Source organism: Pempheris klunzingeri, chromosome 6 (assembly GCF_042242105.1).
Source record: "Pempheris klunzingeri isolate RE-2024b chromosome 6, fPemKlu1.hap1, whole genome shotgun sequence".
Classification (NCBI taxonomy): Eukaryota; Metazoa; Chordata; class Actinopteri; order Acropomatiformes; family Pempheridae; genus Pempheris; species Pempheris klunzingeri.
The window spans coordinates 16,086,893-16,231,071 of record NC_092017.1 but is presented as its reverse complement, the minus strand read 5'-3'; the positions used below and the strand labels follow the sequence as shown (position 1 = coordinate 16,231,071).

Below are 144,179 nucleotides of genomic sequence, written 5' to 3'. Positions count from 1 at the left end.
TTATTTTTCGTGTGCAGAAGATTTTCTTTTTTTTTTTCCCCATCTGCTGCGGACAAAGCAGAGATAGCCATTGTAACAGTAGGAAACATTTCACATCAATTCAGGAATGAAGCAAAGGAGGCCAATAAGCAGGGCAGTTAAATGGAAATAGTTTCATTTCCTTTGGTGTAAACAAATACCCCATGTAGTCCCCGGACCAGAGCTGTGGGTAATCGGCTGCTATAACTCAACAGAACACTTTGCCCTGAGCTAAACATAATACTTCCTGCACTTAACTAAATCCATTTTTCAACCCTCAGAAGAGGTATGACACACCAATACGTTATTGCACAAATGTCTCACAAAGTTAAACTTGTGCAAAACATGCAACACACCAGTGTTTATTTAAGGAACTCATTTTTTGAAGAGACTTCAGAGCCCTGACACTATTCGGTAAAGGGACTTCTACTGGGTTACCCTGTTTTTCATCATTTATTCTTAAGTGGACAGAATGATATAAAAATTTGAAAATGACCATCCTGAACTCTTTCTATTTCAACTCAATTCTCCACATTTTCAATTATCCATGTGACTCGCACATATCAGGAGGTTAGTCAATAGGCCATTTCCCATCAGTATGGATTCTTTCTCAGTGCTAAGGCTTTGCTTTTCATACACTGCATAGCTGATGCTGACTGCGGCAAACTCAGATAATTAATCACGGCTTGCAGCTACAGGTCCGCACAGAATTGTATAGATTTACAAAAAACAAGATGTGCAGTTATGAGGGAAGTGGTATGGATTGACCACAAAGTCAAAGAAATCTTTCTCAAGGACAAAAATATCTTAAATGCGAGATGATCTGGTGTGCCAATGTTTTCTTTTTCCTGTCTTTTTTTTTTTTTTTTTTAAGTTAAGTTCTTCCTTTTGTAATTAGCACCTTGCATCTGTGATGGGTTATGAGGGCTAAGGAAAGGATGAAGCCTGCGCAACTGTAATAGCATGAATGCTTCTTTTCACCCCCATCACAGGAAGATGCAGGAGGTCTTTTTCACTTCTGCAGGTGGTGTGAATGCTGTTGCCACACCTTCTGGCGCAGCATGCCTGCATCCAAAGCCAAGATACTCCTGTGATACCTCACACCAGCGATGCTGTTTGTACAACTTAGCAAAATCACCTCGCCGATTTGTTTCATTCAAGTTGTAATGGTGCTTGACTAGCTCCTTGTGCCTGCATATTTCAGTTCATATCTCAGCAGTGAAGCAGGAGACAGGTCGGTCTAAGGTCCTGCTGCGAAGCATTCGTAGATAAAGCACACTGCAGGTAAAAACATGCATGGCCAGTCATCATTAGATCACTCCCCATGCTCTCCCTGAGATGGCGCTCTTAATTAGGAGGTCCTTGGATCTTGCTGTCTAAACTCAGGTTTTACTGCCCATATTGCCAATTTATATAATACAGTTCCTCGCAAGCTACGTTAAAACATTGCAGGGGTGTACAGTAAATTATGAATACATGCTGTAATTGACACTATTTGGAGTTGCTTTATGGCTTCATTTTGAACTTCTGCTTTCTCCCGAGCACCGTCTGCATTGTCTTTGGCGATTAGCCTGTTACTCACCTGTACTTCCTCCCGAGACAATGGCCTGTTCTGCTCATGCAGATGATGAGGTGCAGTATCAAAGCCAAATGAGATGGCTGCCAATTAGGGAGGGCTTCCAGGTGCATTTCAATGCAAACTCACACCAGTAACTGCACCCCGTAGTGTTTCCATTCAAAGACTTTTTATAACGAGTAGACTTCAACAGAAACTTATGAAAGTATTTCAATTACCAGAATAAATGACAGACTTCATTTCAATATTTTAGCACAGGAGGGGTTGAACTATGTAATGATGTCTTACTAAATTTTCTAAGCAGGAAGTTAAATTGCTGCTGGTACAGTTTGTGTAACCTCTTCTTTCCCCTTTAATGTTGAAAGAAAAAAAAAAAGAATCAAATAATCCATTTGCCTGTGTTCTGGATAGACTCCAGTTCAAATGCTTGGAAACAGTGTGAGACCACACAGTTATTTGGACAGCCCCCACACTCCCCAGGGGATACAATAGACTTTTATATAGTCTTTGCAAGTACTGTAGCAGACATGCCTCAGACACACTCAACCACCTTTAACCAAACGTACGCTCCCCTAACTATAGTTTAAATATCCACAGATTTGTACTGATGTACCTGTACTAGGTAGGGCTGTTATTGACAAATGAAAGCCACCTGTTCAATGTAAGATGTAAAATTTATTGGAGTTAATTTTATGTTAAAATGAGAAAACTAATAAGAAAAAAAAAATCACTGTAGACTAAATAAATCCAGATGCAAGACATCACCATTTTAAGCATTAATATTGAATCAGGAACTTCTCTCTTTAAACACCTTTTACCCAAAACAGGTCAGGTCATGACACAGAAAAGGCTTTCCCATGTTCTTGTGAGCGTGTTTCCTGAATCTGCAAATGTGCAGTGGTGCACCAAAGTGGCCTTTGAATCAAAATGTTTAGTTATTATTCAAATTAAATCAAGTCAGGGCAGACGGGAAGAGCAGTCAGAAGAAGCTCACTGCTGTAAATCTTGAAGCCCTACCTCTGTGATTGCTCAGGCCACCGTGGAATAAAGATTAGAAGAAAATCACTAATCACAGCGGATGTCATTAGCATACTACCAATAACGGGATGCAAAAGGGAAAAGAGGAATTGCCTTATAATGCTGGTTAAAGTACGAATCAATGCCATGTATGGATGCACACAGCTGCTTGACAAACAGATATATTCACTTCCAAACATGGGTAAAGGAAGCATCTAATAATGATGTTTTTTTCAATGTTTTTGTCTGAGTCACTCGCTGAAGCACTTGATGCTAATATCACATTCCCCCTCTTTCTTTTGATCAGCTTTTGCAGCTGGGCTGCCCTGCCTCACTTGGATGCATCAACAAAGCTTGAAGTGGCCACTCTAATCTGGTTAAGTATTGCCTGGTTGGGGAGAAATTAGCCGAATTCTTTTAACTTTTCAAACAAACATAATACAGTCACACTTGCTGGATGAGAATCAATTACATGAACTGAAAATAGGTTCGGGGGGGGGGGGTATCATTTCATTTCTGGAAATCATCTAGTACATCTATTCAATAGCATATGCCTGTAGTGTCACATCGAAGCCATATTTCAGTCCAGTGAGATGAATGAACCAGAGAAGTATCTGTTGAAACACCGCCGGAATACGCTTCACAAATCTTTTCACCCAGTGGTGATATTGCCGTTATCAGCATTACTTCAAAAATAGTTATTCCCTGCCTAAATCCATAAGATATTGTAAGGAATAATGGGATAATTTTAGGGTAATTGCACAGTTTCTCAGGATGATTGGTTGGATTGGTGACCGCAAACTATTGTCTCGGTTGTATTGGTCTATTCAATAAAATAGTCTTCTGTCTAAAACATGTTCGGTTTATTGAACAAAGTTTTTTTCTGTAGAGGATGAAAGTTAATATGTTTTCCTGAATCACAGATTGCTTTGAGGCCATCAATATAAACAGTATAATGGATGTCTCTTGGGTTTAGTAATCCAAAAAGCTGTATGTTTATTTCACAAATATATGGTATACTCTATCATCTTAAAGCTGTGATATAGCAATGCAACCACGAAGCTCTTTTCATTAGAATAATTGTTTAATAAATCATCTTTTCACTCAAAAGTCATGTACACTTTTGGATCTAAACTTCACAATATTCATCATTGTACCTGTCAAACAATAGTCTGTGTAGATTAATTACCAAAGAGATCGTAAACAGAATATTAAGCTTGACACTATTTTAATAATTGTGAAATCTTCTCTTTTCAAGAGTTAAGATGATAGAAAACCAAATCCTTTTATTATCGTCTTGCCTAACAGATGGTTTCGAGGAGGAAAAAAGGAGTATGATCACAATACAAACATTTTGTTGTATTGAACATTTTTTCCCATTGGATCTTTAGGGCAGATTGTCTCCATTTTTCAATATGTCTAAACCCTTTGTTTGAGACAGATCTGTTAAATCTGTCTTGCTGCTAATAAACTGCCATTATTCCCTCCAACAAGGCTGTGCTCATTAATAATGCTTCTGTCAGATGCTCATTCTCTTCTGTGAAAATAGAAAATATCATTAATTACAGTTTCTGTCACCCACTGACAGCTCAAGCAATTGTTCCAGTCCCTGAGTTCTGTTTCATTGTGTCCATACCTAGTGACCACCTATTCTTTACTGTCTCAATGGGGATGTCCAGCAAGCGAGAGCCACAAAGGCCCTGGGAGATCTCAGCACACATTGCAAAGCTTCTGTCCCAGCAACACATTAGTCATCCAGGAGAGCGATTGAGTTTGGTGGTAAACTCAAAATGTAGATCTATCTCAGTCTTTCGAGCAGAGATTAGGCAAGAGTATCAGTCAAGATTCAGTCGGTTTACTTTTCAATGTGGATTTGTTGCATTTTTGCTACTCATAGAAATATCCTCCACAGAGAAACACAGGGGGATTTTCTTATTCAATTCATCAACTGGGGGAAAGACAGAAAAAAGACCAGACTGCTAAATGTAGAGGAATGCGTTCTTTTACCAATACACCAGGATCTTATTGCATGTGGAGTGCTTACAAATGAAAAATGGGCAATGTGAATAAAAGGAAACAGTTGCAGGGCACAAGCCTGACTCTCCCAACATATCCAAGCAGTGTGTTAACACGGGGAGTTTCTCGGATTGTTTAGTTTCACATTATGTAAACTACAGAGAAGCCCACAATCACACACCAACTCTTCCCCAGAGCGTTGGCTTGTCAGACAAATATGCGGCTTACTTTGGAGAGTCACTTTTATTCATGCTAGTGAAACCAACACTCCATAAGTCACAAATTCAGACTAGAGACATTTTGAGTCTATTAAGTGCTATCCATTGGCCATCGGAGTGTTGTGTATCACCTGCATATACCAAGATGTATCAGCCATCATGTGGAGCTTTTTGATTGGCTACAGGGGGCAAAATAAGCACAAGCACAAACATTTGCATGTTTTGAAAAATGGAAATAGAAATACATGTATTCGTGCCAGTGAATGTATGTAGATAATCTGTATTGCTTCAGTGAAATAATGTGTGTGTATGTGTGTATAGATCAATATGGTGCCATCTTTTGTTGCTTCAGTTTAATGTTAGCCTATACTACATAGGCCATGTTGGCATATCAGTGGGTGAGTTAATACAATATAAATTGCAAGTTAATGATATAATAATTCTGACTTTCTGCAGTCCGTGCATGGCCAAAAAGTAATACTAAAATATAGCAGATTCAGCAGGAGAATTGCAGAAAGTAAAGGGACAATGCTTAAATGGAAATGAAATGGAAATTGAATAGACATCCCCCACCATCTGCATTGTTTTGGGGGTAGATAGCATTTTTTTCTGCTTCTGTCACAAGGTTTGCATCAGCAAGCAAATTAAATCCAGTTCTTATACATTTTATAGTTGGATAAGACTTTATTTATTTAAGGTGTATCAATAAACTGAAGGTCTTCTCAAGGCATACGCCTCATAAAGATATACAGATACATCTAAGAGGTTTATATAGGCGATGCAAAGATAATGCTGTGATACTTATCAGTTTATTCGATGTAATATTCTGCTCATAGATATAAGTCCCTGACCATTTGCAGCACACCTTGGGTTATGTTTAATACAGCTCAATTATTCATGTGCAACGTATGTTGTGCAGAGGTGAAATTTTATTGGATCTAATTCAATTATAGGACATAAAGGCAGTGTGAAGGAAACAAATGACGTGATAATAAGCAACACTGGCCCAATCAAAATCAGTCACTTAAAAAAAAAAAAGAAGCTGTTCTTCAAAGGCTTTTCAAGGAAAGCTCTAAATGTGTTGTTCATTATTCATTTACAATCCAGGAAAAGGCCAAGGAATTAATTTTATATTCCGTGGCTGTGATAAACAGTATTAATGGATAAGCTGTCAAGATACCATACTGTTTTTTAAGTTATTGCTGAAATATTCTTTCACATGGTCTGTCAAACACAGGATTATATGACACAATAAAGCAGACTTTGGTTAAAGTTTCCCATGATGGATAAGCTTTGTAGGATATGGCACCAGACCCCATACATGGATGTAATTAAACAAGGGCAAGTGATAGCAATAATGTATCATCCACTAGAGCTGAGGTCCTGGCTTCCTACGAACCAGTGTTACCAGAGACAAATGACTTGCAGCAGTCGCCAGCGTCGCTTTTAACTTTGCATGGTGCAGACACAGGGAGGGAGTGTCTCCCTATCAGTGGTGGCCCAGCCAAGACAAATGGACAGTCATAATCCCCCCACTGGTGGAGAATGTGGTTTATTAGAATACGATACAGTGGATGTGAAATATTTTTCTTGCAGCGTGATTCAGTTTCCATCTCGTTCCTCACCACACACAAGTCATACTTGACAGTTTTCACTTTTTTGCAGCAGCTTAGCCATCTTGGAGCTACTGCCTTCAAAGTTAGATAAGTTGTCTGTCAAGGAGGAAAGTCTGAAATATATTCTTACTGCCTGTTTGGTCCCCTACTTGAGAAACTGCAGATATAAGTAGGCCACAACATTCTGTGTAATTAAGCTGGACAAAATGTTCAGTGGGTTTATTTGAAGAGAAATATGCATTCATAAGTGTCCTAAATTTAGAGACTCATTCTGGTATCTATCGTCAAACACTGTTTATCTGTTCACTTACAGGATGCTCTGTTTGGACCATGCATGCAGGAACTGCTGACACGGACGGATTTAGCTATTATTGCATATCATTACATGAATAAAATATGTGTATGATTACATGCAAAAGTTTGTTCAACAATTCTCCAATTAAGGTTTGTTGAGTTAGAGGGAGAAAGGCGAAGAGGGGCAGGTTTTGTCAACACCTTGAGGAGTAATGGGTCTACGACCTGTGTTAATAATGAATAGAGAAATTACAAAAAGTAGTTTTGTAATTTTTCAATAGAGAAATGCATTGCATGAATCAAAAGTTTTCATCAAGTAGTCCTTTAACCATGCATGCGTTTTTCTATATGCCAACACTTATGATCCAAGAAATATCAAAGCAGAAAGAAGTCATGCTTGGTGTACCAACCACAGTGACAGTGATTGTATTTCTGTCCTCATCTGCTCCTTCATCCTACAACCTCTATATTGTCACTCATGTTGTCCCGACTCTTGGGGCTCTATAACACGTTTGCTTTTATCTCATACACTTTTGAATTTCCTTGAACACAGTAAAGACCTGCAGTGCAAAGAAAATCATTTATGGCTTCTTATGTCCTGTCCAGTCCTCCAGGGTCCTGCAGTGTCAGGGGAATGTAGATGAGTCCAACTCAGACCTCTTTTTGCCGTTTTTTTGATAGACCTGCAGATGGTTTCTTGCCCACCAAGACCCCCGACGGGACCTTTTTATCCTTGTTCTGAAAATGACTATCTGAGCTCTTGATCATAGGTGGTTCAGGGGGGGGTTAGCCCTCATTTCAACCCATAATTTGTCAGTTAATTCCAGGTGCCCATAAGCAACGTTTCACATTAAGACATATTTAGTTAGATTGAAAGACATTATTCACCTGCTTTTTAATGTCCTATGTCACTGAATCTATATTTAGCTCAAAGGTTTGTGCAAGGAGATTTATTTTGTAATTACTTCAGGATAATTACTGGGGAAAACACTTAATCGGCATAATTTAACAAACCGAATTGATTCTAACATACTTGAGGAATAAACACACGATCAAACGTAATGAAAAAGAAGAATTTAGGCTACTCAAAAATTGCTTAAAAAGAAAATCTTCCACATTTCTCTTGAGAGATGAAAGTTAAAGCCTATCAGCAAGTATTTTGTTTTTAACTTCCATTAATAATCAGTCCAACAACAATTCTACGAATATTTTTTTCTTGTTATTACTTGTATGCCTCTTTGGACTTGCTGTAACTAAACCATTGTGTCCTACAAGCACAGCTTCAGCATTTACAACCACAATGTGTCCCGACAGCTGATACTCATTATTATTAAAGACCATCTTATGTGTCTAGTATAATGTGGTGGAAAGCTTGCTGACCAAGCATACTAACTATTGTTTAGTACACAACTTAATATCCTATAAGTATATATTTTGGTGAAGGAAGTTAAGTCTGATATTAATTCAGTTTTCTTCTCAGTTTGATACATTGAGGAATTATGATTTTCAATATTTAATTCAGTTTGGCTCCAGTTTCTTAATATTCTGACCAAACTTTGGGCCCCTAACATTGATTCCTACATTTCAAGAGTTGGGGAAAAAAAAAAAACACTTGCCAGTCTGTCAAAGGGCTAACACACATACACACACATACACACAATACACACACACACGCTCAGATTCATGTTCGCACTTACAGGCAATCGAGAGTCTTCAGTCAACCTGAGCCGCATTTTCTCTGGACTGTGGGAGGACACTGGAGCACCTAGAGGAAATGCTCAAAAAGGGACACACACATGAACCTTTTTGCTATAAAGTGAAAGTGTCACTGAGCCACTGCGTCGTCCCCCCCCCACTGAAATAAAGACTAATGTGGTTCTTTTATAATAGCACCACCAAAAACCGTAGTGATGCTCCACACCTATTCAGTAGAAATGCAAATTATAGGACACATTAATACCCTCCCAAGAAAAAAAGAGCTTTTACTCAACCATTACTGCTCAGTCACTCATTTTGAAAAACCTGTTAGATTGAGACGAGTTGTAAAACGTCCTGTGTGATGAAATCATCTCAACTGTTCTCTTACGAGCTGTTTTTGAAACTTTTAATTGCATCTCACGGTCTGCATCGGCAAATGGAGCTTGCTCAGGTGTCTTTTTTCGTTAACATTGTAAAACCTCCTCAAAGGAAGCCTAAAATGTGCATAACATATTTTTCTGACATTCATATCCAACTACCTAAATTAACTATTTGATCATTTAAAAAAAAGAAAAACTGATTAGTGTTTTTGAGACCTCTGTTTTGATTTCATAATGTGTATTGCTGTGATTCATATGAAAGCAAGATTTACATTATTACATTACATTAAGATTTACTGCCTGATGCCATAATCCAATACTCACAATGTGGTAGGATTACCACTGAATTTATCATAAAGTAGGTCTTTGCTTCCTTCCCTTACAGATTATTGAATGATCTTGTGAAAGGGATTCAGGAATTTATACTTGTAGATTATGATGAAATCCTGAATGGTAGATACATAGGAAGAGGCTGGGCAGAACATGCTGGCGTTGTGAGATAATAATAACTTAAATACATTGGATTGAAAGCGTAGGTGGTGCTTCATTGGAAGCCCAACCATTTAAAAGTCTTGCTTTCTCTTCCGAAAGGTGAGAACCGAGTCCTGGAAATGGTATAAGATGCATGTGTCCCCAAAAATATGCTGTCAAAGATTAGTTGATTGAAAGTTTTTAAATATTTTACAGTAGATTTTAAAACTCCCCTCTTGAGGTAAAAATGTTTAAAGTAAGTAAATACTGATCAAACATGACAACCAAGCACAGAATTTCAATTTTAAAGTTGGTACCTACTTGGTAATTCACTATCTTAGAATATTAAAGGTTCAAAAGCGGTTACTCAAGAAATCGCAGTTAAGCATTAAAATTGTGGCTGAGCATGAGATTGGATTTCATTCAGCTTAGATTTCCACTCTGAGTCAGGTACTGTAGCGTGGATCAGCCCTCCCTAAGAGTACAGTTAATAAACTATGTGTGTGGCAGGGGTTAGTGCTTATGTGCTCAGACAAGGTGCTGTTTGTAGTGCCTCCTAAAGGCTGAGCACTGTGGATTACAAGCAAGGCTAACATTTAGCTCCCACCCCAGACAACATGACTCATAAGCTCTAAAGAGCTGCTGCGTATGTCTGCATTGTAAGTCCATCTGCGATATGACAACATGACCTTTGGATTCAGACCCATCTGTTCTGCTTCCAGTGTTTATATAGGAGCGAAGTGCTTTGCATTTGCATTTGCATTTGCATTGACTGGACTTTTGGAAAACATGCTCCGCAAACAAACCATTTTTAATAAAGCTCGTCCTCAGTGCTGGATGTAACAAGCAGTGAAGTCAACATCAGTCACTGTGGGGCACAAACACGATCGCCACAAGTACGCGGACGCAGATTGTTCCAGCTATGCAAGATCGATTTCACACATCATTGCGTTCACGAGTGTGTCACCTGAGAATCGTGACACAATGAAAGCCCGAGCTGCGGTCTGAGAGCGTTGCACTTTTTTCTCTTTTGTTGTCCACATTTAAAGTTGATACGGGAAACGTGTTAGCAAACAGCTGCTTATTTACACATACAACAGACACAGTGTTAGCATTGGTCTGGAGTGAAATCTAAGCCCAATATTCACTTTCTTTTACATCTGTTTTGGTCTCCACCAACAATAAATATCTGACTCTGTAGAAGCTACATAATCCACCATGTTCACTTGCTAGTTAATAACTGTTTAGTGCGGGACAAGTAGCACACAGTGAATTTATGAGAGCATTGTTGCTGGAATCAGGTTCTTGAGAGCAGTGAGAGTGAACCAAGATGTCAACATTGCAGGCTGTAAAAGCAAAAGAATTAACTGAAATTGCTAAAATACTCTATATTGAACCGAGGGGGCTACTGAATCTGTTTATTATTATTTGTCACTATGAGCAGCACATTACGCGCACTCATTTGTTTACATCTCCAAAAGAGAGCGATTGTGCTCTCATTTATTCATTTCTTCCTCATCCCTCTATTGATTTGAAAATGTGGATGAGGGAGATGTGGGTGGAGGCCAACATGGTTGGATCAAATACCTCTTGTAACTACACATTCATGAAGTTAAAGACATAATTAAAGACAACTAGCACTTAATTTGTTTTTAACTTAAATCCTAGAAATTCATAGTAATCTTAAAATAATCTCCATTCATTCTCACACATCACATGACTCTTATTTCACAAATAAACTCAACAAATGAAAAGGAAAATTTTTAATTAAGCTACAATAAATGAATAAGTTAAACACTTGTCATAATTTTATCTTCTCCCTGCCTGGAAATCCACCAAGCCCCATGTGCTTTTTCAAATAAACGGCCCAAACAATAAAAACAGGAGACATAAAACTATTCAAATTAGAATTATGGTCTCTGCGGGCCAAGTGTAAAATTGCTTTCACCTCCTGTGTGTTGACCAGCAGGCCAGGTCATTACTGTAATTCTACTGTGAAAGTATTTTGCTGCAAATAATCTTATAAACTGTGGAAATTAACAAATGAGTGTAGGATGGTTGAATTTGTATGAAGAGTACAAAGATTGTCTAAAACATATGATAATTAAGGTGAAGCCAACCAATAAGCCTGGAAAAAAGGTTACAGTCAAATTTTATTCCACTTGACAATACCTCAGTCTTACTGCTGTTTGTTGTTATTCACGTACAATATGCATATCACGTAACACAAAGAACAGTTAGTATACCATTATTTAGCAGCAGTCAGTCAAATCTTCCAGATGCAGTGGTCTCTTCGTCCCTCATGTTTTGACATTTGACATTAAGACTACACAAATTAAAGCCAAGTATATCTCTCATTAGCACCATCAATCACTAGTGCGAAAAGGTTCACATATACAACACTGCTGACATATGGAACTAGCTGTTGACATAGCTCAGATACATCAGGCCCCTAAACAAACCATTCCTTAGGAAATGATCTGTTAACGTCATGCTTTTGGCTTTTGGCTTTAGTTTTTAGCGTCAGAGGGTGCTCTGCTGTTAAATCAATTGGTGACCATCATTATTCTTAACTGTGCTCTACATGAAAGCTATTTGTTCTTGCCAAATACATATATATAGCTCATAAAGCACTACACATCTGATTCGCAATCACGGCCTAATTTTTCATAGTGTGTCGAGTAAATTACCTCGCATTTACCTCCTCATCTTCTGATTTGTTAGGAACCATTTGAGCTTGATATTGCCATGAAACTATAAAACAGTAGTTAACTTTCTCATTCCTTTGTAGAGATGTTTTGACTTTATTGTCTGAAATGCACACAAAACGGAGACAATAACAGTTAATCAGCTAGCAGTAGCTGACAATCCCACAGACAAACATCTCAACAACAAACCTGCAACGAGCCCATCCTGCTATATCACTGGCTTGTCAGTTGGAGCCATCACAGTTTATGTGTAATGTTTATCTTACAGACTGACTGATAACCAAATAAGTCTCAGGGGAACAAGTCCTCTGATAATGTAAAGGAGTGGTAATGTTTTTGATTCCTCATCGGATAGTTTGTTTTTGGCCAGGAAGTGGCCCCCGTCCTGGAGAAATTTGACCTGGGCACGGGGGTCAGCAGCTTGTCACAATTATCTTTTACTCCCACATTAGAGGAAAAAAAACAAAAAAAACTGGTGTCTCCCAGAGCTCTTACTATGCCTTTGACCAATCAGGGGTGTCACAGGAAGGGAAGAATCCAGTTGGCAAAACCTTTATCAGCCCATCAGCACCACTGCATGACATGGGAAGACAGCCAGACATTCTTCTCACAGGAGATCAGTTTCTTGGCTCAGCCTGTGTTTAAGTGGGTCCTCTGCCACTTCACTGTTGCTGATAGTAACCCATTTGGCAGCGAGACATGACTTGGCTGCCTGGAAGGAGGGCTGAGGTGGAGGCAATAAGCAAATCCAGTCACTGTAAACGTCATTCTAGGAATGTTTTGAGACCACTTAATTTACCGTGTTGATCACACGGGGTTTCATCTCTTTGAGCGATGGTGTCCATCTGTCTAACCTAAAGCTATGCATTTCAGCAGAGGCATCAGAAGGTATGGTCAGCCGGAAACCTGCACACCTGTACTATGAAGGCCTGTGACAGGGTGCTTTTGCTTTTGCAGAGAGATGTCACTGCCCACTCTGAGAGGAGTGTGTCAAAGAAAAAAGTCACAGTCACAAAGCGTTGTTCTTACCGTCTGTATTTTCAGTATTTCTACCTCAAATATAGGACATATATTTCTTAACACTTCGTTGAACTAAGTTACTACAATACGAAAGTGTTCTAAATTCTTTATTATTTTTACATTTAAAACCAGAGGCGGGCTGGCTACAGGGAAGCTCGGGAAATCCATTCCAGGCCGAACTGGCCGGTGGTCACAGAGTTTTTATCTTTCAATTTCTGATCGTCGTTGCTGTGTGGTCCTTGGCCATGGCATTGGCCAGCCTGGACAGCACGAATTAGAGCACTGCCTGTCAGATTGGGCCAAGCTACATTCAATATTGTGGGGGAATACGAGCAGTCCCTCTGTCCGATTTGGACAGATCCTCGTTTTTGTTGAAATCTGATTGGCTCAGTAATTTTCAGTGTGAAGAGGTTCCATCTGTCTGAAGTTTTGTGGAAAGCACTATTATCAAAAGAATGGTGAACAGAAAGAAGACAGTCAGAGTGGTTGAAAAAGCACACATCAGTTTCCTGGAAAAAGGTGAGAGAGATCACCACTGCCAACATAACGACATTTTCCTCCTGAGATATTTGCCAATTCATTGCTAATAAGCCAACAGGAGATCAATAGTCATTCACTAAAATTTAAAGTCTTTCTGCAAGCTTTGTGTTAGATGAAGTGGGTCACACATGATTCACTCTCTGACAAGGCCATGAGTATGCATGGCACAGCACTCAATCATTGTTAATCAATTTAAATTTCTCGACTGTCCACATTGCGAATGTGAAACAAATGGTAATGGTTTCATCATTGATGATACATATGATGTGATGTCATGCTAGTTTGTACTATGGGAAAACCTCTATCACTGAAGGAGTAAGCAGGTACAGGATATGGTTCAAATATTTATTCCTTATTCATAGCTTTATATGAATTCGTCTGCGTGTGTGTGTGTGTGTGTGTGTGTGTGTGTGTGTGTGTGTGTGTGTGTGTGTGTGTGTGTGTGTGTGTGTGTGTGTGTGTGTGTGTGTGTGTGTGTGTGTGTGTGTGTGTGTGTGTGTGTGTGTGTGAGAGAAAGCGAACGAGAGATTTGGCCTATACAAAATTGCTTACATCAGGATGGGGCCTAGTGCCACATCTTGTGTGCAGACAAAGTGTTTGTGCTTGTCTGTGATTTGTGTAAACTAAACTAAGCTTTTTCACCATGAGCTTAAGCAGGATGTGTCATGTACATAACCCGTTTGCCGGTTCAAAGCATTACTCAAGCAAAATACATGTCATTTTAATTTCCACTCATTTTCATCCATTGACCACTAATCAATAGAGTTTTGCCATTTTTCATGGGAGTGGCAGCAGTTTCCTTTGAGGATGCAGTGGAGGCATTCAGAAAATCAGCCGTCTGTTTGTTTAACAATTTGTGGGCAGCCTCTGTTTATATGCACTCTGTGTGTGAGTAAGGCAGCTGTTTGCTACTGCGATCGGTTTAGACCAGCTTGTTCAGGCAACAGGGAAGTTTAGAAATCTGTCTCAAAGACAAATGCACCAGTCCAATGAATCACAGCAGACAAATGGCTGGTTATGGCAAATGAGTAAATAACAATTACTTAGGAGGGTTTTTAAAAATAGCAGATTAATGGAACTTGGATTCAAGGTACTTTTTCCACCCTCTCTACCTCAGCATCTCTCCTGGCTCCACTTAGCCAGCGTCCTGTTGTTCCTCTGCCACTCTGCTGCAGCTCCAGTGCCATCCTGCATCCTGCCTCTTTCCACTTCTGTCAGTGAAGTAATTATAACCGGAGTGGTGATAGAGAGTCATTGCTGGGGGGTAGCCTTAGACCTGCTCTCTGATTTGTGAGCCACACCACCTTCTCCATGTCCATCTTCTGGATTGGCTTGGAGAGCTTTATAAATGATCGTGCCACTGTCCTTTCAGAAACAATGGAAAAAGCCAAAAGTGCCACTTAGTTGGCACTTGTCAGTGGCAATAAAATGAATATTTCGCAGAGCACAAGCCTAAATGTTGTAATTGTAAGTAAATTGTAAATGTGTTGTAAGTAAATTGGAAGATGTAATTTCAGCAAATGCTAAGCAGGCATTGCTGAGTTTCTTTTTGATTTGATTGATTTTGACTTTGTGACTATTTCAGTGACATTTCTAATTGGATGTTCCTTTCAATATTAGTTATAGAAAATTAAATTGTATAATTTTGCAGTTTTCCCAAGAAACACCAACCTGGGTGTTTAAAAAAGCAAATGTAAAAGCTCTCATTAATTGGAGATATGGAGGTGGAATTACTAATATGTTATTCCATTTCCTGATAGGCCAACGCTAATTATGATTGTTTGTTTGTATGCCACTGGTGTTGGGAACTACTTTCCACAGAAATGAGTAGTGTAACAAATTGCTAATAAAATGTCAGTAATAGTATTACTAATAGTAATAGAGTTAACACACACACAAAAAAATAACTTGTTACGTCCTTACTTTTGTTGTCATCTAATCCACTCGTAAGAAGAAGAGGACACCTGCAAGCTTAACAAGCTGCTTTGGAAAATTGAAATGCTCAGCGGCTGGAAGGTTTGAGGATAGAGGCACTACCGGCTGATGTCCGATTGTCGTACACTGTTACCCGACCCCGAAGACTCTATCCCAGCCCCTTCCCCACAGGTGTGCTTTTGTCTACTCTGTAACTAATTTCTTATGGATTCATAGGCTGCAGGGGGAAAAAAACTGCTAGTTTAAATAATGGATGTAGGATACAGCATTGGAGGCAGGATCCGGTTCATGAACGCTGTTCAGTGCTGCATGAAGTAGACAATACAGTAAGCGTAAGAGACTCCCACTGGTTGAGCTGGCTAGCTTCTGGTGTATCCGCTAACTTGAATTTAGATAAAATGATTTAATCGTGTGGCTCTTCTAGACTTTGCAAATGTAATTGGACTGAGTGGATTAAATTTTGATAGTGAAATTAATAATTTCGTAGGGCGTTATGATGCTCAAGGAATTGTATCCATCATTTTTACAGACATTTTTTTCACGCTGTAAAAAGTCTTTTTGGGTCCCATGGCTCATGGGATGGACACCATTGTAGTAATTAAGCAGTTTGGCCACTACTGAGAAAGGTCACAATTACAAATTTTGTGCAGTGCGATGGAAAAGAAAGGTAACAAGTAGTGTAATGAATTACTGTAATTAGGGAGTAATTAGTAAAGTTATACTATTACTTTTGAAAAGAGCGACGGGTAATAAGTAATAAATGACATTTTATGAGTAACAAACACTGCCTGCCACTCTGTTAAATGTGGGTGTTGATAATTTGCCATTAACTTTGTAGTGCAAAATACATTTAAAAAACACATGAATAACATCTATTCGACAATAATATTTTTTTCCAGCATAGTTACAAAGTTACATTTGCAGTTACAATTTGCATTAGTGTCATTCTTGATAAATTTCTGTCTTTGTATCATTTTATGAAGATAAACAATACAATAATAAAAATGAACAAAAATAACAGAGAAGTTATCGCTGCAATAAGCTGCACAGTGGCAATATATTCAGTAATGTGCGAAAATGATGCTTTATTATGGTTGAGCAGTCACAGGATTTAGTTGCATAGCAAATTAGACAAAACCAAGCTAATCATTTTAAACGTAAAATAATATCAAAGGAAGAAAGGGTATTTTGTCATAATTTCAATATACTTGAGTAGTAAAAAGAAACAGTAAGGAGGGCAATGTTTACTTATTTCAACTTTAATTGAGGACAAAATCCATTAATTCTCGTCCCCACAGAACCAAGGTGCTATAATGTTCTGCTACTCTCATGACAAGTTTAGATCCGGGGCCTCTAGATCTTAAACCAATATATAGCTTATTAATAGAATTTATGTGCCATACACCATCTTCTCAGGGATGGGCTGCCTAATTATCCCACAAGCTGAATGATATTGGTGTGCTTTATTAATGTTCCACGGTATTGCCAGGGACAACCAATAAATATGGCACTCGGGATTCCACCAAATGAAATGGGAATATTTCAGTCTTTTAATGAAGCACTGTCAATGCGCACCACATATACCCTTATTTAAATATGCACATGATCCTTCAAAGACATATTATACAAAGGATGGGTAAGTGATGGTAGCTGACTTGGCTTTTACAGCCGAAGAGGTGCTTTGAGTCGCCTTGGGTCCTTCCTCATAAGAAAAACAACAGCATTGCATACAGATTCACCGCATCTTTTTTATTATGACGATATTGTTCACTAGGTGGACTTAATGAGCACCTCGGGGCTCTGGCATGACTTAACTATCTTTTTCAGGATGTCTAATCCTGTTGGAATTAATGGGAAAAGTTTACAGTACGGGTATGGGCGTTTACAGCAGTGAATCAGGGCATCAAAGCACCAGCCTTCGTTTCTCTCACCTTTCATTGGAACATAATGGAAAATCAAACATCATTATCAGTACATCGAGCCATAAAAGACAAATGTGTGCGTTACTGCTCGCACTCTGTTTTCCTCAGTGTTTTATGTGCTCCCTTAGGAGATGTTAAGGCCTGTTGCAGATCGGCCATAAATCCCAAACTTAGTCTTTTATATCGCAAAGGGAGGTTGCTGTCTGGCTGAAGATTGACCATGGCTCAGGGCTAGATAGAGACCTATATGACGGGCCCCACTGAGGTCTGAATGGACAGCAGTGTCTGATGAATTGCCTGCCTCCATCTTAATCACAAAGCACTCACACCAACTGAGACACTAACAAAGGCGAGTGTGTTAGCGCTAGGCAAGTCCAGTTTCTCAGTTTACCTTTGGTGACTTTTTGTGGTATATCAAGGCAGTTCCTGTTTGATGACCAGGTCTGCTTAGTTGGTTCAACAACTGGCAAAGTTGCCAATTCAGTTTCTTTGTGTACCAAAGCCACACTGCAACTGTTTCCATATGATAAACATGGGAACTGTAGTCCCTTTGCGTCAGTTCCACATACAGTGTTCTGCTGCTGTAAATAGATCACTAGAGTACCACAGAGTTGACTCCTGTTCGCTTAATGTTTGCTATAAGCTTACAGGGACCAGCTGTTTTAGGAAGGTACTTTTTTCATGTTTTTATCTAAAATTTTGAGTGGGAGTATTGAAATACGGGCAAGCACATTGTTGGTTTTGGTGTTGTCACAAGATTTATTAACATGAAGAAATATATAGAATAATATTTGTCTAACCCTTTAACATGTCTGGGTTTTCTTGAAAAAGTTTAATTTTTTTGGGGAAAAAAATCACTAATACTATGCGCAAAACTCCATATTTCTTCCCTAAAGTTTCAGTATGTTTTCAAGAAAAGCTACTTGATGTGAAAATTATGTTATTCTGAGTCCCATTTAACATTGAATTGCAAAATGTAAATACTAATAGTCAGAAAAAAAGACGTGTCAGAGGAAAAGGTGACCCTAAATACATCCTTCACTGTCTGCAAATTGATGAGTAGAAGAAAGCAAAATTGTCCTTCAAAGCCCGTTATTATTTGAACAAGCTATTGCAATTCACGGTGCACAGTGAGCCTGGAGCATGGGTTGCATTTGCTGTACACTCCACTGCAAAATGAGACTAGTCAAGCCCTAATGTAACCAGCAAAAGCTGGATAAAAATCTATACAAACTCAATTATGAATCAATTTGAGTTTGTGTCAGACAGTCTGGTGCCAACAGAGTGGATTTTTTATTAACTTATGGTCTGGGAAGAATGAAACACTTTTCATTTGTGTACTTCAGTATGTTGCTTCATGATTCAGAGGAAGGGTGTTCACACTTTGTCTTGAAGGGACTTATCTCTCATGGTGGACCGGCTTGAGAGGCACAGCTTTTTGTTTCCTCATTGTGAAATCAAAATAGTTTATTTTCAGTTTGTTACTTCACTGCTCAAGGTGGAGGCGAGAAAGAACCCCTTTAGCAAAGCAGAAGGTAGCTCAACAGTTGATTGAGTAATTAAAATTAAATCCGTCCCACATTTATTCATTTTACCACATTGCTTTAGTACGTTTGAGTTCATACGGATTTTTACTCTGCACCCCACTGTCCTGCTCCAGCATATCTAACTAGGTCACAGGCTTGAATATTCATGATCCTCTATGACAACTTCCCACTATTCCATGTCAAGACCTATGTTAATTCTGAGATTTGCACATTTGAGCCTACTTGAAACTCTTTAACTTCACTACCTCAGATTTTGAGCCCTCTGAGAGCCAGTTTGACAACTGTAGCCCAGCTAAACAGAAAACATTGCGCTGCACAACACTTATTTAGTATACCAGTGTTTTGTTGCTTTACTCGACATATGGCTGCCATTTTGCAGGGTCACTCAGGCTACAGCTGTGATAGCTTGAGATATTATTGATTTGAACAAGATAACCAGGTGGCCAATGGGATTCCCAGAGAATGCTGTTGTTTTACACACAAATATATTGTGCTCCAATTCTCATGTGTCACTGCAGAAATGACAGTTAGACTTGAATATTCTGAAATGTAATGGCCACTTAGACCCACAGCTCATCAACATTACAATCCATCTGTCAATCATTGTCCATCACGTCGTTATCATCGGCCAGTTGCTGTCTCTATTATTTTGTGTGTGTGTTGGTGCACGCACACGCAGGGACAAAGCGTTCGTGCATGCACAGAAACACACACAGGTCCCATTGGTTCCATTAAAAGTTGCCCTACAGTAGTTTGTCCTTTTTTGTCCCTAACTCATACACCTGCCACTTGCCAGGAATACCTGGTCCGTCCCTGAAGGTCAATAAAGCACTAAAGAATTGCCCAACAGAAATGACAGCATTTTCTCCTGACATTACCCAGTGTGTGATGACCTCTCATTAGTAAGAAAGTGGGTCATATAGGATCTAGTACTTATCAATTCTTGGGTTAGAAACGGAAGCTGTGTATGCTTCATCTTGGGAAATAAAACAGCCCTCTTGGTAGTCATTTACTACTTTGCTGCCAAGAGCAGCATCATTAATTGGAAATGGTGTGGAACGCTTGGCATGGTCCTTTCCTAACAAGTTGACTGAGAACTGAGGCTTTCACAGCCAAACTGTGGGTGCGCTCAGCACAGAAACGGTAGGGAGGAAAGTAAATGTGACGGTAACGTGCAGTGTTAGATGACAAAAGCAAGCGTTTTAGGAGAAAAGGTAGTTAAGAGGACCATCATTCTATATACAGTACCTATCTGTCTTTAAATATACTGTCCCATTGTTTTTTTTTTTTCTCCCCTCTTAGTTTTCTCTATCCTTGCTGTTTTTGTGCTTGCCTTTTTTTTCAGTCGTTCAAAATTACAACCACCCTGTTGATGTATCTTGAAGATGATTATCCACTGAGATTGGGCTTCTGTAGCTGAACATGCCCAGGGGAGCCTCATCACCCCCGCTGTAATAGACAAGAACAAAAGGAGTGGAGAGGAAAGGAGAGGAGAGAGGCAAGAATTCCACTGAGCTACAACAAAGAGCACAGTCAAATCCCCCCCCCCCATACACACACACACACACACACACACACACACACACACACACACACACATACACACACACACACACACACACACACACACACACACACACTCACCATCTACGGCAGCCGTTCAAACCTGCTTGCCACGAAGATAGCTCGATCCTCATCTCACCCTGGGAGAGAGATATACTGAGGCATATTGATCATAGTCTGCTTACAGCTGTCATTAATTCAGACAACTCGGAGCTTAATGAGAAGTTTTATTTCTGCCTCTCAGTTCCTTTGTTACTCAGTTGCATTAGATGTCCCCCCATCCCACCCCCCTTCCTACTGAGTGTGACATAGATGCTGCCCCTCTCCACCTCCCCTTTTCAAATCCAACATTTAAAGATTTATCTCTTAAATGAGAACCTGTGGTAAACAGGCTAATCTGTTTGGCAGCACTCACGGTCATGGCTGAATAAAACATTTGACAACGCTAAGCTCCTGAATCTTCCTATCTCACTCTGGCAAAAGGCCTCTCTCTGCCTCCCTTCAGGGCTCCTTCATTGTTAATCCTACCGATCGCATTCTTCTAGCTTTCTGCCGTGCTGCAGGGGTGTGGCCGGACTTTTGTCTCGTCTGACAGAGAGTTCATTATGTGATTGGCGAGGAGCTAATGCAATAACGCGCATCACGTGCCGCTACCGAGGCCAAGTACAGCCATTCATGCAGCACTCTGTTCCTCTTCCTCTCCTCTCGCCTCCTGTCTGGTGGAGGCTGCCTGCCACCTCTCCTGTGGTGACAGGTTCCCTCTGAGGTATTTAACCACTTGTCTTGCAAAACCCCTTTTAATTGAAATTACCCATTGGCTGATAAGCTTCTGGGGCCTTATCAGGGATGAGATATAGTGGTAGGGGTCTTTCATGCTGGAAGGTTTTGCTGTGGCTTCCTTCTCTCACTCTTTTTCTAATTGTCTGTCTGTCTTCAGTTCTCACCTCTGCTTCTGTCTCCCTTTTTTCCAAATGGGTGACCTTTTATTTGTGTTTATTTCTATCTGTTGCTCTTTTTTTTTTTCCTTATTGCTTCTTCTCCACTTTTTCCAGGTTTCAAAGTTGCCCAGTCAAGCATCCTGTCCTATCTCTTTGGTGATACAGGTGCTGTTGTTGCAGCCTCGTAGCATGCAGTATACTACATGATCCAGTAAGCACTTTGGTTTTTATCTGACATGCACAGACCTGTGAACCACTATGACACACCTCCTCTATAGTGAACTGTCTGGAGTCAGCGGTTAACAAAGCTAATGCTGCTCCAGACAAAGTCACGAGACTTGTATGTTTTCAACTCAAATAGCTTTGCAGCGGCCTCATCAGTCAGCACACATTCAGCTAGTACATTGCACACCACTGCAGAAGTACCATAATTAGGTCAGTAACAATCTGATATTTGAATTCTGTCACAGTTGGAAGTTGACAGCTTCCCTCCCACACACACACACACACACACACACACACACACACATAGACACTCTGAGACAGCGAAATCAGCAGCAGAATTTGTCTTTTTTCTAAAGTGGCAGGGGAAATTTAGCGATGACATCATTTTGTATTAAACATCTCATCCTGTTTTTCTCAGTCAGCTTCTGCCTTTCTCAGACTGTCTCTATAGAATGATCCTCCTCGATTGGGTACCCTGGAGCATGGAGACTTCTTTTGTGTAACACTGAAAGAAGAATGATGTTATCAAGGCACAGACTTCTACAGTGTATTTGTTTGCCAATTGAAATGCACATTAGCTTGGTTCAGTATCCTCTCTTCCTAGTTGCAGCACAGCACACTGCACTTTTGAATGGGCTCCAACTCAGCAGACTAAATTCAAAATGAAAATGCAATCAGCATAAAGCAAGGTAAACAACCTCAACCGTGTCCTTACTTTTCCAAAGATGACATGAATACATGCACGGTAGGACGGGTTCATGAGTACACACTGCTCAAAAGGCTGCTTGTATGTTTAACAAAACACATCGCAGCTACTTGGAAAGATAGAGTCAGGGATTTTTTTTGTTTGATATTCAAATACTTCTCTTGTGAGTCAGTAAATAAACTTCAGCTTCTGGCCTGTTGAATATAATTTGAAGGCTATGCCCTGCCGAATATAATTTGATGAGTACTTACTATGCTGAAACCCACATCACTCTTCAGGCATGACACAAATGAGCAATTCAGTGGTCATTTATAATGAAGAGGCTTTTTTTATCACAACTCTTGGTATGAACAAATCAATGTGACACCAGTGTTACATCTGAATAATTCATCAGCGGTTATTAGGCCCTTTCATTTACATGTACTAATTGGAACGACTGCTGCACATGCGCCTGTATGATAATAGTTATGCTTAAGCTGTCAAATGCATACAATGACCAATAGATCTCATACTTTGTGCTTTATGTGTGTGTCTTAACTATTTGATTGCTGAAATCATCTGTCAGGGTTTGATTCAGAAGGCTGATATGAGCCACAACTGAGGGTTTCTTTTCCTTCAGACTTAAATATATACATTAAATACAGACTTAATTCAGCTCGTGTTGAGACAGCTTAATGACTGCTCTCCCAATGAATTTGTATATATACAAATTAAAATGTTTTAAATGTTGCCAAAGTCTGACAAAACCCATACCAGGTAAGAATTGCAGAACGTAGATGTAGCGAACTATATTTTAACAACCTCCAGTTTTCCAAACATAGTGCAGCTCTGTCAGAAATAGTTCAATTTGCAACAGCAAACACATTCTCACAGAAACAAAATGCTGCTGGGATCACATCCTCCATCAGCACTGTTGAATCACGTATTTGCAAGTTGCAAACTGTTAATATGGAACACAAAAGAAAAAATGTTCAATGACAACAAATTTCAGTTTGGTAACCGCAGAATGAAATGACATTCGCCAACGGTACTTAGACACAGATACATCATTTCTATTAATATAGTAGTCACAGGTGGCATTTCTGTGCAGAGTAACAAGTTTTATTTATTTTGATACTTTAAGTACATTTTGCTGATATTAATCCTGTACTTTTACTTAATTTAAAGAAGAGAAGTGAAGGACTTTCACTTGTAATGGAATATTTCTACCTGATTGTATTCTTGTTTTACTTAAAAAAAGGATCTAAATACTTCCTCTACCACTGAACGTATCGCATACATACACATATATAAAAAGCAGGTACAGTATTTGCTACCTGTGTACATTCCAGCAGACTAGCATACAGAACAGTTAAAGCTGTAGCGGAAGAAGGTATTTTTGAGTGTGACCAACAAGCTAAATGAAAGCCTTGGGCATTCATATTTGAGATTTACTCGAGCAGGGAAACTAACACAACTCAGGAGTTTAGGTGGTAAATTGAGCAGATTAAAAGGGGTAGTAAAGACAGGGGAAGAGAGAGGGAGCAATGTGCAGCAGATGGAGGGGAGTGTGGAAACTGCCAGTGCTCCAGACGGGCGTGACCTGAGAAACACCATGTGGAGGTAGAAGGGCCCGCTGGAGCCACCTGAGCCTTGAGTCAGTCTGAAACAGGAGTGTTTCGTTGACAAGCCATCACTCAGAGACTCCGACAGGGCTTTCAGCGGACCCCCGTCCTCCCTGCCCCTTTTCCCTACTCCAGCCCCCTGACACACATCCTCGAACCTTACACCACAATGTATGTCAGCACTGTCATTAGGGTAATTGCTGATTACATACACAATTGTCTCACCCAGGTCTGCCAGACGTGCATCAATCCACAACTAGGTTTTCTTACATTTATAATGACTGGCCTAAAAGGCGATTGTTCCGAATGTTGATGTCTCATTTCTCTAACAAATTCTGTCCTCTGGTAAAATTGGAGGATTTTTTTTTTTTCTTTTTATGGACAGAATTTGTTTTAGTGTAATATTCACACCATTCCCTCTCTTGCAGACTGAAGAGTCGTGTGAGATATGACTGGCCAGACGTCACAGGCACAAGATGAAAACTCACAGCAAATGCTTTCGTTTTGAGGCCTGCTGATGGATAAGTGGACAATGTGTCACGGACAGGTAGCTGTGAAAAATTGTCCTTGTTATGCCTGTAGACAGTCAAGGTATCTGTGGAATTCAAAGTGGTGACAGTCCTTCCAGGCTTTTTTTTTTTGACAATCTGTCCTCCTAAGTGGAAGTAACACAAGTTTATATTAAGCTTGGTATTTGTTTTTAAATGGTTTATATAGTTTACAGTCCCTGCATTTGAACTGTCAGAGAATAGTCAACTGACACCCATAAATCAGTCTCGCTTTGACACCCCTAATATCTAGTCAAAGTGGTCAAACCGTGATTTTAATTATATCTTAATTCTTTCCTGGGTCTGCTTTAAAAATGTTTAAATCAGAGCTTTGGGAAGGCTTAGTGTTGAATGTTTGGGATTAAAATCATAACGAAAGGGCCCCTTTTCAATCAAATCACAGTCTGATTAAGTCAGGATTGCACATGTGACATTTGCACATTTTGGGATTGCACATGTGACCTCTCTAGTACAGGACCGTCTTGATGGAGTCCTCTGCTGAAGGAGAACAGGTTTGTCGATGGGATTACAGCAGCAGCCTCATGCAGCCTTTCTCCAAAACATTGGTTTGATCAGCTATTTTTAAGCCTGGCACAGTCACACTGATGAATATTTCAATTTGTATTTGGGGACTAAAATCAGCTCTGCTTGTTAAAAATGCATGATTTCATAACAGCTCCATGATAACAATATTAACCCATTCAAACAAAGGCTCACCTTTACAATTACACCAATCAGAAGTGATATCAAAGAGAGGGCATGCTGATCCGGCCTTCTGTATTCCGGCAACGTCTCCCATTTCTTTATCCTGTTGATTTCAGGTGATCATACTGAATTGCTTTCAAATGTGTTATTTATGGCTGTGTGTGAACATCACTTGAGTAGAAAATTGTTCCTGCCTCATGCCTTTGTGCTCGCCTGTGTGGCAAGGGCAAAAACTGGTGGAGGTGGTGAAGGCAGAGGTATAGAGATGGCGGTTGAGGTGAGCGGTCCTTCATCAGTACCAGGTGATGAGTTTATGCGTCCTCACTCCCCAGAGGCCCTTAGGCCATGACCTCCCATCCATCCGCTTACACTCTCATTCATTTCACTTTCATAAGCACCAGTAATGACTTTCGTCCAATGAAAGAGAGAGGGGGAGAGGAGGCTGAGACACTTGTTGGCGAGAAGTGGAATCTTCTTCCTCCAATGGCAATTGGTTGTGCTCTTAAAAAACGCTGCAAGGGGATATATAGCTATTACTGAGGTCACACAGGACGGGAACAACAATCATTTTCACCTTCTCAAGTAAGCACACTGCTTTATGCAGCTGGCACTCAAACAGACTGACACATGCCTAAATGTCCACATGCATGCACATAGACTGATAGCACACACACTCACACAGTGGCTGATGGACCGGTGACTCTGTGCATTGTAATATGCTTGGGAGCCTGTACACGGATTAGCAGCTCATTTCAGTGGCTGCACAGTTGGCCTTCACAGTCTCCCAGAGGACGGAGACAGCTGTGTGAGGGTGTTGTTTAGAGAGTGGTTAGCTGTGTGTGTGTGTATGTTGAGGGGGAGAGGGGCACGGCGTCTGCTTATCTGACACCAAGGGGCAAATTTGAGATGGTCCAATACCAGCTTAACCAATACACACCACTGCACTTAACTGAAACGGGACCGAGCAGCTGACTCCCACCTCTCAGGAGATGTCTTATCATATTGCGCCTCACTTTAAACAAACTACAAGTTTGTGAGGATTTAGAAAGGCTTCAGCACGGGCATGTGACGAAGCATGAACGCATGTGTTAGAGAGGATTTGTGATGATTAAAAAAAAAACCCTCAGAGATCCAACTCAATTTTAAAGTAGGTTCCAGCTAATTCGAAAAGATAAACACAAACATTGGTTTCTTTTTTCAATAAAGTACTCAGGGCGCACAAGGCCCAGACTTTGTTGTGATAATCACTTGTGAAACCACTAACTTTAATTACATTTTGCCTAGAAAAAGCGGTCTGGTGACTTCTGGTGATGGGATCCAGGTGGACCTGATTATGAAAATGCGAGAAAGGTCTTGAGTGACGAGGGGTCATGTGAAGACGTGCGGTCATGATCTCACGCAAAGCTCGCCTGGAAAGAAACAAAAGGTATCTGCAGACACCTAAACACAAATAAATATTTAAGTGGAAGTTAGCTCCTCTGTCAGCTAGGGACCATGTGCCTTGACGTATGGCTTCTGAAGTGACAAGGTGTGAATTCCTAGATTTGATGACCTGCACTTGAGCCTCTTTGGCTCTTCCTGCACCCATTCTCTCTGTTTATTTAGCTTTTTTTGCAATGTTTTCACTCCACGGCTGTTATTAAAGCCACGAATCTGAGAAATACTGCTGCAAAACACGTTCCTGATGAGGTTAAGGAGAAGTTTACACTTTAAAATACAGACATGTTCATAGCATTTATGGCCGAGAATGTCGTTGTTGCTACGAGTATAAATGCTGGATCATAGCGACTTTGTTGTTACAGGTTAAGATTTCATGCCTGCTGGTGGGCCGGCTTCCGGAGTCCTAAAACGTCAACTGTCAGCTCCAAAGCAAACACCGCCGACTCCGGTACGGAAAGGAAAAGGGAAACAGAGAACAAATCCAGAGTTCAGCACTCCAAGAAAACCTCTAGCAGAGTTAATATACCATGACATGAGTCAGGGACTTGCTCATCTGGTTATTTCCCAGACACTCTCACAGTTTTACACAAGTCAATGAAAAGAAAAGGATCCTCACCAACTGATGTCGCCATTTGTAATTTTGCGGACAAAGGAACCTTTTACTGTGTTTTATCCATTCTATTATGTCGGACATCATGAGCTGTTGTGGCATTTACATGAGAAACAGGACTGGTGGTGAGCCCGGGCTCCATCTCACAGTTAGTTGTCTCTCTAATCCAATCTACTGCAATGCTGTTGGCATTGCAGTACCAAGGCTGCAGCAGCAGGGGACTGCTTTGTGAAGAGAAGAAGGGTGTTATAATTTTGAGACCCCCAAACCATGGAGAGGTCACTGGATTTGCTTTTCTGGCTTCCTCTTACTGTGTCGACAAGAGCTGTGGGATCGAGTGGGATTGTGAGTTCAAAGGCAAGGTTATCTTTGAGTCACTTGAGATATCCAGATGCGGAAACAGGAGCAAGACTAACAATTAAAATACTAAATAAGAATATAGTATAGTGAATGTTTTCTCCGTTGAGTAATGATTGTGTAATTAGCGCAGCAAGAAAGAAATTGTCAACAAACAAAAACACTTCTGTCTATTGGACAAACCTATTCAAATCAGACCTTCCTGTTTTTAAAGTCTCTCAAACCTGGACACAAAAAGCCATAAATATTTACTAATCCTTCAGAGACAAAGTTAAGATACAATTGCTTGCTGTCAGACCTCCGCTCATTGTCGCTCTCCCCCACCCTACAGCACATCTTCTGCTGAGGTTTCAATGTTTGGCTGCTGGAGAGGTTTGAGAAGAGTCCTAGCCTCATTGTTCGGAAAACAACAGCTGTGACTTAATGAGTCCATTCTCAAAGTGCTCACCCTTTGCCCAAGTCTGAGCTGCTTCCACTGCTGCCTCCTCATTGACCACATGACCATTGTCACCAAGGTATTCACTGGGTCTTAATGGTAAGACACACAAGAATGCAGCGGTGGCTGAGCCTCTGCCACCTCGAAGCGATGGTGGGAAAGCTCCTGAACTCAATTCCAACAGCTTATGTTTACCATGACAAACCAGTGACCTGCGGGTTCACTCTAGTAATTTGGGGGGAACCTCCCACACACACACACACATATATACACTCACACATATACACGCACGCAGACATATTCACCCCTCTCTCTCTACAGCTCTATTTAATCTGCCTTGCTGTGTTTCTGTCTCTGTATCCTAACAAGGACATTCACCAAAAAAAAAAAAAAAAAAAAAAACCCACAAAAATGCTGGTGTTTGTTACCTAATTTTGAGAGCTATTGGTATCTGAAATGGAAAATTCAACATTCTCCTTCAACATAAACAAAAAACTAAATAACAAGGGTGAATTTCTTGGCTCTTTCTGTCAACAACAAAATATCATTACCCGAAAAATCCACTAGTGTCTAAATGTAACTGGGTGCTCTGTGATCTTTGTGGCTGCAGCTTTTGTGGAGCTGAAAAGGAGCAAGACGTGATGTAGTAGAAACCTGCAGCCTGGCGAGGGAAGTTAGAATGTTGCCATAGCAATTGAGATGAAATGCACAAGTAGTGTTTTAATTAAATCCAGCCTCTTTTGTTGATTTGACAGTGAGTAGAGTGGTGACAATAGGCCACTATAATATTAAAAGTCCATCATTAGACAGTTCTTGTGGAACCATGCAAGTAAATTCATTTTGCTTCCACAGTGAGGCGATTTGACTGGGACTGCTGGAAACAAGCTTTGTACGAATTAATTATTCACATAGATGTGGTGATCATGGCGCACAAAAGAGTTGCAAAACAAAGCCTTACACGGCCACAAACCCTCCTTACTGTCTTTTATTCCACATTATCTTCAGCTGAGTTATATTTATGTTACAAGGCTAATAGTGTTGAGTGTTTGGTTCTCGTTTATCCTTGAGGTGGGAAAGAGCACCTGTCAGTTTGCTGCACATGCATACAAAGTGGTGTGCTGCTTTATTAAGGACTATGCGCACAAGACTGTATTAAGAGCCGGGAGCAAAAATGATGCTGAAGAGCCTGGAGTTACACACCCTTAACCTCAGGAATAACACAGCATGGAGCTGTCATCTGAGTCAGGTATCATTATCGCGGCAGGTCTGAGTTCTTAGTGAAGGCTGACAGCCTTATGATTTGATTCAGTTGTGCTGTGAGGTAATTAAAAAGGAGGGTTGTAATGGAAACTCTTTAATGTTGAAGGTAGACACCCAAAATGGTATCTGCGAATTCTACACAAGGTATTTGCTGCATTCCAGTGTTTTAAAAAAATGTGTGGATTAGTGACACAAACGGTATGCTCTAAATCTGGTTTGTGACACCTACGACACAGCATGCTTAAAAGACATTCATAATCAGCTTTTTAAATATATTTTAATTAAACGTACTCATTTTCTGTCACGCCACCTTTGTTGGAGATCATGTTGTGAATTGAATTCCAGTCATGTATCCTGCATAGATACTCTGAATTAGCTATGGCAAAAGTCAGTGTGTTTGACCCTGGACATGAACCTCAGGGAGAAAAAGCTTGTTGAAAACCAGATGGGCCAAATTCAAGATAACCTTTCCCCCCTGAGGTTGTGCTGAAGAGGTGCTTCTCCCCGTCTCTGTTCCACACGTCTCCTGGACATGCCATGCAAAGTGAATGACATGATATTAAAGCACTTCCTCATCAAGATTGAAAGCCGTACATTCTTTTCTTGCCTTCAAGCAGTCAATTATTTGACAAGTACACATAATGAACAATGCAAGACTAGTCGGAATTTAATCAAAAGGCAGAGACAGGGGCTCGGTGCAGATGGGAAATGATTAACACAGTTAATCAAACATCCCAGCATTAGGTTAAACATGGAAAGCCTATCCCATCATCTGAAAAAAAGATGGGATCCATTGCACATTTCCATTTTTCCATTTCCTTTTGCCTTTGGAACATTTATTGCATTTATTATGTTGACCCCTATTTATCCTGCTTCTTTCATGAAGGTATTTGTGTTAGGCCTGACATCTCTGACTAATTTCCTCCCTTTGGAGAACCCTAATGCAGACAAATTTGTGGTAGCCAGGTTTGAAGAAATTGTCAAATGCATTCTAATCCTAGTGGTATTTATGTAAAGGTTACTTGACTTTGCTTCTCAGAAGGTTGCTATTGAGAAATTTTGTGAAAAAACACCCACACAGTTTATAACACAAGCTCTCCAGAGAAAATCCAATGCATCAAGCAGGTCAAAGCATAATAGGTGAGTGCAAACTACAAACTGTACAGAGACTGAGACATTTATCTTTGATCCATATTTATTTTGCATCAGATGATTCAGTAACACAGCACAAAAGGGTGAACTTTGTCTGACAGACACAAAAATGTATGTATCTGAACACAGGCAAGAGTCTACGTGCTTAAATACTTAAATACAAATCAGAAGCAATTGTATTTTACTTGATAACATTCCATTGCGTCTTGCTGCATTGTGACTCATTTTAAGTTTTATATTTACTTATGGGACTTTTACATGTATGTATAAGTGTATACATATTGCAATATTGCTACTTTTACTTAAAAAAAAAAAAAAATCTCAGTACACTGCTGCACAGTGGTATATTTGGTCTTTACCAATTAAACCCAGTCCTGAAGTGGAGCAGTGTGTTTGTTTCAAGTAGAAACAGCTGAGAAAAAAACAATGTATTTTTGTCCTCTGCAGTGATGAACGTACTACAGTCTCAGGTGTGCGGTAATAGAACTTTTGTACATCTTCAAAATATCTCTTTATTTCGCAGACTTGTGGAAAGTCTAGAACAACGACTATTGTTCCTTTCCCACTTTACCGTGCAACAATAATTAGCCATGATTACAAAGTATCTCTTGAGAAATTGGGACAGAACAATTTAGTTCATTGTCCTCAGAAATTGGAGTTGCCCTTCGTTTCCTCGTCTTTTTTTTTTCCCCCTACTGGATTCATCTGTTCTACAGTGTGCCAGGAAGAACACACCACTAATCAAGCAAACTATTTGATTGGCTTGGAAAGATTTCATTCGGACTAATTTGGCTTAATAAACAGTTGTGTCAAATGATTTGGATGGGTGCAATTCCAGACCTATTAACGAACGTGTATTAAAGGGTGTGCTTTTGGTATTGGCAGTATTTACATACGACCTTGCACATTTGCAAAAGCCTGTGCTTCCTGAGGCGTGTGGCTGGAAACACGCCTCTAAAAAAAAAGTAATCAGCCCCCAAGAACAAGTTGTTTAGTCGTATGTGTGAGTTTTGACAAATTGAAAAACCTTCAAAGATTGTTGTTGACTTGGTAATACGTTTAAGCATCTACGGCAATAGCCAGCATAAATTTGGCCACTTTTTATGCCTTGGTGAGCAGCCTCTGTATTTAGAACGGTAATGTTTTATGGAAATAAGCTATATGTATTTAAAACTTATAATTGTGTTCCTTTATACTGGCACAAAGCAGTTACTTTTAAATTAGTGGAATTAATCGGAATGCAAAATTGAACGGAGGAATGTCTGTCCACAATGATGACTGCTTAAGTAAGATTTTCCTTCAATTAAAATTTCAGGCAATTATTCTAAAAGATTATTGACCTCTAAAGGGACTGGTGAGGTCACATATTTTCCTCTGTCTTTGCAGTATAGTATTCATCTTCATTAGAGAGAACAATTGAAGGAGTTTTCCTCTTGTACTAGAGGGTATTAACACAGACAGATTATCCTCTGCACACTTCACTAATAAAGTTGATTTCTATTATTGTCTGTCCAGGTAAAGACAGATTTTGAAGCATTGTCTTCGTCACGCTGACCTACCCCTCCTCTTCATCAGCGCTTTGTAGACTTTCTTGTCCTTTCAGCAGGCACAGGAAGGTCATTGTTGTCATGGTGTCAGTGTAAAGCTCACTGCGTAGTTGTTGTTTTGCTCCGTCAGAAAGTCCTTCCGACTTGGGTTTTAGACTTTGTTAGAGGCAAAATACATTTTCTCTGCGTTCTCTCAAATACTGCCTAGGTTTAATGGAGGTCAGTGTTGGGCTCTGTTGCAACTATGCGAAAGTTAATCAAGCTTTGAAGCCCTCTTTTCTCTAAACAGAAGAACGGGATTGATGCATTATTGCAACTTACATACCGTGTTTCAAGAACATTAGTTTAAAAATTCCTTTATTTAAGAGTTCCTTGAAAAGATTTGACAGTGAAAAAAGAAAAACATCACAGATGTTCTCTGTTGCTGAACAACTCTGTTTTTGTATTATAATATATCAACTTGATGAATTGTAATTGTGATAACATTGTGCTTGACGGAAAGCCAGTGGTTTCAAATGTGTTGCAACCATGAATGAATAGATCTTTCTTTCAACCCGGTCATTTCAAAGTATGCTCAGCATTTCACTTGGTTTACAGTGAAAACGTCACATCTTTTGTTTGAAAAATATGTCCACATTTACACAACGCAGAGCACAACATGGCAAAAGTGAAGCAAATTAGAACCGTTGGCCTCTGCTGCACCGCATTACTTGTGACCATATATCATTTTTTTTTTATAGGTCACAAGTGAAGCACATCTGTTTCCACTTGGCTAAGTTTCCATACAAAACATTTGAATGGAGAATCTTCACCTATATCTGTTGCTCCCCTACACTTCTTTAAACCAACATGTGTCTCATACATCAACCTTGGAAAGAGTAAAAGGCTGTTTTGTGCCATGTAGTGTATTTCTGAAAAGGTTTCTCTATAGAACACAGTTTAAAGAGCACTACGATTCTTTCATGTTTACGCCGTGACACAGTTTGCTTTAAATGATTTGTTTATGTAGTGTGGTGTTTTAACACTCAACTTATTTGACAGTTGTGCAAGCCAGAGCCCAACATGTCCACACTGGACTTTGCTTTTTTCTAATTTGATCTCAAAGCCCCTCATGTGTTTGACTTCTTTTTAATTGTTTCCTGTCTGCTGGGTCAATTATAAGTGCTGGGTCCTTTCAGGAGGGACGGACTATAGCAGCATTTTTGAACAGACTGAGTGATTAAATAACTGAAATTTGAGCAGAATGGTGAGATCACTCGTTGGGACGTGATTCGATAATATTTTACTTGGTGTGCCAGCTCGCCGCGTACACATGCTGATTTACGTTTAGACAGAAGCTGATTGCTTTGGGTGCCTTTCTTAGGTCTGTTTATTGAATAAGAAGGGAGAGAGACAAAGACAGTCCTGCTCTTTCATCCATTACTGATTTTTTGGTCAGGTGCATACTGGTGTAAAAAACCCCATTGGTATTGTATTAAACACAAAATATGAGCCTTGAGAAAAACGCTCAAAAGATTAACCACTAGTTAGCAAGCAAATTAAAAACGCATAAAAACAGGTTTTCATTAACATATGGTGATCCATTTATTTTTAATTAACCCCAACAGCAAAGTAAAAGCAAAGTCACCTGCTCTCAGTCTAGTTTCAGATACTTTACTAAACTGATGATGGTTGAGGGTTATGCATTGTTTCAAAGTTTCTTGCAGCAGATAAAATTTGCTATCATAACATATGACTTCAAAATGAATGCTATACTACAACTGCTACCATATTCATGTCAAAGGTTTGGTAAAAGTCTCCATGAATATAGCATGTTGAGTGAAGGCGGTATGCAGCTGTCCTCTTGTGTCAAAATCCATATTTACAAGCAAGGTTAAGAACGAAACTTCAGCAGAGAGCTTTGAATTTGAAATTCAGCCACAGGTTGGAATTCGGCACCCTCCTACGCAACTCACAGAAAAACCTTTGTAAGTATTCACATGTACAAAATTAACATTATACCCAATGAAACCTCTGCCTTTTTTAAAAAAAATATATATATTTATATGTACAAGCCCTGTTGCTTCCCTAAATAAGCTCTGTGTCTAGTTCAACCATTGCAGACACAGGGCAGCTCCTCGAGGTGCTGCAGAAGTGAGGTCAAAACTCCAAGCTGCATGGTTGCCCATGGCTACATAAATATTAACCCAGTCTCCACTCTGTAGAGAGGCCTTCTTTGATTACGAGTCTACTCCGAGAGTTTGATATCCAAGGAGACCACTAAAACCAGCTTGACAAAATTGATGCGAGAATACCGAGAGAGTCGGTGTAGTTGTGATGTGGAGGAGTTTCACTTGGTTTGGAACAGATCAAGCTGCTGGATTTCATGCAAGCGAAACAGGGAAAGAAACATCACTAGTTCCCAGTTCACACAGGCTTCTTGCAGCTTCACTTTGAACTTTTGCTCTAGTTGATGTGTGTCCAGGTCAATCCTGGCGAAATGTAATAGAAAGGCGAAATAAAGAAAGTCAAAGATACTTAATGACCAAGTGACTGAGCGATCAAGGTTAGACGTGGCTTTGTTAATTGTGCACTGAAACATAAAACCTGGCCAAACCTTTGTCTGTCATCAGAGTAGGGACGCAGATTTGTTGGGGTCAGCGGCAGTCCTGTGACTGGTCATGTGCGCCTGAAATGTCAATCATGTGCAAATATTTTGGGAAGGAACCAATAAGCATTGTTAGGTTAACAATTGAAGGTTAAGAGGCAGGCTCAGAGCCACATGGGAAATGGGGAGACATGTTTGCTCTCACCATGGATGGCTGAAGTCTGTCTAAAGCATCTGCCATCGTTTTCAACTGATACGAAAACAGAAAAACACTGCAGTTACGTCTTTACTACCCTGCAGCCACACCCTTGGATTTTCAGATTTTCACGCGTGTACATGCACAAGATCTTTTCAAAATGCCGTCATAATTTCTGACCTTGTTTCTCATCTTGAATCTGAATCTTTTTGGGGGGCTGCTAAAAACAGCCAGCATGAATCATGCACCATTTGGTGAGTGATTACGTGCAATATTGCTCTGGCTTTGCAAGATATGATTACATCAGAGTTTATCATAAACGCTTGCACATAAACAATTTATGTTCAACCGCTGTGACTCGTCAAAGAAACGACTACACAAGCTGGGATCACACACACAAAGTGGTCTATAATTAGCAAAGAAAATTTAATTGCTGTGTGATTCAAACTGATATCTCTGTCTTCACCTGTTCTGTCTGTTATCTGGCTGTGGATTTTACAGTTCAGTGAATTATGTTCATTCAGAAGAATAGCAATATAAGTCTAATGCCCTCTGTTGACAATTTGAGGAAGCAGATTCAAATGAATTCATGCAAAATGGCAGTTTAAGCTGTTCAACACCACAGCCACAGAGACACCACATGTGTTTTTAGTCTTGGCTTATAAATAAACATTTCTCCAGATATGGATGTTTGCCACAGAGTGACCTTTTATTACATCTGTTTTCTCTTTTTTTGTCCCTTGCAAAAAAAGAAAAGAAAGAAAAAAGGCTGTATTATTATGTAAAATTATGCTTATGAAAACATAAGTCTGCCCCTCTCCTGCGTTCACCTTCACCTGGCAACCATGACTCAACTTCACATTTCCCCATAGTGGGTGAAAGACAGTTTTTATTGAAGCCAGCTGTGTGCCCGCGTCCCGCCTGATAGTGTTTCTGGACAGAATTCCTCATTCAGATCATAACATGCTCCAAGTCTTCATCAGATGCAGGAGTAAACATGAAACGGTTGGGAGCTGCATGTTGTGTTTATTTTTAAGATACTCTGATTCAAAGATAGAAACGCTAATGAAAATATGGGGGGGGAAAAAAAATAACAAGCTGCATTGAAAATTCGATTTTCTGACTTGGAGGAATACATTTGGCTTTTTAAAATTAAAATCATATGTTTTGGCTCAGCTTCCTTTCAAAAGATATATATCAATCACCTGCAGTACACAGCGAATACAAAGTGTGGATCGCCAACAGCTTACAGTAAGGAGTGCGGGGGTCACATCCACTGCAGCCTCACAAAATTCCCTCGACTGCTGCTGGCAATATTATGAATCATGTTAAAGGAAAAGTGCTGGGAAACAACACACGCAAGCTCACAAATGAGGAGAGGATTTCTCAGTTTGCAAAACTTGCTTGGCTCCACACACACACTCACACACAGATACACACTTGGCTTTACACACCGACAGCAGCAGCAGCAGCAGCAGCAGCAGCAGCTTGACCACCTCCACCCTGGCCAGTGTGTTATCCTGTGGGGCCAGTTGGAGTGAGGGAGGGGGGGAAGGAGGGGGGAGGGGGGGAGAAAAGTATGCATGTGTGCTTCCATGTTCCTTTTGATGCTTGGTAGTATTACAGTAGAATAAGTCTTCTGTCATTGGATGAATAGGCTGGACTGCCTACTGTGACAGAGCATGGGCCTCTCATGCCCAGATGGAAGCCAGCACTGCATCTCTAAACAGAAAAAAGGGGCCAAAAAAAATGAGGAGCAAATTTATGATAACATCCTTCCTGTCTGTATGACGCTTAGTTGAATCTTCTCTTAGGTTAAAAAAAAAAAAAAAAAAAAAAAAGAAGAAGCTGAGCTGATTCCTGTCGGGCATGATGATAAGTTGATGTGATCAGCCTCTCTTTGCACGGCTCCACACTCCGAGTCAGCGCGCATGTGGAGTCCATGTCAGGTTTCCGTGCAGCCCTGCGCTCAGACGGCTCCTGCACACGGCAGCCAGCTCTCCTCTGCACTGGCGCTGTTTACTGGAAGCCCGCTCCGCGCCGCTTCCACCAAGTGTCTCAACACTGTGAGCGGGATCTTTCTCCACAGGCGAGCCGCAGAAACTTGCCCACTCTTCAGTGTCTCATTCAGAGGAGCCGGGAGAGCAGCATCGGCGGCTAAAGAGAGCGGTCTTCTCTCTCTTTCTCTCTCTCAACCCCCCCTCACTCTCTCTCTCTCTCTCTCTCTCTTTCTCTCTCTCTCTTCCCATTTTTCACCAGACACTGAAAGCCCCCCACTCTGTCTTTCCCTCTCAGTCACTCGTTTTTTTTTTGGGTCCCCGAGCTGCGCGTCTCCTCTTCTTGTTTGTTGTTGCCGCTCCGGGGGCGAAGGCGCACAGGACAGCCGAGATTAGATGAGCTGCTCTGAGGTGCAGTAGGTGTTGATGAGTGAGGACTGAGCGCAGCAGCAGCAGCAGCAGCAGCAGCACCTTGCTTGCCATGGAGGTGTGCGTCCGGGGCAGGGGACCGTGCGGGCTGAGGGGGGGACCCGCCGCCGCCTGGTAGCCAGCCTCTGTCCCAGATAAGGGGAGCATGCCTCAGACCTGCAGACTCTCTCTCTCCGCTGCAGAGGAGTTCCCATCAGACTGTCTTTCCACAATCTGACTTTTTTTTTTTTTTTTTTTTTCCTCCTTCCTCTCACAACTCACATCCCTACTGACTTCATTTTTGTTTTTATATATATATATATATATCCCGTTTGGCTTCACTGCTTTTCAAGAAAGGTAAGAGTGCTCTTTTGTTTGTTTTTCCTTTTGCGCGGCAGCCTCATCACTTAACTTCATAGATCAGACCCTAAAGCAGTAATTTGACAAGTTGATGTGGAGTGTTAGTAACTTTCCTCTCTGTTGCTCGGCCGCTTCAGAGCCTCTGTTTGCCTTCTGAAACGGCAGCAAAGCAGCTGAGTTCAGCCTTGCAGTTAATCTGAGCTACTTTTTAAAAGTAGGAGACGATCAGGTGTTACTTGGAGAGTCACCGAACAATTACTAAGTCTCTAAAGCAGGACACCTCTTCTTAGAGCGATTTAAATAGTTTGAATGGTCCGTGGTCAATTGAAAAAGAGTTAATCAAAGCATAACCAGATGTGGATTGATCTGTTCGGCTGCCGAGTTTGGCTGAATGGAAACTATTTAAAAAAAAAAAAAAAAAAAAAGTGGGGGGAGCGGCGCATTTATGTGACCCAGAACATGTAAAGCACCATTTAATTGGAATGTATGCCTCCAGAGTTGAAGTGTAGTTTGTTGGTGGTGCTGCTGGTCACCGAGGCTTTTTAAACCCACTGATGGTCTTGTTGGTCTGAATGGGGATTTATGCTGGAAGCTGTGACCTGAGAAGCGATGTCGGTGTGATTCTTGAGCGCATTCACGGGCTAATCCATTATAATTGGGACTAGGCTATTTGTCCAAAGAAAGAAAAGAAAGAGAAGAAGAAGAAGAAGAAGAAGAAGAAGAAAAACAGCCAAGCCTCGCCTACCAATGTAATAATTAGTTTTGGCCACAGAGAGCCTATGATGCAATGAGCTACAAGCGCAGGAAATGCCATGGAAATCAGTCAGAGGGAGGAATAAAAATGAAAACACACATAAAAGGGGGCTGATTTGGCTGCTTTAGACTTTATTCCAATCCAGTCAGCGCAGGGTGGCTGCAAAAATTAGATCCCCTTACTGCACATTTATTATTTAGGCCTACCGATTCCGAACGCGTCTTGTCAACCATGTGTTAAAGAGTAGGCAGCGGAGGCGCACATGCGGTGCGGTGTGGTGGTGTGTGTGCCTCTCCTGGCCTCGAGAAGCACACAGCGGCCAGCCGGTGATGCATGGCAGCCTGGAGCACAGCAGTAATCTTCAGTGATCGATCAGTGGATTGGGTTAAATTTAGCCCCACTCTTCACATGCCCTGCGTTTTTCTTTTTCTTTTTTTTTTTTTTTTTGTTTTAAGGTTGTGCGTCTGATATTATAGAGAGGAAGCTGCAAATTCCTGCCTGGATTAAGAGTCCATGAATGTGCCTCATTTCTGTCTGGTGTCCAACACATTCATCATAGCTGTCCACCAGAGGAACATACAGTCACTGTGAAATCTGACATTTGTTGAGCATTTAGCCAAATGTGCATTTAAATGATCTAATTACGACGATCCTGATTGAACAGGCACGACCTTTTCTGAGGCTGTACTCTTGAGATGGTAGGAAACACAAGGATGGTGGTGTGAGGGTGAAGTGGCTTTATCTCCCTCGCCATAAATAACAAAGTGACAATTCAGTAAAATACAAAGGCAGCCCATTTATGGATGTGTGTTGAGTTTTCAGGAATGTGTAAGAAAAAAGCTGATACACACGCTTTCATCAGCCTCCACGAGCCACACGTCTTGTTCAAGCCTCTCTTCTGGGGGAAACTCCATTTTCATGTGTTTGTGCATAAAAAATGAATTAATACAAGTGCAAATTCCAGCTGTTTGGAAGGAACATATTAGCATATCAAAGTGGTCAGAGCCCTTCTACAATGGAAGGAGCTGTATTTTGTGCCACTGGTTTTGGCTGAGCCTGAAAGGCTCGAGAGTGAGTGTGTGAGCTGGTAAAACTGAAGGACTTGTGTATATTCCCCCTTTCTTGTAAGTAGGTCCGTATGACATCGTGTACATAACACAGTCTCTCACTGGTACGTGTTTGTGTGTTGGTGTGAGAGAATATGTCAAAGCTTTCACACGCTAACAGGCTGATTGTACAATGACTCACAAAGTAGTGTAATAGTGTAAAAAAGAAAACATTAGTTTACGTTTAGTATTAGTGTAAAAAAAACAACAACATGAAAATAAAAATTCTTAAACGTGGTTTGGAGAGAATCACTCTCTCACAGAGCGAAATCATAGAGATTGTCGTTCTGTTTGTAAGTGCCTGTAAAAACAGGTGTGTCTGCACTCTGTGGAATTAATCCAAAACTACTTTGGAATGTGGATTAAAGAGGCAAACTATCAGATGTCTCAGAGCTTGATATCCTCAGCGCGAGCATGCCATTATGAGCATTTTACCGCTGAATCCAGCGTCAGAGAGCACCTTTTTCAGTCTGTAGCCTTGTCTCAGTGGAAGTGCGTCCGGTTTCAAAGAACTGCAGCTGGTCTTGAGCTGCCAGAGGACCAGATTGCTCCTCTTTGCTTGTGCGTTCATCTCCACTCGCAGATCAATACAGCCCAGCACGCGTCTATATGGGTTGGGGGGGGGAGACAAAGTGCTACATCTCACTCTATTCTCAACTCTATATCGCACTCTCGCAGCACATGAGACGCTTATGACTCAGTGAGTGTGAACGGGTGAGTGGGTGTGAACGCAGCAAAATTTGTGGCATTACGGACTGTTGCTTAATTTTCTGCTGGCATTATGTTTGTCCCCCAGAACAGCAGCTGAGCTTTTGTGCCATCCACGGATATTTGACTGGTGCATTAAACAGATCATAACGCAGCTTTCATAGCCTCTCCAGATTTTTTAAATTATAACAACAAGCCAGGCACTTCCACTCTGGCTTTATTAAGGTAATTTGTTATTGATTTAATCCAATAAAAGTGTGCACACACACTGACCAGTGGCAACATTGGCTCACTTTGTTTTTGTGTCGTAGTCTCGCAAGCGTGGATATCAGCCTGTTGTCTTTGTCTGAGCAGCGATTGGCGAGTCCATATGATTGATTTGAAGGTTGCATTGTGCCTGAGTGGATCGTTTGTGCTAGCGCTACACTATACGGGCGTCCCGCTTTTATTCATGGTGAACACCACCAAATTCAAGCTCATTTTTTCCCTTTCTTTTCTTGAGCATCACTGTCTTTGTTGCCAAACCGTGTGTAAGTAACAGGGACCTATTTAAGTTGCAATTCTGACAAATGGTGTGTTAGCTACTTCATTGCAAAATCCAGCAAATGATGGAGGTTGTGAATGCGTCACAAGTAGAGGATTGTAGAGAGCATTTAGATTTACATCCCACTGCTTATTTGGCGTGTAAATTGTGGGTTTGTGTTTTCAGATGCAATCTTTTCTGTTGCTAAACCACCTACATGGAGTCATACTGTGCAGATAACTGCTCGCCATTAAAGGGAAGAAACAAGGCTGTAAAAGAAAGCTATGGCAAATTTGATGTAATGTGCAGGCCTTTGGTGGGCCAAAATACCTCCCCTTTCATGGCTGATTTTATTTTACGATTGGCAATCAGTAAAATGCAGTGCGCCAGCGTGTTCCCCTCCCTGCCATTTTGTGAAACATTTGTTTCCACTTGCCAAAGGCCTCTGGTGCAGCGGGGGATTCGGTGCCCCTGAAATGGCAGGTGAAACTTTCTGCTTGCCTAAATAATTTCCTAGCAGAACATTACACAGCAAGGACATAGGCGGTGGAAAGCAAGGGTCAATTCAAACTCCGGTGACAAGAAACAACATGGATATTAGCTGATGGCTCTCACATAACCCTCTGTGCACTGGTTAAGTGGCAGCTTCCCTGAGCTTATCTGGCTTTTTTTTTTTTTTTTTTCATTGCTTCACTCACTTTGTGCTTCTCTGAAAGGTACTTAGAAGAAAAGGAAGTGCAAAGTGCAAAACTGAGTCGTAAAAATTGTCCTCTGGTCATAAAACGATTGGGTGTAACATGGTGGCCTGATTTCCAATCGTAGCTCATGTATTTTACATCATGTTGAAAACACTGGCAGTGTTCTGGATAAGATATGCTGTGTGCTATTAGCAGTGTGTGTTTAGGTCACTCCCAATGCGAGTGAAAGAAACGTCTGTCAACATAGCGCTGTGCAAAAAAAAACTTCAGGAATTTATCACCAGAGGGATTTTTTTTTTACATGTTACTGTTTTACAGATTTGGAATTAGAGCCATCACATCAGTGAGCATTAGTTTGTATCACTTAAATCATTTTTAAAAAGATAATAAGGACATTAGAAACATATTTGTACTTGTTGAAAAATGTCATAATTATTTTCATAATTACATTTTATATAGTTATTTTTCTTGCTATCATTTAATTTGTTACATATGTTCTTTTTTTTATAATTTAAAGAAGACTAACAATATAGACAACACACACTCATACACATAAATGCTCACACATACACACACACACACACACACACACTGACCCTGTCTCATTCTTTGTGCTATGTGAACAGGACTTGTCCTTATCTGTGCACAGCTGCAACACTATTTGGGAAAATATTCAATTTCTGTGTGACAGAGGAGAACCTGGGAGGCAAGGCTCTAAGCAAACAGCAGTTATTGCAGCTCTGCCATAGCAGCCGAGAGCAAGGCCTGGCTGTGAGAGAGGGGGGATCTGCGGACGTCTGCCAGGGGAAGGAGTAATGTCTCGGCTGGATTATAGGAGAGCGAAGCACATCCACACTTAAAAGCCCCTTTTCCAACAAGACAGGGCTGTTATTTAGGGATGGTGTGGGTAAACATGCCAGGGCAATATATTTCCTCCATATAGGCAGCATTTGTCCTTGACAATTGCGACTCATTGCAAGTGAGATAAGTTTTACTCCCCCTGCCTTTTTTTTCCCTCCTCTGTTCAAATATGATTTCACTAATGGCAGTTTTTTTTTTTTTATTATGTTTTTTTTTTCTGGGGCTGTACTTCAGATTTAGTTGTGGCTGTCTATCAAAATGATTTACATACCTGAGTTGGGTCGAGTTACATGCTATTTAGCAATTATGCGAACTGTGATACTCCCAGAATATTGAATGCAAAATTCAGAACTGTTTGTGTCAGTGATAGCAGAGCAGAAGCAGAAGTAGCCACAACCCAATCGAAAACGGAAAAAAAAAAAACCCCACCAATAGCTCCTTTCAATTGGTGAAAAAGGAACTAAGAACAGGTTGTAATTCAATAAAAATATGTGTATGTCTATTGATATACTGAGAGCGCTTTAATTTCACAAACTACAGTAGACGCTCACCTAGATTCAAGTCTTCATGTTGGAATGCATTTTTCAAAGCAGCGTTGATTTTGAATGATCAAACACGCCAAGCATTAAAGTCAAACTGTGAAAAAAATATGAGCCACGCAAGTAGATGCACTCTAAAACACTGTGCACTGGCTAATTTGCAGTTGAAAATCTGCCAGTCACATATTACTTCTAATGTTCCCTTTTTTAAGTGCCGCTGCACGTTTCATTCTATATGCCTTTGTGGTATATGGTCGCTTTGGAAGTCTGAGGCTTTGATAAATGATATTTTATTGTACAGTATTTAGTTGGGGAGTGTGGGAGCTTTGTTCTTGTATTGTAGTTGCCAAGTCAGATGGAGTTGAGCGTCTGGTCTGGGAGTTTCAGAGGAATATCACAGGCATAGTAAGTTGCTAAAAACTAAGCTAATCAACAAAATAATTGTCTGTTCAATTGCTACCATGCCAGCGACATCAAACACAGCCGAGGTTGAAAAAACAATCAAATTATCTCTTAATGATTGCTCACGCTGACAGATGAGCATTTGTTAGTTGGTTTTGTTTGTGGGAGACATATGTGAGGAAGAAAGAAGTTTGTGGTCGCTCACTCATAAATTCTGTGTACATTTTAATAACCTACATAGATATCCATCATCACCTGTAATGAAAACAATTTTATCTTATTATGTGGTTTTTGGCACTGAAACAGAGAGAACTGTATTAGTCTATTAATTTCCTGCAGTGAATCATGAATCCTGCTGCTTTTATCTTCGCACTACCCTCCATGTGTGGTCCACAAAAAATGTTTCTGTTTCCTCTACAGACTAAAGTTTGGCCCCTATGTCTGCTCTCCTCTCTCTCTCTCACTCTCTCTCTCTCTCTCTCTCTCTCTCTCTCCTTGCGTCCCTCCCTCGCTCTCTCCCCCCTCTTTCTCTGTCTTTCTCTCTCTGCGTAGATAATGTCTCTGCAAATGATTTAACCGCCCTCGTTGAGGCTCCTTCCAGTAATTGAACAAGCAGAGACTGGGTGCTTTACAGGAAAACAATAGTCATATTATCTCAGATCTCGAGCCACTCTGAGATTCATCGAAACGCCACCTTGGATTGGACTTTGCGGGCTACTTCGGGGGGTCTGAATTGAAGGCAGGAATCAGGTTTGCTTTCTCTCCACTAAAAAAAGTCACGGCAAAATGGATGCCATTAATTTTTTGCAGTCATGATGTATTGAAAGTGTCGCAGGATTGGAATGCATGTCTTGCAAGATCCACCTGGGGGTAAAGTGCAGCTTTAAGAAGCATGCGCGCGAGCGAGGCTCGGTAATAATTAAACAGAAATGTGTTTTGCTTGTAGCAATAGTTAGTGCAAAAATATTTGCTAATTATACAATTAGAAATAATTGGAAATATGATATGATTTTAACAATTATATTTACATTTATGCAGAATTTACACATTCTTATTATTTATTAGTTTTATTGTTGTTTCTATGCTTTTCTTTTTGTTTTTTGTTTTTCGGGGGGGTTTACGCAGACAAATCGCTTGACATGAAAATGTGGCTTGAACCCGCATGTTTCAGTGTGATTGCTTCAGGTTGGAATTTGTTTTGTGTTTTTTCGCAGAGCAGGGGGAGCTTTGATTGTGTTGCTGTGGAGCAAAATTGACCTTGTGTGTCAGAATGAGGTTTTTCTACGCCTTGTTTCATACAGAGCACTCTTAGACTGAAATGGCCTTAGGAGGAGTTGTTCTTGACAGAGATGCATTGTTTCAGGCAGCCAATAAACCACTGCACTGAGTGGCTACATCTGTGAACCTCATCTTGACTACAGTGTGGGGCTAGCAACAACACGGCAACTGTCACAGCTGCACCTGCTGCTGTCTCAGTACAGAGCCTCCCTCTCTGTTGCCCACAGAACCGCATCACTCTTCTCTCCGTGACAAGCCAGAGGCGATGGTCTCTGCTTGGGTCAACTGGAGAGAAGCTTCTTGGGAAAACATTTGAAAACAGAGGACAAAATGTCAGTCCCGAAAAGAGATGTTAAAAAGAAAATTTCTGCCCCTGAGGGCCAGGATTTGGTTCCATTGGAGCTTGGGTATAAAATTCCTGTCTGTAAAACATAGAGGGGTCTAAGAGCGCTGGCTTACTAAAACCTGACCACCACTTGAGTGTTCATTCTTCAGCGCATTTGTCCAGCTACAATAACAGTCTGAGGTATGATACAACAGCAAAATGTCTCCCCCTAATATTGTAAGTGATGAATATAGATAAATGGAGCTGACTCTTCTGTACACACACCGCCCCGCTTGTGTATTGAGGCGATTCAGAAGATGATCTGATCAGCTAAGAAGAGATTCAGGAGCATTAAAGGCTTTTAAATCTCATATGTACTCATGTTCGCTACGCTTCTGGTAAAAGTCACAGAGCTAGGATCTAGTATTGAATAGCATTAACATTTACATAACATTTTTATACACACTTTATTTGGTTCAGTGAATACCTGAAAGAGAAAACAAGAAGCAAGAAATAGCTTGTAGAAAATGACTATTGGATCATCATGCAGAAAGATTATTGGAAAAGGAACAATGCCGAGAGGATTTTCAGCCAGGACTGATGCAACATGTCCACTTTCCTGCCAAATTGAACTTAGGAGTGTGAAAAGCAATGCAGGAACACGAGAAGTGGGGCTGACGTGAATGCAGATAGTGTGGGATTAACACAGGGGAAGATTGAGCGACAGTGGCCGGTGACGTCCCTTTACAGCTTTGCTTGTACAGCTGTGCCAGGCCTGGCATTCACTGCTGCCTGTTGGATCCAACTCCTCCTCCGCTGCCGGGGGGTTAGGTAATGAACATTTTAAATACTGCAGATAAGTTGAGCTTCTGAACGTGTGTGTGTGTGTGTGTGTGTGTGTGTGTAGGTGGAAACATGAAATTATTAATGTATTTCTAATGAAAAGTGGAAAGCTTAGTATCGACACCTCGGCGAGTCTCTGATTTGGTCTCTTTGGCATATGCAAGGGAAAAATACATATACAGGCTGCCCTAATAATTAATTGTACCTCCTTTTAAATGAGGTGTGAGGCGGCTCTGCTGGTGTGAATTCTGCCATAAATCACACATACCCTGACTGCTTTATCCATTAGACCGACCTGTTTGTGTAAGTCAGCTTTTCAGTCCCTAGCAAACTGGTTTTAGTAATTAAGACACGTGTGAGAACTGCAGCCTCTACTTCACACCTGGTATATTATCGCTAGATATGTGGAGAAGCAGAAATAATGGAATTAGCCACAAAATGACAATCCAGTTTTTATTCTAGGCTTCATTTTAGGTTCGTCCATATTAGGAAAGCACATGCATGAGTGTCATGTCCATGTTTTGACGGGCGTGACTAAAATTGTTGCTAAGGGCTGGTATCAAGAATGTTAATAGTTTTTAATTTGGAATCACTGGTCACCTTTATTTAATGAAAGCAAGAATTTTAATAAATTACTAAGAGTTTAAAAGACATTCGCTTTCCTAATGAGGACCATGCATAACGTCAACTTTTATTTTTAAGAACAACAGCCTTGTTTTCAGCTTTGTGATGATGAATTTTTCAGCTAAACTAGATGATTTTTATGTGTTTTTTAGCTGAAGAAGTTGGAGACAGTTTTTTTCCCCCAGTCCATCATGGAAAACTTAATCTGAAAAAGTCGAAAGTCGAAATCCCCAAATATGGAAATATATAGTTTTGGCATTTTATCTTCTCACGTTCCGATCTATTAAACAGTAGACAAACTTACTGGGCCTGCAAAAGTGTAACTGTAATTTGTTAAAAAAAAAAAAAAAGAGTCAGGTTTTACAGACTGTTTTATGTAGCTGACTGCAACTACATAAAAACAGTCTGTAAAACCTGAAATTACTTTTTGAGGAACCCTCTTTATTCAGAGTTGATGACACTTATCGCCTTTGTCTCATTTATTATTTTTTTTAAGATTATTTTTTGCACTATTTTATTCTTTATTTGAAAGTAAAGAAAGACAGAAATGGCAGGGGAGAGAGACGGGATACCATGCAGCAAAGGGCCGGGCTGCACTGGACTGGAACCCGGGCCGCTGCGGTACGGACTCAGCGTCACCTGAAGAAATCCGAAAATCCGTAATCAGCAAGCAAATCTTAATCTTGATATACAATATCTACTACCATTTGTACTCTCACAGTAACTATGCAACAACTTTGAGCGTTAAGCCAAACATATGTTTTGTCCGCATTAGTCACCCAGTGATAAAATCAATGTGAGGTTAATTGATGACCAGACAGAAAGTTCCGAGCAAGCTGCACAAAATCTCAAACGCAGCATCTGTGCCTGGCAACACGTTTCATTTTTAGATTCAGCGTCAGCAGCTGAACTAGTGTGATGAGTGCTATTCTATTGTAGTTGATGGAAATGGGGGGGGGGAAAGCAGTGTAAAGAGGACAGTCAAATGGGGGCAGAAATGAGCGAATTTTTGTCATTGCAGTGGGGCCAGTGGCATTTCTGTCATTCATCAGCCCGAGCTGATTACTACTGAGTCTGGAGTGAGCTGACAGGATGCGGATCCTGCAGCTATTACCATCAGAAATAGGTCCACCAGGCCAGGGGGTAGGCGAGGAGCTGCAGCTCAAAGAGGCCGAGATCTGCCTAAAGGATGGACAAGTTTGCCGTGTTTTCCCCGATAACATCTATCTAGCATAGAGGTAGTATATTTTATTTAGATATTTAGCAGTGCTTCGAAAAGTCTGCGGTTGATGAACCTCAGGAACTTTTGAACGGCATTGTTAAAATATAGCTAGCAGAAACTGAGGCCGAGTCCAACAATCAGCGAGTGATGGTGAATGTTGCAGACACTGCAACGCCTACTCACTTTACTGCAAGGTCCAGAACAGCGATCTTTTATTCTCTCACCTGAAAAAGCTCATAGGCTCTTGTGCATAATGGAGGCAGTGTAGCAAAGGGAGGGGTGTGCAGACATTACTCAGGGACAATGCAAAAATATTCTGAAGTCATTGCCACAAGACTCTCAGCTGCATACTTGATATTTAAACTTTAACAGAAGTTAAACATCTTGCGCCAAGGCAGAAATGTGTAATGAAGCTTTCATAACACGATTCATACAACTGGAGCATGCAGCCATAGCCTCAAACAAAAGTGCTAATTGACGCCGTGGATATTTTGGTGTATAAAACATAGAAGGACGACAGAGATGGAAAATATTCACAAGACAGGACTGAATATTTAGTAGCTAGACAAGAATGTCTCCTTTGAAGTTACAGTGTTTCGCTGCTTTTAACCTGTGGTTGTTATTCACACACTTTTTTTTTTGTCAAGCCACATTTTACTTGTATTTGTGGAAAGTAAATCAAGACATTGCTTCTAAAGCCAAAGTTCATTTTTCTTGTAATTTTTTCAATGAAAATGAATAATTTTTTTAAATCTGTGAATCATTCACTTGGGTGCTGTACGATACAAAAGATGCTCACCATAGCGGGAGGTATTGATCTGCTTTTCATGGATTGTTTGGTCGCACCAAAGTATAAAAATGTGTTTGTAATTAAACATAACCTCAGTCTTATCACACTAATCTATCTGGTGCTTTTCTGTGTTTTGCAATGATGACTGATGATTTCAAAAGGTGCAGGTGGCGGCAACAGTTAAAGGTTCAACTGTGCTTATGAATTCAAGGTAGTGCCTCATACCAGTCATACCTTGGACCACATCAACCTATTAATTGTATAAAATGCAAACCTCTTTGGATATAAATGAGCTCATTCTATTCTCTGAAACCTTTTTTTTCATATTTCTCAATGATCAGATCACTACAGGTTATACACAAACACAAATAATTCTGGTCAAGAAAAGGTAAAACTTGCGCAATGATATAATTTACCACCCACTGTAGACAAATAAAACATAATCTTTCATCTACACAGCTCACTGCTTTCGTTTGCTCTGAAAGGTGCATAGTGTTAAGAAACCACCTCACAGAGGCGCTTGTTGTTGTTCAGAGGAGAATTTTCTTCGCCAGCAAGAGCCCTTGTCGAAGTATTACCTTCTCTCCCAACGTGGGACTTTGTTATCACGCTCACTTCATATTCATAGTGAGTCTTATTCTCCTGTCATTATTTTGTATAACTTAGAGCTGTAGCAATTACACTTCAGTGGATTACCTATGCAGAGATACAGAGATTAAAATCTCTGCTTCATACTACCTCCAGCACGGCGGTTCAAAGGTGCGACCTGCACTGCAATCCGCTATCGTTTGGCAGAGCACAAAATTGGTCAACCTTTCAGAGTTTGTTTGGGAATTTGAATCCCTTTGGTATTCAAAACAGGAGGGCCTCATGACAGGAAGATAATTTCCTAGTGAATGTTTTATCGCAGTCCGCTTGACAGTCTCCTGTATCTGCCTGCTCTCTCTTCTTGTGTCTTTAGATTCCCCGACTTTGGTCCAGTTATTCAGAGGGAGAAAAAAAAGAACAAAAAAAAAAAAGAAAACCCTATTTGCCCCCCGCCCCCCTTTTGTTATCACAAAAGAGCAAACACATATTAAACATACACAAGGTGCAGAAGCAGTGATTGCTGTATCTGCTGTCCTACTGTGGGTGGCAGGGGACGATAACATAAGCCACAGATCAATTTACATAATTTTTTTTAATCATGTCATGCCTGAAACATGGTCAGTTGGACTTGGGGTGTATTCCTGAAAATAGATATTTCTGCCTATAACACACACTATATCGCTGTTACTGTTTTTGTGTCGTCTTCCTCATGTGGCGTGCCATATGTTAAGATTTGTGCAAAAGCATAGTACGGCCCCTCTGCTCTCCTCTGTTGATCGTAAGCCAAGTATTCGCTTGATGACAGCTCTCACGTCCAAATTGAGGCTGAAACTTTTCCACGTGTTTAAAAATCTAGTCTTTCTCTCAGTCCCAAAGAGGCTGATCCATTGTACAGTAAGCAGGCAGGAGTGAGATCCTATAGCATTGTAGTTATTAACAGAAGGGGGGTGGAATGAGCCAATCTGAGCTTGTTTGCATCACAATCCCCCACACAGGGCTGATGTTATGCTAATGAACACTGTGGAGAAGGCTCAGCCCCAAAACTGTCCTCTCTCTTTCACAGCTGAACGTGGGGAGAGGGCAAGGAGTGGTGACACTGAAACTGCACCAGGAAATCTAATGATGCAGGCTGAAAATTCAAAGCTATTTAAATTACCCTACGTCGTCATGTTGCCGCGTATAAATGCGATATTAGTGTGCCTTTTCTTTTGCTTTGCTTCTTCCCCAAATCTTTGTCTCGTGGTGTTGTCCAACCGAGCGTGTAAAACATATATTTCTGAGCAGCAGCTAAATGGCTTTTAGACATTTTCTGTGTCATTGAAAAATAGGAAAGAAAAAAAAAAAAAAAGAAACGCCAATATACCTTCATCAGGTTTAACAAGCACCATTACCTGTCAGGGCAGTACTGAGGGAAGATTTAGGGCTGACAAGTGATTGCTTTCAGGAAAGACTACACCCACTTCTTTTGTCTGAGCTTCCTGATGAGACACGGTGCTATACCTTGTTTTAGGTTGACATATGCGGCTTCCCCTGTCTGACAAAGGCATTCATGCCATCTTTTAGATTGAAAATAGATACGGCAGCAGTGGGACAGAAATGTGGTAGGATAAAGTAGATTACAGTACATCCACTGCTGAAATAATTTGTGTTGTATTGTTTCTGCTGCAACGCTAAGGTCCTTGTGCTGTTTTCTATTTTAGTGAGGACTGAGATTATGCGTTGTCCCTTATTTTGGCTGTGTTTGTCCTCCCTCTGAGCCACAGAAAGGTTAAAAGCGTCAGACACTGAGCCAAGGTCTGCCATATTATGCACAGTGCCTCATATCTGAAAGAATTAGCACCCATTTAAAAGCATTATATCCATCACTCTAGTAACATAGTCTGCTGCTTTCCAAGCTTGTGCAGTTTTAAGATTTTTTGAGTGCTTTGAGAAATATTCAAAGACAGAGCATCTTGATGCTTTCTGAACAAATTTGTGTTGAGAGAAAAAATATATGACGCATACTGAAGTGCGATGATGGGGTGAATCTAGGTAAAAGCTATCTTAAAGCCACTGTTAAATATACCAGTCACAAAGGAGGAGATGTAGCTCAACCAGCAAAGCAAACAAAAAAAGAGAAGGATTTTGGAGCTTTTAGACGATTGAGATGTGGATTGTTCAAAATGGACTATGACTCAATATCAGGATTGTACTTTCAGTGTAAGCCCAGGATTTACTTAATGACACATCTTTCATTCAAGGATGGAGAAAAAATATTCCCCAGTTTTTTGGTCCTAAAGATCATTTCTCAGCTTCTCTTTTGTGTCTTATTGCTTAAATGAGTAAAGACATGGATAAATGGCTTGTTGTCCCACTTGCTCCACTTCCATTTTAAATGCGTCTCTGACAAGTCATCTTCTCCATTACCTTCTTTGTGTTTTGTGTTGCTGCCCACTACCTTAAAAATTAATCATCCTGTTTAATAACGCCTCACGATCACAGTGCATTATTGATGCTGAGGTCCTTAATAGAAGGACGGAGCAGGGTTTTTAACCATTCAGCAGCTCATTTTGAAGGGAGGAGGGAGGGGGTCACAAAAGCTGCTTACTGGCGCATATCCGAGTAAATACAACACATTATTATCATAGACTAAAACCAGACCCTGTGCATCCAAAAAGGGCTTGGTCCCTTCCCTTCAAACATACATGTTGTTTTAGATGAGTGGCAACACAGAAAATAAATAAGTTACAGAAGCTGCCAAACTCAATTACAGTTTCCCATTGAATGTGACCTCAATGAGCAAATCTCTGACCTCAACTGTTTATTTGTTCGCCATAGTTCAGTTTCAAGCGTGCAAGCAGCATGAATAACTCAAGACACTTTTTACCTGACACTCAATAGTCTTGCTGTGAATGTGCAGTTGTTCGTGTTTTTGACCCCCACTGCTTGACCTTGCTTAGCCACATTGCATTGTATTATTTTTGCATGAACGCAACAATGATTATACTCATGATGAAATTGAGAAGATGAGTTTGGGAGAGTGTCCTGGCCAACTGCCGAGCTCAGTCTGTATAATCCCTGGTTTGTTTACCACTAATTTAGCCATGGCAAACTGGATCACACGACAAATGTTTCTTTTATTGTGTCCTAATGCGCTCTTGGAGCAACACCCCTGAAAAGTATTTATGTGCACGTTCTAATTAGATTGGGTTTCTGGACAGTATACACTGCATATTGCATGCGCTCTGTGTATTCCAAGGTGAGTCATTCTGAGTCAAGGACTTATTGGACTTGATTGGCAGGTACTATCACCATGAGATGTCCATATAATGGCAGGTCTCCCATTCCTGACCTTCCTATTTATCTTGCTGTATTAATGTCAGCCTATTAATTCCTAAGCGGAGGAACATTTGGCAAAGACACCGTTTAACGGCCCTGGCTGAATCATTCTTATCTCAACAGACCTGAAAGGAATAGTTTTGTGCTATCAGCAAGTGGAAATGACATTTTGAAATTTCATTTGAGATAATCCACTTCACTTTCCAGTAAAACATCAAAATTACAACTAGAAATGTATGGAACCTGTATTAAAACTTTGTTACCGTGGCAAATCATCTGGCTATAATCCATGTGGACAGACAGGTGTAGGTATCTTTCAGCACTAATAGGATTTTTGTTGCATTGCTAAAGTGATTATGAGGCTATGGATTTAATATATATTCAGGCAGAGGGCAATGGAGCACTCAGCGCCTTGGGATACAGTTGAAAAATAACATGTGAGACTCATAAAAAACTTATATGTTGACATTTTTAAATTAAGGAAAATGCAATGATAAACATGGCCTTCTCACATTTAAAACTACAGCAGCCGTAGATTTTTTTTGCATCTCATGAATATGCTTTTGACAATGCTTCCATTTTTTTTTTCTGTATACTTGTATTGATAAGTTGAACTGTTCCAGGGTTTGCCTCATGATTGCTTTATTTAGTAACCATGTGTCCTGACCAATGGGGAGTACTCTAATCGATTAATTGAGTGGCTCATAAAAATGATCAATGGTGCAAACACTAAGAGCAATGAGCATGACAAGCACCACGCTTATGTCACACTCTCTGGCTCTCCCTTGCATGCTGCTGTATTTTCTGTGGAAGCGTGGCTTGCGTAAAAGCTAGGTAATGATTCATTTAATCCAAACATTATGATCTACAGATGTAAAAACAATTGTTGTTATGTACCCTGAGATGATGAAATGGGTTTGGTGATACCTGAAAAAGATAAGTAACCACAAAGGGTGTAAATGTGAAAAACAGCCCCCTCAAGGCCATGATTGGTTTGAACGATCTGATATTCTATTTTTTGCTAACGATGCTGTGATCCCTCATGCTTTGCATTGTTATCCCCTTCTCTCTCACGTAGCCATTCTTCTCGCTCCTGTATCTCCTACATCACCCCACCCTCAGTCTCCCCCAAAGTAGCCAAGCTGTCCTGTTGCGCAGCACGCATGTTTGACCTGGTATTTCACTGGCTGAGCTCCTGTCAGGGTCAAGGCCTGTGTTTGGGGCACAAGCAGTCACACAGTGTTTGGTTGGGTGTCATTCAGCCCCTCTGGCCCTGTGCTGCTCTCAATCATTCCCTCAGCGGAGGGGTCAGCCTCTGATTCCTCCCTGCCCCATATCTGACTCAGTGGGGCTCCAGACTCATCCGATCACCAGCCCAATCTCTCTCCTCTGGGGTGCGAATTTTCTGATTTACGCTTGCAAATTGTACATCTTAAGCAGTGTCAAAGCAGGAACACAATCTCTTTTGGGAATATATTTCCTCCACAGCTGATCCTGAGTGTTCTGTGCCTGAGCTCTGTGTCCCCAGGTATTTCAGTTTTTCCCTCAAAGTGGGGAAGAGAAACAGAGATAAGAGGAGTCTTATAGTATGTATGAATTCATGTATGAGGATGCTGTTGGGAAAACCCAATAGAAACCAAATGTGTTCCCCCTTCATTCAACATGTGGTGGTCTGTTGGTTCTGATTTACATTTCAGTGAATCTCCGGCCCCATATTTCCCGTCCTTTGCATCCCTGTGATGTTCCATGACAATTAACATCCCAAGTCTTTCTTGGGTTTTTTTGAAAGCTCAGGGGCTAATTCAAGGGTCAAGCAAGACTTGCAAGCTGTCAATCTTTTATTGTAACTTGACCCCCCTCCCCCACTCAGGTTCTTTATTCTGGGCCCCCTCTCCTTTCTCCCAGACCTCATTTATAGAATAGCCCAACTCTTCTTCTATTCTCCTGTGGCCCTCTAACAGCTAGAGAGGGACAACCAGGACCTTTGTCTATGAAGGCCGGCATTCTTTCACATCTGCCTCTTGTTGTCAGACCCCCACTGCATTCAAATTTTCAAACTGTCCTTTTCAATCAACCCTCCTCCCCTATTTTCTTACAACCCCCTTCATCCCAGTTACTAAGCCTTTTATTTCTTAAGAACACCAAATGAGCTCCAGCAATTCACAATTTTTTCACTCAGTTGTCTATTATAAAGCATTCTGTTTTATTGCGAATATATCAAGCACACATATGTTTAAAGCCTCTGGGTCCATGCCCCTGTGGCTTCTCCATTTCTCAGAGTACTTCAACATCTGTCTGCAATGACTTCATATTTAGCCAAAACAGTGTGATGCCTGTTGACATTTTAGCAATCTGTGCTTAACAATCACAGAAAATTGCCTTGATCATTTGTCTCGTGCATTAGAAACAGCCACGCTGATGATGATGATCCTCCTGATCATCTGTCCATGCCCAGTATAAAGTCGGAACCGCAGCACAGCAACACATTGTTACAGATGCTAACACCTGTTCTGAGATTGAGGGCTATTTAGAAAAACAGTCAAGTTATGATCACCGGTGGTTTCTGTTTCAAGGCGGGGAGAGAAAAGACACCTCCAGCTGAGAGGGAAGACCTCAGCAAGTTTAATGAGGAGAACGGCAGTCAGGCAATCTCCCTCCAGTCTGCGCCTTTGGTGTCTCAGCATGTTAAACACTCACAGCGTGATACAAAATATATTAAAGTATAGGACTGTTATCAGTGATTTACAGAACACCCATCCCCATGTACTAAGGATCTACGTTCTGCATTTTTTTTCGTGGTAGGGGGTCTCAACTGGCCTGGAGGCAAAATTGTTTAAAGGCATTTTGTCTTTGTCTTCACATTCTGACATAGGAGGACTGTAGGAAGCATGCTTCCTCTTTTTTACCCTAAGCAATGATGACAGGCAGTAAGAATACTCATATTGATTTAACACTGCTGTCTCAGTCTGAGACTTATAATAAATTGTTTACATATGTAAACGCAAGCACCCACAGCCAACAAAAAGACACAACTATACTGAAATGCAGGCTTTTAACCAGATATAATTCATGTTGCACTCAGGTGCATCGTATTTGATTTGCAAAAATTAAGGAATAAAACACTACCTTGAGTTAATAGTTCTGGGATTCAGGAGGCAATGTGATGTGACAAGTGTTTTTCTAGATAGGTTTTACAAGTTTGGGGAACTGCACTCAATCCACTGCATTAATCTCAACTGTGATGAGAAAATTAGTGTGTTTATGGGCTCTAATAACTTGATTACAGCCAGAGTAAGTTAATACACCAATTATTGCAGCTATCATGTAAAGACCTCAGCCAGGTTATCTTACTTGTGTCAAGGTTGTAAGCCGAGTAGGCATAGCATCAGTCTTGGCACGTATAGCCCATAGTGTCTGTGCTCTGATTCTGTGCACGCAGCACAGAGGTCACAGAGTGAACCCGATGCAAAGTCGGACTATATGTGATTAAAGGGTGACAAGTCTAGGGATGGTGGGAAAATAAAACTCATTTTATTGAGTGACAGTGAAACAAATTTAATGCTACAACCAACACTTCAAGCGATAGAGCCTGTGTGAACTTGCTCTGTAAAATTTGATGTTAAAAACAATTGCAGTGGCAACTGCTTATAGTGATCACAGTTACAGTCTTTAACTGCTTATATGGATCAAGAGGTTTTAGACAGAATCATCCCTATAATTGTAATTTTCTCATGGCAATCAAGTAGTTCACTCACAGTGTTCATTTCTGGTCTTTTTCTATGTGACAACATATGGAAATATAATGTAAAACTATAGTAATACTATGTTTTTTTTTCTTTTCTCCCATGATAGTTTGACTCACGGTAATTTGTGTGCTTTGCCTGGCTAGAAAAGAATGCTAAGAAAAATAAAGTAATTTTCTCTCAATGAAAAACGTAGTCTCCTCAAAGCTTATGAAGAAGTGCTAAAAACGTGCCAACGGGATGCAGCAGCGAAACGTTGTTTTCCGCAGGCTACCTCGTATAGTCGACTCAACAAGGAGAAGCAGTCACGGCTGACAGTGATGCAGACAGACAGTGAATGCGCAGAGAAAGCTCCTGTGATTGAAGCCGCCTTTGTCAAGTGAATTCTTACTGGCCGGTGGTGTACTGGCCATTTGGCATACCGGGACGAATCTCGGTGGGCCGGTGGGCCGCCAAAAAATCCATGAAGTAGTTGCCGGTTGTGCAGCCATGTCTGTCTCTTTCCAGCCTCACTATTTCACTATTTGTTCTCAGTACACCGCTGATGACGCTTAACCATATAAATAGCGAAGATGTCTGTGTCATTACTCTCTATTTGTTTAATAAATTTACATCATTTAGATGGTAATCTGTGTGAGAAATAAGGAAGAATAAAAATAAATTGGTTATAATAATCATCTGTTGATAGTTTGACCTATCGACTCTATCAAATAACTCTAAACTGGCTGCATTATTACTCGGTAAATAGGATTATTGTGAACCATGTAAACACCTTAGTCAAACTGAACCCTTCATCACAGTATCACAGTAAATTATTTTGTGTATTTCAATAGAGTGAATGAACGGAATTATCCTCCCACACATCTCAACACAAATGTAAATGTGTATGTGATCTAAGTATTGGCCGTCTTACTATGTGGACAAAAGAGTAAGAACTAAGACTTTGTGTGCCCGGATGACGATGCTTAAGCCTGTATGCTCACTATGCAGCTTTGTTGTGGAGACAATCTGCTTAAGACCTCGTTACACTGTATGGACTTTAGGTGTAGGCTGATTATTTGTAGCCACTTGCCTGATAAATTTAATTTGTGCCACATGCACTGATCAGCTAAAAGACAAGGGTCTTTGTTGGAATCCAATATGTTTGGTCCCAGTGATCACCTTTCATTTGTCTGGTCTCAAGACTGCATATTATTCCATTGTAACTAAATACACTGTGGCTGCATGTACTCTGCTCCTGTTAACCTCTTTTAAATGGCTCTAAAATTAGAGGTCTCAGGTGAGACGTAATGTCATACTAGATGAGCTGATTATGGCAGGCTTAATTATAACTTTGTTGCCTAATGTGTGCTCTCCGCATGTTTTCTCGGTGATGAATTATTACACTGTCTGAGAACGCAGACAAAATAGATCAAAGACTCTTCAGGCCGTGGATATTCTCTAGTGTGGAGGAGCCAGCCGAAGCTGATTTGTGCAGCTCTGACTGTACACGACAAACAGAATTCCTCACCGTCTTCTCAGTAGAGATCTCTTGTTAGCTGCTAGTATGATAGATAACATTCAGTCCCTTGCATCGTAACAAACAATTGCAGGCTGTAGACACAGAAAAAAAAGAATGTTGTTTTTGAATGTATAAAAAAGAAGAAAAAAAACAGTTTCTAATGGGGTCCTATGTGCCTTGTTGCCGGAGTGATGCCATATCCCATGGTGAATGTGCTAATGGTTCATGGGAGTGAGAGTACTGAGCTTAGCCCAGCAGTGTAAACACACAGACAAAAGGGAGCCGTTAGTAGTGTGAAACGCATGCCTGGGCGTGCAGGTAGGCATTAGGTTTCACCCTACACAGCTCCAGCACTGTATCCATGACAGGGAGGAGGCCATTTGCTTTTGTAGCGAATGAGAGCAAAAACAAACATTCAAACAGACTAGTACTAAAGGGACAGGTATGGATGAGGTGGGGAGAGAGGAATTCTGGTTTAGAGACATGTAAGGGAGCGGGAGGGGGTGGGGAGGGAAGGGGCTAGAGGTGGTAGATAAGGTGGTTTGTGGTCAGTCACAACAGAGAGAAGTGACCATTTGCTTGGTAGTATTTCGTTATTTGTTTGTTTGGTGAGGGCGCGGGGGTGGAAAGAGTCACAAAATATCAGTAAAATAGAAGTGCTGTTAGCTTTGGACCTCTGCTTCAGCAGAAGTGAAATGACAGTAGAAAGAAATTCTACTGAAATAACACTATAATGTGGCCTATTTAAGGTTAAGTAAATCTGACTGAGCTACCTACATTGTGACACACAATGTTTTCCGTGTTTTGTGCCATGTAGACAAAATAACGTCATGTTAAAATAACATCCGCATTTGACCAAGCCAGACATAGTATGTATTATGAGTTTTCCCATTGATTACTCAGACACAAACCAACCTAATGCAAACCAATATGTCTGCAGCAGGATGAAAAGCTTTTTGGCTAATGTTCACCAAGCTATTACCATGGATAGTTTTAGCATTTAATGTTACTGTCCAGTTAATTTAACATTTCCGCTATGTGGTTGTAAACTTCTGATGCCAAGTCAGTTTAAAGTTGGTCTCTTTTTTCTCTACAGGACGGATTTTTTTTTTTTTAAATCCACAATCCACTCTGTTGTGGAACAACAGAGTGGATTGTGGAAATGAGAAGTCTCAGCATATGGTGAAGTCCCTGCTACCAATCAACATCACTTTAAAATCCCTACTTATGTGCCACTTTGTGTTCTGGGAAAGTACATAACTCGTGTAATTTAAAGATTTAAAAATGCTCAGAAAGGTACCAATGTGTTCTTTGCAGTAGGACCAGAAAACAGAATTTGACACACCACTGATCAGGTTAGCATCACTTGCTATAGGTCACGAGGAGATGGACAGGGAGGGCCTTATCTGTTTGATGACAGCTCCGGTCCCACCCCACTCCCACTCTCTGCCATTGAAATGGTTAGCTACAATTAAGGGATTTCCCTTCTCAAGACTATTGAGCCTCTGGGTTTATTTTAGTGGCAGGCATTGGTTTGCAGCATTTCACAGCTTAAGGTTTGTCACATTTCTGTAGTGGAATGTAAATGTAGCATCAAGTGCTTTGTGATAAGAGTGTGACAGGGTGAACACATCTGTAAAGTCAAACAGGGACAGAGCTCGCGTGTGGAATAAATTTCATCCCTGAGCTGAACGTCTGTCTTGGTCTGCTCCACAGGTGAGAGGATCAATGATGAGCATCTCTGAGACCAGTTGGCTTGGACTTTTTTAATCAGAACCTTTCAGTCACAACACAAACCTGTCACAAACCATCAAGACCAGGCGCCATGGCATGCTCCCTGTGGAAACTACACACCTTCTGCTGGTTTCTCATCACACTAGCCCAAGTACACTCCACAGAGGGTAAGTACATATGAATCATCTTTTTTCTCTAAAAACATACTGATTTGTTCTCATGGCAGTGTTTTGTAATCATCTCCTGAATGAGTATTGTTTTAGGCTCAATGGCAGGCAGTACTGGAGAATATTTTTTGCTTTTGTCTTATTTAGGAATACAGCATTAGCAGTGAAATTGTGACTCAAGCCAAAGCTGCTCCTCCGAGTACAGGCGGTGCTTGCAAGTAATGCAGCTCTGAGGACAGTGGGCACAGGCGGATGGGGGATAATCTTGAGTGGTTTCATTAGTTGGTAAATTGTGATTTGTCTGAGATTTTCTGCTTGAAAGCGTCAGTTGTTCCCAGTGGCATCAGAGCTGGATCCATTTGTAAATTCCTCGCTAAAATGTTCTGTCTCATGGCAGGCACACACAGATTTCACACCTCGAAAAATATAAAGCCTGAATGTGTTTTAATCATAGTGCATTTAGCTTTGATTGAATCACTCTCAGCTGTATCGTAATTACAAGATTTATGCATCCAGAACATATCTCATAAAGTGTATCCTTAACATGTTAGTGTTTAATCACAAGAATAGAGGTGCATTACTTCAGATGTTGGATGATTGGATTTAGAACAAACCAAAGTTGGCATCTTTTCAGTGCAATATATCAGAAGAGTCATCAGATTTGGCTTGTTGGTGCCAACTGTTAAAGCTCTAGCCAACTGTTCACTATACCTGCTTTATTGATTTTTAACAAGCTCAATAATGTAGAATTATTGATTCGAGTTTGGAAGGTAATGTTTTCTCAGGATGTTTAATTTACACTGTAGCAAGACACGCTGCCACGATACATGTGTTTCTCATGCATCATCCGGCTTTGATTTGATCTTTGTTAGTAACAGAAGTCACTCAATAGTAGCTGTAAATAATTATATGTATTCCATATAGGTTGGCACCTCATGCAAAGATAAGTTTGCAAGTTTAATGCCTAGGTATTTATAAGTAAAGCTATGTAAGAGGAAAGTAGCTGCTGTTTCGAGCTCAGTCAGTAGTGTTTGAAAGGTGGGAAGCCAGTGAGGGATCTTGATGTTACAAGACCAACTCCTAATTGTTGGTCAGGGTGCATCTGCCAAAGGGGTTGTACAAACCTTTGTACATGTGGTGAGACTCCTTGTTGACAGGTGACTCCATGTGATTTGTAGGTGAAAACACTCCCCAGGCAAACAGAGAGAGTAAGCAGTGATTGTGGTACACAAGGAAATGCTTTTTTCAAGTCAGAGGAACAGAGGAATAAACCCATTTCTTGATGATATTTGTCTTTCACCTTTTTGTTGGTTCCCCTCCACCATCACATCCTTCCCACTTCCCATCTCAGCTGCAGAGATCAGCCCAGAAACAGTTCATTACAAACAATATCCCCAAGTAAACATGCTTCATTAAACTGCGTCTACCCCTAATATCTTTTTAATGCATTTTATAATTGAATTAAATGGGTTAGTGGAATGCTGTAAATAGTTTAAAGTTTGTTTTTTCCCCCTCGGTTTTTACGTTTGACGAAAGAGGTATACACAGCCAAGGCTGAAGCTGTAGCTGTGGGGGATTGTGTTTCTCTCTGACCTCATTCTATACAATTTATGTCTCATCCTCCACATTTGATTCCATCAGTGGGAAACATGTCCACAAGTATACATGTCTGTGATCTGTGTTTGCTCAGCTGACTCACTGCCATTCCAAGGCTTTCATCTCACATTTTCCTTATTTTCATCTCAACCCTGAAAGATTTTCTTGTATGCATCCAAGTCCTCAGCAGCCCAGTCAGTGGCATTAGTTTCTGAAATTGGTTTGCCATATTATTCTAATTATGCTATATAGAGTATATTACAGAATATATATGTATATATGTGGAGATTTTGAACCTAATGATATAGAGTTGCCATTAAACCATGCTGCGCTGCTTTTATTACAATCAGTACAAAAATACAAAAAAAATAGCCTCAACACCATGAGAGATCTTTTTTTCCTCCCTTTTGTGAACAGCTACTTTTTAAGTGCTGTTTTGTTTATGCGGTACAACTGTTAAAGCTATATTCATTTTGTTAAAATACAGGTAGTTTTATACACTGTGATTGTTTGGACAATCTTGGAACGTAAATTTGAGCCAGCGATCTTGCAGTATGTCCGTAATCCTACTAAAGCGCAGGAGAGCCTTGTTGTGACACAGATACTGCAATCAATATCAATATCAGTATGGACATAATGATAGGAGATTAAATATCATCTGGGATTTTCTAACATAGAACTCAAACATTTTCCCAGTTTTAACGACTCTTGTAAATTCTACAGTTTGGCCTCAATTTAATTAAAGATGCATCAATTTTACACATCAAGTTCAGTTTTTTCATCACAGGGAGTACTACTCAGTCTGTTAAAACAGTTGTCTCATGCCTTCTGTGGCTCTGGAGGGAGATTTCCAAAGTCTACCCTGATGGTATCATCAGGAGTTATTTCGGCTTGGGTTTTGAGACTTTTTCTTTTCTGAAGATTCTTTTCCTGACAACTTTTTTACGGGAAGTCTACATTACAAAGGGGGAGGCTTTGAGTTTGAAAGACATTTACCACGCAGGGAGGATAAAATAAATTACTTATTGTCTCATTACTTATGAGACAACTTATAGTTTTGATTAAATAAGAGAGCACCAATAGTTAAATTCAACAGTCTAGGAAATTGGTTACATTCAAGACCCTGATACAATGTTCATACAGGGAGTCATTTTTAACACAGATGACCATTTTACGGTAGGTGAGACAGGTCAGGAAGCACTAGACATCTCTGTCTATCACTTTAATCACTATGCTTTACTCTGACCTGCTTTGAAATTGTTTTGCATCAACACAAGTTTGCCCTCTGGCATTCAGAGTGATCTTCTTTGAAGCAGCAGGTTTATTTCCTTTTGTCCTACCGATGTCCTCTGCGGATGTCACCATAGCAACTCAACAGGAATGAGGTGAAGGTGTAATTCATGAAGTAATAATATTTTTGCAAAATGTAAAAACTGTGGTGATTTTCTCTTGCAACACATGGTTAAATTGGCTCACATGTCTTCCAAAATAATTTAGTCAAGTCTGGTGGGGTTGAAAGGATTTTCCTGTATCAGCGACAGAATAACAATTCACACCTAGCTCAGCCACACGCTCTCTTCAAAGGTTTTTCCAAAGATGGTTAGAATTACGGTGAGGCAGAATTAAAGAGCAGAGCAAGGATTTTGTGTTCAGAGGTAGGGGGCAAAGTTTGCCACATGGTAGACAAAGTGCCAACAATATATCAGAAAAATATGTGTCTGTGTTATATTTCTCTGGTATTTGTCTGGTGGTGCTGCATCTGCCCTTATTGTGATCAGCTTTACTGTTTTCAAACTGTATTCACATAGTGGATGCCTTTTAGTAATTGTTTTTTTCATCTTAATCATGTGGCATTGCTGGTTTTATAGTTTGCAAACCTTACAATACGTAAAATACCACCCTCTCTAAGTAGGTCATAGGGATTTTACGTAACAGCAGTTGTTTTCTCTAAATTGCTTGTTGTCATTGCATTGCTACAGGGCCTGTAGTGGTTGTGTCTCTGAGGTGAAGGGTACATAAAGAGTTTGCCATGACATAAAGCTGAGTTTCAGTGGCAGAACTTGTGCGAACAAGTCTGTCAGAGAATTTCTGTTCCCTCCTTACACCCCGAAACCACACTATTGTTTCTCGTCAAAGCTTGAAACGTTTGAAGTACTTGAGATTTCTCAAGGGCAACAGGGAAGGGCACCTTTAAAAGTCCGCTTTTTGTGCCATGTGAAAGGGAAAGAGAAGAGACTTAAAACCTTCATCTCAAAGTGAATGGATTGAAATAGACAATCAAGGTGTTCTGAAATGTAATTACTGGAAGTAAAAGCCCAGGGCTTAATATGAGCCAGAATCTGCAAGAACAGGATCCAGCTCCTCCCTGTGCTGTGCCGCCACCTATTTGCTCTGGTTTCTTGTAACCATGGAAGCACATTTATCTAACTTCATGGAGATGGCCATTCCTTCATTTTTTCACACGGACAACTTTTCCCTCTGGCCTGCCCTCATGCCGCACCGAAGTATATCAGGGCAGGCTGATAGTGGTCATCGAAAGCAGATTACTATCTCACAGATAAATCCAATCAGGTAAATTATACATCCAGATATTATACGCCTATTATTCAGAGGCAGACGCTGTATCTGTGCTCACGGATAATCTGCTTTCCATTCTCTCCACTAGGGGCTTCCTTTTCAGCAGCTTTGCTTGAGTGTGTTATCTGAAAAAGAAGAAATCAAAATACTGTCTGTCTCATAAGCATTTGTGGAACCACGGGCAGTAATCTTATTCTTTTGAAGTTCTAATTTGTGCCAGAGTTGTGTCTGTGGAAAAGAGAAGTACCCCACTGCGTCGCCACACTCCTATTCCCTGACCACTTCATTTGGTAGTTAAGGTACTTTGAAAAGGCTGGCCCGTAGCTAATTTGTGAACAGAAACAAATAATTTCTTAGGTAATTATTTTATGAAACGCTTATTAAGCTAAGTTTTTACAGCATCCAATTTATTTCATATTGGAAACAGCACTAAAATGGTTAAGGCTAAAGGGGTGAATTTTTCCTTTGTCTCGTGTGTCCTTAGTAAACGGCTTCTGTTGGTTTTGTCTTTCCACCTCCTGCTTGATATCATCCTGGTTGTTTGCGGCAGACTGTGGAATCTGGCTTCCCGTGGAGCCAAGCAGGCGTGGGGCCTGTGTACGAAGGCCCACCATGCTGTCATGTCTCTTTCATCGCCAGCCAGGCTTGGCCAATAAGGAGATAAGGAGACAATGACTGGGAGAGCAAGCAGTGGCAAGGTGTAACCACACAGCCCCTGGGTCTCCTCCCTGCCGAGCACTTCAAATCCTCATTAGGATTTTCAGCAAAGGAAGGAGGGATTTTCTGGATTAGGGCTTTGTCACTGCTGGCTCCAGGTTGGTGTTTGTCATGCAAAAGCATGGCGGAGCTCTTGACATCTTGCCACCCTCCTCTCTTCCACCCAAACACAGACCCTCCCTTCACCTGGCAACTGAGGCAGTTTTAAGATGTTCCACTAACCCAAAATATATTAAACTCATAATTATTACCTCACTGACCTTGCCAAAGGTTTTTACCGCCATTCTAGTGGCCTATGTTAGGTGCCTGTGGATTTGGGCTGCTGCATCAGCATTACTCTTAATGGTTATTTATGAACAGATAACCTTGGGAAGCATCATTAGGTTGTTGTGTGCTGTCGCCGTCCATAACTCATGCTGAAATCTCGGCCGTGACACCAACACGGCAGTTTAGACAGGAGACACAATGCCTTGTTTCAACTCCAATTACTCTCCCCATGTGTTAGTTATGGCAGGGGCACTGGAAATTGTATTTTATGAGGCTATTTATCCCTCCACTTCTCACTTATTTTAAGATTCCTGAGCTGTATATTTTTTCCTTTAGAGACCTCAGCAAAGAGCTTTTCTCTTCCAAGGATGTAGCTATTTGTTTAATTAAGTTATGAGTCTTGTGGACTTAACTCACAAAACAACAGGACAGTGTTTCTTGGCATGGTGCTCAACCTCTAACATGGCTCTTAATTGGGTTTCAGATTTGTCTAGGCAAGTGGTTCAGCGTGACAGAGCCTGAGACTTAGTGTGAAACCTACCTTTTCCCATCATTCTTCGTGCTGATCTTTGTGGATAATGGACATTCGCATGGGTCCCATGAGGCCTCGCCGTGTGGGATCTCAGGCACCCTAGATTAGTCATCTACCCACATGTCCCTATCTGCCTTGGATTTTACCGTCATGCTTTGTCTGAATTTGTTCTTGCCCAGGTAGAAACATGTGGGCCCCTAACAAGTATATCCCAAACAATCTAGAAAACATGTTCTGATAACCCATTGAGTCTTCTCCCTGAATTCCAAAGACGAAGAAAAATAAATAAGACTTATCAGTCTCCAGTGCAGTGGTCTATAACCAAAGACCTATTATTCATGGAACATTTATTGTTTTGTGCTTCTGTTGGCTGTCTCTGATCTGGCCGTGGCAGATGTGACGAGCAGTATGTGGGCATCTTTGTATAAGCAGGCTTCAATTTGTCAGAGATGTGCCTCCATTTTTAAAGTTGTGTTTTTGCTTGCTCTTGTGTTCTGTATTTGTTATTTGTTGTGGTAAAACCAAAAAGTGGCTTTAACGCGGGTTGGCTGCAGGATTTGATTTCAAAGGTTCTGGTATGTGTAGCTCAAAAGGCAAAAATACCTAAAGCTACCCGTATGATAGCACAAATAGCACAGCCTCTTAAGTTCTTTAATATTTCTATGTTGCTAGAGCCTGTGTAGTGGACATCAAGGACTGCAGGCAGACCTCATGCAAGGACTGCTGATGAAGTGCTGTTCAGAAGGGGCAGATGAGGAGAATGTTTTTGATTATCCAGCGTAGATGGTATTTCAAACAGGAACCAGCATGTTCACCTCGCGCCAGACAAATGAACCAGCTCAGCTGGTCAAAGGGCAAATGTAGCTTGGTTTCCTGTTGGCTACTGTAATACTGTGGAATTTTAAGGTGATTAGACCACAGCGTTCAGGTCACATGGAGTGCAACATTGCAATATTCACTATCCATATAGGCCTGAGCTTTTTCTGTGAATTAGAGACTGATGCCAGCCATTATAATTGAACTATTACTGTGCGTGCTGTGCAGTTTTTCTTCATGCAGTGAATTACATGTATTTATCAGTGTGAGCAATTAAGTCCCTGTGCACATTCTAGTTTAAATGCATTGAAGTGGTCTTATGAGAACTGCTATTTATGAAAGCACTGACTCATACCCGTGAGTTTTCCTTCCATGTAAGATGAAATACCAAATGTAAACAGCAACAATCTGCAGGTGTTCAAGAGGTATGTAATCACGTTTTCATTGTGAGGATGCTGTTAAAAGGCATGTTCATTGATCCACAGGAAAGTGTGCTTATGGTTTGGATGTCATGCAATGAAAACTGATTGCAGAACATGTAATGACAGCTTCTGTTAAGAGACCGTAATATATCCAAAGGTTTATGATTTCACAGATTTCACAGTTCACTCTCAAGAGTCAGATGCAAAATATTCCTGCTTGCCCTTATTGGAATCCTCTTTGTCCTCTTCCTTTCAGTCCTGATTTAGAGCAGCAATAAATCCTGAAGAGGCTCCTGTAAACGAGGGGTGGTGAAACTACGCCCATAAATATAAAGGATTTAAAACCAGGGCCTTTTGAAGGAACTCTGAGTGCCCATTTATGAAGCTTGTTAACTTAAAGCGTTTCACTGGTACATTCAGTATTTTCCCCCTTTGTTCAAAGTTCTTGTAGCCTTTTCTTTATAGGGAAACTTCTCCAAAACCAGGTTGACCAAAGGCAGGCTACTAAAATATGCTGTGAGTCAACAATAAAGTTGTTCTACCTCATTGCCCCATTTTTGGTCGTCATTGTGAAGTGAAGTTTATGTGCTGTCAAACATAGCACACGTCAGGTTGGGCCATTTGTTCTCTGGCAGATCACTACGACTTGACCGTGTGTCCCTCAGCTTTTGACCTTTTGAGTCATAATGACCCCTGAGTGTGTCCGTATGTCAAGGGCTGGGGCCTGTGCTCTTGAGCCCCCCTCTCAAGTAAATGATAGGTTAACAAAAATAGTCATCAGAGGCTGATTTACCCTGTGGAAATGTTACAAATCAGTATCAAATGAAATAAGTAACTTTGAAGCAATCCCTTGCAGCATATAAGCGTGTCTTATAATGCTGACTCAGCTCAGCTGGACCATTGCTTCTTGCCTAATAGTTGCTCTTGTACCCTAATTTCCATCAAATACATGCCGCCCCACAAGTGCCCAAGTTATTTTTAAATAGCCAACAAGCAATAATCAAGGGCGATAAGCATGAGAGACATCTGATAAATCCTTAAATGAGAACTTCAAAGTGCCCCTGCTGTGACATGTGAGGGCTGGAAACAGATGAAGGAGTGAGAATGTTAGGAAGCGGGCTTAGTCTGTGAGCTTGCTTCAAATGAGGTTAATCCAAACCTTAAAGTTTCTTTGAACGTTATAACAATCAGTCCACTATATGAAAAAAATACATATGAGATGGAAGGTCATCAAGATAATATTCAGCCTCTGGATGATAATGAATAGCAGCCAATAAATCCTTGATGAATTGAAACAAGAGTAAAATTAAATTTTATCTTGGCCAGCTTTCGCTTCAAGTGTTGAGAGGTGGAATCCTTGAACTGCATAGAAATCTAAAGATAATAGTCCCTTGATTAAAAAAAAAAATAAAAAATTCTTCCATCAAAAAAAGCTATTGTTTTACTTGTGCTGCATTTGTTGGATAAGTACTCTGTAGGTGTGTAGACTACATACATAACCTTGGTTGAGTTTAGTCAGGAGACAAAAGTCCTCGGAGTCTAGTGTATATGCAGCAGAGTAGCAGTGTGTCACATAACAATCCAACTAACCTAGAAGGCGGCAAGTCTGCAGTCTAGTCTGAATAAGAGCTGCATAAAGAATTCAGTTGGAGCAGCAGTCGTGTCATCAGGGCATGACTACCCGGTTGGTCAGGGAATTTAAATGCCAGGTGGGGGTCAGTTGAAGCACAAGCTGAATAATGTGGAACAAATGCATACACATGAGAGCCGAGTCTCGGGAAGAGGAACCACTGCTGTGGTCTGCTTGAGCAAGTGCACTTTGGGAATGCAAACCAAGCAGATGGACCCTTCTCATTTGTGTGTACTGCCACTTGTGACCCATTGGGAAATGCTTCCTTATTGAATCGACGAGCATCAAACGCTTCACTGGAGCAGAGAAGGAAGTCTGTGCTACCCAGTGTATCTGAGTCCATTTTTTTCATCATTGTGTGGCTCTTCCTCTGGTCTGTATCATTTCATCAGCTGTGGAAATGATATAGACCAGAGGAAGAGCTGACAACACATAGCACATCCAGTCTGTGACTCACATCCTTAACACCTTTAAATTCTGGATCATTTGATATTGTCTGAAATGTTGTCACTGATAAGGCTGAGTAATGAGGTCCAAAGAGCTTGCTGTCACTAAAAGGCACCATGACTCTTAGCAGGGACTGCCCTACATCAATTCTCTTTGGGAATGACTCATAGGATCAGCCCGCTAATCAAGCGGAACACGCTTAAAGTGCAGTGAGCACACTTTCAATCTGTAAAATTTTAAATGTAAGGTAAAATTATACAGCTCAAAATAATACTGAATACTGAAAATAATTCTCCATCATTTCTTATTTTAGTAGAGGTTTGAAGGATGTTAACGTCTGTTATGTTTTTTTAATTGTGCCAAATTTACCCCAACACTGTCAAAATAAAATGGGCGAAAAGCCTTGGCCTATCCTTGATAATCTGAAAATGTATTGTAATTCAAGGCTCAAATCTACTAGTGACCATTTGTTAAAGACCATGGGACAAAATTTACTATTTGATGGTCATTGCAGCCATTTCATTACGAGAAGATGTCCTTGCTTTTTTGTGTGACCTAAAAAGCAGCCCCCCCCCCCCCCCCCCCCACCTCACCTCACCCCACCCCTCCTCTCTCACACACACATTTACACACACACCGTCCGGCCCCAGGGCTATCCGATATTAGACAGTGAGATGACATTGTGCGCTTGTGTGAGTGCAGTCAGCCGACATGTGCAGATGATGTGAAGTCAATAATGCATTATGAAAAAAGGGGATTTATGACCTTGATGAGCCCCATAGAGCTTAATTAGGCCTTAAGGTTGATTTACATACAACTGTACATGGAATTTGATGAGGCTGTGTTTTCCTGCTGGTGCAGTGCATTTTCATTTTGTCTGGCAGCAACACTTGATGCCTTGTAACTGTTCAACTTTGTGTGGATTAGGAAAAAAAACCACCAGACTAGCAGACTTTGCTAGTGTCCATGTTTTGTCTGAGCACAGTAAAATCATCAAGCCCTAAGCAGATCATATTTCTTTTCTGTGCAATGATGGCATTTCCTGTTCAGGCTTATGTGTCTACAAGTGCTGGCTGGAGTCGAGAAATAGAGTAAATGTAAAAGAAGTCTTTTCACTGGGTAAATTTCTGCTTAAAGAAGCTCACACCTTAACACCAAAAAGGGGGGAAAATGTGAGTCTTTTTTTCATGCCATCTTTTCAGAGAGCAATGACAAGATCTTTTTCAGAGTCATGTACCTATATCAAAGATGCTCCTGATAGCCCCCCTGCTGTTGCTATGGAAGTAGCGGAGATGTAAATGAACTGGAGTGAATTGGATGGTGGAGAATACAAATGAGGTTGGAATACTCATTCCTCTGCTGCTCTTTGCCTCTTCTTCTTTTCCTAATATCTTTCTCTCTTCCTGCCTCCCTCTCTCTGGGTAAGTAGGTTTCAAAGACCCAACATTAAATAGTATTCCACACATTCTGACACTACATAATGTGATATAGAATTTTCTTCTTTTTTTATTGGCTTCAGATCTGTTTTAGCTTTAAAATATTTTTTAGGTCAAGACCACTATGACTTTGTGCAAATTCCTTTTTTTACAGTCTGGCACTGTGCATCATTGCTGATGGATGGAAGAAATAAGAACAGAAAAATCAGTGGTTTTCCCCTACAGAATAACTTTGGATTGTCACTGATCATCTCTGATATAAATATGAGCTAAGATGTCGTGTCAGTGTGTTCTGTGCCACATAAGTCATAGTTTCAACATCAGTTGTCAAAGAGTTTAATAATCTACAGATGTTATGGGCTGAATTACAGAGGAGAAAAAACCTCTACATAAGTGACTGTCATTTGCTGTTAGCCATGCCCAAGAAAATGACATCAGCTTTCAACACGGAAAGTTAAAAAAATAGAAGTCTTGAGTTAAAGTTAATGCTTAGCAATTCAAAGGAATGTTAATATCTGTCAAACCAGTAGTGTAATTCTTTTTTTACAATGGCCAACCAAAATCAGCAGTCTACCTCATACCCTGCTGTTTGCAGGATATATGCAATATTTTCTGTCTTCTCCTCCCCTGTGTGGACCTGACTTCTTAAGAATACATGCTGTTGTAAAGGATATCTCTGGATTATAGAATCAGCACTGTGGGAAGAGTCTTGACTTAAAGGTTTCTTTTCCTTCAGAGACTTCCTTTGCTTGTACCATAGAGAGGAGGGGTAAAGGGTGGGGTGGCAGAACCTGAAGGACTCAAGCTGTGTTTCCTGTGGCTCCAAGCTAATGCTATGGGCCATACTTTTCTTTCACCCCAAATCCCCCAGCAAGCGACCTTGTCAGCTCAGGAGTGCAGAATAATGGCAGACCAAGCATAGATGCTAGCTCATTTACAAGCAGCTGGTTAGCTCTCATCAGAACAGCGAGGAAAATCAAAGGGATGCGTTAACGGTAGATGACAAGCATCGGGAGCGTCCCCGTCACACTTCTCATTGGCTCTCGACAGAAAAATTATCTGGTTTCACATCAAAATAATCTTGAGACCTCTTTTGTGCTCTGGCCACAATGATGGCAGCATGAGTGGCTGAATAGGCCTTTTGATCAGCCTCTGCTTTGCCCCTGGACTAACTCTGGAGCATGTGTAACTCAAGTTACAAAGGGTCATTTTAATATGAAAACCATTTACTGGAAGCAAGATAGTCCTGATGAAAAGCAGAATAGTCCCCTTGCCATTTATGCTGCGTAATCAGTGCGAGGCAATAGTGTAATAATTGTATTTAATTGAAAGAGACTCAAATTTGTTGCCGACATTGACCATATGGCTGTTTAAGAAGCTGCATTTTAGCTACATCCTGTATCCTCTGCATGTTCTTTATTTGCTTAGTATGTACATTCCTCTGGGTTTGATCACGGTAATGTCTAGTTTCCTGGGACTACATGGTAGAAGGTCTCTACATGGCTGATGAAAATCATAATGACTCCTCGTTTCTGTGAAATAGGAAGACATTTTGTTCATTACCTCTGCTTCAGTGACACTCATATCCTACCAGATGGTCACTTTCCAATTGATTTGGCTCATCTGTGGAAAAAAAATGAATTAAAACATTACAGCACTAAAGAGACGGTGCATAATGGGTCTCCTTTACATACGGGAGTTTCTCATAGTTCTTCAGCTGCAGATTCTGTATGGGCCTAATGTATTCGCAAAGGTTACACATGGTAGTAAGTGCCAGCCTGGGAGGCTTTAAATAGAGGTTCCTCACTGGTGTAATAAAGTGCTATAGCCCATGGAAATAGAGGTCCTGTGCACCAATCAAAATCAATTACTAGCATGTGATAACAACATGTACAATAAGCACATGTCAAAAGGTTGAGTGATCATGTGCCAAACACCTGTTTTCGCTTAGTCTAAACAAAAACTGGCTTGAATTCTAATTTCAACGTGTTTGTTCACTTACAACTGAATTTCAGTCTGAGAGAAAGAGTGGGGCCCCAACTCAGTGCTTTGCAGTTGTACAATGGCGCTGATCATTGCTCAGTTCAATGCTTGCTACATAGCTGATGAAGAGGATTTGAAATGCTTTCCTAGTGGCGGCGGGGTAGGGTGGGCGACCAGAATGCCTGATTAGAAAGAGTGTCAGCAAGGCCAAGATAAGGATCTGACCAGTAACGTCTCTGCTGCACCATGTTGCCATGGTCACAGAACTGAGCTTCCCACATAAGGTTGTATTGGTTATGCCTTGATCCTTTGATTCCTGGTGTTTAATTAGTGCAGAGAATGTTGATGTTTTTTTTTCCTTTTAGTTGTTTGATTGATAGACATCTCTCTTTCGAGCCCTTGTATAGGTCTGGATGCACTATCACACAGCGAAAGTACATCAAAGCTAGTAAAATAACATCTCGTATTTTGAGGAGATGTCTGAAGTGTGCACTACCTGTGAAGAGGAGGGTGCTGAGTTTCCCTTTGAGTGTGAAAAAATGTGTATGTGTGTGACAACCTAAAACGAACAGAACTAAAATCCCTCTCAGTTGCAGTCATGTGCCTGTGTTTTAGCCACTATGCACCAGTGATGTGTGATATGTGTGGCGCCATTTTGTTGGCTCAGCAGCCTTTTCCCAATCATAGAAAGCGCAGAAGTAAAAAGGCAACTGAACCACAATATAGCAACAAGTGCTCTCATCTGCTCCAATAAACCGCTGAGACCTTCCTCGATGCGTTTTTAGATGACACATCAGTAAGAGTGCAAAGAAACAAGACTGTAAGAGGTATCTTATATAGTTAATATTTTCGCATGCAGCACACATTGATATTCTTGACATAGTTTACTTTTACCATATGAAAAGTAAATCATTTTCATATATTGCATTACCTGAATAATTATGCTAATGACCTCATGAGAAAAACAATGATTACTTTTCTGGCTCATGTGAATAATGAAATTATTGTGAGATAGTAAGTATTGGATTTTGTTTATGTTAAATTCACTGTGATCATATTATTCTGTTGTAATTGCAATCCACTGTCATGCCAGAGCATGATCGATGGTGTTTTGGTGTGTTCTTATTATCTCTATGAAAGCAAAGACAGGATTTATTTGAAGTAGTCCCACAAACTCTCCATTACACAATTTAAAAGAACTTATACAAAACAATTACACAAAGAGCAGATTTTGATATGTGATTACAGAAGTGAGAATTCTTTTTTCTAGCTTGTTTGCACCAATTCATATTTCTGTATATGAAGGCTGTAGTTGAAAATGATTTTTTGCTGGATCACAGCACCGCAGTGTGAAATTTGTACGTCAAGAGGAGATAGTTTCTTTTTAAACAGAATTAAAAAGGTAGCAAACAGAACCAAAATGAAATTAAATAATTGTTCCAAGCATACAGAATACAGCAGAACATTGCTGACTTCATTTGCAATAAGGACTATTGTATTGCATTTGTTTGCTGCACTATTGGGTGTCCCCATATTGATTTGTCTGTGTCACTCATCCCTCCGTGTACCAAAAATACCATCCAACACCAGGGTGAGAAAGTAGTTCAGCCTCAGGCCTAATCAATGGAGAGAGGCTTTTTGAGGTTGTTTTGGTCCATGATGCACAAACCCAGCTGGCAAATAAAGTGCTCTTAGAGGACGGCAATTTTGTCTGATTTCCAGAGATTTGAACACGAAAATGTACCGTTATTACACGGCTTGTCATCAGTATGGTTGAAAAGTTGCTAGTGTATTTCAGTAAGAGTCTTACAGTATTCTTGAGCACATGTTTATATCCTCATTGCTCCAGTCTCTGTTTTCCTACTTAAGCAGAGAGACTGCATCGGCTCTAAATCATAAAACCAGAAGCTGAGATTGTAAAGGCTCTGCAGAGTGATTTAAGTGTTATAACAGTGTTGCCGGTACCCAGGGCATCAGTGGGTTTGGCAGTGGATTTGGAGATCAAACTGAGAGGTCTTGCACATGGTTAAAGAACCAGTTCACTTCCAGCCACAAAGTAGGCCAACGCAACATAATGTATCCACTCAGCCGTATGTATCTGCTGCCCGAATGATCAATGTGAGTCTATGGGACCTCTATAGAAAAACAAGCCAGGAGTTCAGTCAGCTTCATAGACAGAAACGTGTGTTCCAAGTATTGAAGATACTCATACATGGATATATATTCATGACTTTGATTATTAGATGTACCTCACCACATAGAAGACCTCTTGAGTGGTGGAGTACGATATGTGATTGTCTGCTGCTTGTGTAGTGGTACAGATTACATAGCAATTTCAATTCCTCAACTGTAAAATACTTTTAAATATCACAGTTGCACCACATGTGGACAATATGAAAGCTGTCTTTTTCTCTGACTAACTGGTGAGAGAAAAGCAATAGATGTGTCTCCATCTACAATTTTCAAGTCATGGTTGGGGATAAAAATTGTAATGTGTCATTGACTGATGTTTTACATAGGTTCTTATACTTACTACACATTATATTGCTGACTTTTGATGGAGCTATGCTGGAGTGCATTGACATGAACTTAAGATTGGCTGTCAAGTCCTGCTCCTAGCATGCCATGTTTTCATTTTTTCCACTTGGGCTTTCTCTCTCAAGCCAACATCTCTGATAAATTGTTTATCACCTTAAGCGTTTCTTTTTGACTCCAGAGAGAAAAGGGGCTGCAAAAATGAAATGTGTCTGAAACCTATCATATTTGAAAGCCTTTCTTTTTCATGCCTAATGGTCACATGAGAAAGTTTGCTGTCAAAAAGAGTAAGTTGAGGAAAAAAGATTGTTTCCTGATGATTATATGCCCCCAAACAAATAAAGTCTGATAGAGCTTAGATTGGCCAGCTGCCCTCGTCCATACAGATATATCCTTTGTTTACCCTGAGCTCTTTGCTGAGCAACTTAAAAGAAATACTTTCACCTGATTGGTACACAAATGGAGGATCAGGCAATACAAACTGGCATTTATCTCCCTTTGTAAAATACCACAGTAGTTTTTCCTGGCGAGGGACACAATACAGAATGCTAATCCCCTGCTATTGTAGGATAGCATTTAATCAGACAAAGATAATTGTATTGGTTGTTAATTGATGAAGCATCCAATAGGGTAAAATGAGCTCAGGCTTTCCAAGCCAATTTAACAGGGGTGAAGTCAGTGGCTTTAAGCAAACTGTTGCCACACAAAGAACATCTCACAGGATGGTTCATGAAAAGAAAAATTGCTCTGTAATTATAAACAACTGCACATATGGATCGGCCCCGGTCCAGGTGCCAAATTAGTGCAAGAGAAGTAGTAATGACATTTTTTTTTCTTTCTCTTGTGACTGTGAACTAAACCTCATTAGGGAAATAGAGGCTTTGGTAGCACTAACAACATAGCCATCAACCAAGTTGCAGGTAACAACGATATTATTCACAGAGGTGACAAAGTCACTACTGCATGTGAGGAAGTGTAGTTATTATTCGGTGCCGTCAGTGGTTTAGTCAAAGTCCAGAGGGGCAGCTAGAAATCTCTTTAAGCTCTATGCCACGCTCCTCTAATACTCGACATGTCAGAGTCGTAGAAAACTGCTCAGACCAGAAATATCCCATATTTGGACTGGTGTAGTTAATATATATTGTTCACTTTTAGTTTAAGTGTGGCTTTTGGCAATGTTCACATTTAAAGAACACAAAGCCACAATATTGATTCCTTTTCTATTTTTCCTACCTTCTCACCCTCCCTGACACACACACACGCACACACACACACACACACGAATGCGCAAACATTTCTTTTTTCCAGCCTCACAATAGCCCACCCTTCGATTCTCAGCACTACAAAGTGGATTAAATTACACTCATGTAGTACAGATGCTTGTTGTACTTTTTCATTTTGGATAGAAAAATGAGCTTTGTGAGTAAACCACAAGTCTCTAGTGATAGGCTCTGCGTTGACAGTGTGTTCCCATATTGAAATGAAACACAGAACAGCAGTATGACAAAGAGGGAAACTGTGGTGATGGCTGTTTAAAAAAAAAAAAAAAAAAAGCATTACAAAATAAATTCCTAATAGAGTTATATTGTTTTACCATCACATCAGCTGTCAAGTTCGGCAATTAGTATTGTATCAGTGTGCTTACTGTACATAGACGGCCGTGGGGGGTTACTGAGCTCCAGACGTTTTAGCTGACAAACTAGACTTTGATGACAATTATCGATTTTTTTCAGGACCAGTTAGGCATGGGGATGACATACTAGCACCATTAGCTCACTGGTGCGGTTGAAATCTGGAATGTTCACTCAATATACTGATGTATGTCAGGCTACGAGTCCAATCCATGGTTCACTATCCTCATATCAGTGTGATTCATCTTGCTAAACAGTTATAACCTTTTGAATAAAGAAGAATGAACATTCAGCACATCTAGCTGTGAATTCCTCTGTCCTCTGCCTTTCATACCAGTTTCCTCTGTGTAAGCCCAACTACACATCTCCCTTCGATTTGAACTGATAGATCTCTTTCTCTCTCTTTTCTCCCTCAGGGTTTAGTCGAGCTGCTCTGCCATTTGGCTTAGTACGGAGAGAGCTGTCTTGTGAGGGTTACCCCATCGACCTTCGGTGTCCAGGAAGTGATGTCATAATGATCGAAAGTGCCAACTATGGCCGAACAGATGACAAGATCTGCGACGCCGACCCTTTCCAGATGGAGAACATCAACTGCTATCTTCCAGATGCCTACAAGATCATGTCACAAAGGTAAAACTGTGGCTATCTCTGTGTTGTACCAAAAAAACAGATTCCAAAATGAGGTATCTGCCAAAGTTACAGGACCCTCACAAAATAATTGACAGGGCTCAACAGCAACAGATATGGACTACTGTCAACCATTTCATTTTGTCTGGTTATGAAGCCCCTGTTGGCATCCTTTTTTTTTTTCCTGTGCTGAAAAAAAATTGGAGTAAAAACTTCCAGCACGGAGAATAATGGCTGCCGTCGGATTGATTTACTCCATGGAAAACCTGAATGCAAGTGGGGAGTAAAAAAAAAAAAAGGCAAAAAAGACGGTAGATTGTCAGCATCAATAACCTACAAGGCATTAATGTTAGAACCAACACTGAGACTGCTGAACCCGATCTAAAGAAAATTAGAAACTTCCATCAGAATTTAGGAGGTGAAGCAAGGTTGAAAAACAAGAAAAAAACAGATTAAAATCACACACACACACACACACACACACCAACACAATGGACACTACATTCACAGTTCAAAAATACAAACACAACAAATTAACTTTTCAATAACATTTTGATAAACGCAGAGCTACTTTTAGTCTTTCCTCATTTGACAACTGCAGATCTGATCCGACTTGCAGGAGGTAATTATTCTGTCTATTGTAATTTAGTCTGCTAAACACATTACCTTGCTAATGTGCACTCCAGATTAAGTATGCTAATATTCGTCTATCACTGTCAACTTTGTTTTTTATTGGTGAAGCTGAGCCACTTGCCCTCAGCTAAATCTATATATTATATTGTGATGATGTTGAAAGGATAGTTGGAAATTTACTATAGCTTCTATAGATTAGTAGAATTTAATAAACACTGAATATTTCTATTCCAAATGGGGCATCATTATTTACCTTTGTTCAGAGCTAAACCTGTTTTGTGTGGATTTTTTCCTCAAATACTGTAGATAAGTAAAATTCTTAACTATTTTATTTGAGTGTTTCCATTTTGCTACTTGCTACGGCAAATATTTAACCTTTTCCAATACTGCAGTAATTTAACTGCCAAAGTTAATATTTCATTTTTTAAAATTAACAAATCATATGATCAGTTTATAAAATATGATTCACTGTTATACAATAAATTAAATTACCCAACAGTATAAGAATAGTTAAAGTTTCTCCAGCTCGACTGACTACAACTTTTGTATAAGTATTGCTTACATATTGATGCATAAATCATGATTAGAATAATCTAATCTGATAATTCTAAAATATATTCTGCATTATGAGTACTTTGAAATTACATAAAGTACATTTTGTTGATAAAACTTCTGTACTTTCAACCATTTCATTCTGTTTGGTTGTCCCCGTTGGCATCCATTATTCCTTTACTGGGAAAAAAAAAAATCCCCTTCATCCCTTGTGTTTGTAGGAAAATCTTCCACTACAGAGAATAACTAATGCCGTTGGATTGATTTACACCACTGAAAATGGCAAAACTGAATGCAAGTGAGGAATAAAAAAAGAAGAATTATAAAATGCATTATGCGTTAGTTCTTTTAAATTACATACTTTTAAAAATACATTTTGTTGATAAAACTTTGGTCCTTTGGTAAATCCTGTAGGTCAGATTAGGCTCTGCCTCTTTGCGGAACCGGCTTACAGATTGATCACTGACCACAGAGATGTCCCACATTTTAAAGCCAACGTCTCTCATGTGCTAAGACGATGATTTAGTGTGGAAAACAAACCAATGGCGGTGCACGCACTGTACTTGTACACACACACACACACACACACACACACACACGACTCAGTGGGGTTCCTCTAGTAACGCCGTATGCTTGAGACCTTATACATGAGACCAGTTGTCACACAAGGATGCCAACTGAGCCAAAGTGCACAGGATGGAATGACATATGAGTGCCACAGAGAGAGATATTGGACGGTATGAGACCGTCAGCAACTCTGGCAAGCTGCCTTGGGAAATAAAAAAAAATAATGAAATAAAACAGTAGAGCCCTTGTATTCAGAGGGTTTATTGTCAAGCCCTATTTGATGAAGTCAGATAGCTGACTCACATTGTCTGTCTTGAAAGGCTGCAGCCTGCCTGCTCCATGCTTGTGGCCCTGTATATTATGCTGCCCTCAGCCCCACTCGTACAAAAACAGTCCACTGAAGCACAAATACTGACCCAGCAGGAGCCACCTGACAACAACTCCCAAACAGCCTTGCCAAAACGCTCTCCACCAGCGTCTGCAGAGGACGTGAGTTCATTCTTCATTTGCATATCCTGAGAGTGCCAGAGGCCGTAGTTCAGATGTTATTTTAAATATGTTTTTAGCATTTCAATGTCACTGCTGAGCTATTGTACTCAGAGCAAAGAGAGAAATATTGTAGTTGCGCTCTATGAAAAGTCCTATGATACAAAAGGTCTGTCTCAGGTGCGTGGGTTCAAAAATCACACAAAAGAACCTCACAAGAGTTCACATCTGATATCGCAGGAAGAAACCCAAAAGAGATCAAGTGATGCAAAAGAGTGACTGGCATATATTTACATAAAGGGCCATGCGTTAATACTTCCTTTGTCAGTGCACTGTTAATATATATGTGAAAACAAGCTATAGATTTGAAGATGCGCAGTTAAATTCCCATGTATCATTAAAGCAGCGTTTGCGTATTAAGTGCAGAAACTTGAAACAGCCCACTGTCACGAAAATAGATTCAAGGACAGCTTGACAAACGCCCAAGACTGCATATGGGACTAATTAGTGATTTGTTTTCTCTTGTCCATTTATTTACAGGAATAGACTCAAATAGGAACCAAATGAAATGAAACAATGCCCCTGCTGCCAAAAATAGTTATCCTCAAACGAGAAATGCGGTGAATTTTTTCGTCTGTTTGGTATGCGATGTTTGTTTCATCTCCATGAGGTCTGAGCCCTTCACTTCTCCACAAGTCAAATCTTCGGTCTGCGCTCTGGCTCCTGCTGAGGCTAACCCAGCTGAAATTTTCCATATGTGGGGTAACTCACTGCACACACACACTGCGTATGGAAAAAAGAAATGTATCTCCTACTGTACAGTGTTCATCAGTAAGGCAGTGACGAGCCAAAAACATTTGTTGCCATAATTACCCTGGCCTGCTAATTTAAGTGTGTGGGAAAAATTACATTAGCACTTGTGGAAAAACTGTGTTCACTTTTAAACATCCGAAATTGATGTGGTCCTGAAGTGTGGAGAATTGGATTGAGGCTTCACTGAGTTTGATAGATCCTGTTGGCACTCCAAGTTGTTTTTATATCTGGCTGGCATATTATATTCATGAGCACAATGATTTTATGAAAATAGCCTTAGGACTGTTGTGGCTCAATTAGAACATTCAGCTGCAAGCAATTAGTCGACTCAAGTGGGTGATAATCTGTACAGGAATTTTTCACGTGGACACCTCCCCAGCAGATGTGAAACTGCGTGGCAGTACAGTTTGAAATAATTAATTCATTGATAATAACATTCAGTGTGGTTATTTTTCATGTTCTCCTTTCAGGATTTTCGCATTTAATAATTACATTTCCTCATCTGCACTGATGATAATGATAATGATTGCAACCAAGACACATTCTTGCCACACAGATAACATCTACTAGATTGAAATTGTAATTTAAATGTTTTTGAATATTATTTTCTTATGCATTTCGTGGGACATGCACTGACTATCTCGCGCTCAGTTATTACTGATTTAAATCTGACCACCAGTCCTTATCACAGTAGCTTTAGGAGCAGTAAAGATGACAATGACGAAAAGAACATATTAAGATATACAGTATGAATAAGTGGCTTACATCTATTGACTTTTCGTTGACTAATGAGCTTCATTGTAAGTATTCGATAACAAGGTCATTGATTGCTGTAACATAACATGGCTGGGTCCTGCTGTGCCCGTGGATCATGGGTTTTCTAAGCAGCGTATCATTGACGAGAATGATCAAAGCAGATAGCTCTCTAACAGAGGATGTGAAATTCATTAGTGGGATTACAGAACAGCAATGAGTTGACCATCATTAATAATTATCATGAAAATGATCATTATTATTCACCACCAAGTATTTTAACTTGTGTAGCAGCATGTCAACAGTTTGACAGATTTTTACAAATATTTTCAAGTTAGAAGTGTTGGTTACATCTGACTTGTAATGTCAGAATGACTTGGTAATATTAGCATGTAATCAGCTGTATATTTCAAGTTCTTGTCAATAAATGTGAGGCAGCTCTGCAGACTAAATGATGCGGCTTACACTATTTATATCAGTGACAGCACTGCTTGCAGGGCTCTCCGAGGAGCTCCATTGTTGCCGCCTGACAGCACACCGCCTTGTTCTTCCTCTCTGTACATACAGTGTTAGTGTGTATTTAAAGCACAGCAGATTAAGATTTCATAAAGATCCTGATTCAACTTGGGTGTTTCAGAGGGGTATACACAAGTTCATGAGCCATGAAACTGCTCTCTATTCAACACTATATTGGTAATGATGTGCTAAATTAAAAAATGCAGAGCGTGTCAGCAGAGATCCACATTGACCAAACAACTGTTTATACCCAAAAAACAACACTGATGAAATGAAGTAATATACATAAAAACTTTATTACACATTGAAATGGTAAAATTGATTTTGGTGGGCTTATCAACAAACATTTCTGATATTATTTTATGATATAATGCAGTGAACAGTATTACCATATTTGCCATGCCATGTTTTCCGTGGTAGCTTTCCCCTTCTGGGTGTATTAGACCATTTTAAGCAATATTGGATGTCAATGAGCAGGCCTTCTATTTTTATTCTGTTTTTTATTTTTGAATCAATGTGATAATGTACCTAGATTTTTTCAGGAATTTAACTGGATAGATTTGTCAAAATACACTGTCCTGTTATTTTAACAGTTTAACTCATTTGAGTTTCCAGACAATTTACTATATGATGATATACTGTGTACCACTATTGCAATGTCAGTACATGTACTATGACATTTTTTTAACCATTTGGCATGCCCCATTGATAGCACTAATGGTGTGTGTTTTTAAATGACACCCTTTAAAACTTACACTTGACTTTGTAAATATTAACCTGTCAGGATACATAAAGTTTCTGAATTTTCAGCTGAATCAGACATCTAAAGTCAGTCAATGTCTTTAACAGCTCTGCGCTCTGCTTGTGTTAAAAAGCTCACATAGAATTAATATAAAAAGTATCCACCACCTTTTGAAGTTTCCATATTTTATTTCATAGTGATCTGAATTATTTACAATATGTAATGCAGAGTATGAGTTGTCTGCATGAGTATTCAGTCCATCCATATCAGTTTTTAACAGATGCACCTTTGGCAGCAATTAGCCTGCAGTCTTGAGTCTGTGTGGATAAGTCGCTGTCAGCTTTGCTCATGTGGACGCTGTAATTCTTCCCCATTCTTCTCTACAAAACTGCTCAGACTCTGTCAGGTTTCACGGGGATCATGAGCGAACAAACTTTTTCAAGTCCATCCGCAAATTCCCTGTCTGGAGTCTGACTTTGCCACTCTAGGACATTAACATTGTTGTTTTTAGGCCATTCCTGTGTAGTTTTGGCTACACAAGCTTTATGCTTGGGTGTGCAAGTACTGCATTCTGCCGTTTCATAAAGGTCAAATTCAGACCAGCAGAATGTCACAATAGTATTTCCATTGACTTGAGTGGCACGACGATATACGTTTGCTGGTTTAAAAATCAATAGGTGAGATTAACGGGTGTGATTCAGACAGCCTTCCTCCTGACTCTGTAAGAGCCTGGTATCCCCCCACTGAGCCGCATTGACAGCACCAGTAAATATAGCATAAACACAAGCACATGACAGTCATTACAAGTTTGACCTGGATATTAGATCAGATCTCAAGTTGAAAGCAGGATGGTAACGGTTAATTTCTAACGACCTATTTCCTGAAACATTATTGGGCCACCCCCTTGGAAAATGCTCTAAATATACTGATATTGGAGGTGATTATGCATCTAGCGTGTGTATGTGTGTGTGTTTTGTGTCCTGTTTGCAACAGATTGTTTCTTTCGCTGCCATTTTGTGGCCCTGGAAATGATTTAATTTTTCAATGGCCTGTCTGCCATCAACAGGCTTGCCTCTTGAGAGAGATGTCTGCCTTGATAATTGTGCCATGAACCTCATCAGCATTTCAGATGAAATGGAGCTAGACGGGTCACTTTGAGTTTAAGAGACGCTAATTTGATTGAAATTCAAACTGGGAGCACCAGGAAGTAGATTGTGCCTTTTTCCGTAATGTGCTCCCCTCACTCATGTCGCCTTTCTCCTCCAGTTACACAGCGATTGTATACGCTGCTGATGCTATTTTTTTATATTGTGAATTCCAAGTGGCTGCTTAGGCTTCCTGAATGCTATGGAGTCTTGAGGGATAGAAAATTGAGCGGTGGGGGCAAAACAATCTAGGATTCAGTAATTAAGGAGCATTGTGCCCTTAGTCTAAACTGGTCGTGCCACATGAGCAACTTCAAATGGCTATGAGAGACCTTCATGTCTATCCATACTGCTCCAGTTCAAAAGCAGCCAAGGGCATAAAGATAAGACTATTTACAATGTTTTTTTTTTTTTACAATACTGAAGCATGTGATCAAAGCTGTAAAGTAATACTTTACAATTAAAGTAATAATAATTTCTTTCACCAAACAGACTGTTCACAAAAGCAACCCTTGGCTCGATAGCCCAAACCTTTTGCCAATTTATGATATTTAACCTGAACAATACTGGATTTTTGAGGCCAAATTTAATAGATATTTGAGATTCTTAAAAATCCAACAGTTGCATGTTTATATTGGCAAATTTTTAATCAATGTATACATATGTATGTGGAATTTTTTCATACCCATTTGGTGATAACAATGTGCCAGTGTGTCTGCCTTACTAAATACATTACATCTGTTCATTATACTAAAAGTAGGGGGATGCATATGAATAAATTGTAAAGAAAATATACTTAAAGCTTGAATTTTCACTGGTAAGTGTAGTGCACAAGCTTACACTCATCTACTGAACACAACAGCATTGATTAAAATGACATTGTACCTGCTCCCAAAGACGGATTAGTGAAAAATAGGTCTGAATTACATTCCTTTATGTTTTAAGCAGGCTTTAGAACAAAGTAACGCCTTTTAGTACATTTGTTAGTGGAAATCGAGTATTTCATACTCAAGGCAATTTATTATTCATTTAGCACATTATCTTTATGTCCAATTATTCCTCTGACATGCTTTATGATGGCAGTGGAAAAGGTTAAATTGCATGTGGATACATGGTATCAGGAGTGCTATCAGTTACACCTTGTTGGCATCTTATCACACCCCTTCCCGCTGTCAGCAGGGAGTGTTCATTTTTAAAGGAGATTTGCATCAAATCCAAGCAGCATTTTCTATGACACTCTAATTGTACTGATGTCTGCCTCTCCCAAAAGGTCAGAGATGTGATGGGATTACATTTGGAATACTGCTGTGTGATTAACTGGCTGTTAGGGGAAATGGAGGCAATCAAAGCAGAAAATAGCTACATCCTGCCCTTATTTCAGCTTTTCTTCAAGAAAAAGTTTGAGAACATTCTGACTACTGTTTGGTATTTTTATATGAATAAAATGTCATAAAGTAATTGATAAATAAATACAGCTTTGGGATTTTAGCCAATGTGGGTTTCAAATCTCCAGTCATATACCAGTCGAGCTCTGGAAACTGAGCTTTTTATTATTATTTTTTAAGATAGAAAACCTTTTTGCTAAAGTTTTGCTGAAAATAAACAGAAAGTGCTGTATATTTTTCATAATAAAAGCTAATACAGAATTATTACCAAACAACTAGATAATGTCCCTCCAAAAAAAGGTAGCTCGCAACAAATTTGTCTTAAAAATAACTTGTTTTCCAAGCTAATCATTCTCTCTCTTGAAATACAGGCCAAAATAAACTAGTGCCTTTTCCACTTTTGCTTCAGTAAAATCCTGTTGAGCAGGAAAGGTATTTATAGAAATAGAATGTTTCACTCTGGAGAAAAGTGGGGAAAAGCTTCCTTTGACTTAATATTCATTATGTACATGATTAATTACTATATAGCCTGAGACTATCAAAAGATAGTCAGAGATATCATATTTTACATGTATTTAATTAGTGTGCACTTTGAGACCTGTGCCCTTGCAGGCCCAAATGCTGAACTTTTTATGGGAGGAATTTCAATTACATGCTCTCTCTCAAACTGAGGGCTAGGACTATGCATAGAAGACGTCATTAGGGCTTTTTCAATTGGTCTCAGGAGATGCCCTAGGTTTCACAGATGAGAAGGAATCAGAGTCACACAATCCCGTAGATCATGGCGCCCATGCTCCACAGCTCTAAAATTAGGGCCATATATCAGAAAGAGCTATCAACACTTATGTCAACATTGTTTCAAAAGAAATATGAGGGTTTTTTTTCTTTTCCAGTGCTTATGTCCTGTTGTTTAATACATTTGCCTGGGAAAGATGGCAGGTCTATGTCTCATTAGTGTCATGAATTTTATTTTTGATATCGTTCTGTTTCATATGCCCCATATAAACCAGGCGTTCATTTCCCAGTCTCATTGGAATCTGTTGGATAAAGCACAGTAATTTATATTGCTGCTGCATGACATGCCTATGCATGAGCAAAGGGGACAGAATCATCAAAGTGACCATATAATATATGGAAAGTGCTGCAGAGTCATGAAATATTACCCACCAAAACAAGCGGTGTATTATGGTCCCTGCATGAGGTGCATGTTTTAATTCCAAACAGTAATTCATTTCCATAAAAACAAATACAATATGCTGATTTTCTCATTTGTTATCACACGTGAAGGTCATTAATAAAGTGAAATTCCCCATGAGACCCTCACTAAACACAGATTCACACACATATTTAATATGTCATTATGGCTCTGTGATATAAAACACTGCTTTAAAATAGCTAAAAGCAAAAAACAAGTGCTCTCTATCAAATGTGTTGGAATAAAATGTGTGCACTATTTTAATTGGCATACATGCTGATTGGGAGAAATAGAACAGGAGGAACAAGGGAGATGAAATGCTTTTGTGCCTGAAAAAAAGAAAAGAAAAAAGTAATGACTAATTCCGTTCCCTGCCGTTATTGTGATTCGGTAGGGTTTTTATTTCAGCACAGGAGGCGCTTGTTTAAGATGCTGAATATTTTTGTGCCGTAAACCATAATACACTGCATACAATCATGTTTTGGAGCTAAAATGTTGTTTTCAATCTGAAACCTAAACAGTGCCAATTTCCAGCCCCCCGTGTCTGTTCAATGCTGTACACCCCAACAGTAAGCAACTCTCTACTGTTCCACTGCGCTGCCTTATATTATATTAATAACATTTGGACACAGAGCAACGATTACCTCAGCAGCCCAAAACAAAGGCAAAACCCAAAGCACAATACAAAGCAACCAGTAATACATTTTCCAATGATCTGCTGTAAATGGGAGCACTGGTCTGTGATAAGAAGAAACAAATATTATCTCTGGTCCCTGCTAAATCAGCAGAACAGAGAGTTATTGATCTGGCTCCTCACGTTGCCAATAGAATTTGAAGTCCCCTTGGTAGCAAAGATGGCTTGCTTGGGGTATTGATGTCATTATCATGATTTCAGTACAGCAAAAGGGTGGTCACCTGCAATTCCCCGAGCTTCAGAGCACACCACAGGCTCAATTAGAATGTCTGCTCTCCAGATGTTAAAGGCAGTGACCGAAATTAACTTTAGATGCTGCTTCGAATGCCTGGTGAAATGTTTTTATAAGAACTGTAATTTAATGTCCTGTTTTGACTAGAACCTTGGGTCCTCCATCTGATTCCTAATAATTATATGTAGGTCGCCTCTACTCTTAATCCAATGTGTGAAAAATGGAGCATAAATTACATCCATTTTGCCAAACACAGAACTCATTCTGATCATTTTACTTTTTAGGGGGGGGTAAAGATGCCTTGATGAGTATTTTGGTGTTTTCTGCATTTCTGGGTTGAGAATTGTAGTGGCTGCTGTCGAAATCATTAATGAGACCTTTGATGGCATTTTGGGTGCAAATTCAAGAGCCTCATCTTGCTACTCAGCATGTAGACCCATTCAGGAGTCAGCTCAAATCAATAAGTCGGGACATTTGAGTGAAACACACAGACTTTGTTTATCCCATGCAAATGTGCCCCCACCAAACAACGACGTGGGGGGTAAATTCCAAAATCACATGCAGTTCCATCCATCGTGAATAAGGCTACATCTGATTCCACATGTATCTGTTGCACTGATTTATGCGGTTGATGTACATTTATTTTAATTTCAAATTTCATGTTATCCAAGAGAGCAGTTATTTGTATAGCGACCCCACACACATATGCTGTATCCAGTTGGGATTTGATTTGATCACGATAAGCAGGGACAACGTTAAAGGACATACGAAGCTCCAAACTGTGTGTTAACTGCAAGATCCACTCAGAAAACCAGGAATGTTATGCAGCATTGGCCAGTTATTGACTAGACGGGTTGTATTATAGAAGTGCTACAGAGCCTTTTTGGCTTCTTTCACTGGCCTATATACACATTCAGACGGGTTAGCCAAGCTCTTGAAAAAGACATACGGAATAGTACGGCGCACAAAGGACCTCTTACACACCATACACATAGCAGAGAATGGAGTTGGCCCTGACTCTGTTGTTAACAGACTAAATACCAATGTTATTTAGTCTTCTTTGAATATTTCCCAGCCTGAATATGAGTAAAAACCATTTGTTTTTTCATTTTTGTGGAGTCTGTGCTCCACTTGTATACAGTATTTTAACATTTGTGCATTTAATTCCTTTGACTATTTCCTTACTTACTAAAATGGATCCATTTAGGTTGGAGTTATTGTTGTTTAACGTGTTTCTGCTTTGTTTTTTTGTTTTTTCAGATGCAACAATCGGACCCAGTGTATCGTGATCACGGGTTCAGACGTCTTCCCTGACCCCTGCCCTGGGACCTACAAGTACCTGGAGGTCCAGTATGAGTGTGTGCCCTACAGTAAGTACGACCCTTCTGTCTTGAAAACTCTCCCTCCTCCACACTCTCATCCTCAGTTGCTCTCTCCTTTGCTGCCGTCTCTCTCTCTTCTGTGTCATACCACGTCCTGTCTCATTTCTTCCTCTCGCCTTGTCCAGACAGTCTGCTCTTGTCGTGTGCAACACCTTCCAGCACCCTTTTTCCTCTGTCTCTTCTTCCATCTGTGTCACACCATGAACTTTTCATGAAATATGACCTGTAAAACCTTTTGGTCCTCTTCTGTTCTGCCTTTATTATTGATGTGCTCACCGTGTTTCCAGTGGATCGACGAGCCTGGTTATGAGGTAGCAGAATAGAGGGAGGGTAGAAGAAGTCATGCTGACTCTTCATGATGGCAAGCGAGTGTTTAATTACTCAAGTCTTGCACGGAGAAGTCTATCAGGCGCAAAACAAGGCCCACCTTGATGGCTTAATATACATCCATACAACAGGTGTTGAAATACGTTAACAGATGTTTCATTATGTAACAGAACAGAATGGCTCCACTCGTAAGTCAGCGAGGTAATATGTCATCTAAAGACATAGTGTTAACATTTTATCTGCGCCTTGGATGCTGAAATATTCATTGCCATTTAGATCCCAAACAATCTTTAGATTGCTCTTTGTCCTTTAAGCTGCCATGTTCATTTGCAATTTGTGAAGGAAATTCCCCCATGTAACCTTTACAAACTGATTAATGACAAAGATGTGGATGAATTGCCGAATCACTAATCAGGTGGAACTGAAATAATTAGAGTAGGAGTGATGGGAAGATAGTATTTGACAGCTCTTGTAGATTCAAATGAGTATTTTGTACACAAATGTCTTTGGATGTATTTTAGTTTTGAATCAAGTGAAAGGGGAAATTTAGCCCAAATATAAATATTGCACCTTTATTCTACAGTACGCTTGTATATTTAACATATTTCTTCTACATTGCTCATTACCAGTATACCTGTCAGAGCTGTTCCCCTTAGTGTTAAATCAGAATGCATAAGTGAACATCATTAGGTGGTGAAACTCATTACAACTTAAAGGTTAACCTCTCCGAGGCTTTGAGGACCTGTAATTAAAAATGGAATTAGCAATAATGAGTATTTGAGTCCACCTTATTGAGAAAAGCCAAATCCTCTAGCTTTTACCTTAAACACCTAACTGCTTGTTTTTTGCCTCTTCTTTTTTTTTTTTTTTTTGACTTGCCTCATAGTTAAGTGAAGTATCGATCCTATGTCTTGCTGTGTCACCTCAAACCTTAATAGTAGGATTAGCCTCAAGGTGCGCTCATGTCCACCCACTGCTATGATTGTCTTTTGCCTCCATCTTGCACCAAGGAAACAGTAAAGCCTGAAAAATAAACTTCTGACCAAGGACTCTCAGTCTTGGCAAAATCTGTCTAAAAATAAAAAATCTGGTCCTCACCTCACTCTCAGCAGTTTCAAACATGCATGTCTGTAGCCCCGTCTTTTTGCTTCTCAAGGTCCATGCCCAACCAGAATAGGACCAAGAACACAGAATGTATCCTATCGCAACTGCCCTGGTAAGTGCTTAGTGTTCTCCCAGTCTAATCCAGTCCACACAAGCCCAGTCCAGCCTTTCCCAATCAAGCCCTGTTGTAAACTGTGATAGCTTGTGATTTATAGGCGACTTCTGTGTTATGTTTCTTCCCTTTTACCAGTCCTCTGTCTCCTCTTCCCCCAAAATAAAATCCACATACCCCCGATCATTTTGTAGAGTCAGACTAACGCAGAGAAAGACAATCAGAGGGGAAGATTTACTGAGCTTTTCCATACCAGAGCAAACCCTCCCTACAGTTTTCAGATGGAATAGCAAAGACCTTACCCCAGTTTTCTACTTGTCAGATAGAATAGATCATATGCCAAATACCAAGATTTGTGATTAAAACATTGCAGTGGTTCAGCAGCTTAGGATCCCCTGGATTTTCTGGGATACAAGGCTTGAGAAGTTGTTTTGCAAGAAAAAGTATTAAATCCCCATTAAGCTGATCAACGACGGGACCACAGACAGTGTCCTCATTTTGACTAGTAACCGCTGCCCTCAAAGTCAATCTGCCTCATGAAATATAACCAGCACTTTAATAATGTAATATGATAAACAGTTGTTTTTAGTCTCAGTCGCTAACTGAATATAATGTGCTATTAAATCAATTCATTCTATTGTCTAAGCCTTTGCATAATCACACAAGCAATTTTAGATTTTTCACTTCTGCCCAAGTGGCCTTTGCAACAAGTTGCCTACATTGTACCATTTTCATCCTTTTGGCTTCATAATTTGGTTCTTGTCATAAATTGCTCTCATTAGCAACATTATCTCCATGTTCCAGCCAGGGATGTAAATTTTGCCTTCACCTGGCACCGAGTTGCCCTCTGAATTGGCTCAGGTAATTGCTTGAATCAGACACCATAAAAGGCTGCTCTGTGCAAAATGTTTTGAAATAGTGCAAAAAAAAGAAAAAAAAAAAGAGAAAAAGTTGCAATTCTTATTCTACCCTTGCAAAACTGCAGAGCCGTGCCAGTGGGCACAAACAGTCCTCAATGCTAATATTTTCATTTCTTATCACATTATAATGCCAGTAAACCCTCAGCTCCATGTGACAATGATGGCCAGATTATGAAAATTAAGCTGCAACAGCATGATTTTTGGATCCCCTTTTGTTTTTGTTTTTGTGCTCAGTTTTTTTTCTCCTGCATTTATTCAGTGTAGTTTACACGATACTTTAGATTAAGCACTGGATTGTGACACCAACTGAGTCTGCAATTGCCAGCAGACATCCATCTTTATCAAGATGGAACACCTGATTATTAACGGTGTTTTATAATAGTCATTAAAATTTGATTAGTAATAATTCATAGAAAGTAGGAATTCCCCTAGAAAGTGTGTAACGTCTAGTGGTGGAGGTTTAGGGTCGTTGGGGCTAGTGTGGGTTGGGATGTGTCTCATGTTTGTTTGTTTGTTTTAATGTTGCTATATTAAAAGTGACTGACTCTCTTCCCTTCCCCTGTGCAATCTGCAGGAAACCTCCTCGGCTATCTGACTCACTCTCTTCATCCACTGACCGATTTCTGATCATACTGATTGCTATTTCTATTTTTACATTTCCACTAACGCCATCAGGTCCTCCGTCATGTGTTCTCCTTTTCTTTCCAGGCTTCCTTCACGCCATATCTCTCTGTCCTCTTGTCGCCTACCCTGTGTTATGTGGCTGAGGCGGCTTCTGAGAGCTCAACTGTTGTTCATTTGTTTGCTTCCTATCCGTGTTTGATCTCTTAGCTGCAGCACACTTGAATTTCTTCTGCAGACTGGCGTGCATTCATTTACAGATCCCTCTGAATCTCTAGTTTCCACTGCTTTTTGCCACTGAAGCCTAGGTCAGACTCAACAATTATAACAAATTCAGATTCTAACATGAATCTGCACTAATTGCTGCTGGAGGGTTGTATGATTCAGGGAGAAGCTAATTTATGATTGCTCACACTAAACTGTGGTGCAAACTGGCCCAAAATGTGTACATGTGCATTTCAACGTTGATCCTTGCAGGCCTTCTGTGGATGAGCATTTGTATTTTGAAGCCACTGGAGACTGAAATCTGAGAAAGACACATCCAAAACCAATAGACGTTTAGACCAAGGGCAAAAGAACTGACGCATATAGCCAGTACTTTGGAGATTAACATCTCCACCCATAAACAGTGACTATGTTGTTGAAACAATAAATCTCAAATTAGATTATATCAAATAGCAATGTGCCTGAATCAGTCCATATTAGTAGAAATTACTTTTCAAGTCAAAGGAGTTTCATAAAACTAAAATTAGATAAACCACATTTTTCTGATATAAACTGTAGCTTCAGTAACCTATAATAAGAGACGGTTGAACATGTTTTTATAATGATTTATATTCATGGATTTGTCTTGAGCTTTTTTGTACAAATAGTGAGAGCAAGTGTCATTGAGTGACTGAATCTGTGATGCCCTTCTTTCGTCAACAACATGACTTGAACACTCGTCTAGTCTGACCTAGGCTTTAGACTAACCCGGGAAACATTTTTTCTGAAGAATGTTTATGAACTATTTATAAATAATTTTCAGTGTTGTCGTTGCAGTTAAAGAAAAAGTCAGTTCCTTTTTTTTTTTTTTACTTTTTATGTCTTGTGATTTGTGTTATAAATCACACACTGACATCTGAGATTTATGGCTTGCATAATGCTTCTTAGCATAGCTGACTTCAGAGTGCCTTCTTTGAATGAGCCCTTGTTGGCTAATTTATAGAAGACTTGTATCATAAAGTGCAAAATAACTCCACAAATTAAGTTCAGTGTTGTACTGTGGAATTAAATACATGTTTCAACAGTGACTGCACACAAGTTCTATTAATGTACTTTACTCCAGTGATTTACACTGATTACTTACTTCCTTGATAAGGCCATAATTAGTTTGTTATTTTTATCAGTTATTTTCTGTGTACTATGGAGTGTTAGAGAGAGACTTTTCTAGATGTTTTATAGCTGTTACATTGTTAGAATGGCATTTTAATTGTATTCATATCTATTTCAAAGATACAGCAAAGAGTTATATACTACTCTGTGTCTAACAAGAAGATGGCACCTTTTCTTTTTCTTGGAATTCGGATTGATTTATGGTGGTGGGTGGATTAACACAGACCACATTTTGAAGGCAGCTTGGTTTGGCCTTTCAGAAAAAAAAAAACAGACTCATGTTAACTGAAACTTTATTTAATATAAATCAACCAAATGATGCCATATTTTACTGCAATTAATACTAGTAGTATAGCATCTACAGGATGGAGTCAATGTTTTACTGACCCATAGTCATTTTTACATTATCTATAACTACAGGGAGATCATTCCCTCGAATCTTAAGAATTGCTTGTCTATGTATCAAACAAAAATGAAAAAAAGATTTTTACTTGTGAATGTGAGACATTGAAAGTTATGCCATTAGGGAAAGCACATATCCGCAGGTAGTTGGCAGTCTGACAGATATGAAATCCATCCACCACTGTGCTGTAAACCCATTGTTATGATTGGTCACGATCACAAACGTGATCGGGCCATTCTTGATGTTCTAATCTAATCCTTTTTCTAAGTTAGGACCTTGACGGCTGTGTCACCTTTCTCACAACTGTCCTGCTTTCTCTGAATAGGTCTACCCGTCTTTGTCCATGTCTCGTAATGTGTTTTTGCATATGTAATCATAGCGATGACAGTTAATTCATATTAATCTTTTTTTTCCCTTGCCCCCTTTCATTCTCTCTTCCAACGCGTAAAATAGAAGTGGAGCAAAAAGGTAAATAACAGACACGATCCAAATCCTAGCTCCTTGTTTTGTGGCATCTGGTTGTAAACTACCTATTTTCCCATGGTGGCCTCTACAAAACCATCGCAGAAGTTATCTTCAGAATCTCCTAACTGTAATGTTAACGGCCAGTGTAGTGCAACAAGGGAAGTGAGGCTGGCCATAAAAAAGCACGCAAGCAGCCAAAAGATGTAAATGGGGGCGTATTGGCTGCAGTCCATAGGGGCTTCCTATACTCATTCTCTCTGGGTGCTTTTGCTACTCAGCAGAATCTCATATTGCCTGGCTTCCAAACCCCTTTCCATAGCATGCCATGGTAACAGTGTTTTTTGGCCCTTTTTTCAAACTATTGCTTTCTACTGTCCCTTTTCTCTCGAAGCCCCCCCCTCTTTCACACTCTTCTCCCCATTATTCTCACCTGATCACTTGCTGCTCTTTTCTCTTTTGATTCTTATGCCTCAGAGTAACAACCAAAACACCTCAAGAGACCCTTACTGAAAGGTTTTTTTTTTTTTTTTAATCTTAATGGTTGTGACGTTTGCACCACTTCGTAATGACAAGCCTCTCAGGTATATACCGTAGAAATGGTGGTGTAACTGAGAAACATCTAAGTACACACAAACATTTTGCAGACTCTGCTGACTCCTGCTCTCTCATAACCTCTCCCGTCTGTTGCCAAGTGACTTTAGTTGGCTGCATTTTTTTTGTTTACAGGACCAATTGTTTCGTTAAGTTTTGTTTCTGTTCTATTTCCCCTCATTTGTGTTCTACTCCCAACAGTAAATGTCTATGAGGCCAAGCTTCTTTTTCTTTCAGACTACTTTATATATTTAAACATTATGCTTAATAACTTTCCTATTCCCTTTTTTCTTTCTATGCACAAAACCAAAATCCTTATTCTGCTTGTGAATATTGGCTATAGTTGTTAGTTGTGTTTTGGCCACTCTTTAACGCGTGTCTGTCCCCGCTCCTCGTGGACAACCTGTAAATCAATATGAAGACATTAGAGATAATATGGATGTTACATATAATGAAGTTTTGTATGGCTTTATTTTCCACATGTTAACCCGTGTCTGTTTCTTATTCTACTCTTCTCCCACTACTAGTTTTTCTTTGTCCTGGGACTCTGAAAGCTGTCGGTGATCCTTCCTTTCTATTTGAAGCGGAGCAGCAAGCTGGTGCCTGGTGCAAAGACCCACTGCAAGCTGGCGACAAAATCTACTTCATGCCCTGGACTCCTTATAGGACAGACACTCTCATTGAGTACTCCTCCCTGGATGACTTCCAAAATGCCCGGCAAACCATCACCTACAAGCTGCCCCACCGTGTGGATGGGACCGGATTTGTAGTCTATGATGGAGCAGTATTTTTCAACAAGGAGCGTACCCGCAACATTGTGAAGTTTGACTTGAGGACCCGAATCAAAAGTGGTGAGGCAATCATCAATAATGCCAACTACCACGACACGTCGCCCTACAAGTGGGGTGGTAAAACAGACATTGACCTGGCGGTAGATGAGAACGGCTTGTGGGTGATCTATGCCACAGAGCAGAACAACGGCATGATGGTAATCAGCCAGTTGAACCCCTACACGCTACGATTTGAGGCTACCTGGGACACAGCCTATGATAAGCGCTCAGCCTCCAATGCCTTCATGGTTTGTGGAGTACTCTATGTGGTCCGCTCCACCTATGAAGACAATGAAAGTGAGGTCAGCAAGAGCCTGATTGATTACATTTACAATACCAAACAGAACCGTGGGGAATACGTTGATATCCACTTTCCCAACCAATACCAGTACATTGCAGCTGTGGATTACAATCCGCGAGATAACCAGCTCTATGTGTGGAATAATTTTTACATCCTGAGATACAATCTGGAGTTTGGCCCACCTGATCCAGCACATGGTAAGAACTCAGACCCACAATCATTTCTTTTGCAGACAATACTGTTAAATTGCTTTGCCAAAATCGTGATTTCAGTCGCTGGCAAGTACACTTTCATATTCCTTTGGTATTCCCCATCTATGTATCAAGTGTCACAGCTGACTGATTTTTAATTTAGAATCTAATATGTTCTAGATATGTTACGGAAGCTTTGGAGTGTAGGAAAGCATCTCAGGGGGTGAAGTGAGTGGGGCTGTGTGGTAAACAACACCTCGAAGCCAGTTACCATATGATAAGGGATCAGTATCTAGGGGATTTTGGGAGGTTTACCATCCGGGCGTTCCCTGAGTCTTTGGTGCTAAGGCTCAAGGGACCCCTGCTAGCATAGACCTTTTTTTTAAAGAGAGTTAGACAGAGAGAGGGAGATATATTTTCACCTCTGGAAACATACATGCCCGAACAGGTGCAAAGTCTGGCCTGGGGCAAGGTTAGATCATTCCCCAAGTGAAACTCCAAATCTCCATTGGCCATTATAAAAAAAAAAACAAAAAAAAAAACTTCAGTCTCTGTTGGTGGAGTGTAAGGATTCGGTGTTCTGCCGAAGAGAGAAAGAGATGGTAGACACAAGGGAGAGGGATCAATCATCCAGGGTCACATCAGCAGCGTATGTTTTTAATTTAGCTGTCAGGAGATGAGGGGAGGCTAACATAGGCCTACGATAGTCCTTACACTGAGAATATAATAACAGTAATTATCTTAATCCCCACCACACCCAGAGTCCTAAGTCCACGTAATGCTCAACGCAGTTAGTGATGAGCCTTAGAGGTCAAGCAACTTTTCCACAGATTATCCAGGAGCTCAATATTTATTAATGTGTTTGCTTGTCCACTTTTCTATTGATAGGACATGGGCTTGGTGTGCTAAATTGGGTTCAGCCACTGGAACAGCATCAATCTATCCAGGCCATGACAAGCTTTACCGTAACAAAGAACATAGTCCATGTTGGAAAGCAAAATTAATATGCGGAGGAGGAATTGAGTAGAATACTGCCACAGTTGTGGGGAACAAGATAAAAAATGTTTTATTTTTTTATTTTTCCACATTGGAATAAAATGTTTCAAGTTTCTCCACTGTTAGTAAGGGATTTTTTAAAATAAATATTTGCGTATTGCACGAAAAGTTAGAAATTCAGGCGTATGCAGCAGCCAAAAGGTGTTTTCTTATTTTAGTCATGTCCAAAACAATGTCACACACTGTGTCAGAGCATTGAAATGAGCTGATTTGAAACAGTGTCTTTGCAGACAGCTGCGGTAAAAGTGGTAATATTACCTTTTCTGCCATCTAATAAGAATAAATTGTAACATATCTTGATACGCCAATATGCTTTTATATACAGTAAACTGATTATTAGGTAGTCAAGCAACAGCCTCCACAACAGCCTTTATTTTCAGCTTGGCTGTTATGGATTCTTGAAATAAGCTGTGCATAGTCAGACTGCACGCTCAATTGATTTATTCATTTTCTGAATGGACACTGATTACTGATAGTGAAATCAGAGGCTTTAACAGAATCCACCTTTAAATAAGACTGCATTATGGTTATTTGTGTGTGTGTCATGTCTGTGCTAGTGTGTGAGCGGGAAATTTTTTTTACAAGTGTTTATTCACACAGTCAGACCGCCCAAACACCCAAAGGAACCAACTTCCTTTCCTCTAGATTATGTTTAGAAACATACAGTACCTGATGTACTGTTTTTCTCCTCCGGGCTTCTGCATTCACACATCTTTATTTTAATGTCAACGAGGACTCTGTTCTTTCCTCTTGACAAATGAGACGTGAGCCTGGCCCTGCTGCTGACTAATGTATGTTGAGTTGCAGTCGATGAATGCAAGGGAGAATGGGCCAGGATGATCATCAAGATGTCAATAAACTTGTCCTCCCACATGGCTGATGTTGACACATAAATGATGGCACTTTTTTTCTGGCTGTCACTGGATGCCCTCTCTCTGATATCTTGATGTTTGTTTCAGTGCCTGCTTCACTAGACACTGAAACAAGCTATTAGAATGCTTTTGTGGTGTTAAAAGTTGAAGATACATATTTTGAAGAAAGAAAGAAAAGAACATATCAGCTTTGCTCAGATCACCACATGTGAAAGCTTAGCGCATTCATGTGCAGAAAGCATTGTTAGTGCAATGGAGCATGGGTAATTATCAATGTATAGTGGGGCAAAAAAGTATTTAGTCAGCCACCAATTGTGCAAGTTCTCCCACTTAAAAAGATGAGAGAGGCCTGTAATTTTCATCATAGGTACACTTCAACTATGAGAGACAGAATGGGGGGAAAGAATCCAGGAAATCACATTGTAGGATCTTTAATGAATTAATTGGTAAATTCCTCTGTAAAATAAGTATTTGGTCACCTACAAACAAGCAAGATTTCTGGCCAAGACCAAAGAGCTGTCAAAGGACACCAGAAACAAAATTGTAGACCTGTACCAGGCTGGGAAGACTGAATCTCCAATAGGTAAGCAGCTTGGTGTGAAGAAATCAACTGTGGGAGCAATTATTAGAAAATGGAAGACATACAAGACCACTGATAATCTCCCTCGATCTGGGGCTCCACGCAAGATCTCACCCTGTGGGGTCAAAATGATCACAAGAACGGTGAGCAAAAATCCCAGAACCACATGGGAGAACCTAGTGAATGACCTGCAGAGAGCTGGGACCAAAGTAACAAAGGCTACCATCAGTAACACATTACACCGCCAGGGACTCAAATCCTGCAGTGCCAGACGTGTCCCCCTGCTTAAGCCAGTACATGTCCAGGCCCGTCTGAAGTTTGCTAGAGAGCATTTGGATGATCCAGAAGAGGATTGGGAGAATGTTATATGGTCAGATGAAACCAAAATGGAACTTTTTGGTAAAAACTCAACTTGTCGTGTTTGGAGGAAAAAGAATGCTGAGTTGCACCCAAAGAACACCATACCTACTGTGAAGCATGGGGGTGGAAACATCATGCTTTGGGGCTGTTTTTCTGCAAAGCAACCAGGACGACTGATCCGTGTAAAGGAAAGAATGAATGGGGCCATGTATCGTGAGATTTTGAGTGAAAACCTCCTTCCATCAGCAAGGGCATTGAAGATGAAACATGGCTGGGTCTTTCAGCATGACAATGATCCCAAACACACCGCCCGGGCAACGAAGGAGTGGCTTTGTAAGAAGCATTTCAGGGTCCTGGAGTGGCCTAGCCAGCCTCCAGATCTCAACCCCATAGAAAATCTTTGGAGGGAGTTGAAAGTCCATGTTGCCCAGCAACAGCCCCAAAACATCACTGCTCTAAAGGAGATCTGCATGGAGGAATGGGCCAAAATACCAGCAACAGTGTGTGAAAACCTTGTGAAGACTTACAGAAAACGTTTGACCTCTGTCATTGCCAACAAAGGGTATATAACAAAGTATTGAGATGACCAAATACTTATTTTCCACCACATTTTGTCTCTCATAGTTGAGGTATACCTATGATGAAAATTACAGGCCTCTCTCATCTTTAAGTGGGAGAACTTGCACAATTGGTGGCTGACTAAATACTTTTTTGCCCCACTGTAGATGTTAAAGCTGTTTTCTTCAAGGAAAAGGAAAGCATCTGTAGGTTTTTGATTCGACCACAGATTTTTCTTCATCTAGAGAATTTCAAAGCATGTACAGAGGATGAGTCATTGCAGGGGGTGAGAAGTAATGCCACTGAAAAGTCTGCAGCCATCCTACTCACCTTTTTTCCTGTTTTTGCATATTTCAAATGCACAAACAACTCTGTTACATGATTCAGTCCATCATGGAATGCAATCATATCAAAGTGATGTTGAGACTTTGTGTGGCAGACAGTTGGGTTCTTGTCAAGTCCAATAATGTCACTCGTGTTGAGGCAAGATCATCTCTTGTAGGATTATGGGGGAGTGGACAGGGTCACATCCAACAAGCGGCTCCACTGGAAGTGGACATTAAATGGGTCAGTAAGCCCCTCTCTTGGCTTTGACCAACAGCACCGTAATCCACTCGTTCAACCATGGCTTCATGCCTGTTTTCCTTCTTGCATATAGGGGCTCATAAAAACACATATTCCTTTGTTGCATCTTGTAAGTGAGATGATTAAACTGATTTAAATGAGGTATTCCCAAAGAAAACTCATTATGCACCCATTTCTATGGAACGTTTATTCATGCCAAGCTCTGATACGTGGTTTCAAACCACTGAGTAAGCATATCAAAAGCTATTTTTTACCACAAGTATGCACCAACTGGCTCTATTCACTGCCTCAATGGGACACAGGTGAGCTTCAGGAACCTTTTATTTATCCCTTGTCGCAAAATTAGATTCTGAGGAACCTCTGGGTAAAAGTCCCCGGCACTGCAGTTAACACCCACACAAATCAAGACCTCCTCTTTAATTGTTCAAATGTCAATACATTTGCATACAGCTTCGATCTTCGCTGCATCCTCAAATTATACACTTGCAAGTGGGGATTGTAAGGAAGACAATGACCCAATTTGTTTGAAATTATAAGGTATGGCTCACTGACGCGACTTGCCAATTAGCTTACAAAACTCTGCATGCGGTCAAAACAATGCCCTGTAGTTTGTGTGCTGTGAAAATGCTTCACAATGCAAAAATGCTCAGCTGTTACAGATGCTTGTGAGTCATACGCATTAGCAGTCACCCCAGAGAGCCTACCTCTTATAGTCTGATGAATATACAGCTCTCTAATAAGCACCACTATGATTCATTCCTGTCTTCTGCAGTGCTTACATAGAGGTCAACTTGTGCATGGCAACATTTAGAGAGAACGCTGGGAAAACAGAGAGAGATGGAGAGATATGGATACTTTTAACATCAGCCTCAAGCTTTCACAGCCATCTGAGGTGCTCGTGTAAAATGGCAGAGACTCTATGCGCTCACCAGTGGCACAAGAGCAGGGATCAGGATGTGTTAAAAATGGCCAATTTGTTTGTTTGTCCTGACAACAACCCCCCCACCCCCCCTCTCCCCAACCTCCTGTCAGCTGCCCAAGTGGACACAGCAGTGTGAAAGGAGAGGATATTGATGTGGAAAATCACCCTTTTCTGTCTTTGTTTTTCTGTCCTCCTGTCATATTCTCAATCTCGTGGCTTCTTTCCCTGTACGCTTCCATCTTATCGTCTCCCTCTCTCTGTCACTGCATCTCTTTCATCTCTCTTCTGGGTTCTTGCTGATTCTGTCTGTCTCTTTTCACTCCATTTTTTTTTCTCTTCTTTTTTTGATTCTTTTACCGGTTTTTCTGCCTGTAGACTCACATTGTAGTTGGTTCTCCTCCATGATGATCCACGAACTGTGCCCTACATCTGGATATTTGCATTTCTGTGCGTGCATGTCTATACATATATGCCTCTGGCTTCTCTCCTGGCTAGGCTAAAGCCTAGATCAGACTGTTCAAATCATGCCCAGTGACAGCAATACACACTAAACGACAGGATTTAAGTTAATCCTTAGCCGTGCCTTCTGGGAAACTGTATCGGAAACAACAGGACAAAGATGCCCACCACCCAGTTTTGTCATTCAGAAATATTTATCAACTGAGGGAACATTTCACAACAGTGTTTTTAACATTTTTGATAGATCCAGACATTTTTACCAAGTTGAACTGGGAGCTGCCTCTGATGTAAATTCCCTATTTGAGTGAAAGTTGTTGTTATAAGCAACTTCTCTCTGGTTCTTTCTCAACTCCTACAGGTTTGTTGTCAGGATCACACTGTCGTGGGTTGAATACACAAGCCTGGCCACCCAGGACCAGGCCAAATCAAAGACGTCAATATACACACCAATACTGCAGAAAACTGCCCAGAATCTGTGTAAAAATCCCCTATAAGGTGACTAAAAGGCTAGAGAGTTAAGTCTTAAATCTGTGTTGGTAGCAGTGACAGGTTAATTCAACAAGTCCCTTATTTTGTTACAGCACTGAAAGATGTCCCTAAATCCCAGAAGTTTGCCCAGCTTATTGATAATGTTTTGAGTCGTGTTTTGTGTAAGCTGGTAAATATTCTGGGATGTTAAGGCGCTATTGGGAAGTGTAGTTTTAGCTCAAGGCCTCATTCTCCATTCTTTATTCCTCCCATGTAGCTTTTTTAACCACCATTTTATGACATACTGTGACGTTATTCTGTCTACATCATGACCCGCTGGTCTCATTCTTAGTTATGATATAGGGGTGAATTTAACTGGGGCGATAAAAGGGGGGAAATCCCACGATGGGGATTTACTGTCTTGTTCACAATGTCTCTGATATTACATTGTGGGATAATACCTAACCACCTAGTGTCTGGTGGCAGTAAAGGCTATTCACAACATGAGGCCAGGAGGTCACCTGTTTCCTCTGAAATCTGATCATGATCTCTGCCGCTCCCCCTGCACTGGACGCTGTAAGACACGAGGGCCAGTTGCTGCCAGACAAGGAAGAACATTTCACCCCTCATCCAAAAACGCACCTCAAGATAAAGTTTTCTCATATTCCCAAGCTGCTAGTCACCACTTCTCTCTGGAACGCCGTGACGTTGAACAACTGTATACCGCGTGGCCAACTGATCTTCGCTGACAGCATACAAGCATGTGGGCAACAGCAAACCCGGGGTTATGATTTAGAATGTCACAAAAAGTTGTTTTACATAAACGAGAGAGAGGGGGGTGATTACGGTTACACTGAGCCCTATAGCCAAGGGGATCCGAAGTCTCTTGTTTGATTACAGTCTGACTGTGAAACAAGGCGCATTAAAAGAATTATTACTCAAACATCACAATGGTCCCCCATCACTCCCTGACACACGCCTTTGAGGAGATTTATTTCACACAGGCCTGAGTCTGTGTGTGTCTGTGCGTCAGAGTTGCTCTAATCGTGTTTGCGTGCTTTTTGTGTTGCACAGCTGTGTATGTGCGTGTGTTCTCGCATGCTTGTGTAGGTGCATTTGTTTGTACGTGTGTACATGATCATCTCTGAAATAGACACCCTTTCTGTTCGCACGGCATTAGATATCAGTCCGCTTGGCACACTTAGAGTTAATGCTTGAAATTTGAGGCACGTACAGTACAGAGAAAGCTGCAAGGAGAAAAAAAATAGGCTGTAGTCTGGCAGCTGCTATGTCTGTTCTATATACTTTGGTGTCATTCTGTGTGTGAGGGTGTATTTGAGTGTGTACATGTGTTTATAAGTGTGTCTGTGCTTGCGCGCGAGTGTGTGAGTGGGAGTGCACTCTGCCTGCCTGTGTCCATATGAATCAATGCGTCTATATTGTGGGAAAGAGAAATATTGGAGACAGCGGTAAATAACATAATCCAGCTATTAGGTTTTGTTCCCTAAGACATGGTCGTATACTGTACACACCCTCACAAGGACATGACTCATGGGAAATTATACGAATTTTCTCTCAGCTTTCTTCATATTTACTGCTGATACACAAGCAATCATACACCATGTTCCCCACCACAGCTACAAATGCAGCGCAGAGTGAAAGACGTGTAATCCAATTTCCTTTGTGTATTATTGTTATTATTGGTAGATATCAAAATGCATCACAAACGTATTATAAATCATCACACTATTTCATACTCAAGAACAGCTCCATTTCCATCTGAACTTAGCAGCAAGAGTGCATCCAGAGAGGACGAGGCGAAATGCACGCTTGAAAGAGGGATATTTCAGCGGCGGAGGAAATAATTTACACTTTGTTTTTTCACAGTTCAACACCTTATTTCAATTAACCTATGCTCTGTGTCGAATGACTTGAAAGCTGATGAGTTACTCATTTATTTTCCATCCACTAGATTCTCTTGGTCTCCTCACAAAGACCGAGTGTGGCTCCCTTCTAATGGCAGAATCAGACTTTGCTGGAGCTTCCGCTGGCTTCTTAACTTTTGCTGTTCCTCTTCCATTAAGAGGTGATAATCACCCTGGGGGCACATTTCACAGTGTACAAATGACACGATTCCTTTACTTTAGCAAGGAGTAAGTGTCTCACAAAATGGGAACAAAGAAGTAAATCTCCTAAGCAGCCTCGCTTCACACTATCATGAGATTATTCCATGACAGAGTAGAGGAGGGGACGAGTGAAATCTAATAATTCTTTTAACTTTTTATGTGGCAAATTAGCTGCAACAAGTCCAAAATGTGTGCTCCTTCACAAGATAAACAGCACCTGGTATTGTGTATGAAACATTACCCTGATGAACAAGCAGGGGCTGCCTACTGAAAGTAAAGCCGTTAAGCATAATATAAAAGACACACTCGCTTTCATTTGTCACCCTGGCATGACTACAGAGTCCTGGTAAAGTCTCATCTTAGCTCCCGCGTGTGTGTGTGTGTGTGTGTGTGTGTGTGTGTGTGTGTGTGTGTGTGTGTGTGTGTGTGTGTGTGTGTGTGTGTGTGTGTGTGTGTGTGTGTGTATGAGCGTGGGTGTTGTGTGTGCGTGTGTTCCTGAGTGCTTACGCGACAAGCCGTGTTCCTTTCCTGGATTCCCGTCTCATTGTCTGTCATCAATCCCAGACCTATAAGCCCAGTGGTAATAACAGAACTACTGAGATACATTCAAGTGCAACAATGCGTGGGTGTCGAATCACACAAAGAGGTTATGAATAAGTCTGTACCGACTATTGGCAGTACTTTGGAGAATATCACTCAGTGCGCTCACACTCTATGACAGCTAATTGAAGGTTCCCCTTGGGCTGAGTGCAGCAGAGACATAATAATCATGGATCCTGTCCTGGTTTCGCTATGTAGCCCAAATGTGGGATTTGCATCGTTTCTCATAATCAAAGGAATGTTGTGCTGGGAAGGTATTCAGTGGTGTCAAGCATATGTTGCCACAGTGGAAAGCAGAAATGTTTGGTCCATGTTATGAATCACAAAAGGTATGGAAAAGGCTGCTGCAGCTCTACCAGTAGATCAATACCCATCCCTCACAGTGGCTGCTTATAAACTTATCCACTCAGACATCTCTGTGAAGAAGTGACTGCCTGAAAAGGCTGTCCGTTTTAATACCTATGGGTTAATTCCTCTCAGCTTTCATTGGATCAAATTAAATTAAGCTATGGCATAAAGGTAATAAGATTATTGTGTTGCTGGCAGGATTACGGGCTGACACGCTATGTACACAGGAACAGCAGCGGTCAGAGAGGTGGCATTGTTTGTTTGTTAGATTGCACAAATCTCTCTGGGAAGTATAGCCTACACTCACATTAACATCTTTTTTCATACAGGAAAGAGGATTAGTTTGCATCATAAACATGAAATGAAACCTCCCAATAGGATTATTTTAGCCCTTTACTTATGTCCTTTTCATGATAGTTCTTTTTAATGAGGCTAATTTACCAATGTATTCCATGATGGTGCACACTGAACAGCTTTTAGCAATGCCGGCATGGCTTTTCTTTCTCGTGCAACACAAACATTGGCTCAGCAAATCCACCCAACGCCCCTTTCCCAAAGTTCGACATCCAGTTTGCAGTTTGAGGCATCTTCCCTCCATTGGACTGCTTTAGGAGAGCCAACCCCATTAGTGCTAGCCTTGTATTAACCAAGGCTAACATTAATTACTCCCACAGTTTCACCGCTGATAGCAGATGGCAACGAAAATTTTTAAAAACTTCAAAGTGATTTATTCGTACATGTTGTAACTAGAGCATGGAGCTCAACATCTCAGCAAGCCATGACAAGTAGCCTTCTTAAGTTAGGGGTGTAAACAAGATACAGTTGTTAGTTGACATGCTAAAGGAATGTGCTTGGATTACAGCAGATGCCTCTTTGATTTATTGGCCGAGGTTGTGAGCCCTTTATCTTAAATCATGCTGTCGAACAACGATTCATTTTCATTTTATTTCTGTCTGAATTCTAAACTCCCCACCCATGGAGTCTGGGAGCTTATCATTATCATCTTTCATACTTTGGAAATGAGAACCCTATAAAGGGCCCCACAGTTTCTTAGGAATCTTCTGGAGGTTTGCCAAGCCACTCCAACCCAGATGTTTAAAAACAAAACAATGATGTTAATTTACAAACTATGTCCAAACGCATTAATTTTCTTAAGACATAGCTGCACAACATTACATGCTGCAGTGTGTAAACGTAACCAGAAATTTGCAAAGTGTTTTTTAGACTATTGCTTTCACCCCTGTGAGTCTTCTCAGTGAGTCATGGAAAAACAACGGTTATAGCAATAAAAGGGTATTGGTGCAGAATAGAGACAGGCATTTCTCCCAGCCAGCTAAATGCTAGTGCTGAAAGGACACTAAGCACAGGTTGTCTCTCAGCCGCTGTGACAGGCCGTGCAGTCGAGAATTTCACTGTGTTGAGTAAAAGGATACAGGTGGGGGAGGAGGGACAAGAGAGGAGGAGGCTGAGGTGAAGCCAGCCAGCCAAATCTGCCTTCAGCTCAGTGTCAAAACAGCCAGTCAGCTGTGTACACCTTCATGTCACCTGCTTGTGTGTGTGCATGTGTTTGTGTGTATGGAGTTCTATAGCCCCCACCAGGGGGGAGCACACAGAGTCATCTTCTCTGGTCAATAGAGCCTAATTCGCCACAGGTAGCAGCCAGCCTCAAAGGCTATTTCCCTTCAGCTCTACTGTGCTGAAACCTCTCATGCACACCTTGGGGTGATAGTAGTAGCTGTGTGTGTGTGTGTTGGGGTGGGGGTGGGGGGTTGCTATCAGCCAGACCCATTATCCAATGGAGGCAATAGATATGGAGGTGTTGCTGCCTGGGGTCTGGCTGTGTCTCCTCCAATCCACTGGAAGACAGAAGCTGTCTTCTCATTTTCTGACTTGGCCCCATTGTTTCTGAATTTTCCTGTCATCGTCATCTATGTGTGCCTCCACTTCCCACCATCCCCCCCCACCCCCCTCTCCTCTATTTCCCCTGTTCTGCCTCTGACTCCCTCATCTCTTCGAAGTTTTCACTACCGGTTGTACTACCGAGAACAACTGTGCTCAGCTCAAGCAGTGTAACAGCAACTCTTCACATTCTCTGCATGCTCTACAGGCAGCCTAATGGAGGAAATCAAAGTGCTCAAATGCGATTAGATTCAGTATGCACACGGCATTCCAATCAGAGCTCCTTTGATTTATATAGCTTATCCTTCTAAATTCAACAAATGCTTTTTGGGGTGGAGGGGTCATGGTTTCTTTTTGTGCTTGAGATGTGGAGCAGATTTATGTCAAATAGTCGGTGTTTATCAACATTACATCTATGAAACTCCTTTATGTTCGACTTTTGTGAAATGTAATTATAGTGCTACTCGCACTGCTTTGGTGTATCACATGAAAAATGTCTTCATAGTTTTTCCTTAGTGGCTCATGTTAAATGTAAGGAGTGCACTATTTTCTCCTTCCCCGGGACTGAAACATATTGTTTTTGCCTGAGGCATTGCATGAGTTACTGCACACCTGCTTTATCAGAGTATGAATTGTAGCAAGCAACAACTGTAAAATGAATGTTGGGGCACCATAGCTACACATACAGGTTCTGTGTTGCTCTAGTGAAATTTAATCAGCCATGCCACAAAATCTCCCAGGCAAGAATGATTGCCAGGCGGAGGATGTTACTGTAATTATTGTCTTGTTCGCTGCAGACTGAGTACCTTGGATAAGCCATAGTCAATGGGAAGGCAAATACGCTCGTTGCACAAAGCACTCAGCTGCAATTTACACAACAGGATACTTCGATGTATAAGCATTACAGTGTTGAACATGTTGAGAAAAAAAAATTAGAAATGTTACTTGCAGGGGGCACTGTTAAGGTTTAGTGGTACATGAGGGCAGCTGCCCACCAGAAGGTCAGGGTTTGAATACCTGCTGAAGTATTGTTAGCGAAATACTCCACATCATTCGCCCCAGGAGCGCCACACTAATGAGCTGACCTCACACTGCAGCCGCAGGTCAAACTACCATTTGGTTTTGATTTTTATATTTTTACCAACAGAGCTGTATCACACTTTCATATGGACTGATAAATATGTATCCCAGTTAGGATCAAACTACATAAATCATGGAGGCGATAATGTTTTTTTCCACTGAACTGCACGCCATCACATAAGAGTGCTCCACTTAAACGCAATGCCTCTGTCTCTTCACAGTTCCACCACTGTCAGAAGTCACCACATCCCCTCAGCCTCAGAGAACTACAACCACCACAACAACAACCACAGTACACTGGGGTGTGGCCAACACTACCACCACAACAGGGCTCAAGGAGGGCAGCAGGGGAGCGCCCAAGCCACCTCCTGTGATTCCTCAGACTACTTCCCCTCCGCCCCTCAAGTCCTTCCCTTTACCTGAGCGGTTCTGCGAGGCTACAGAGAAAAGAGACATAACGTGGCCTCAGACCCAGAGGGGCATGCTTGTGGAGCGACCTTGCCCCAAGGGAACACGAGGTAAACAGGGCTCCCTATCACCTCAGGGCCATGTGCTTGCTTGCTGCTTTCAATATGACCGGAGGTGTCCCAAGAGAACATCCCAGAGTGTGTTAGATTTAGCTGATACTCTCACATACAAGGCTCTTTTTATCTAAAAACAGCACCAGTTTAAGTAGATATTCAGGGATTTAGTGAAGACAGTTTATAATGGTGTTAGGTTTTAGCTGTGTCATTCCAGGTCAGAACATGATTTAGCAATCTGTAACGGCTCTTTTTGCAGAGGAGCAGGCTCAGCTGTTTCTACTGCAGCTTGCGTGGAGACGTTCATCCCTCATTTGATTGTGTGTGAAATCGTGTTAGCATGTTAGAGTTCATCAGACACAGGGCTAATTTGGACGAGAAAAATATTGTTTCCACTTTGTAGCAAAAACAGAAGCAAGCTGTTGAAAATATTTTCAGAAAATAATTTTGTAGAAACAAAATTGGTGACTTAACACGTTTGGAGTCCTACCAGATTAGCAGAGTGAAAGAACTAAATGTCCTTCGGGGCTGATATTTCTGTGTGCACACACAAGCAGATATTCTCTGGTTTCTTATATGTATATAATAAATGTTTTGAATTAGCATTTTTGTAAATTTCTTACTTGTGTGCAGTATCCTCTGTTTATCTATATCTCTGTCCTCTGTTGCCCTGCAAATGGCTTACATTTGATTTGACTTGATTGAACTTGACTATTCTGCTCTTGTTTTCCCTGTCAGGCACAGCCTCTTATTTATGTGTCCTTTCCACTGGGCTCTGGCACCCAAAGGGCCCTGATCTCAGCAACTGTACCTCCCACTGGGTCAACCAAGTAGCCCAAAAGGTTTGTATGTGCTCTGCCTCACTGTTTTTCCTTCTAAGAGGAATGGGCTTCTTAAAAACATAGAGGGGGTAGACAGAATAATGGAAACACGTCCTTGTAAAGGATTTCAACACTAAAGTACTTCAATCACAGTTACAATCATGGCAGCAAAGCTCGGTCTGATTAGCTTGACGGCTTCACTTGTCAACCATGAAAATGGTCTTGTGTTTCCAGAAACCAACTTAAAAACTAAAAATGCCTATGTGTTAAGGGAAATGATGGCTTAGAAAAATTGCATCAAAAAGAGTTATAGCATAAAGAGTAAAAATTATTGTTTGAACTGCATGTATTAGTAGTATTCATGCAGTAATTTTGCCAGTTAGCATGACGCAAGTCAGGAGTGATTACATTTGCCTTTAACATGAACAATAACAGTATTTTCTCCACCCTCTGCATAATATGTGCTGTGGATGAAACAGCAGATAAAGTAAGCAGCTCTCAGAATAGCTGTTTTTTTCCACTTAGCAAACAATAAAAAAAAAAACTGCCACCATGGCAACTTCTCCTACATGAAGAAAACATTAAACCCCCCTTTTATAACTGGCATTTCAAGGACTTATTCAAGTGTGACTTGATGTCAGAATCATGTCTGCAGATAAACCTGCAAGCCTGTCTTCTTGCATTCTTGTGAACATTATTCACTCTCTCCCCCCTGTAGATTCGCAGCGGTGAAAACGCAGCTAACTTGGCCAATGAGCTAGCCAAGCACACCAAAGGCCCCATCTTTGCTGGGGACGTCAGCTCTTCCGTGCGTCTGATGGAGCAGCTGGTGGACATCCTGGATGCTCAGCTGCAGGAGCTCAGACCCAGTGAGAAGGATTCTGCAGGGCGGAGCTTCAACAAGGTAACCACATCCACCAGTAAAAAAAAAAAATCCGTATCACTTAATGCTCTATAATAACATAAATATTGAGACCATTTTCTCGACAGTTCTTGCTTGCTGCGGCAATCACTGACAAGTAAATACTTTTGAATGACAAATGCAGAAAGGAATATGGTGCACCCCAAAATTACGCAGTAATATATACAGTAGCTGTTATTGTTTGTTAGATGCATTCTGTCTCCTTCTTTCCATGTTAAGAAAAGCTGTAAGACAGAGAAAATCAAATCGAAAAAGCATTTGTGTTGGACTCTCACATACAGAGATCTCTATTCATGGTAGCAGTCATACATTTGTGGTATTGGCCATCATTTGGCTCTGCCAAGCGTGATGCTTCTGTGACGTGTCAGTAGGCTATGAAAAGAAAATTCAGCATCTCATAAAGGGCTTTCACTCTTTCGAGCTCCAGGTAAGCAGGTCAGCAGCACATGAGACAGTGTACCTATGGCGAGTGGCTGGTTCAGTCATGCAGTAGTTTTTTTTTTTGTTTACTGACTTCTCAGCCAGGGCCTTGTTTCTGCAGAGTTTTACTCAAGTTGATGAATCTGTGAAAATTTTGTGTCTCAATTTTTTTATCTGTTCTTTTTCTTCTGATAAAAAAAGCTTCAAAAACGAGAAAGGACATGCAGGGCATACATGAAGGTACTGGAGCAATGCTTCTGCCCACTCTGCTTGCTGCCGTCCCCTCCTCTATTCCCGTGCTACTGTATATGCCCCAGTCCAAGTTCAGCAGCATGTACCCTCTGCACTGTCATGTACTCCCTCCTCCCTGTGCTTCCTGCTTTTTTGAGTAATTGCCTTATGCAGAGACACAGTCGTACCCAAAGTGCTTTCTAAGTCAAAGAGAAGTCATCTCCAATTACTGAGGTGGCTTCTTTACGTGACTGTGTATGTGGCTGTGCCCCCCCCCCTCCCCTATGCGTTGACAAAGATGGTGTATTTTGTTTCCGTTCTGTTTTTCCCTGTTGTATGTTATCTAAGTGTTTACTCAAGATTGCACGTCTGGATGCATAAAACCACGGCTCAAACAAACATCCTGTTCTTACATCCCTCTCATTATTCATTTGCTGAAGGATTTGCTGCTTTGTTACAATTTTTGCTTTTATGAGGGATCTTTTCAATATGAAACACTCCTGAATATTGCATCAGACACAGTTCACTTGTGATTTATTCAAACCTTTTTTTTGTCAAGGACTATCACCTGACCATTCACTGCATGTTAAGTACAAAATTGTGGCTCTTGTCTCACAAGGACATAGGTTTTAGGTCATAGAAGTCATTTGTTTCATAAATTAAAGGTGCAAATCTTCAGGTCTATCTGGTTAATAGGGTTAGCCAGGTCAAACCATTTTTTCCCTTTTCCTCGAATGCTATCAGGTTAGGTTCAGTATTTTGGCCATATATATCCCTCAACCATTAGGGAAATCGGTGTCCTCCACCTGCCACCAAAGTCACCCCCCTCAATCCAGATTTCTCCTTCGGGAGGGTGTTAAAATGGATCAAGCTAATTAGCCAGTCAACGGCCGTGAGCTCATAAAAAGGAAAGAGGGAATGGGAAGAAAATGTATGCATGCGTGTATGTATGTAATCACACCACCTCCCCAAAAATACGGCATCGTCATTTTGGTTTCTAATGCCACAACATTTAGATTTAAAGTCAGAGGCAGCGACAGTGTACAGATGTTGTGTCGATGTAGATGACAGCATTTATTTGACTAGTGATAGCGTCAGACGATCTGGGACAGAGATCCTTGAGTCAGCATTATCTGACATCTGCCATACTCAACGCAACATCACTATGGCTGCCCCCGACCCTTCCCACCAGCCGTCGGCAGCATTGATTGCCTGATTAGACACATTGATTTGATTATTTCCTGAAGAAAACCCAGTGTCGTCTGGATCCTACGCCCCAATTTATCCGCTGTCTGTCCTGAGCTCCTCAAGAGGCAGAAAGTGTGAGGATGGAAAAATGTTATGCGTTAAGGATTAGTTCATGTAAACAATTTAACATATCATATTTTGTTTCATTTTGCACACATTTCCCTGTCCTTTTTAGTGCTTGTTGTAGGGTATTTGGTCTTGAGTACAACTTTGCAATTAAGAGAATAATACATTTGGTATCAGGCCATCTCCTAATGTCCTGCTATTGAACATATGTGATAGGCTCAATACACTGTGACCCGAAGTGTCCACCCTGATGCAACGTCCTTGAAAAAGAAACTGAATCCGCACCATTCCCAGTGGTGCTCTTGTTCATCCTTCCCGCTGCAGTTTCTCCTCCATGATCAATACAATTGATACACGTTTTATTCATTAAATGTCTGCAATTATCCTTTGAGTCTCTCTTTTTTTCATCACGTTCACGTTTAATCCTAACAGATGTGATGCTTCAGCACCTCATTTCATTCAGTGTCTGCATGCCACTGCTTATGCTTGCCAACAAATGAATGTTGTCCAAATTACTCAGGTACCTTTGCTTTTGTTTTGTGTGTGTTTCTGTTTGTGTGTCTGGTTCGACACAGGCCATTGTGGACACGGTAGATAACCTCCTGCGACCAGAGGCCTTGAAGTCCTGGCAAGACATGAACAGCACGGAGCAGACGCACGCAGCCACCATGTTACTGGATACTCTGGAGGAAGGGGCCTTTGTCCTCGCCGACAACCTCATGGAACCTGCCACCGTCAAAGTTCCTGCAGACAACATAAGTAAGTAAAACAAGAGTTTGTGGGTTAAGCAAATGGCAAGCGTGCTCATTTGATACAAGCTCAGTTAATTTGATTACTTTAAATTCATTGAGGGAGTAACTCTTGTGATAGGAAAACGAGGCCGCCACATAAAAAAGGACTTTGTTTTCATAATAAGCATTTAAACCTCAGGGGAACAGAAAAACAACGCATATTAGGTTTAACGAGTCGCTTACTGACAAAGTGATGAATATCAGACAATTAAATAGACTGGATTCTCTGATTGTGCACGCTTAGTTTATAAATGTATGCGTCTAGACCTTGTAACTCTATACATTAATGTGAACATTAGCCTGCTGTGGAGTCAGAAAAAGTACATTGTTTATCCAAAGCCTCCTCCTTCTTCTCTCATTTTCTTCTGCTGTTAGATCAGATGAGGGAAGCTTCTCCTGAGTTGTTTCTTTCTCTGCAGTGTTGTTTTATTCATATTAGTAAGAGTCTCACTGGGATGAAATGATCACTTTGTGATTGACGTTTTTATTGTGTAGCTCACAGTCACAAAGATTTAGTGTCTGAGTTGTTGATACGTCCCTTGGACTGTGCCAACATTTCAGTTTGCATAGAAATGTCAGGAACAAAGCTGCGACATCAGTGTTCTGTGCCTTTGTGTATTTATTCCTTTGGGTCTAATTCAACAAATAACAGTCTGAAATGGCCAATATCTAATTCTCATGTCTTTTCATCTTGACTGTCTAACCCGTCCTCCACCCTTCTGTACTCTGCAGTCCTGGATGTGTATGTACTCAGCACAGACGGTCAGGTCCAGGACTTTAAATTTCCTCAATCCAGCAAGGGCGGTATCTCAATCCAGCTGTCGGCCAATACCGTGAAGCTCAACAGTCGGAATGGTAAGCTCTCTTTAATGTACAAAAGAAAGGAAAGAAAGAGGGCCTCGGTCAAGATAGTTCTGCTCACTGCTAAGAGCAAGGGAGTGCTTATTCACTGTGTGAGAAACTGGGAAATGTAAGCATGTGTGTTTGACTTTTGCTCCCATTCTTGTTGCTGTGAAAAGGCGAAGAGTCTGACTATATTAGTGTAGCACAACAAAGGGGTTTATCTCAAAAACCCCAAGCCCTGTGGTTTTGGCTGAAAAATGAGAGGCCACTTTCTATCTCTATCCCTCACTGATCTTTCTCTCATTCTTGCAGTTCCTTTGTTAAATATTTTAAATTGAATTACATTGAAATAAATTGGAATATCTCAATATTCTTTCCTCCTCTTTTTCTGCAGATTTCATCACCCCATTTATTTTTCTTCATACATTGTCTAAATTCTTCAGGAAGCTTAATATTTCTTCCTCACCCTCTGATGTCTGTCTATATCTTTCACTCCACAGGAGTTGCCAAGCTGGTTTTTGTGCTCTATAAAAATTTGGGCCAGTTTCTCAGCGCAGAAAACGCCACAATCAAGATGGCCAACGAGGCTTACGGCCGCAACGTGTCTGTGGCTGTCAACTCTGACATCATCGCAGCCTCGATCAACAAAGAGTCCAGCCGTGTATTCATTAATGACCCAGTGATTTTCACCCTGGAGCACATCGATGTGAGTGTCCCTGCTGGAGTGAATGGAGAGGTCATATTAAAAAAACACCAGGAGGGAACATCCAGGGTAGACAGAGATCTGCAATTTGAATTGTAAATGTCTGGCTAGGTCAGTCGGCAGTTTATTTAAGTCACTGAACATCAAATTAAAGGAGTCTTTAGAACCTAAGTGAATTCTTAATGAAAACTAATTCTTTAATCAACATTGGGATATAAATGATACCCATTTTCTTTTATAGTGGGGGAAATTAACTCCTAGATTAGCTGTACAATCTAGGATAAAATTACTGGAGCACCAATTATCTTTCGTCTTTTAAAGTTGTCACTAGAGTTCCCAGAGGGCCACGCGTGACTCCATTCTTTATCACAGAAATTGTGCAATTCCAAAGACATGCCGTCAAACAATTATGCTTCTCTGTTATTAAGGCCTCATATACGCAACTATGCTTCGGTTGATTTGGCAAGCATGTGCCAAATGAGATACAACATATGAATTGCTTCATAAGAGCTGTGAAGTGAAAAATCCTCATCCATATCAGTGTGGAAAAATACTTTGTATGAGTAGGGGGTAAATGGCCTCTGTGTTCTACATGTACTTCAATTTCAGGCAGTCAATTATTTGGACACTTAACCATATCTCTTGTTATCTGCAGATGGAGCACTACTTCAACTCCAATTGCTCCTTCTGGAATTACTCTGAGAGGAGTATGATGGGCTACTGGTCCACCCAAGGCTGCAAACTCCTAGACTCCAATAAAACTCACACCACCTGCTCCTGCAGCCATCTCACCAACTTTGCCATCCTCATGGCGCACCGTGAAATCTCAGTATGTCACATTCATTTTTTTTTTTTATTTCGTAAGCAAACCCAGAACACACAATCACTCTTCTTTCTAAGTTTAAATGGCAATCTTGTAAGAGTACAGTAATGTCAGCAAGGTTCAGATAGTCGAGTGTGGGTTAAAGTATTACTCTCTATAGTATATATACTCTCTCTTATGATTGACCAAGGTCCTACAGCAGAAAAGTGTGTACATTTTATATTATAGTTTTTTTTTTTTATATCTAAGTCTGCGTGGGACCCTCCATCACAGGTATTAGCCTCAGTATGAACATACCTTGTGAACAGTTCAACAGAACAGTGATTTTGCTTCTCAGGTTATTTAATTTGAAGATTTTTTAAGGTATTTCACATACACAATTATTTCTAAGTCAGAATAAAAAAGTCAATTTTGTGTAAGAGAATTTATTTTATCCCTGTCATCATTTTGTGACCCCCTCAAATATATCTATCAAATTATAATGTCATGGTAAGTGTAATTTAACTGTCCCCAGTTGTTCTTAGTTACTCATTCAATAAAATATATAAAAGAAGTGTAGTAGAAGTGAAGTCACATTTAAATACATGAAATGTTTCAAACAATCCTCACGAAGCCAAAAAAGAAAAGCACGTTACTGTCTTTCTCTCTTTTTCTCCCATGTTTTCTCACGTATTTTGCAATTCTCCATTTATTTTTTTTTTCCATCCAGGTTAACGACACAGTGCACGACCTGCTCCTGAAGGTCATCACCCGAGTTGGGATTGTGGTGTCCCTCGTCTGCCTCACCATCAGCATCTTCACCTTCTGCTTCTTCCGGGGCCTGCAGAGCGATCGCAACACCATCCACAAGAACCTGTGCATCAATCTGTTCATCGCCGAGTTAATATTCCTAATTGGTATCGATATGACGGAACCTGAGGTAAGCTGGAACGATTGCACGCTATTGATTTGGTTTTGATTAATTCCCCCTCACTTTATCTCGTCTCACCCCCAAAACAAAACAAAAGACCCTTTCAGAGTGAAATGGATGAGACTTTAAGCATTGTTTGTTTCTAACCTTCCCTGCTTGTCCGTGACATGACATGAGTGGGACAGCACCATTAATATAGATTACTAAAGGGCCATGTCTTCCACTTGACAGGTCTTTTTTCCTCTTTCACTTAAAGCCACAGTCGCCGCGGCTGAGCCTGTACCCATTTCATTTTCTACCTATTTTCACCTACATTTTCCCTCCAATCTCTAGAAACAGAAAAGCGTTCTTCTGCATACAGATGGGAATCAAAGCTTCAAATGCTGAGCTGTATGATTAAATCTACTAACTCTAACCTTACAATACGAATGGCATTTAAATTTCTACCTTGCTGATGGAAAGTTAAATCTTCACATAGTCAGAGTCCATGTGGTGAATGAATATTCATTACCTTTTTTTCAACAGTTTCACTGATATGTGTTCCCCTGAATGGGTGAGGCTGCAGCTGCGAATGTCGTCTTTTCAGTGGGTTTTTAATAAGAGATGGGATATATGATATACAATTTTCAATAAAGAAAGAGCTATGGAGAGCCCTCTTGTCATGTTTAAATCATTTTTGTGCCATGTACCATGAGCTTTGTATCATGAGAATTTCCCCATTTTATGAAGACTGTGATGGTATTGTTTACTCTTTGTATTCTTTGAATACTTATTCTATGATTGTCTCAAACTTTTTTTTGTTCTGGCTCAGATCGGCTGCGCCATCATCGCAGGGATCCTCCACTTCTTCTTCCTGGCTTCCTTCTCCTGGATGTGTCTTGAGGGGGTTCAGCTGTACCTCATGCTTGTTGAGGTCTTTGAGAGCGAATACTCACGGAAAAAGTACTACTACGTGTCTGGTTACCTCTTCCCTGCCATCGTGGTCGGTGTCTCTGCAGCTATCGACTACGAGAGCTACGGGACCAAGAAAGCGTAAGTGCAGCTTTCGGAACAAATCCTTGGAAATGCAGAGCAGACACACTGGATGCTACACTGTGTGGGCTTACCTGCTGTGTCTGTATGTGGCAGCTTTTGAAAAGAAATCTACTCATCATTTCTGCCAGCGCCTGATGTGCATCCCTGGAGACTACACCAAAACACATGAGCTCCTTTTGCCAGGGATGGACAGCTGTTCAATTTTTTATGTCATTCGAAAGTGGCTGACAGACTCAACACTGTGGTTTCAGGGGGGCCGCAGCTACATTAATGCCTTTCTGCTTAAAGACCCTCCTGTGACCTCTTGTTTGTAAATGCTTTCTTAAAGAGAAGAGCACTGTGCAGAAAAAGCCTTTTACGTAGATTAATGGCTGTATCTCAGCTAAGACCCAGCTATCAAGAGGGTCTGCTTAGGGTCTTGCCTCAGTTTTGCACAACTGTACTGTGTTAATGTTCATCCTGTGAGTTAGGTATTGACTAGAAAGTACACTAATTATCAGCCTAAGTAACCAAAAATGTATTTATTTCCATTAATATTTGGCCACAGGGTCATGAAGACAATACTGTTATTGTTTTTGTAATGTGTGCTGCCCTAAACTGAAGTGTGCTTTTCTTTGTCGTAGGTGCTGGCTAAACGTGGACAATCATTTCATATGGAGTTTTATAGGACCTGTTACCTTTATCATCATGGTAAGCTGTTTTATTTTTCTTTGAATACTGAGGCTGACAGCGTGAGGAAGGGACTGGTGAGATGAAAGAGATGGAGGAGATAAAACAAGTGAGATGGTTCAACTGAAGGGAAAAGTCAGTCCGATTTTTGCTCCTCAGTGATGACAGGTTAATTTTGTGCCAGAGACAGATTTCAAGGCATCTAACTATTCTGTCTGCCTTTCAGTACTTGACAAGGATGCGGATATGTATTTAACCTCGTGTGTACTCTCATGAAGTCTCACATTACAGACATCACCTAATGGCTGTCAGATTAGGTTTTTTTTTATGATAAAAGAGCAAAGAAAGATGAAAAAAAAGATGACCTCAAGATGTGTATTTTACAGGACATTCTGTTACCTTTACATACATTTATTCCTCCCCTGCATTAGCCTCCGCGTGTCTGTGTGCGTGCGTCTTCCTTTAGTAAACAGCTGATGACAGTGTTGAGGAGAGGAAGAAAAGGAAAAGCACTTCACTGTTTGGTCAAGGACCGTCAGGGTGAAGGGCATATAGCATATCGTAATGACATATGTCCCATTGAGGCATGCAATTATTTACTGGTCATGACATTATTATCTCCTGCTCCATCAGAGAGGCTCAGAAGAATGAGACCTTAGGGAGTCTTGCCTCCCTGAACAAAAAAAAAAAAATAGCAGGTGGTATTCTTCAGATACATGCTCTCAGCCCTGCACACCATGTATTGCTTTGCCCTCATGCACACCAAGGATTGAGGAAGCTCTGCAAACTTGTCTTACTGCTGTGCAGGGAGGACGTATGGTATTTGTTCAGTACTGTGTTCATTATCCAGCATAATGGTTGGTACTGTATCTACAGATGCAGTGACCTCTGTTGAACATCAAACTGACACTGAAAATATACTGGAGTGAGGGGGCACCCATGTCAAATTCCAGAGAGTGTCTGCACACCATTGGAAAACTGCTAGGAGCTTTCAAAGTAAAGATATAGTACAGCTCTTTGTCTGTGTGGTAACACGATAAATAAAAGACGAACTTGCTCACTGGACTGCATTTCACAGTTTTCTCAAAGAGAGACATTGCCGCTCAATGTAGCATTTAGAATAGAGGAGGAAGTGCATAGAAGAACCACTGAAAGCCGGATTGCAATGTCTTTGAGCAAACACTGAAATGCCTGTTTCTTTTTCTGTTTTCTTTTTTTTTTTGGCTCAGCACCTGCTTTGAATGTGTGAGCTTATAATTGAGGAAAAGCTAACAATGTATTAAAACAAACATACATTTCTCCCTGTCTCAGCAAATGCTCTGTCAGCCACACAGGAATATGTTTCCTTTCCCTAAATTGGGCCCTCATTGTTTTCCGATCGTGTGTTGCTGCTGTTATGATTTGCATGAAAAATGCGTCTGCAGTGGAAATGATGATCAGGTTCCCGGCGGTGATGACCGGGAGATAGAATCACGACCCTGTGAGGAACTAATGTATTGTAGCAGAGCTAATGTCTGACAGGAATGAGGTTTCGCAGCCCTGGTTCAGGCACTGCACGCTGCTCCTCTGATTCTGTTCAACAATTGACTCAAAAAGACAAAGTACTGTGGAAAGGAGCTTCTCAGGGGAGCATGCAGGAGCAAGGTTTGTCTACACCATCCGTGACCCTGGTTTCTCTACAAATTGGCTTTGTCCTTGTCAATGAGGGAGAGAGAAAGAAGGAGAAAAGGCACATGGGCAAGAGAAAAAGAGAGAAAACAGTGCTGCCTCGGCTCATGTCTGGATCCCCACCAGCCTCCCAAGCCATGTTTGTGCCAAGTAACATTGGTTTTGACCTAGGGTGGTCCTGCTTTTTTCTCATCCTTTTGTTTCCTCTCCTTCCTTTCTTGCTATTCCGTATCTGTTTTTTTAATTTTGTTTTGTTTTTTACATTTTCTTTCTCCTGGCTGAAACAGCCTGAACTGACTGAAAACAAAAGCTGGTCGAAGGCATTTAGATCCTTGTTCTTAGGCAGAGGTTGCCCTGTCTCTGGGCACAGGGGGTATTAGCTCCATGAAAGGGGAACATGGAAGTAATGAGTGGTGGGGGGAGCCATTAGTATGCTTGAGATAGCTTCAACACAAGGCCTTTTGGATCATGACACGTCGCAAGCAGTTCTTATCATTTGGACAGCTCCATCTGCACCTTTAATATTTTATCCCCAGCAGTTCATTTGGAGTTCAGTGTGTACACACACAGTCCACTTCAGAAAAAGCTTTCTCCTCAGTCCCAGTGTGGCGAGGTGCTTCTGCATGGCTTGCAGTGATGATTCAGAGACAGAGTGAAGGATAGAGGCAAGGCAGCGCCGCTCTAGCAAAGGGGATCCCCCCAGGAAGGGCTGCGAAAGCATGTCGGTGGGGGTGGGAACACGCAGCAGTGCTGCTAGGTTACTTTAAAGTACTGTGTCCCTCTCCTCTGTCTCATTGGATCCATGTCACCACTCCAGGCTGTGTGAAAGGGTTTTTCAAAAGTCCTCGCCCTCCTGTCCCTTCCCCCCCCTCCCTCACTGTCTGACTCATAGAGGCAGCTGATAGAAATTATGGCTGATAGCTGCGAAACAAAACATAGTTTCAGCGCTGTCGGTGATATAAAAGAAGGTGCACGATTTTGCCATTTTTTCCAGTCGTCTCTCTCTTTTACTGCCCGGGTTATTGTGAGTGGCTCCATGAGTTGATTGCATGTGGAGGGGTGATGTATTGATCACAGGCAGTCTTTTGATAGCAGTGTGCACCAGAACACGGAGAATTTCTGTTCAAGAGTGAATAGCCACGGTCTGAGTCCAACTCATAAAGGTCATTCATTTATTTCATGCCCTCACACTGGAAATGCTTCTCTATTTTTGTCTTGCCAATGTTTTGGCGCTCTTAGGATAACATGACAACACTGAAACGCACTGTCGAGAAGGCTCACCTGGAAAAAAGCTTTTGTCTTTGCAAATGTGTTTATTTGAATGTTGTTTTTTGTTGATACTCACATGCCAGTGATACAGTAGCTTACATATATTTGTCTGCTGTGTTGTTGTATCTCTCTGAACCTTTGATATGCACTATTGGAGACACACATTTCAATTTTTTTTTGCAGTACAAACACAGTCTGGTTCCTCTGCTGTGAGTGTATGTACATGCTGTGTCAGGGACTAGTTTGCCCCAGAATAAATGTTTTTGAAGTAAATTATTTCGAGCGGCTCCTTGCTGGCCCATCCAGCTTTTGTGTCTCTAAATCACAGTATTGATTTTTAAGGTACCGAATAAATGCGCTCAGAAACACAGCACATAGTATCCTTGTCTCCACCTGATATGTGCCACTGGCTCCCTTAAGATTTAATACATTAAAACAAGCAAGCAACCACCATCTCCCTCTCCCTTTTCTTCTTTCTCTTTCTCTCTTTCTCTTTTCATCTGTCCACACACAAGAATCGAACAAAAATATACCATGTTCCCTGAAGCCTTTTGTAGCTGGTTATACCTTATAATATTTCACTATGTGCATAAAATGATATGCAGTTGTTTTGTACAACAAGAGGGTCTCTTATTTCTCCTCCTACTTTTCATTCCCCTCTGACTTTGCTAGACTGCTGCTGTGTGGCTGTTTCTTTCTTTTTCTTTTTTTTCACTGTGATGGATTTTAATGCATTTCCATGCTCTTATTGATATAGAATGACACTAAATTTGGCGCCAGTCGGCCCGTCTGAGCCCGGCTGGAACGATAGATGTTTATTGGATTAGTCTGTGGACATGCAGAGCTTTGAAGGCTCTCCTCTTTTAATACTTATAGACAAATTAACAGTTTTTTTTTTCTCTCTGTCTGCCATGTCTTTAGTCATACATCTTCATGTATTAACACTGCCATTACTCTGTTTTGACAGCTCAATCTCATCTTCCTGGTCATCACAATGTACAAAATGGTGAAGCACTCTACCACCCTGAAACCAGACTCTAGCCGACTGGAGAATATAAAGTAAGTAAAGGGTCATATGCTGAACCCCCGCATTCTCCTACTCCTTATCAGCAATGTAACACTGGTGCTATTCTGCCTCTACCCCCAGGAAAACTAAGGTTCTTTTACTCTTGAGGTAATGTTTTTTTGGGTTATTTTTTTTTACTTAATAATGTTTCATGGGAAAATGCATTACTTCCCTCACCTCCAAGCTAAATTTCAGTGCTGGACTAGCAAGTGACGTTAGAATATTAGAATATGTTTTTCAAATTATCCAGATCAGACGGAGAATCCTCATTATTTTGACTCTAGAGATTTCTTTTGGCATGACTTAGCTATCATGATGACTACACAGGCTTGGTGAGTCGTCTTTTCGTCCTTTGTTGTTTTGCTCCAAGCCACTAGCCGCAGAATTGCACTGGCATGACACACATCACTCTCATGCTGCAACTTAACTATGCACTGTTAGCTCTGCTAGGGTGGGGTACAGTGTAACAGCTACCATGTGTGTTCGCCACTGGAACATGTCAAACCTTTTTTTTTTATAGATCCCAGCGTCTAATCCCAGAAAAGAAAAAAAAAAATTCCTTCCCTACACCACCGCCACCACCCGACCACCACCCCACCCCACTACTTCGCTTTCCGAGTGGCCTCAACATTTATGATGTGCTCTGCTTTGGAAAAGGAAGCAGTATTTTTCTGAAGCACTAATTGTTTTGTTTTGTTTTTTTTTTTTGCACTTCTGTGAAAACAATATTTATTGCTGTTTACTGCAGACTGAATTTCAGGGCCTCTTCCATTTGTGGTTATATGGTTTTGTTGCTCGCAGAAGCACAGCCCCATGTCAGTCTGCACCACCATGTTACGTATTTCAACCTCCACCACTCTGTGCAGGAGCAGCAGTGTTGCTATTTTCATCCGGTGTTTGTTATTTTTCATTTTTCCTTAATGAATGTGTGCAACATTGCAGCATTGTGGTAAAACTGCAATCAGGAAGAACAGTCAGAAAAGGGTTTATTTAGACTCATGGTCTATTTGAAATGGACTCCTCCCTTATCAAGGAAACCACGACATTTACAGAACATGGTGAGATTGGTGTGTATTTGTATGTGGATGTTAGAAATGATTTCTCTTAAGTTTGTTACATTGTGTATTAATAGCTGTTGCCTTGTGGTCTCTTTCCTTGTGCCAAAGTTTGGTCTGAAAGTCAGTTTAGCAGCAGTGTCACTGCATGTTGCATGTGAAGGCAAAGTTAACGCACGTCCTCTCCTTTCTCTCCTGCTATCATTCTCCTCCTCTCTCTCTTCTGCGATCTACACCAGTAATTATCGTGTTTGTGACGGCTACTATAATACAGATTTGCCTGGGTAAGCTCTTACTGTACACCTCAGACAATTTTACCCACACAGCACCACCCACGCATACAGTAGCATAAACACAACTTCAACCACAGACAATGTGTTCTGATCAAATGCTTTACACAGAATTCTTTAATTGAATCATCCACAACAAAACGTACAACTCTCAGGTCTTGTTGGACCCTTAATTTTATTGCCTCTCATGATTTCCCTTGGATCAAAGTTGAAGATATCTCACTCAAATGCCGACTAACCTACGCTGTTATGGGCTCTGATCTAATTGTGTTTCTCTCTTCCTGCTTATCATGCTCTCTAGCTATGAAGATAATAAACGGTTTATCAAGTAAGGACGTTGCCCAGAAGTCTCCTCTTAAGCTTGTAGTTTATTCTTTCTTTCTTTTTTCTTTCTTTCTTTCTCTCTTTCTTTCTTTCTGTCTTTCATCCATTCATTGGTTCATCCTCTCTCAAACTACAGCTCTGAAGCTCTTCACCCACTGTCCGTGTGACTGTTCTCTTTCGCCGTGTCCATCATCTTGAAATCCAGTGTTGTTTTTGTCATTGCCATCGTTGTCGTCGTCGTTGTTGTTGTTGTTGTGTGTTTGAGCGCTGAACTGTGACCGCTGCTGGTGTCTGAAGGCTCCACAGGACCTTCACACATGAGGCGGAGAATCTCCTTTTTTCCTTGAACTCTTTCCACATCTGCCGAGTTCTCCAGTTCTAATAACACACTCACTAGATAAATGTTTAGTGTACGACAGTATTCAGCGCTCTCCTAGCTTATTTTTAAACACGCTGTGCTTTCTGATTATGCTGTTCTGTATGATCTAACACTTAAAAAGTTGTTTACAGAAAACCACATCAAGGTTTTGCTTCCCTCTTGTCTGTTTGATGACAGGAAGCGCATTCCAGTTTGGGCCAAGAGTGTGTGTGGATGGCGGGGTGGGGACAGGGGGAAAAGGGGGTGTGAGGATGGCATAGGTGTCGTTTGTCATTTTATTGTTTTCCTCTCACGTGATTTACTGCCTTTTTTTTCCCAGTGTTTCATAGTTATGGTGATTGCAAATCCCACAATCTATCCTCTCTTTTCACTAAATGCCTCTCATACTGGATTTGTCCTCTTGTGTGTTTTTTTTGCTGTCCTTCAGATCCTGGGTCATGGGTGCCTTCGCTTTGCTGTGTCTGCTGGGTCTCACCTGGTCCTTTGGTCTGTTCTTCATCAACGAGGCCTCGATTGTCATGGCATACCTGTTCACCATATTCAACACCTTCCAGGGGATGTTTATTTTCATCTTCCACTGCCTTCTCCAGAAAAAAGTAAGTTTCTTGTCATCGGTAGCGCTCAAAGACAGTAAGTTTTCTTTCAAGGTGAAACGCTCCTGAATTTGAACAGACCTTTGCACCGGCATGTAGGACTCACAGAGCACCACATGCTGATATACAGAACAAACACCGCTTGGTTCAAGATCCTGGCTAAGTCATATGTAAAGTCAACAATATATGTAAACACTGGGCTGTTTGCTCACACAGGTCCGCAAAGAGTACAGCAAATGCTTCCGCCACACGTACTGCTGTGGAGGGCTGCCAACTGAGAGCTCACACGGTTCTGCAAAGACTTCGACCACACGGACCAGCGCACGCTACTCCTCTGGTACACAGGTAGACCAGCAGCTTCATACAGTCAAAACCTGCACACACACACACACACACACACACACACACACACTCATCATACAGCTCATTTACATTGTTATGAACGACAAAGTTTAAACAATTGCTCATGAGAATATACTTTCATCATGAGCATGCAGATATGGCACCGAAAAATGTGCAAATCGGGCATTTTAGTTTCACAGGTAGATCAAGAGACACAAACATTATGCCACATTTTACAAGCAGCATCTGCTGTACTGCATGAGTACCTTTCTTCTGTTCTGCCCCCTTTAGCACTTGCTTTTATCTTTTTTCTCACTAACGTCATGTGCATGGGAAATAGTACTGCGCTGTTTAAAGAGCATTGCAAGCACATTTTATTATGGGGAAAGCTGAAATTTTAAATAAAACCTAGTTTTCTTCATCACTTTCTTATTAAAGGCTAATAGGCCTTAATTAGACAATACCTCCAGATATACTGTGCTTCTGGAGAACATCCCTATCATACTTACCTTATTGAAGGTACTCGTGTCTGGAGCTGAAGTCGTTCAAACGTTGATTTACATAAAATTAGTCATGAAAGACATTCAGAGAAAGTGACAATTAGTCCTTCCCTCACTGCAAACTGGTAGGCATGTGAGGAGTGACAAAGTCAGTAGTATGTACATAGAGAATAAATGAAAGTTGATCTGAAAGGTGAGCGGGCTTGTTTAAAGTCCTAATGACTGTCCCTTGTTGACCTGACAGAGTCGTATCAGGAGAATGTGGAATGACACCGTAAGAAAGCAATCTGAGTCCTCCTTTATCTCAGGTGACATCAACAGCACCTCCACCCTTAACCAAGGTCAGTTCACACCTCATTTCTCTCCACATGCACACCTATGCACACATTTCATCATCCAGCTAAAAATATCTTCTTCAAGTTCCAATGATCTCACGCCGCCATAGATGATCCTGCTCTGGTAATCGTAATAAATGCCTTCGGCTTGAAAAGACAGAGCAGTTCCGTGAAAAAAGGGGAGAAAAAAAATATCTAGGCCTTTAGTCTAGTCTCTCTGTTCTGCCAGCGAAGGATTACAAAAATCCGTCCTCAAATAATGTGCGCTGTCACTCTGGCCAGTAACGTCACTCTCAAATTGGGGCAAGGCTGGAAGAGCGTTTTTTTATTTAAGTGCTGGCTGTCCAAAGTTCATACCCAGGCTCAGGGGAAACACAGACAAAACCAAAAACAGGGAGAAAAAAGTTTTATTTTAGGAAAATCTCAACACGCAGAGGGAGGCCATTTGTTGCCTGGCATATAAGGTGACCTCTGTTACTTTACAGGGGGATTTATGAGGAAGGGAGAAAAAGACTGTCATTTATTATTTAGCTTGAGCACAAATATGATGATGAGAAGATGATGTTCAACTCTGGTTGACCTGGAGTGCTTAGTGTGTTCTTAGGCTTTCTACTGCCTCTGAAATGGCTTTCCAAGCATGCGGGGGGAAAGAGGGTTTACACCGAGGTAGTTTAACTTCACTCCCCCCTCTACCCTCATCTGACTCCTGTCGCTGCCGCTTTTTGCCTTCTCTTCCTTTTTTGCTGTCACTCCCCACAAGGTTAAACATAACACTGTGGGCTTTAGAGCACGTTTTTGCTCGCTGATACATGAGTTACAATAGAGAAGTAGGACCTTTTTTTTCTCCTTACGCTACCGTTTCCTGGAGATGTTAATGTAAAGGTTGGATATTGATCACTCCGGGGTGTAGTAGCCTAGTTACCCTGTAGAGTCAGTGCACTAAAGGAGGGCTCTATCTCCTGGAAGCACTTCCCTGTCATTAAAAACATCCCTGGAGACTTCCCAACATGACAGATGGCATTTAACACAGGTGATAAATGGCAGAGGAAATACTTCAGATCCTTAAAACACACACACACAAGTTGGGGGGAAAAATGAAGGGAAGATGAGGTTTTGAAGGAGATGGCCAAATATGAGTCTAAATAAAGATTTTTGAGATCAAAACTGAGAAAGACTCTGTTCTTTGTCATAGAGGATATATTAGATTTGAAACATTCAAACCTTTCCCCAATCAAATAGATCTAGGATGCTATTTTTGGAAAATAGTATGCATTCAAAATAAAGTAAGTAAATATGACTTATGCAGTATTGAACTAGATGGGTTGAACAAATAAATTAATGAGTCATGAATGATGTGAAACACATAGCAAATTAACTTGAAAATTGAAAATCCTGCTACGTAAAGCTGTAAAACGTGACGAAGGCCTGCAAAAGCTGAATATTTATGGCACGTGCAGAAGTAGATAGTTTTTCTTGCTTCTCCCTGGTTGCTTCTCAAACCTTAGCCTGCATTCTGAATTTCAAAATAAACACCCTAGTTTCAGATTTGGGCAAACACCCTGGATGACACCACATGCCTCAATTGACAAACTTGCCGAAAATGTCCTTAATTCCTTTTCTCCATGAAACTTTCAATTACTGTCGCCTGACTGCGCCAAACTTATCTGCTCCTCTTCTGTCTTGCCACTCCAGGAATGACCGGGAATTATCTACTAACAAATCCTCTTCTTCGACCACAAGGCACTAACAACCCTTATAACACCTTACTGGCTGAGACAGTCGTATGTAACACCCCCACGGCTCCAGTGTTTAACTCGCCAGGTGTGCTTACTTAATACTTTCACCCTCATTCAGGCTTTTCTTCTTTTCTTCTATCTTTGCTTTCTTTCTTTCTTTCGCTCCCTCTTTGTCTCTTCAGCTGAGTATACGGCAGGCCAAATGAAAAGCAGGATGTTCTGCAGTATCGTCTTCCCTTCTCAATCATTGTCTCCCAAATACTTGATACAACGCACACTGTTAAGTGTGTGTGTCACACTGGCAGTATACGTTATGTTTGTGTGTCTGTATGTGAAAATGAGCACGTTTTCGTGTAAGACAGAGATTTTTGTGGTTCGCCTCGATCCACCCTCTGTGTTCTCATATTTCTCTTATCCAACCTCTGAGCGGGACATAATGATTAAGATGGGAAAGAGATACTACAGGTTCTGCCATGAGATAATGTAAACAGGGGTGCAGACCTGAAGCTGTAGTATAAACTGCATGATTATTAAGATTAATGCTCCTGAATCTATCAGGTGATATGTTATTTTTTGTGTGTTTTAGAGGGAGCTTTCCCCTTAAAACGTGTTAAACTGCAAGCAAAATCTATGGTACTACCTCTTAATGCAATTTTTGCATTAAGTTGTCTATGTATAGATATAAAAGCTGATACGCATTAAAACTTCACTATATCTCAATTGCACATGGCATTTAAGCATATGTCACACTGTGAAAACTGTGCTGCAATTATGTGTGCTATTCTATTTTGAAACTGAAATGGCATGTTTTGTCATGTTTTGTGCTTTTCCCCTGTGCTTCCCTCTAGTGACCTACAGAGAGACAAGTATGGGAGTAAAACTTAACTTTGCCTATCAAATGTAAATTTTTTTCAGCATGCTTATTAAAAACAACCAAAACCCTGGCACAATCACTGGTTTACTTTAGGCCATTAACACACACTCAGTGAGCAAGTGGTTCACAAAACTATCTACCCAAATTCTACTCAAATCTAAAAAGAAATAAAAAGATTTCTTTGGTCATTTGAATTAATCTACAGGATCTGACAGCTTTATCGCAAATGCCCAAGACTCTGCTTCTCTCTCTTCTGCTTAATTTGTGATTTTAATCGACCAAAAACGTGTTGCCTTTTTCTGGCAGAAAAGAGCATTTATCAGAGAGGGTTCTTTTTTTCTTTTTCTTTTTCTTTTCTCTTTTTCTGTCTTTTTTTCTCTCCCAAAATGTCTGTCCTCCCGTGGCATTCGGCAGTCTCAGTGTCCAGTAGTATTCCCCTCACACCTTTTCAGACAACACCTGTCTGGACGCTAAATTGCCCCTAGCAGGCATACGCACATGGATGTCATGGCAGCAGCTGTTTAGTTTTCCCTTATTCCCTATTTCTTATTTTCGTTTTCCCTAATTTACAATAGGCTCTGTAAGAATAACACTTTTAACATGTCTCCAACAATAACATTGACTCCCCCTTTTTTTTTGGACAAAGACAAATATTGCTGTAAAATGTCCCATTAGTCTTCATCTTAATTTGTACATCTGTTGTTGTATAAGGAGGCATGTTAGCCAAAGCAGGGCACATTTTTCCTTTATCTCCTCTATCAGTCATGGCACAGCTGATATTTATCCTTCTCGCTGCTGTTTTTCATGACCTCCATGCTTTGAGAAATTCCTAACATGACTGCGTATGACCTCTGCAGCGGCTGTGTTATTCTTGAGCTGTTCTGCTAGTGACCGGGATCTCACTGGGAACTGTCACTGTGACGGATGCCAAGTGCTGGGCTGCGGGCAAGCTCTGACCTTTGCCAGCTTTGGGTACACAAGCTGCCCACTAATGGACAGAAAGTGTACCAACTGAAAACAAAAGAAAATCAACAAAAAAAAAAGTAGCTGTTGGCATTTAATTCATAAAAGTAAAAGCTATTTAACGCTTGTGTATTTCATTTGCTGAACCCTTGCTCTTGCTAAGTTGCAGTTAAGACTTTTACTTTGTTGTTTTGTTTTGTTGTTCTTTTGAGTGATTCTTCTTCATGTTACAATAAATCATTTTACTTTCTTTTGTACATCAGCTGCTCTTAGACCAGATAGCCTGAGCAGACAGACATGATGTGAGTTGTCTAAAGTGAGTCTTTTCACCTGCTGTGTGTGGTGATGGTGGAGTGCTGCTTGTGGGCTCCCCTTGTAGTGAGAACAAAGATGGCTGTCCCATGTTGATACATGACTACTTTCCCTTTCTGTCTATGTCATCTTTTCCCATCTCTGTCTTTTTCTTTCCCTTGGCACATCCAACCTATTAGTTGCTAGAAAACCTCTAAGTGTTGTAGCTTGCCCGTTTGTGGCTTCATACCTGTGGACATGTACTTTTGCCCGATGTGTTGTGATGGTGATTACTGTTTGTTTTTTAATGTTGTTTGGGATCTTTTTCAGCGCTTTGTCACATTTGTGGCAGACTAAAACGCACAATGCTTTGCTTAATATAAAGCGATTTTAAAAAGGGAAAGTCGAAATGTATATGTGAGAAAATAAAATGATTTCTCATTGCAAATAATGCATGCATATACATATATTGTATGTGGAGGATTGTGCCTAACTAACCGATTTACGGCATGGCTTAATTTTACTTGAGTCTTCGATGAGAAACTGCATCCTAAACAGCATTAAATTTTTTTTATTCAATGGTTACTGGTGTTGACTAATGCAAAATGCCCTCACATGTTCCTCTCTTTCCAGGGCACTCACTGAACAATGCGGTGAGGGATACAAGTGCAATGGATACTCTACCGCTAAATGGTAACTTTAACAATAGCTACTCACTTCGCAATGGGGACTTTGGCGACAGTGTGCAGGTAGTAGACTGCGGCCTCAGTCTGGACGATGCTGCCTTCGAGAAAATGATCATCTCCGAGCTAGTACACAATAACCTGCGTGCCTGTAACAAAAGCCACCAACAGCAACAGCAGCAGCACCCCAGTTTACATCACCCGCCCCACCACCAGCAGCCCCCGCAGTACCACCATCACCACCACACGGAGCGGGCTCCGCCCAAGGTGACGGTAGTAGGCGGCAGCAGCAGCGAAGACGACGCCATTGTTGCTGATGCTTCGTCTTTGGTGCACATGGGCGACACAGTGGGCCTTGAGCTGCACCATCAGCAGGAGCTGGAGGCACCGCTCATCCCCCAGCGGACTCACTCGCTTCTGTACGCGCCCCAGAAGAAGGTGAGGACCGATGGGGGAGTTGAGACCTTTGTCACCCAGCTGACACCCACCAACCCCGACGAAAGTCTGCAGTCCCCGAACAGAGACTCCTTGTATACTAGTATGCCTAATCTGAGGGACTCTCCATACCCCGAGAGCAGCCCCGACGTGGTGGAGGACCTGTCCCCCTCCAAGAGGAGCGAGAATGAGGACGTTTACTATAAGAGCATGCCTAACTTAGGGGTTGGCCACCAGCTCCAAGCCTATTACCAGATAGGCCGAGGGAGCAGCGATGGCTACATTATTCCCATTACTACAGAGGGCTGCATCCCCGAAGGCGATGTACGGGAAGGACAGATGCAGTTAGTGACAAGCCTTTAAATGTATTTAAATCATCCCCAAACCTCCTCCTGTCCTTTCGCAACCTTGACCTCTTGGAAGACACAGTAGTGAAGGAAAGGGAAACGTTTGTTTTATTTGTTGAGGAGAGCCTAGATGCCCTGTCATGCACACTATCCATTTACAAACCCTCCTCCAGCTCAATCGTCATCTACTTTTCCCCAAACATGCCACTGTCCCTCCCCTCCCCGCAGACCAACAGACTTGGTGCACAGTGATGGCAGTGCAAAGTTTTAGTGAGACTGTACATAAAATGCAGAGTCGAATTTCAATTTTAAGAGACAAGCCAACTATGTATTTAAATGTGCTGCTGCTGTTGAATCATTGAGAAAAATTTAAGGTACGAAAATAAAAAAAAAGACAAAAAAAAAGAAGAAACATTACTGGCTACATCAGATCAGCAATTTCCCGGTCAAAAGGTTGTACATACACTCCCCAACATCCTTGTTGAAGCCTGTTTTTGTTATTTTAAACAAAACAACACCCCTGGACCAGGACGTGGACTCTATTTGTAAAATGTTCCTGATCAGACTGTTAGAAAAGGAATATAAGGTCCTGGTTGCCCTGAGTCGCTCTCCATCACCATGAAGTTTGGATTGTATAACCACTAGCAATCAAGCCCCTGGCCTTATATTTTCTCAACTGTACATTGAACTGTTGTCAAGGAAAATGGCTAAAATATATATTTTGTTGTATTGCTAGTGTAAAATAAAAAATCATGGGAAACCGTAAATATGAAGAAACCTTTTAATTGCAAAATTTAACGTTTGAGAGACTATTGTGTAGAAGTTGCACATATGTTATACAGTGTGTTTATGGTTCCAACACTTCATTCATGGTAGTATGTTTGAACGTAAAGGCTTATGAAAAGAAAGGAGGATTCAACAAATTACAAAGATGCATTATCACTTTTTCCACTTGTGAACAGTGTTTCTTGCTTATTGAGTTAGATTGATATCGCCCATTAAAATATGTTTATTTGATTTTGCCAAAGTATCATTACTTTAGTAGAATGGGAATGCAAAAACCCAGTTAAAGTGATTTATGCATTGCACAGTTTTTTTGTGTAATTCCAAATGAAATAGATCTTTTTAACAGTCATGGCAGAGTGATGGGCAAGCCCAAATGAAACTGACTTTTGACAATAAAGTTTCTATCATAACTGTAGTTCTTCCGCCTGGGTTTGGACATTTTATTTATTGAAATCTTTCCAAAAAAGAAATGGGAAATGTGTGAATATTTTCCAGCACTGGTATACATGCTGTACTGTAGCTCATGTTTTCTATGTAAACATGTTACCAAGGGGCTCATCACTTAAGACTGATGTAAAGTTCAACACTTGTTTAACAAATAAAATAAATGTGAGATTTTTTGTCAATTGCCAGTTGCTTTTTAATGGTTTGTGTTTTTGGTACTATTTGAGAAAACTGGTTTAATTATTTTGCTATGGACAAAATACACTTTTGACTCAGGTTATAAGTAAGTCCCGAGCACATTGCAAGGTAAATTGGTGAATTTGCTTTCTAGGGGATTTATTTGCTTTTTGTTCTGCTTTTTCTTCAAGCTTTGCAGAGTAGAGAGAGCTCATTTCACCTTATGTGTTAGAGAAGCCAAATCTTTCCATGTGATTCAAAGATGAGAAACTCAGGTAGGAAAATTGCATTGTAAATGTTCCTCTGTGTGGTTGTAACACTAATAAAGGTTCAAAAAAATGACACTGGTTCATAGCATTGTCCACTTAGTATATTACTGAATGAGCACTAGCCCTGGCACCATTAAAACGCCGGGCACTACAGATATCTCGTAAGATGTGGGCTTTAATGCCATGTCGGAGTGGAAACGTGTCCATGGACCTAACAAGGGGTCAATGTTACACTTGGCTGCGGTTGAAGAAATATATTACACATAATATGTCCGAGTATGACACATATTTGCTCTAATTAATGTCTGCTGCCGCTGAAGCCCACAGTCAGATTCTTGTATGGTTTATGCCTCAGGTAATGCTAATTTACGAAGCATTTTAATATAACACCAGTTGAGGCAGAGTGACAGCTCTCAGCAGGGTAGTTGGAAATTGCACTGTTTACCATTTGGCATTGAAGGAAATGACTCAGAACTTAGCAAAAATGCACTTTATGTCAGAGCCGGCGCACATAATGCTGTGTGGGCTGTGTGTTGTTTTGACTTTTTCCTCAATTATGTGACATTTTGTGCAATTATCTGAGGGTACAAATTGTCATAGAAGAATTATCTTCTTTTTTGTGATCTCTTGCACAGACCCCTTGAATGTCAGTTAGGAATCAAGTGTTGAGGTGACTGTTGACTGTTGAAATGGCAGACATAATGACATGCATAATAATGAGGAAAAAAAGCATATTGATTTCCATTTTGCACAAAAAAATTTGTAAAACATGTAGCACCATTTTATCTGTGTATGAAAGTCCAACGGTTTGAAGGTTTTCTGAATCATTTTTAATAATTACAAATGTGGTTGAATTATACATATTCTCTTAGACAACAACAAATTGTACAAGACTAATTATAAAGAGAGAATTCATGTTAATAAATACCCTGAGTAGGCTCATCCCACACTTAGAGAGGAAAAAACTTGCCTTTTTGTGCACAGACTGCTGTGTGAAACATCTAAAATGTCACTGCAGTAAACACAATAGGCAACATCTTATCATCAAAAGCTATTCTAACCTGAGAGTTTGTCTTTGTTCATTACTGTTAAGAGCACAAATCACATGAATTAGTTCTCATCAGCATTTTCAATTTTGCTCACCTGAAATAGAAAAGACAACTCTTCGGTGCAGGATTCTGTCTAATCTGTAAAAAATACAAAGTTTGCATTAAAATTGATTAAATAGGAAGTCTCTCTCCTCAAATACAGGCAAACAAATAAGTGCCAACCCTTCCTTCACCCCACTCTCTCTCTAACTGAAGTTTGTTTATCCTCACACAGTGACCTTAGACATGGATAAACCCGGCAGGTAAGCAGGTTTATTTTCTTTATTAAGGGCAGGAAATATGATCTTGGATTGGCTATTTGTCTGACAGGGAATGGGGACTCGGCACCTTCTAGCTTTGCGTGTGGCCTCCTCGCCATGCAAGAGGCTCTCTAATTCCCCATCTTTTTCTCAGAAAGAGAGTCGCCCTTTGTCAAACACTGATTCAGAAGTAGGCCAGGAGCCGAGGGGCTGAGAGCTCGACTACTCCCACAGAGGAACAAGTCGGCCCCTAGAAGCTGAGGTGGAGAATACTGTCAGCAGAATTAGGGTGAAACTGCTAAAGACAGATGTGTTATTGACTAAACACAGGCATGAGACTAATGCGTGACCAAACATGGGTATTTGTGATTGTCGAGTCAGAGGTAATTTTCAGTATCCAAGAAGTTTCTGTAGGATATGATGCAACTGCATGAAAGAGATTTTCCTGTTGATGAAAGACTTTATGTGTGTGCGTGTATGTGTGCATATGTGTGTTCATTTTGTCCAAATCCCAGAATGCACTGAAGGTCTCCCCGTGTCCTCTCTGGGAGACAAAAAGCAACGAGGCTTTCCCTAAAAGCACTTAGTATTTTGGTCACACAGAGATTTAATAAACATCTAATCAACTAATCATCTGCTTAATATCAACTGTGACAAGCTTCATCAACTTAAATCAAATTAAATAATTATGTGCATATCATCACCACTTCCGTGACTTTTTGAGTCGACGTCCCCACATTGACAAACAAAATATGAAAGTTTATATTATAATTTGTAAGCCGTCACCCCAAATAAGGACAGACTGTGGCCATTTATGCAAGTCTCCATTCATGTATTTATTGAAAGTTCAGTTTAAGAAGTTCCATTTCAAACCCTTGGGGATTTCTGCGAGGTTATCAATAGCAGCTGCAGTAGCAACTGCTGTAGTAACTCCTGTGAACGGAAAACACGGTACCAATTATAGATGCCATCAACGTGGATGAAAGTGATTGTATACAAGCAAAGGAAAACCTCTCAAGCCACAAACAGTAACTGGCAGCGCAAAAGTAACTTCCCCAACTCTTGAAGTCAAAGGGGACCCTTTAACAGCTCACTCTTTTCTTCCCCCAGTCTCTTTTGTCCTGTCCCCAACTTCAAATGTGCAGATTTGCGACCCATGGGCGACTTAGATCCGGTCCCGTCGAGGTGAAAAATCCAATTAACCTGCAGCTCCAGCTGCCTTCGTTATAATTCCCTCCCATAATTATGAAATTACCAGATGCAGGATTTCAAATGAAAAAAGGATGAGAGCGACTGGCTCAGAAAAAAAGATGAAATAAACCATTCCCTGCCAGTATACAGAGTTCCAATTTACCTCAAGGGGGAACAGCTAATTCTTATGACGGGGATTGAAGGTGAGACCCACAAAAGCCCCTGTAATCAGAATAAGAAATATCCCAACAAAAACACGAGGATGGTTGGGTCCTCAGATTAATGGATAGAGTCTTGCATGTTATGCATTTAGACTTTTGAAGTGACAGCATAAATAAATCATGTAAGACTAAACTACTAAGACACAAGTCTAAAAACAGTGGCACTGTGAGTGCTTTTGGATCTCTGGTGGTACAGACACTTCTGGAGGACTGTGGGTATTAAAACCCTTAATTTGTGAGGTCGGGATGAAATTAACAAAAACACCTACACCTACATTCTGTCTGGCTTTTTCAGGGTGTTCAGTAAATCTAGACAATGAGCAGCGCTGAGGTAAAGCAAATAGCAATGTATGCAGTTTATGAATTAAACTGTTAAAGCAGTTAACAATTGAGGATTGATGCATTATTATTTGCTATTGCATTTGAATGTCATTGTGAATTTTGCTCAAGCCTTTCAGCAACACACAATTTTTTCTGCAAAACAACACACATCACATGGATATGTCACCCATTTATCTCCAGACTTTTATATTTTTCAAAGAGCTACTGTGTCTTGCCTTGCCTCTAGTGCAGGCCCTTTCATCTCAATAGTCAATGAGATTTGAGCCATAGGCTCACTAAATGTTCAAACCCTGAGCTGCTCTAGCACACAAAACAAAAGTCATTGATTCCTTTAACTATTAATTCAGGTTCTGGTTTCCTCCAAACACAAAAATAAGCCATTGACATCATCCCGTAAGACAAGCACATTTTCATCTTGTAGCTAATTGAGATACATTACGATGCAAGTGGCTGCACTGTCTGACAGGATGGAGACAGAAAATAGAAAATATTTAGAAAATATATTTTTAGATCAAATAATAAGTCAGAAATTCTCTCCTTCTATCTAATATTATTTACAATGCATGGAGTACTTTACACATCAGAAACACCCAACAGTGTTAAATGAACAGAATAACAATTTTCTCAGGTAATGATATGAGTTATCACGTTGTTTCTCAGTAAACAGAGACATTGTATTTTTTACTTCTTGTGTTCAGTTCCTTCGCAGCAGAGGTACTCTGTCTCATCAGTAAATCTAACATTTGTCTGAGAAACTCATTGGCACTTGCTGGAGGGACGCCTCGAGCAATAACTACGGGATCTCCTGCCGTGAACAAGTTTCTGCAGGCCAATACATTGTATATATACTGTATGCAGAGACTCGTGCAAACTAATCCATTATGCTGTTGTTTCACACAGCATCAGCATCTTGATTCATAATTCAGCGAGAAGAAAAGCAACGTGTAACAACTTAATGACCACTCACCTACACTATTTGTTTCTTAAGTGTAACTACTTCCATCTTTTCACTCAAAATGCTGTTGTTATTATGAAACGCAGGTTCAAAGACATGAGAAAACACTCTTTAACTCTCACACTGGAGTGAGGCAGCAATCTCTGATATCTACGCTTGAACAAAACCTACCACAGCACAAGATAGGGGACTGTCCTATATCTGGAAAACAAAAGCTTAGTAATCAGTGTGTGCACACCAGCAGGCTTTTCTCTTACCTAAAAAACTTTGGCCATGTGCACCGAAAGCAGGCAATGCCTAAAATATTTATGAGAAAAAAAATCACTTTCATATGGGGATTATGTGAACGAAGCAACCATACTGGAGGGTTCGGACTAGCAGCCATCGCTGACTATTTGGTTTGTCAGAAATGGGAGTTAAAGCACTAGTTTGAAGGTCACTTTCTAAATTTAAAACATCAGGGAAACGCCTGAGATTTCCCCTGCTCTCTGCAGCACATTTTGTCCATACTTGACCAAATAAAAGAGAAATAATACCATGTAAAATCTGCTCATATGCTCCGAGAACAAATCATAAATTATTTGAAGCTCAAAGGTATTTTTATTTCCTTGAAGAACTGTATGCTAGTGTAGTGTAAGACTCCAATGAAAGCATTTAATTATATAGTGTTATTTTGAGAATTGTAAATGTTGGTGGAATCTATATGCAAAAATATGCATTCAGTTTTCTATTTAGGATTATTGAGGCATCAAGATCTATTGATTTGACTTTGGGGCCATGTCTCATCGAAACATCTTGCCTGGGAACCGCAATCATTTGCAGTGGGACATAAATGGGATACATGAAGCAGGCGATGGGCACAGTACCGTGTTTATAATTGATAAGTAGAGGGAAAACAGCTGTAACCTTGAGTATAGGTGTGCTTTGCAACTGAATATTGATTCTGAGTTTCCTTGCTGGTGGCGAAGGTGCGAGGAGACTATGAAGACAAGATATAAAATATATTATGAATGTCTCTGTTGGACTGTAGTTTCTCATTAAGATTCAGAAGAGCCTTTGCAGAGGAACCTTGTCATGCTAATCCTGGCCAAGTGGTCCCACTGGGTTGTGGCAACAGTGAGCGAGCATACATCTCGAAGAACATTTTTTTGTCTCTGATCTTTGTCATACTACTTTCAATGCCTTTGTGTTGTCATTGTCCTATTTGTATAGTAATTTGTCTTAGTCAAATAATTGGTTTAGACACCAGAATGCGCAGCTTGTTCCACTTCTGCTCTCAGTTAAAAGAGCACAGTAACAGAAAGAACTGTCCATATGAGCCCTTGTTCTTTTTAAAATTAGGAACGATTCAACAAGTTCAGCAAATTACAAACAGCTCGTCTTGTTTATGAAATAATTTGGGTCCCGGTCACTCTTTTATTAATGAATAATCATCTAATTCACATGCTCAAATGCAATTATTCCTCTACCAAAAGCAATGAAACATGAACAGATCAGCCCATTTGAGAAAAAAGAGAATATCATACAGTATGCTGTCTAATTTAAAGTCTATTGAACTGCAGGTCAGTTTCAATATAGAATGAGTGAAGTGTTGTGAGATCTAATCTGATTTCATTTTATTAAAATGAGAATGCATTTCAAGGAATCAATTGCACTTTTTTTGATTCATATCAACAGTTTATTTCACCCATGGCCAGCAGTGCCAGCACACAGCGCCGCTTTGCTGGCTGACTAAATATACATTATTAAATATACATTTAATTGAAGGCCTGCAAATTTGATTTAAATGACAAATTTGGAAAATATACAACAGGAAGCAACTTCAAATAAGGATGAAATACTGATCTTACGTTGTATGACTGTAAATAAAGGCTATGCCCCTGAAATTCTTATACTCCTGTACTCCTGTTCCTGTACTCTGCAGCAAACTTATGCTGGTGTTTGATAGTGTGTGTATCATATGCTTAATCATCATGAAAATATAGCCATAAAACTTTATTTTGGAAGTGGTAGGATGGTGGTGCAGAAGAATATGGCAGTGCAGCACCATCATTTCATTGTTAGAGGAAAGCCCTGAAATCAATCCTCAGCAAATTTCTTTGCCGATGAAATTACCGGCATGACCTTTAAAGTTTCCTCTTTAAACTTTTTAATGTCTGATGTCTTACAAATGACAATAAGATGTCTTACCAATCATGTAAATTACATCTCAGATTCAATGGATCACATTGCAGAAAGGAAGGCGGAAAAGCATTATGTTGACTGAAAAAGGGAGGACAAGCAATTAATGATATCTGAGCTGGGGTTTCATATCTCCAACAATCAAAAATAGATTTAAATGATCAGAAGGTCTAATGTCAGACATGTTTCTGCCTTCCCGGCCATCTCTCTGTTAATACAGAAGGTTAAATTGCTTTGAGCTTATTTGTGATAATCATAGTATTGCCACTCAGCACCATTAATGGTGCTTATTACATGTTCTAGCAGAAGGCCTGGAAATAGGCTTTTAATTTGAATGTATTTCAATAACGCAGAGTGTAATGGATTATGGTGGCACTGCCGCCTGATTGATTAGTTTCACCATTCATGTACAGCACAAGTCTGGCCGCTACTGCAGATGTCCTTCCTGGGATAGCATTTTAATGACAGACTGTGGCCTGACTTTGCAATTCAATGCATAAGCCTACAGTGAAGTTCAGTCATTATGGCAAATGTTCATTGTGCTGTCTGTCTGGTGGGGACCTACAATATTTCCTCCCTGCACATACACTGTGCAGATGCATTAAAGCAGAGCCAGGGGGACTCCCAACAGATGTTGAATGGTTGTTTTCTCTTGAGTACATCAGGGACTTTTCAGCTTGAAGGTGATATCAAGTAGGAGCCACATTACGACTCACTTTGATGTTATAGCTTACAGCTGTGGCTGCCATATCAATGGCATTAGGTGGCTACAGCTCTCTGTGTTTTAAGCTCTGTTGGTTCAGTGCAGCTTGGGAGAAACAAAGTTTGAAATCAAACATTCTTATCAAAACTATCGGTCATTCAAAAGAGGTAATTGGGGTGGGGCATGTACAAAGTATAAAGAAAAACTAACAAACAGGTTTTTAGCTCAATAAGCTAGCAAGAAAAGGCATCTAAAAAACGAGATGCTGACACTGTCGTCAGTGAACAGTGTTTTGGTATAAAAGTAATGACTGATGGGCACAGACTGTTCATCGGCTTTGTGCAAACTGCAATTTAAATGGGGTAATTTCATAGCACAAGTGTGCTAAGTTTGTAGAGTCGTTGCTGCCATGTTGAGATTTGTTATGAGATGGAAAAGCTAAACCATTTTCATTTGTATTCACAGGGCGGCTCCAGTATCTGCAGGGTCTGTCTTTATGTGGCCAGTGTGCCAGCAGCATTGGAGGACAACCAGACGCAGAGAATCACAAGCTGAACTGAGGCCACAGCCAAGGTATCAACATTTGTCATCTGGATAGAAGTGTCAATTTAAGTGTGCCGCCTGCAATGTGTTGTGCCTTGAGCTGCGCTCTTTGCATTAATTTCCTGTTGTCTGAGTTCAAAGTGTTTGTCACCCGGTGTCAGTCACATTGCCGGTTTCTCTCTCGCTGCTCAGGGACCTCACCGTGGTTGCAGGAAATGTTGTTTTCCCTTAACAGTACACTGGGTCACTTGGTCGATAGTGGCAGAGGTCCGCTGGGGTCAGGGCAGCTGACAGAGGTGCCCACTGCCGGCACTGCATGATAAAATGCTCAGAGGATTTACGGCCAGACCCTGAATGCTCCCGCAGGAATATGTAGAGACAGATGAGTGAGGAGGAGGTAAAAAGCAGTCAAGTCTAAAAGAATTTTTTCTCTGCTGGATTTCTCACTCTGCTGTGATCAATACATAAAGACCATGTGAAAGTGCAAGCCTGGTGGACAAACCAGACAGCAGGACAAAACAAAGGTCCACTTGATTAAAACAGCGCTGCAGATTAACCAGACCCTCTGTACATATTTGCTCAGAGGCTTTAATCAACAGTGGATAGACTACTCTGAATAATAATCGAGGTGATTATAAAGCATTGAAATGCCGCTCTTGCTTGTGATTCTTGGAATGAACTGGTTTACAAGCCACTTGTCGGTTGAAAGTGATATAACAACACCGATTGTGAAACACAATAATAAATCAGTGAGCAATCAGTGTGTTTTATTTACTTTAAATTTTGCACCTTCCATGAAAACTCGATTTGATTAATTGCTTCATTTTGCATCTGTGAGAAATCAGAGGTTGCTATAAAATGAAGCTAAAGAACGACATGTTAGTATTTGTTTCAGTGTGTGACAAATTTGAACTTAACCAACAAATAAATCCAAATTGCTGTGGCATTAACTTAGATTGTTTTTACTAATAATCTCTTTAATGTGCTGCTAAATTTGATATAAATTATATCAGCATCACTGTGCCCTGCAAACCATGATTATCATTGCATGATTTATGAAATATGCTATTTCCTTAAGTACTCATTGTATAAATGATTTAATTCCTGACATTTCTGATAAAAGGAGGCTTTTTCAACTGTTATTATCCAGTCTACGAAAAATGCTATTTTCCTGGTCGCCACAAAAATGTACTACAGTCAGTATTGTGAATTACTGTGTATTTACCTTTACCTAACAGCTGTCCCCACACCTCATTTTATCTTTTAACACCCAGTGCAAGCTGATTCACAGTGAAGGTAACAAACAGTAAATAAAAACACTCTGTGACAGCAGATGCAAAACAATTTAGCGTACTTTAGTGCGCTGAACAAAAACACAAACCTGCCAACCTAAGAAAAAGCACTGACTCGTAATATCTATATAATTGCCGCTGATTTTTAATCTTACACCTTTCAGTGCAAGTTTTTTTATTGACAATGAGCATGATAATGAAAAGGTATCATTTTAGCACATCCGGTAATTAACCTCATGAATATATATTGGTTTGTTAGTTTTTCTAGCATTTTAGATTTTCACCTTTGCATCTAATCAACACCCTCAGCAGCAACTCAGTGTTATTAAGCCACAACCCAGTAAAAAAAACTGCTGACTTCTCCTTTCATAGTAACACCACATTTCTCTGCATACAAAAATGACTTTTTATAACAAGTAAGCCAAATCTCTCAAGATAAAGTTGACGGAGTGAGACAGTGTCATTCTCCAAGTTCTTTGACGTCTCATACTGACTGACGATGATCGTTTAAAATCCGCCTCACGGGACTGCAGCGCTCGAAGTAATAGAGATAAGTACTAATTGGGGTCATATACTCCGTGCTTAATTCCACAGCCTTTACAATATCATGTACGTGGTATCATGAGTCTGCTCAGAGTCAATCTGGAGAATCCATTACATCATTAAGAAAAAGTTGACAGCAGTCACTTAATATTAGAACAGCCATGCTGTGTTGTAGCCACTTGTCTGTCTTAAAAATGTTTGCAAGTGAGAGTATTAGTGGGGATTATGAAATTAATCTTGTAAAAGTACAAGCAGGTTACTGGGCGCTCCCACAACTTATCCCTAGAAAATTTAAACTGGTCAAAGTGGATTAAAGGAAAAGCTACATATTACAGGTCTAACTTGGCACACAACCTTCTCTGCAGGTCGTCCTTTCTTTCTTGTCCATTTTTCCTGCAGTGTACAAATGTATGATGAACAGTTACTTTAGACAAAAGGGGCAAGAGAAGCAAAAGTTTCCATGTCTGTGAAAGCAGCCATCTCTGAAGTACGCGCTCAGTCACTGTCGTTTTTTGGACACTCTTTGTATTTTATCCGCTACATTTCAATGTTCTGGCCAACCGGGCAAACATATACACAGCATCTCAACTGTAGAAGATTAATGCAGAGGGTGACTAATGTGACTGCTTGTTAAAAATATAAAAGTTGGCCGTGTTTTTGTGTTTTTCTGTCCTGACTCTGTGAAGACCAATACGTTTTAGACCAGCAGAGTAGTAAAAATGGGTTATATTCAAAACTCTATCTCAAAACTTGGGTTCAAATTGACAAGAGTTTTACTGTTTTTGTTCTAAAACTTTATTTGGACTCATTATTTACATAGAAATGCATCCAGGTGGTTTTTGTGTGTTTCTTGGTTCCTTGAATGTGGACAAAAGATGGATGGAGGGCTATGAATAAGCACCTTACTAGAGGAGGTATGCAGAGGTACTCTTTATTCTTAATTTAGTATCAACTCTTCTGTCAGTTGAATTTGAATATGAATTCATATTTTCCAATGTCAGTATTGAGTGTTGAGTGAATACAACAGTGCAACTCCTCCCTAAACCCTAAACCAAAGTAGCAACATTGAAGCAACACTAAAATCCAACTTATTCGGCCAATGTATACCGTATCTATATGTGCTGTATCAGTAGCCTTCAGAATTGGCATTCTCACTCCCCTAGCTGACCCTCTGGGTTGTTCAGAGTTCATATCTGACCTCTCAGTGTCCAAAACCTCCAGATTTTTCCTTTGTGTCTTTCAATCACTGTCTTATCATGTTGTCATAGACCAGAGGCTCCAAGCTAGTTTTGTTTATCATGAAAACTCTCTTAAGGTATAGCAGCAGACTCTAAAATAAAACATTCTGGGAATGAAAATGTCAGCAAGAAGTTTGAAATAATAAATTTGGTTCATAACAAGATATTTCATTAACAGTGAAATTTAATTTAACAATTTAGTTTAGTGAGAAGAGCCATTCATTTTGTTTTATAGCACAAGATATTCTATATATTTATTATGAACAAATCTGATGACAAGATCCACGCGAACAATTGATCCTACTGAAAGCATACAGTGTAGATTATTCCTCTGAGCCATAGATGTCTTTTGTTGTCTAAAAACTAATAAAAACACATCAGTGAGCCAAAACTTAGTTCATTAAGTCAATCCCACACATATTGTCCTGTTGTCCCATTATTATTGTTTGTAACTTGTATTATTGTCGGGTATTTTATTCTGTTTTATTTTTGTCTTCTTTTATTATTTTTATCTTATTTATGTGACTCATATGATGCATGAATGACCCAAAGATATCACTAACCTTATCCTTTGAGGTGTGTATTATTTCATTAAGAGAAGCTGCTAATTAAACAGACATCCGGAGTAAACACGCCATTCAGCATAGCTCCAGAATGTACACAAAGACATATAAGACACCATTTGTGTATCTTTTCCTCTGCAAGCCAGTCACAGCACAACCTGAGACCAAAGGTTAGACTGTTTTCAAAATTCAAGAGAAACTCATTGACAGTTAAATATATGACGTCCTGTTTAAAGTACATTTCAGCTGCAGCTAGCATGATGCTAGATAAAGACTTTGTCCAGTCCTCATAAGAATATTAATAAAAACCTGAGTGTGTGTGTACGTGAGCGTCTGTTTGGAGCCGTCACACAACACAGATAAGCAGGGAGGATTGGGTCACTATGAACCCACAGAGGAAAGCGAGGAGGGGTAAAGGGGAGGCTAATGTGGAAATGAAGTGTCATTGTGTTTCACCTTCATTAGCCAGAGTCACCACACGTTCTCACCCGGCCGCAGTGTAGTTAACCATCTCAGCTGCTGCCCTGCATAATGACAAAGTGCAGTAAATAGAGAGAGAAACGGGGTGACACTCGCCTCGGGAGGGAGTGACTGTTGGAGAGTATCATCCCTCATCAGTCATTTATTAGCTGTTTTATCACTGCTGTCACTGGAGAAAAAAAAAAACTACAGGATCTTTGGCTGTTAGACTTTTTATGCTCTGATTCAGACTTGAGGATTAAGGTCACAGTGTACTTGCTTCAGTAAAATATTTGTTAAAATAATGAAGCAGCATTTTGATATGGGTTGAAATCCCAAATACAGTGTGATTGGTTTGGTTACTGTGTTTAACACTGTCGAGTTGCCAAAGTGAGTTTCCTCACTCGTACTCCAAAGACATGAAGCTGGTTAATAGTCTGTATGACTTTGAATGTGTTTGTCTGTTTTAGGCTGCTGAACTGATGAATGGTCCAAGGTCGTTTCCTGTCCTCTGGCTCAGTGTGAATTGAGACAGACAATGGATAAACCCTGAACAGGCGACAAGCAGGTAAAGAAAATATATGAATGGAAACATGGCTGTGGTTCTGTCTTCGCCCTCTGTTCACTTCCTCTGCTTACGCTATTGATGACTAATGAAATGCTTGTAATATTACTGAATTCCTTTGTAATCTTGCACAGCCAAGTCACATCTGCTGTTTTAAGTTTATGTATTAATGTTTGACCTTTTTGTAAGTATATCTCTGTCTTTGGGTTGTGGCTTTTATAAGAAACATGGTGCACTCTTAGTGTGCATCAGCACTGAGCCAGTGGAACCCAAATCCATCGCTGCATATCACTTTTTAATTTAAATTAAAATGCCAAATTCAAATTCCAGTTTGAACACAGTAAAAACTGGAGCAATATGTGGTTAAGAAGCATACAACCGCAACTTCTAATACTAATCAGGGA

At 40.5% G+C, this 144,179-nt stretch overlaps 1 protein-coding gene across 14 annotated transcripts; it reads left to right on the top strand.

The window, feature by feature from the left end:
- Positions 1-37,057: 37,057 nt before the first annotated feature.
- adgrl2a (adhesion G protein-coupled receptor L2a) lies at positions 37,058-131,361 on the top strand. 14 transcript variants are annotated; one of them, XM_070832727.1, is made up of 24 exons: positions 43,770-43,956; positions 59,155-59,339; positions 76,345-76,558; positions 87,529-87,638; positions 89,134-89,193; positions 94,095-94,895; positions 107,024-107,320; positions 108,062-108,165; positions 108,863-109,048; positions 109,688-109,726; positions 111,607-111,790; positions 112,555-112,677; positions 113,166-113,371; positions 114,024-114,197; positions 114,901-115,110; positions 115,913-116,133; positions 116,760-116,826; positions 120,710-120,801; positions 123,284-123,452; positions 123,666-123,794; positions 124,536-124,632; positions 126,319-126,447; positions 127,211-127,262; positions 129,124-129,287. In XM_070832727.1, the coding sequence occupies exons 2-24, from the start codon at positions 59,264-59,266 to the stop codon at positions 129,185-129,187; spliced, it is 3,804 nt and encodes a 1,267-aa protein (XP_070688828.1). In that variant the 5' UTR covers positions 43,770-43,956; positions 59,155-59,263; the 3' UTR covers positions 129,188-129,287. The 14 variants fall into 14 exon arrangements, with proteins under 14 accessions (XP_070688819.1, XP_070688832.1, XP_070688820.1 ...); XM_070832729.1 differs by lacking the exon at positions 127,211-127,262 and adding an exon at positions 128,463-128,515 and having other exon boundaries at positions 129,124-129,213; XM_070832718.1 differs by lacking the exons at positions 43,770-43,956; positions 127,211-127,262 and adding an exon at positions 37,058-37,612 and having other exon boundaries at positions 129,124-131,361.
- The last annotated feature ends 12,818 nt before the right edge of the window (positions 131,362-144,179 follow it).

Bases quoted from the DNA above. Each gene is read 5' to 3' on its own strand.
- adgrl2a (XM_070832718.1), top strand. From the start codon at position 59,264: ATGGCATGCTCCCTGTGGAAACTACACACCTTCTGCTGGTTTCTCATC. The intron at 112,678-113,165 runs GTAAGCTCTCTT...TTCACTCCACAG, and splicing joins GAAGCTCAACAGTCGGAATG to GAGTTGCCAAGCTGGTTTTT. The intron at 126,448-129,123 runs GTGTGCTTACTT...CTCTCTTTCCAG, and splicing joins TCCAGTGTTTAACTCGCCAG to GGCACTCACTGAACAATGCG.